Source organism: Camarhynchus parvulus, chromosome 5 (assembly GCF_901933205.1).
Source record: "Camarhynchus parvulus chromosome 5, STF_HiC, whole genome shotgun sequence".
Classification (NCBI taxonomy): Eukaryota; Metazoa; Chordata; class Aves; order Passeriformes; family Thraupidae; genus Camarhynchus; species Camarhynchus parvulus.
This window is the reverse complement of record NC_044575.1, coordinates 5881453-5985665: the sequence shown is the minus strand read 5'-3', so window position 1 is coordinate 5985665 and position 104213 is coordinate 5881453. Positions and strand designations below refer to the sequence as shown.

Below are 104213 nucleotides of genomic sequence, written 5' to 3'. Positions count from 1 at the left end.
AGGTACCTCAAACACAACTAAACCTACAAGAGCAGTTTGCTTTTCTCTGAAATGCTAAAGAAAATCATAACAAAATATAGTACTGGATGTATGTACAACTAAGGAGGGTGGGAGAAAAGAACCAACCAAAAAAAAAAAAAACCCACAAATGCTCAGAATAACAGTTGTTCTTAACCGCAGCCATAAATCCCCACAAGGCACATGAATCACTTTGCAGGAAATGTTCAAACATTCCCATCCCACACAGGGGCCTGAATCAGAGGGATAAACATTGCTGTGATCAGCTTGGGTTCAGCTCTTGGAATGGACAGTTTTTGTTACATGGGGATTTGGGCAATGGGTGTGTTATGGCAAAAGGTGCATCCTGTGATGTGGCCACCTCCCACCTTGGGCCCCATCCTGCAGCTCCACACCCTGGGCCTCTCCTGGGTTTTGAGAGCCTGCCCATCCCTAAGAAATCTGAAATTTGATGAACCTTGGGGAGCTGTCAGAGGAAGCCAAATTTCTACATACTCATGAGAATATATTTGCTCTTGGGCAGGGTTCTGTGGCAGTTCATTCCATCTGAAGATTAGATTGGTATCCCCTGAGTAAAGCACTTTTCCTTACTGAGAACTAAACAGTAAGAGGGAAGTGAAAAACAAAAAAGAAAAAAGGCAAACCCAAGAGACCAACTGTTGCAAACACTGCTGCTCTGCTGGGAAGCTCATTCAGATTCCTGACACCCTCTAAACACTCACTTGTGGTGCTGTGTGCAGCTTTTGGAGGGCAACCTGGCTCTGAGAAATGCAACCTTCTGCTATTCCCTGAGGTGGCTGTAAATGGGGTTTGTGCCCTGTGAGTGCTGGGTGCTCTTACAGGGAAGGATGAACCCATCCATGAGGAAATGGAGAACACAGGGAAGGGTTTCCTGCCTGTTTGGCAGCTCCTCTGCAGAGCATGTGCTGCATCCACCGCTAACACCCTGCAGCTCCTGGTGTCCGGGCAGTGATGAGAGCCAGCTAATCCCCCTGATCTGAGGGATCAGCTCCTTCTCCTGGGGCTGGACAGCAGCTCCCTGGCTCCCTGCCAGCAGGACCTGGCACAGGGGTGACAGCACAGCCGGTGCCAGTGGCACAGGGGGTGAACGTCCCACTGCCCCCTCTGCCTTGGACTGCTCCAGCAGGACAGTCCCTGCCTGAAAGGGGCGAAAAAAGAAACAGCAAGTGACAAATGGCACTGCTGAGCTGGCTGCAGGGAACTCGGTGGGACTGGGAAAATGACCAGTGACACAGCTTTGCAGTTCAGGCTTTAGGTACTGTGAATAATGACCCCCTTTCCAGCAGAGACAAGAGGAGAAACCTCATACTAGAGCACTTACCTCCTTGCTGGCCAAGGAAAATACATGTTTTGCTCTTTAAAACAGAAAGATATCAATCAGTGTTCATGGCAGGGCTTTTTCTTTCCCTCCAGTGTGGCGTTCTGCCCAATCTCAGTGTGGTGTCTCTCCATGCACACAGGGTCAAAGCCTTCATATATTTATACTTCTACATATATATGTCTGTATCTGTCTGTATGGTTGACATTGCCTGAAGGTCAGCTTGAAAAGCGTGTTTTAGCATGACATTCAAGGCCACTGTGCTTCAGCCTGCTGAGAGAAGTGCACCTGGAGAGGTGCTCACTTCCCTGCTGTCCTGCCTGCCCTGGCCTTCCAGCACTGCTGGCTGGGTCTGGGTGAAGCTGGGTGGGTGCTACCCAAATGTGTGCCTTTATACAGGCCTGCAGCCTCTCCTTTTCCTCTTCTTCCCGCTGGGTTGTGCCCTGGGCTGTGACAACAAAACCCTGCTTTCTTCTGTATAAACACAGAGCAGCGTTCTCCTGCCATGGCAGCAGGACTGCTCACGGTGTGAGCTCCTCTTCTTTTGAGGCACAGCTGTTAATCATCACAGGAATAGATTCAGGTAGGAATAAATTCGGTTGCCAGTATTGTTAGCATGCCAAAGAGGCTGAGTGGGATCCTGCTGCAGTGCACTTGTGTGTGGCTGCAGTGGCAACGTGGTCACATCAGAAGGGCTGACGGTGTCTGTTCCCTACAGCCTGGACTTGAGAGATGACAGAAACGGCCTGATTATGAGAAAAAGGGGTAACAATCGCCTCAAAAGGTTGTTGTGCCCTGAGGCAAGGTCGGGATGTGCACGTCATCCACATGTGTGTTTGCGTAGTGTATTTTTAATTACATTTTCACAAGGGGATGCCATAATCTGCCTCTGTGATCAGCTCGGGTGCCTCCCTGTGCTGCTCACTGTTACATGGGCTGGCCCAGCGGCTCCCAGGAATGAGCAGAGTTTGTTTCCTTCTTTCCTACAGACACCTTTTGCACATTTGAAGGCTGCTTAAGTAGCTCCACTCAATCCTCTCTCTCTAGACTTATGTTTACAATTTTCTCCAGCTTCTTGACTCAGCCTTGCTTGCTGGGCCTGTGGTTGTCCTCACGCCTCTCCTCCAGGCTCCTTTCTCCTCTTATTTTCACAAATCTGCAGGAAAAGCATGAACAGTGTAGAGTTTTGACCCTTGTGCATTTTTTTCCAGGCCAATCCCAGCATTGCAAATGCTGTTTCCCTGAGTTCCTGCTGCTGCACAGCCTTGCAGGCAGAAGTGCCTGGCCTTGCTGTGTGAGCACTGAGGGGCTTCACCCCGAGCCCCTCCCAGCAGCACTTTGATTCCAGGTGCTGAACCTTGTGGCTGTGGGTGCAAATCCGGACTCTGATGGGAATGGGGATAGCTCAGCTGGGCAGAACCCACAGCAATTCACAGTCCTGTCATAATGGTGATGAAAGAAGGAAAATGAGGCCATCAGCTTTGGCTGACAGGCACCTCTTCCTCTGAAACAGCCACACTGCTGTCTGGGCTCATGCTGGTGCTTGTGGCACCCCCTGAAATGTCCCACTTCCATCTTGCCCTTGTGAAAAACGCCAATCACTTGTTTTTAAAATTGTAAATGTTTAATAGTAATAAAATGGTTATAAAAATAGCAATATAATTAGAGTAATAAAAATTTGGACAATTTGGATTAGGACAATAGGAGACAATAAAAGTGAAGTGTTACAGACAGTCCGGGTACCTCTTTCTGGGCAAAATAAGCCCAAAAAAGGACCCACATTAACAGAGGATTAACCCTTAGAAGCAACAGCCTGTTGCATATTTATACACCTCATACATGGTGCATAAATTCCATTCAAACACAGGATTCTGTCTGGTCAGTATCAACTTCTTCCTCTGAATCCTGATGGCATCTTTAGGGCTGAGTGAGGCAGGAAGAAGTTTGTTTCTTCTGATAATGGAGCAATAAATTCTCTTTCTCTGAAAGATTCAGGTGTCCTGTGGCTGCTATCTTGCTGCAAGTCCTCCCTTTAAAAAAAAGTATCTTACATAGCATAGTTTCTATTTTAGCCTTATGTTATAACCTAAAACTATATTTAACACATTACTTAAGAGAATTAATAGAGCATCACTTTCTAACACAACCCATATAATATTCGTTTCAACATTTGCCAAAAGCCAAGCACAAAACACGCATTTTTTCACGCCCTTTTCCCCATAGCTCCGAGCTGGAGTCTGATGTGCCTGGGCACTCCTCGAGCTCAGAGGTGGGTGAAGCCCAGCCCTCGCTGCCAGCCTCGCCCCCCGCCTGCTCCAGCCCCATCCAGAGGTGGGCATCGCTCATCAGGAGCCCCGTGGTGCCCGAGGAAAGCTCCAAAACATCCAAAGTTGCTGATGGTAAGCAGTAGCCTGACATGGGGGTGCTCCAGCAGCCTCTCTGAGGGTGCAGGTAGGACTGGGGGAGGCTTTTCGAAGCAGAGGGCATTCCCTGCAGCGTGGCCAGGTTGTCTTTTTGGGGAGTTTTCTGCCTTTTCGGTGCTACAGCACCAAAAGCACCATTCCCATAGTGCAGGGTGGCCTGGAGGAGTTGTGCCTCGTGCTTGGCTTGCAGGGGTGGGATGGATGTTTTCCCACCAGTAAAATGTTAGCATGGTGTTAGGCAATGCAGTATCTGCAGCAAGGGTGAGGCTGGGAATCACTAGAGAGCTCTGCTTGCAGCAATTTGGGTTTCTACAGGTAGCTGCTGCATGGTTTTGTATCCAGTGAAAGCACGGGGAGAAAAGGATATAGCTAGCAGGGAAGTGGGGAGAGGTTTGGGAGCAATCTGCCTTCAAATGGCAAGAAACTCTTTCTCTGGAGCTGGTCAGAACTAAAAGATGTGCTAAAAACAGCTAAAGACATGGTTCTGCAGAAAATAAAAGGCTGCCAGCATTCATTTCTTCCCATCTCCCACCACTCCCACATCCACGTACGCAATTTAATCCCAGCAGAAAACAGGGGGTTTTATACAGCAATTTAAATCCCCTCTTGAATAACGAAGCCCTTGCTTAAGGCAAAAGGACAGCAGCAGACCCTAAAACGTGCCCAGCAGCGTGTGGCTCCATGCAGCCACCAAAGGATTTCATATCCCTTTTCTTCCCCAATTTCCCACTGCCCCATCTCTGTTTCCTGAGGTGTTTTTCCTGCCCCATCCCTGTTTGCTGAGATGTTTTTCCTGCCCCATCCCTGTTTTCCTGCCCCATCCCTGTTTGCTGAGGTGTGTTTCCTGCCCCATCCCTGTTTCCTGAGATGTTTTTCCTGCCCCATCTCTGTTTCCTGAGGTGTTTTTCCTGCCCCATCCCTGTTTGCTGAGATGTTTTTCCTGCCCCATCCCTGTTTCCTGAGGTGTTTTTCCTGCCCCATCCCTGTTTGCTGAATTGTTTTTCCTGCCCCATCCCTGTTTTCCTGCCCCATCCCTGTTTGCTGAGATGTTTTTCCTGCCCCATCCCTGTTTTCCTGCCCCATCCCTGTTTGCTGAGATGTGTTTCCTGCCCCATCCCTGTTTGCTGAGGTGTTTTTCCTGCCCCATCCCTGTTTGCTGGGGTGTTTTTCCTGCCCCATCCCTGTTTGCTGGGATGTTTTTCCTGCCCCATCCCTGTTTGCTGGGGTGTTTCCCACTGCCCCCATCCCTGTTTGCTGGGGTGTTTTTCCTTCCCCATCCCTGTTTGCTGGGGTGTTTTTCCTGCCCCATCCCTGTTTGCTGGGGTGTTTTTCCTGCCCCATCCCTGAGTGGGTTCGGGCTCAGGGAGGGTTCGGGAGATGCTCCCGCATCCCGGCGGTGAGCGCTGCCCTCTCCCGGCTGCAGGCTGCTGGGAAAACGGAGCCCCAGCGCCGGGAAATTGGGGTTTTGCTCCTCCACTCGTCTGTTTTCCCCCAGCTCCACGTTTGCTCTCCGGCTTTTGCTGCATTAGCTGACCCTGTGTCCCCTCTGTTTCTGCCCAGCACTCCAGAGAGCCAACAGCTTTCAGTCCACGGCATTAAATAAGTATCAGAATTGGAGGAGAAAAATCCAAACGAGTGAGTAGAGCCTGAGAAGTGATTGTATCTTCTATTCATGCTGTTCTCCTGTCTTTTAGCTGTCTCTATTCCCTCCTTTCCTTTAGAATTTCTGTGGTTTTGAGTCATGAGTCACTACTAGTTTTGTATTTCGAGTCACCAGTTGAGAAAACAGAGATCTAAAACACACCAAATATTTCTTTCTGTTTTCTTACCCTCAAAAGATCAAACTCCCTTTCTGTGTGACTGTTTTCTGTGTATCTACACCCATCACCAGGTGGTGTCCGCTTCAGTTCTCCAGATGGGAGCACACACACTCCTGTGCCAGAGCTGCAGATTCTGTCTCTAGCCTGCCTGCACTGATTGCTTCTGATCAGCCGTGGCTCTGGCTCTGACCCGGTGTCACTCATTAGAAGTGCTCCTGGAGGTGCCTGTGGACACACTCCCACCTCTTTTCTGTTGGGAAAAAAAAAAAACCCAGGTGATATTTCTGGGTTGGTGAAAGGGACAAAGCCAATCCCAAGAGGTGAGATGGCGAAAATAAGTGATAGTGGCTCTTGTCCTCTAGCAGTTTTCCTTGGCTTGGGCTGACCTGCCTTTGCCTGTGAAAGTCACACAGGAATGCAGTGATTTTGATAGAGATTGTGCTCTATTCACTTCTGATACACAGTGTGGTCTCCCCTCCCACCTGAGGCTGCACAGGTAACCTTCCTCCTGGGCTGGGGTCCCCAGACAAGACACCTCTTGTATTTGGGTTCCCCCCAGGTGGAGGCAGGAATGATGGATCTCACTCCATGTTCTCAGAAGGCTAATCTACTATTTTATGATCTATATTATATTAAAGAATGCTGTACTAAACTATACTAAAGAAGACAGAAAGGATACTGACAGAAGGCTAAAAAGATAATAATGCAAATTTGTGACTCTTTCCAGAGTCCTGACACAGCTTGGCACTGATTGGCCAAAGAGTCAGAACAACTCACAGCAGAATCCAATGAAACAATCCCCCGTTGGGTAAACAATCCCCAACCACATTCCAAAGGAGCAAACCACAGGAGAAGCAAATGAGATAATTATTGTTTTCCTTTTTTCTCTGAGGCTTCTCATCTTCCCAGCAGAGGAAAGATCCTGGGAGAAGGGGTTTTTGAGAGAATGTGAATGCCACAGACACCCACCCTTGGTTTCACCCCTGCTGCTTGGGGCTGGATCTCCCTGCTGCCTGCACAGCCCTCAGCAGGGACACACACCTTCCTAAGATTGGTGTCCTAAAGACTGGCAGGTTCCTGCTGGGGCTGGGGGAGCTCAGCAGCCCCCCAGAGCCCCCCAGAGCTCTGCCAGAGGTGCAGTTGTGTCTGGGAGTGGGGGTGTTGGCAGGCTGTGAAACGTGGGTGTCCAGCAGCAGCAGCAGCAGCAGCAGCAACAGGGTGGGATCTGTGCAGGGGGCTGAGTGCCACAGTTTCTGGGCACAGAGACAGCAGGATTTGGGAATGGTGGGGACAGCTGCTCTTTAACCCTGCCCTAAGCTGCCCTCTGCAGCAAGGGGCGTTTCTCAGCATCCCAGGGAATTATAGCTCTGCTTCTGAAGCAAGTAGGACCCCTGTGCCCATGCTGGGACCAGTGCTCAAGCAGAGGCATTTCATCTTGCTTGCTTTGAATGCACAAGAAAGCTTTGAGACTATTTGCAAGTCTGTGCGCTGTGGGATGAATTTTTATATCTCAAACGATGAGATAAGATGCATTTCCTCTTCTTGGCATCAGCCTTGCCTTCAAGTCAGGTGCACATGAGCACTGTCACTAACCACCCACACTCCCCTGGAGCCTTGGGTGCCTCTGGATAACTCAGCAAATCTCAGTAGGGCACGCACAGGGCTATTTCATGCTCCTGAGAGGAGGCCCCCACCAAGCTCTGTGAAGGTCTGTCCCTGCTGTGGCAGCTATGGCAGACAGACAGACAGACAGACAGGGCTGCATGCCTTGGGATTCCCTGCACCAGCAGGCTTTGCCATGCTCTGAGAGGCTCCTGGGGTGTCCCACCCGGGGCAGGGCTGCCCCATGCCTGGCATGAGATGGTGGGACAGGGTGTCCTCAAAGTCTCCTGGCATCCCTGCCAGCCTTGGCTCTGCCTCTGGAGCACTGTAAAGCACGTGGGAGTTGGCACAGACAGCAGAGTTTGGCCCCACCAAAGGTTTGGATTTAAAGTCTTGCCTGAATTGATCTCAGTTTTTAGAAGATCAGTCAATAATGATTATTGATCCAGGTTTGTGTGGGGGGTAAGAAAGATTGATAGAGAGGAAAGCAGAGAAGAATGGAGGGGGTGCCACTCTTAATTCTGACTGATTTTCAGCATGTTCTCAGCAAGGGCATTACTTACAGGTTTGCCAATTAATTTTCCCATCATTTTGTTAAAATCTTCCGTGTGCCTCAAGGGCTCTAGAGGGAGCTAAAAGCCTTTGAGAGGGAAGCAATGTGCTGCATGAGTCTGCCTGAAGCTCAAGTACGCTGTTAAAATGAGGTGTAAAGCACAGTCAGCATACACTGGGAGCAGGATAAAGGCTTTTTTTACTCTCTGGAGGAAGACTGTAAGTCATAGTTTCTATATTTAATCCAATTTGATTAAAGGAATTCATGTGATCATCAGTCACATGAAAAAAAAAACCTCTGTCTCCTTTTCAGAGGTATTTCCCCAAACACATATGTTTCATAAACAGCACAGGGTAGGCAGCCAAGGAGAGGAAATCAGTGTCATGGCTATATTGGCTGAAAGGCTCAGAGCAGGATATTACCTTTCAAAACCTTTAATCCCCATCGCACGGCCACAGGGAACACCGTGCTCCTAATTTATCTTGGGATTTGGGGCCAAGAAGATCATGATAGTGCCCTGGGGAACTTTTTTGTTTTTTTTTTTTTAATTTTAAATCCTGTTTTGAAAGCAAAGCTGAAAATACAGGTTCAGCATCTTGGTGGGAATGAAACTGTTTTCCCTGTGACAGGTGGGGGGCTGTGGCTTTGTGTGGAGCAATGTTCTCACATGTGCAGGCCTGTCCTTGTAAGCCTGCCCAGGAGAGCTGGGGTGGGCAGAAATTCTCCCCATGGGTGTCACAGGGGTCTCAGGATGAGGGAAGAGATGAGGATTTGACTCCATGTTACAGAAGGCTTGATTTATTATTTTATGATATATATTATATTAAAACTATACTAAAAGACTAGAAGAAAAGGTTCTCAGAAGGCTAGCTAAGCTAAGAATAGAAAGGAAAGAAGAATGATAACAAAGGCTTGTGGCTCAGACACTGTGTCCAAGCCAGCTGACTGTGATTGGCCATTAATGCCAAACATCCACATGAGACCAATCACAGATGCACCTGTTGCATTCCACAGCAGCAGATAATCATTGTAATTACATTTTGTCCCTGAGGCCTCTCAGCTTCTCAGGAGGAAAAACCCTAAGGAAAGATTTCTCATAAAAAGATGTCTGCGGCACCATGGACACGAGCAGACCCTGGCTGGGGTTTTTGTGCCCTCATCAGTGTCCTGGCTGTGGCTGCTGCAGCACTTGCATTTCCCCTCAGTGTCCTGAGCCATGGCATTTGTTCCTGCCAGGAGGTTCAAGGCTTTATTGGATCAGGCTTAAAGCCCCCTGGCTTACTCATGCAGGTGGTGGTGGTAGTGGCTTTTTTATCCTAATTGTGCATTCTCATGTTTTCCTGTAGCTCAATTACAGAATATAAAGGTCAGCCCCTGGCTGCCATCCCTGCAGGAGCTCCTTAACAGGCTCCAGCACAGCGTGTCCCTCCAGCCCTGATCAAACACAACAAGTTGGATACAAATAGGTGGGACACTGAGAGGAAACTCAGCCTCCCTCCCTGGCTTTGCTGAAGTACACATGCAGGAGCTGTCCTCTCTGTCTCTGGAGTGTTGCTTTTGTCCTTATGCACATTTTAATCCCCATGCAGAAGAACTAAAGTTTGCATGGATTTCAGAACTAATGGTTGGGTTTGGGAGTTAATAACTGAGCTGTAAATATACTTGTCATGTTATAGCTGGACATGATAATATCTTGGATCAGGGATACTTTTGTTTGTCCAAAGATTATTTGTTATGTAAAATTCCCATAGGCACAAGTAGTGGAAAGTTCTCCTGCCTCCCTTCAGGTGCAATGTGCCTCCTTTAGTAATTAATTACCTTGCCTGATCCCAGCAGATCGTGTTGCCTGTTGTCCTGGCTTGGGAGACTTTTTTCTGTCCTTACTGCCTGCGGGTGGATGCATTTCCCATTTTGTCCCCATTCTGCTGCACAGCCCTCTCAGAAGTCATCCATTTCCTTAATTTCCTGGAATTACTCAAAGTTCAAAAGTCACAGGTTGCTTTGACTGCCTCTGATTCTGAGGCCTGAGGGCCCTCTAAAGAGGACTGGCTTTCCAGAAAGTTTCCTGGAGCTCCAAAGCTGCTTCACTACATCCAGCCCAGAAGTGGAAGCAGTTCAGGTCCTGAACTGAAAATATCAACCTGTGTTTGGCACAGTAGGCACCCACATATGTGAGTGAGGCCATAAACATCAATGCTGCAGGTCAGTTCTCCAGATTTAACTCTACCCAGGAGGCTGTTTAATCTTCTGCTCTTCTTCTTCAATTGCAGACTTCAAAGTCAATACCAACGGGAAGGTAAAAGTTGTGTCTTTTGCAGGCTTTCCTCTGCTGGCAAGCAAGAAACCTGGGCCACAGGGGAAGGACAGCTCAGGCAGCTGCCAGAGTGGTGCTGCAGAGGAGCACTCCCAGACACAGGTACTGTGACAGTGTTCACAGGGGTTCCTGGATTGGGGCAGAGACGAGGATCTCACTCCACGTTTCAGAAAGCTTGATTTATTATTTTATTATATATATTACATTAAAAATGTACTAAAAGAATAGAAGGAAAGGTTTCCTCAGAAGGCTAGCTAAGAATAGAAAAGGAAGGAATGATAACAAAGGTTTGTGGCTCGGCTCTCTGTCCGAGCCAGCTGGGCTGTGATTGGCCATTAATTACAAACATCCAACATGGACCAATCACAGATGCACCTGTTGCATTCCACAGCAGCAGATAACCATTGTTTACATTTTGTTCCTGAGGCCTCTCAGCTTCTCAGGAGGAAAAATCTTAAGGAAAGGATTTTCCATAGAAGATGTCTGCGACAAGGTACAAAGGAGACTTGTGCAGAGCAGGATGGCTGGGACTGCTGTTGGGCCATGCCTGCTCTCAGCAGGCTGTCCCTGCTCCTTTAAATAGCTTTGGTCCTCACAGTAACCACTGAGGATGGAGTCAGACTTGTGCTGTACGGAGGGAAGAGACTTGGATTTGATGTAATCATTCCCAAATCAAGTGTCTGTGAGACTCAGGCCTCAGTCACACAAGGAGTTAGCCACTGATCTGTTGCATCAGTCATAAAATCACAGAATAGTTTAGGCTGGAAAAGGACTTCACATCTCCCACTGCTCAGGAGCATCTTCCGTGTCCTTCAGGACCTCAGATTTCTATGGCATTTTCTGAAGGCTTTTTATTTTTAGGTTTTTTAAGAATGAGGAAGGGTGGGCCTGCCATGAGTGCATCGGTGACTGCCCATCCTGGGCAAAGAGCAACACGTCCCTGGAGCCAGGTGGAGCAGGGACCAGCCCACATCCTCCATGCCCTGGACACTTGTCCTCACCCTTGGGTCAAACATGACTAAAATTACTTGACCTCTGGGCCTGTGCTAGGAAAAAAATGAACTCTTCCACATCCATGGTGGTGGCTGAGATCCGGTGCAGGACAATGGGGCAGGAAGGGAAGGTCCCAGGGGAGCAGAGCTGCGCAACACTGCCCGACTCCATTCAGCTCCTGCTCTACCAGCACTGCTTACAGGCCTTTGCCTTCCTCTGAAAAGCAAGGATTAACAGGGTGTTTATTTGTTTATTGTGTTTCTTACGTGTGTTTGTTTTTTTTTTTAATCCAAAATCCTGGCCAGTAACAACTTTAGTCATCAAACAGAAGCGTGAAACAAAGTGCAATCATTATTGCCTTACTTCTGGTGCTTCTGGGAAATGAAAAGTCAGACAGATTAATGGCTTCACCCATGTGAATTTGGGTATCTAGCACAGAAGTGGAAGCAGGAATTCAATCTTCACAGCATCCATTATCACATAGCACTGACGATAAAATGCCTCCCTTTTAAGAAGGAAGGAAGAACTCTAGTTTTGTTCTGCTGGCTACATAAAGTGGGTATTTATCCCTGTTACTATCTTTAGCAGAAGATTTTGGTGGCTGGAGTAATGAATTTAAGCCTTTACCAAAGGAAAAATAACCACGAGAGGGAAGTAATTTAATTGTATAAAACTACCATTTTACATTTTATAATCTTTCCTGGGTCACTTCTTCCATTCCTACCTGCACTACATAAACGTGCAATATTAGAAATTTGGAGAGGATGGATAATGGTCTCTTTTGCTTGCTCAAAACTCTAAGGTGATGCAACTGGAATGCACAGGAGAATAGAGCAGATCTGCTCTTGTCTGCTTTCCTGGAGATAGGGCTGTTTCTTTCTAAAGAAAATATTAAAGGTAATTCATAAAGATGTTAGCATGAATAACATTAGTTTTAGACTATTAAAATTTCCAGTATTATTAGATTGCTACTCCTAGAGAAATATTAGCCCTTTAGGGAGAAAAGCTTTTCTCACATTATCATCTACACATGTATTTGTGTATAAATTAAATATTATGTTCATTACTATTATGCTGAGATTAAAATGGAATAAAATATTTTATGAAATAGAAGCTACACAAAGCAGTGTTTTTATATCCCTAAAATATTTTTTTATGCACTTCACAGTTGGCTTCTTACAAGAAGCCACCAGAAATTCCAAGAGGACATTTCAAACCCTGCAGCCCAGTATTTCAAAGAAAAGAAAAAGCCAGGGAGATGCCTGAAGACACACATTGCTATGTTCCCCACTGTTCCTTTCAGAGCAGCACCACGGGCTCTCCACAGACCCCTGTTGGGAGTGAGACACTGGCTGCTGATTTTTATGAGCCTCAAGACACACACAGTGACAGCTCAGCCTGGGACTGGAAGGAAAAAACGTGGAAATACACCTTTGAACCAGAGCACTTTAACAGGAAGACAAACGCACTGTCATCTCTGGATTTGAAAGAGAAAGATGGCAAAAACACCAGGCACCCAGAAGAAGAGTTTGAGCAAGAATTAAAGGAGGCAAAACAGAGGCTGGGGCTTCGTACTCAGCAGCAGCCCTTGTGTGGCTCAAACAGGACAGAGCCAGGCGGGAGCGGTCCAGGCTGGGGAAAGAGCAGAGCCCCCTGGGCTCTGGAGAAAAAGGATGCTGGCTGGACAAAAGAAGTGTTCAAACGCTCTGGCTGTCCTGGGCAACTGCCCTTATTTGCAGATGGTTCTCCACCAACTTCATCAGTGGACACCAAGGGTGCTCTGAGGACTCCAGATGTGGTTTCCAGGGAGCATGCAGCCACCCAGCCAAAATCCCCACTGAGGCTCATAGCCAATGCTATCAAAAGGTCCATTTGGGAGCCTCTAACCTCAGCTCCAGAAGGATTAAAGCAGGACTTGGACAGCAAAGTCAAAGCCTCTTCAGAACAAGCCTTCTTCAGCTTCAGTGCTCCTGGGTATTCCCTAAGCCAAAGGAACAGGAACAACAACAACACTCAGTCACAGCATCCTAAAATAAGGGAGTGGGCAGGAAAATACGTAGGAGATGGGAGCCCTTACTCAAATCAGTCTCATTCTTCTGTGGGTTCAGAAGGGATATCTCTAAGGGATTCCAGGGAGGAGGTATCCTTCACCCCCTCCAAGACAGCCCATATACCCCAGAAACCAGCTTGCACTAGGATGGAGGAGGTCCCAGGACTCCTAGAAAAGTTCACCTTTGAAGACAGTCCTCTAGGGACTCCCATGGATGAAATATGTGTCTGTAAGAAAAAGTCCACCCTCCTTTCATCTGCAGAGCCCAAGGACAGTGTGGGTGACTGTGCACAAAAAGAAGGGTCACTCTTCAACAGACTGAGAAGCCAAGCTCATGAAAGGGAACGGAATTCCTTGGTGTCACCTCTGCCTGTCATTAAGGACCATTCTCCAGAGAGGTTGTGTTATCCTTTCACAGGTGAGGACCCCAGTGGAATGACTTTGTTATTATTATTACTGTTATCATCGTCATCATTATTATTAGTATGACTATTATTATTGTGTAATAGCACTTAACCTTTAAAAGACCTGTGCATGCCCATGCAGGCACACATCTATGGTGTGCTATGTTTAATTTCTAGTTATTTCCTACAATTTTGTGGCTAAAGTTTAGGAGTTGCTACAGATTTAAAGGAGTGGAGTGGATTTGCAAGCAGAACCAGCTTGCTGGACCAAAGTTTGGTTTGCTGCTCCCTGTTGCTGGGGCATGTTTGGGTCAGGGGTGGCAAGGCAGAGCGGCATGCTGGGCAGAGCAGCTTCTGCAGTGACACTGAGTTGTGGAAGGGGGACTAGAGCAGGCAAGCAGAAGGACAAGCACTAAAAACTCCAGTTTTTGCAGTGCAGAGTACATTTGTTTTCCCTCCATGAGGAACCAGAGACTGAAGCAATATGGTTGCAGCAGCAAGAAGCTTTGCTCTGTGTTTGTGCTTCCTCAGCGCATCTCCTCAGCTCTGCTGTCAGAGTGACCACTGTGGACATACTTTTGGGAGCTTTGCAGTGTCATTAATATCCCCTTGGTGTTCAATTTGAGAGGACAGAGCACCTTATTGACCTCCTCTGACCTATTTGTGAGTCTATCTGGGCAGTGATTAAAAGGCATCAATTTTCTTGTTTGCTTGCTAGAGCAAGGTTAGTATTAAAACTGCAGACAAGTCCAAGAAATATTGATGCCAGACCAAGAGCAGCCTGAGTGGTCTGAGCACAGGCTCAGAAAGAATTAAATGCAGCACAGATTGAGGTTTGAAATATGAGGCAGGAGAGCTGCACCCACCTGTCTTTCTCTGTGATCCATCTTCCCACTGCAGAAAGTCTCAGTTATTTAACTAAATAACCTATTGAATTTTGTCAACACACCTGTTTGTCTCTTGCTTTATGAAATTGCAACCCAAACTGTAACCCCAAAATCACTGCTGTGCCTCAGCAATAAAACCTGTCAGTAGAATGTGAAGTCACTGAAATATTCCCAGCGAGCTGCCAGATCCTTTTGCATCCTTTCTGCCTCAGAGCTGCCACACACTGTGAGAAAGATCCAGTACATAACCCACTTGATCTGGAGCTCGTTCAAACGGAGAGAATAACCCCTGCTCTTGTTCCTGAATGCTCGGGTTGGACCCTTGGAGCATCCTTTATCCAACATCTCACAAAACCAGGCATTCCCACTGAGCCAGAAGGTGTTGAGGACTGCAGTGAAGCCCCAGAGAGTTGCTAGTTCACACATCTCACTATGTTCTTAAATGGGAGGCCTTTTCAGAGTCTGGACCTCATCAGTACCCATCAACTAAGCCAACCTGACTTGCTCTTGACTAAATGCATTGCAGTAACTGATATGTTGTGCTCAGACTGAAATGGGAAAAGTTCTTGCAAGTTTGAATAATGCTATACTTGATTTATGCTGAAAATATTTTGAAATAACATGCTGGTGTAGTGTGTTGGATTCCTCTGCTGTCCAAGCCAGGAGAGAAATTATTAAATTATTACAATTATTGAATATAGGCAATGCAAACTCTGTTTAGAAAAAAAAATAAAATGAAGCTCTAATTTAGTCATTTGGCCAGTAATCTGTTATCTTCAACGTTTCAACATTGTAGCTCTCTGAAGTTTTTAAAACATTCACATTTGAGTAAATCTATATATAGTAAAACTAGTAAAGAGCTGAGTCCTGTTTGACTCTCAGAAATGGCAATTCTGTCTCATACAGGCACTTGTCAGAGGCCCAGGCTTGGCAAACTTTAGCCATGAAGTGACGACAAGCTTTAGCACACACTTCTTGTTATTATTTTCCTCTCTTGAAATTTACTACAAATTTCTGAAAATTTCTTTGAGGGAAAAAAGTCCTCCTAGCACCTTGCAGAAACTTATTTAATGAGACTCCCTCTAACACTGCTCTTTGCTCTTTGCAGTAGGGCTTTCCTGTCCTGTTGGGGGTCAAACTTGCTCTCCGCAGGTATGGCAGGTACTGCATTGCACTGGTGTTTCTCCCTCAGTGGCTTGTGGATCCAGAGAATGAGCTGGGTGGTCAAACTCCATGGGCTTGAGATGAGCCTGGGCTGGCTCATCATGGAGAAAACCCCTGGGGAGTAACTCAGAATCCACTTCTGATATTCAGTATGTTCTGTCCTGCCGTCCCTTCCCTCCCTGCCACGTGCTCAGCCCCCAGCTGAAGCTCAGCATGAAGAAGCAATCTTCACAAAAAATGAAGAATCTTAGCAGCACATTGCCTGTGGTTCAAACCTACACCTGCAGTGGCACCTTCCAGTGGCTCATTCCAGTTTCTGATGTCCAGCCCGATTTCAAGGCTTTTTCCCTAACACTTCCCCTCTGCGCTTTGCAGTAGGGATTTCCTGTCCTGTTGGGGGTCAAACTTGCTCTCTGCAGGTATGGCAGGTACTGCATTGCACTGGTGTTTCTCCCTCAGTGGTTTGTGGATCCAGGGGATGAGCTGGGTGGTCAAACTCCATGGGCTTGAGATGAGCCTGGGCCAGCTCGTCATGGAGAAAACCCCTGGGGAGTAACTCAGAAACCACTTCTGATATTCACTATGTTCTGTCCTGCCATCCCTTCCCTCCCTGCCACGTGCTCTTCATGCTCAGCATGAAGAAGCAATCTTCACAAAAAATGAAGAATCTTAGCAGCACATTGCCTGTGGTTCAAACCTACAGCTGCAGTGGCACCTTCCAGTGGCTCATTCCAGTTTCTGATGTCCAGCCCGATTTCAAGGCTTTCTGCCTAACACTTCCCCTCTGTTCCAAAAGAGCTGGTCCTCAGAGGCGTTTGGAAGTCTGGGGCTGTGCAGAAATCCAGCTGCACAGACTTACTTGTGTGAGACCTAGACAAAGCTCACTGAATTAATGGGGGTACATGCAAACTTTTCAGTCAGAGACTGGTTTAAAAAAAATAAACCCAAAGTTTGCCTGTAGAATGTACAACTGTCCACAAATAACCGTGCTGGACTCTCTAAGTGCTATTCCAGATTTTTGATTTACTGTACAAATATCTTTAAGGCTTTTGTCCTCTGATGCTTCCTTTGTGTTCCAACCTGCAGTAAAACTGCCCCCACAAAGCTGATCAATAAAATTGTTCAATCAGATGGCTAACTGTTCTCTCCTAAGCCTACTTGACCTTTTGAAATTCAAAAAAATGCCAAAGTGCCATGTTAATTACTGGTACTTTAGGCAGGACAGCCAATTCAGCTGATGAGGAAATTTAATGTGCTGTGAGCTTCCTTTGCTGATTTTGTGCACCCTCAGACTGGGAAGGGATTGCTTGCAAATGTTTCAGGTTCCCATTACTGCGTTGTTGAGCCCCAGAAGCTCTGTGTGTTTGCAGTGTTCTGCTCAGTGAGGACACTGCTTTTGCACTGATTTTGTATTTTAGAAGGGGAGCTGAGGCACCAGAAAATTCATTACATGCATAAAACCACATGAGAAATCTGTGGAGAAGCAGAGATGTGAAACCAAACGGCCAAGTCCTCTCTTTCTGCTGCTCATTCTTCAGGATTCCTACTGGCCATTCTTTCCATTTCCCACCAGCTTCCCTCTCATTTTGGACACCAGTGCCCCAGGAGATGTGTGTAACTTTATCTCTCTCTTTTAAAACACTGAAGTTCTTACAGTGGTCAGGATTAATGCCACGACTTTACAAAAATATGCAACCTTGGACAGTTGTGGAGGAAGCCACCAGATTAATGCAGCATTGTGTTATCAGAACAGTTCCTGCTCCAAGACATTCTGTGTATTTAGGCTGCAGTAACTACGTGGCACAAAAACCCCCCAGGGAAAGGGCAGTGAGCTGTGACAGGCAGACTGACACCAGGGGTGGGTTTCCCTAGGAATCTCCAGGACAATCAGAACTGCTCCCAGATGTAACACAGGGGATCACCTCAGGAGCCTCTTCACATCACACCTCCCTCGTTTTCCAGAGGAGCTCAGGCTTCCTGGGAAAATGAGTGCCTTACATGTTCATGTTAAGGGAGAGGTTCTCAAAAGCATTGCACTTTCATCCAAGGGCTTGTTCCATGGGGAGGGAAAGCTCTAGTATGACATGTGCTAATTTGGAAATGAGGGAGATGCTAGAGTACTCAGGAAATAAGAAATACATAATAACTAACTCCAAGTCTGAAGGAATGAGATGCCTGGAAAGTGAAAGCCCAAATCTAGAAGACTTGAGTTAATATTTGGAAAAGCACCTACATTTTTGAGATCAGCTCTGCAGCAGCTCAAGCTTTAGGCTTGTCATATTTGGAGGCAAATTATTATCATCTAACTTTAGTACTGTAGTTCTAAATTTCAGATTTTATTGGCTCAGTAAAGTCCCTAAGTTTGAACATCGTTGTGTTTGTTTTGTCCAAATTCTCACAGCTGTTGGCTAAGTTCTGCCTATCCCACCCTGTTTGGATGGAGGGGTTTTTTGGGTTTTGGTTTGGGGCTTTTTATTGTTTGTTTGTCTTATTGTATGGAGCAGGCTGCTTCTCCTCCAGGCCTTGTAATGCTTCCTGAATTATTGATATTACCCAAAGGGGAGCACAGAGGGAGCACTTGCTCATTCCCAGCAGAGCTGAGAGAAGAAAGGGAGTGTGTAATTGCTCATGTTTCCAGCCCTGCCAGGCTGCAAGGTTTGCCCTCTGCACATTGTGGAATTGGATTTCTCTGGTGGCCTGACCAGGGGTAGTTACTGGGTACCACAGGGTAGCTACTCAAACTTCCGGCTGCCCAGGGGAAAGCAAGAAAAAAAAATCAGAATTTCTGCCTCAAATGACTTGGATTTGCTTTCATTGCTTTACTGTCGGGGATGAGCACGTTTCATGGATCCTGAGTTTAAATTAGGGCTGGAGGCAAAAGTCCTACTTCAGCCCTGGGACCCAGAGCAAGGCAAAGAAGAAACATCTACACTGGGAGAAGGGGAGGAGATTTTAATCTGAATACACCTAGAAAGCCAACTGTTGCCTCGTAGATACAAAGAAAAACCAACAGTGTTAGCTTTAAATTATGTACATTTCCAAGATGGCCAGCTGTTAATCATTAACCCTGTAGCAGGTTGAAGCATAGAGACAGATGTTCCAAAAGAGGTTTTATTTTCTGAATTAAAGAGAATGAAGCTACACATTAGACAAATTAAGAAGAAATTCAAATATTTACACCCAGTTGAAACAAGATGCTGGAAAAACAGGCAAGATAAAATTGCTGCAATTAAATGTAATTTAATTTATAATTCTGAAAGCATGTTTCTTCCAAAGGCAGACTTTGAGTTTTCCTTACGGAGTGTATTGTTGTGATGTACAGATTTTCCCGACTTCTTATGGCATTTTAATCAACAGCCCAATGATGTGATAATATTCCTAAAGCAGAAAAATAAGTGACATTTGTTTAGACATAATTAATGAAATATTTATGTTGCATGAGGCTGTGTGATAAAGCCCTGTTCTCTTAGTCCATTTGCTTCTGATTACATTTGTGATTTTTTTATATGACCAGACATTCTGACGCCAACTATTTTACACTGAGCAGATGTCATGTAGTAAAAATGGGTGCCAGATGCTACAAGCCACATAAGGGTAATTTGTTTAAGAGCTGGCTCAGACTTTGTGCATTCAATTACACTGTATAGTGAGCCTTATACAATCATTTGGGTAATATGGCTAACTTCAGATATACATTTTAATGAATGTTGAGTGCATTCAGAACAGCGTGCTACATGCAGGGTGCTCAAGGAATTCATTTATTTGTTTGTAGTACCTAGAAAAAAATAAAATATAGGGCCAGACAGTTTTTGACAGGGATAAAAAATTTAATTAGTGTTGTCAGCTGAATGTCCAAATTGCTCTAGGTGCTGCTGATTAGAACTCAGGGCAGGTGCAAAGTGTCTGTTTAAGTTAAAGAACAGTATTTTTTGCTTCACTGACCATTTTGTAATTGTGTTTTAGGATATAAACACATACCTGTCGGAAAACAAGCTCCTGACTATTCTACTTCATCCTCTGATGAGGACTTTGAATCCAAGCCTTCATTAACACACAAGGTAATTTGAGTTGGAAACAGAAAGATATTTCCTTAGTTGGGCTGTATTTAAAATTCATCATATGATTTTAATCTAAAACACACAGCAATTCTCAAAGTGGGGATTGCAACACTGGAGGTTACATGTCATTACATTAGGACAGATGAACATCAACATTTCTTTTACCTCTTTGGACCTTTAATTTCCCCTGGTTATACCAGCACTGACAGAGGAGGTCTTCATCTGACAAACAGAAATGTTTCACTGAAACTGCTTTGAAGCTGATTCTTAAGTGGCCTTAAATAAGCAGCCCAACAAGCAAGCTATTGAAAGAAATAAACCAAACAGATGCAGATTTCCTTTGGGGGAATACAGATTCATTTGAGAAGTGCTGCAGGCAGGTTGCCTGGAAAACACTCTGTCTGTGGCTGACACACTTGCGCTGATTAGGATAAAGTCACCCCCAGGCTCTGTACCCCAAAAGGGCTGACAGCAGGAGCTGGGGGGCTACAGCACCCTGAACCCTCCACACCCAGCTCTGAGGGGAGGAAACACAGCTTTTGTTGTCTAAATGGCTCATCAGAAGGTTGTTGTATCTCTTTCCTGTGCAGGATATCAGTAAATGTGATTTATAGTATGAGGGGACCTTTTGATTTGCTGTCTTTGGGGATGGGGGGAAGAGGAAGGAAAGCAAAGGACTGAACAAGACTGAAAAATATCAGTGCCAAGTGGGACTTTGAATGGAAAAAGTGGAGCCAAAGCAGAGCAATGTGTGGCAGCACTTGTCCCCAGTGGCTCTGTGTCAGGATGTGCTGAGATGGCAGGAATTCTTCATTCATCTTTCCTGTTACAGGAAAGGCAATCTGCAGTACAATAATGTTATGGTGAATTGAAACAGGTTTAAATAAAATAGAGAAAAGAAGGGAGACACGGCATCAAACTGGGTAGAAGTGACCCCCAGCAGTTCAGGCAGTCATAGGGAGGGCAGGACCAGGGCAGGGAGAATTCAGAGCTTCAGGAAAGCTGCCAGAAATGGGAAGAAGGATCAGCTGTTGCAATGGGCATTACCAGTGGTTCAGTTTTGGTGCACATTCCCCACACGGTGTGCTTCTTTCAGCTGCCTCCTACCATCCCTTCTCATGCCAGTTCTGGCTGCTATTTTGCCAGTGCCACCATTTGTATCTGGCAAAACTTGCTGGGAAAAATTTTAGTGACTTCCTAGCTGGTTAATTTCTTAATTTTGTCCCGTCTATGGTGCTCATGTATCCTGCCTCCTCAAAAATGGGAACACCACAGCCTTGAAGCAATTCAGGACAGCTTGGCTCAAAGGCAAGATGGAGAAATGGCAGGTGATGATTCCCTGGCAGGTGATGATTCCCTGGCAGGTGATTCCCTGCCCAGCCCTGCAGCATGTGCTGTCCTGATCTCCCAACAGCAGCAACAAGTGCCATGGGGAAAAGCAAAAATCTCTGTGATGCAGCACAGAAATGGCATTAGGGAAGGTTTCACAGGGCTTCAAGTAGTGTCCCACGATGTGAATTTACCACTTTATAGCTACAGCAATGGAAATGGGTTGCATTTCCTTAAACTGGTGCTTTGCCCAGCCTCTGTATGGCCATGTATAGTGGGATGTTGTATACAGCCAGCTTTGTGATTTGGAAATGTTTTATTGACACCCACTTAGGGCTGCCTTAGGAGCTTGTAAAGCTTGAAAGCCAGCATAGCAAATGCCTGTAAATGCTCCTACAGGGCTGTTTCCCTTTTGCCTGCAGTAGCTGACCCTGCTCTGGGCAGGGGACGGGCTCAGACTGTCCCCAGGGTCATTCCCAACCTCAAAGGCTCCGTGATTATGGGGGAGCTTTGAGGAAAGCTGCAATGGCATACTCGTGCTTTGATTGCCTTTTTCTTTCCCTCTGTGTCTTTTATAGGCAAAAAGGGCTCTCAGGAAGAGAAGGAAGCTGGAGAAGGAGACAAAGCAGTTGATTAAACAAGAGGAGCTGAAGAGGCTTCACAAAGCACAGGTGAAAATGCAGCTCACAGCTGTCCCCTTTGTCTCCCAGGAGTGACTCGTGAGGATGGGGGGACCCAAAAGGGGCTCTGCAGCTCCCCTCACTCCTCAGCATGGCTCACTGCCCTCTGTGCTGAAATCCCCCAGCCAGCAGCAGCAGGAAGGTGCCTGTGCCAGGGCCCTGCATCTCTCTGGGGGACAAACCCATGTCAGTCCCTGGAGATCATCATAACTGGCGTCATAATTTTGTAAATGTGCATGCAGAACAAGAGGGAATAGTGACTGGGGGAACTGCAGAGGGAAAGAGATAGAAAGGGGAAATAACATCAACCCTGTAGAATGTAAGAAACTCAGCCATCACCTCTGTGCATTACAGGAGGATACAAAAATACAGTGATGGCTTTTGTTCTCTCCCTGCTCCAACAACGAAAGTGAATCATTTTTTCCCCTTAATGACAGAAAGCCACTTCATTTTATACAGGCCCTGCTATTCAGAAAATGCTAGGAAAGCTCTGGACTCTACTGATGTGTGATTATTTCCAATTACAGTTTAAGATTTGTAAATGCACTTCTGCACAATTTGATCTCAGATGTATCCTGCTCAATACACGGGAAGAGAAGCTATGTTTTAGTTTTTTATCTGAGAATTGCAAATTATCTCCAGGTAACATTAGATTAAAACTCTTGTTTTAATGCTTTGTGGAGACAATGAAGTCCAAACTTTTTGAATGATCTTTTGTATTCTTTGGTCTGTTGCTGAGGGCTTGGCTTGGAATGCCCTAACACAGCCTGAAATGGGAACTGCTGAGCATCTGTCTTTGACATTTCAACCTTTTAAGGTGTTTCATGCTTTTTATCCCCACCACACCTCTAAAAGTCTTATTTCAAAGGGAATGGACAATGGATGTAGAAATCCTTCCTGAAGTGCCACTGAATTGTCACAGCTATTAGATCCTTTTCTTTCTGGGTCAAAAGCTGGTGAAATATGAAAGCAAACCAAACAAAATCCCATGGACAATAAAATAGCAAGCAGAGCTTTCCAGCTGTAAACCTTCCCTATTTATATGAGCTTTACTAATGTAATATCTCAGAATATATGTCTCTGAATATGAAAGTATTGACTTTTTACACCTTGTGAGACACAGAAATGTTGTGATCTCTTTTTTTTTTACAATGGGAGAGCTAAAACTCAGAAAAAAACTGAGGTTCTTTTGGTGCCTGTGATGCTTACATAAAATTGTGATAGACACCTAGTGGCATATTTAAATTGCTTAGGTGCCTGGTACACTCAATGAGTTGGCAAGAGCCATTGAGTGGGATTCCTCTGAGACCTTTCCAAGCTGTTTCTCTTAGAACTGAGGCCATCTTTTGTCTCTGAATTTTGAAGCTGTGTCTGTAGCTTTTCTATCTTTACATTTTTGCAGGCAATCCAGCGCCAGCTAGAAGAACTGGAGGAAAGACAAAGAACTTTGGAGATTTTTGGTGTCGAACTGGAGAGAGAACTAAGAGGAGAAGCAGGTACACAAAAAGCAGTTTGCTTGTTTAGTGGTGGGATTTTTAACCTGGTCCAAAACACAGGGTTTTAATGGTTGCCATGGAAATAGTTTGGTGCAAAATCTGAAAAGGAACAATAACTGGCAGGACAAAAAAGATTGATAAACCTTTTTCTCAAACTCTCTGTTAGCTCAAGCACCTTTACATTGAACGCTTTAAATTTTCTGTTGGTTGTGACAGATTTGGAATTAATGACATTGCTATTGAATGTGAATTTTCATTTCCCCCAACACTACCCCCCCCCCCCTTCTTTCTTTTTTTTTTTAATTTAAGTCCCATCCTGAGCTTAATTTCATCTTGTGGAGGGAACCAGTGAGGTTTCCAGGAGCTGTATCTCAGTTACCAAGCCAGCAGCAGCCTGTGCCTAGTAACAGAGTCTTTAATGACTTTCCTGGAGTGTGAAATGCCATTAATATGATTAGAGCCAGTGGCCATGCTATAGCAACAGCAGCCTGCAGGCACACACACAGACCCCAACAGCACAGCTCTTCCCCCAGATGATGACAGGGGTGTCCCCCTGGCCCCAGCCAGAGGCAGGGTGTCCCTCACCTGAGCCAACGCTGCCCAGCACCCTGGGCTGTGGGATCCTGCCCCTGGGCCAGCCTTGGCACTGCTGCCCAGCTCACAGGGGGTGAAGCAGAGGGACAGGACCCCAGGGGCTCCTCCAGGCTCACAATGGGGTGGGAGTGTGAACCCTGCCCGTGAGGGGCTTCAGAGGAGCTGTGGGTCTGTGCTGAAGGGACTGACTGCCTGAATGCAAACGTGTCTTTATTTACCTCTGCTTTAGAAAACTGAGCCTTGTGTTTTCCTGACAGGCAGTTGCACAGCATGGAAAACCCAGATATGTTTTGGCACCTGATCTTGTTGTTGTCTTAAGCAGGCAATCCAGTCCAACCCCTCCATGCTGGTCTTTTTAATGGCATATTTCATAGCAGCTCTCACCCCTATTCTGACACTGCACTAATCAGTTCAGCAAGAGAGCATTCACCCAACCTTTCATATTTATTAACTAATTTCCTAGAATTGACTGTGTCAGCCTATTCCAAATTTTATTTCAAAATTTATCATCTATTTTTCTTAAATGAAATAATAACCCTTTATCAAACAGCACCCCACTTAGTGCCTGTGACAAAGTCTGCTAAAAAGGCTGTGAGAATTACAGAGTTAGCTTTTTTCTTCTGATTTTTATAAAGGTGGTTGTTTTTTGTAAACCTCAAAAATATAGAGGGACGAGAAGCTTCTAGCTCTTGGGATAGACACAGAATACCAGGATAAATGGCCTAGAGCCACTTCTTGTTGTTGCTGTTTTGACAATCGCATTTCCTAAAGAAGGCTGCCTGCCAAGAGATCGATGCTTCTCATTCTCTTACCATCCCTGGTAATTGGATTGCCCTCATTAAGGTGAAAGTACTGTTTTTTTCCTCCCTGTTGATTGTTTGTGTGTAGGTGGCCAGTTACAAATAGGGCAGATACTGAAAGGTAGGATGTTACTGTCTCTCAATAACTCCTCTGGTGCAAAAGCACGAAGCCATGAGCTCCCCAGACAAAATGTGAGTGCTTTGTTGCTGGCAATAACACATGTGTAATGATGCCAGGAACTGCTGAGTTTGATATTCTGTTCAAGCTTCCTAAAAATAATGAGCATTACTTTTTAATGAATGACCAGTGTTTATTAGGTTAAGTTGTATTTAAGCAGGTCTGCGCTTATGCAATTCAAGTGATTTAATAGGTATTATTAAGGTAATTAGAAAACGATCACAGTTCAGCAATAATATTGAGCTGCAAAGGTTGTGAATGACCAAATTTAGAGGCAGGCCTGCAAACAGCAGTTTTCAGTGACATTTACGCAACTCTCCTCTAATAATTCTGCAAGCCTGGGATGAATGGCCTCTTTGTTAGGGGGAGTTATTCATTAGCTCCTCAACTGAATTAGAAGAGAACATGCGTGGGTGCGAAACAACTGCCATGAAGACTGATGAGCAAAATGAGGTTTTGATGATCTTGTAATTGTAGTGACAATAATTCATGCATTAGGGAAAAAACCACAAACCCCCAAAAAAACACCCCAAAAAAATAAGCAGAAATAATATCAGTCCTATGAATAATTTTTCATGCTCATCATTTCCTTTATTCTGCTTCAAAATACCAAATAATAAATCACTGATGTACCATTGCTTTGTTTTCCACTGACATTTGTGAAGGCTTATGGAGAGCTTCTGCCTACAAGAAAATACAGAAATAAAAATCTGAAAACACGTTTTCCACTGAAATTAGCATAAGGGCTCAGTTGACTAAACAAGTCATGAACAATGATGGTAAAGGAGAAAACCTACGTTGAGAGAACGTTAGGAAATGTCTGCATGCTTTGGAAGGTGAATAAATATCTGCACATGTTGGAGCTAGTTTGTGATTTCACAAAAAACATATCCGAGGTGTCTCGGAATTTTCAGCAGAGTCCAAAGAAATCAGTTGCAAGCCTGTAGAAATAAGGAATATGAGGTTTAACTGTACCTCAAAAGGTGCAAACTGGCCAAGATCCCTTTACTGTGTGATGACCCTAAGAAGGGACAGTGAAGCATCAGTCAGAGAAGGTTGAGGTTTTGAGAGGAGTGTTCAGTAAATACTCCTCCACAGCCTATTCAATTCCCTCAAAAGTGATGAAAATAGAAATACCTGTGATGTAATTGGAAGAATGTCTGACTTTCAAATGGATCTCAGTCAGGAGACTTGGGTAAACCAGGAGGAAAGGTTTGCTTTAGCAATGCTGTAGGGAAAAGCCAACATGGCTCACAAAACAAACTCACAAACTGTTTTCCTTCAAACCTATTAAAAAAATCTGTCAAAGTGCATCATCCAAAATGCTTCTTTGGTTTGTTCTGCCCTTGGAAAGCATCAAGCTCTCTGTCAGACTTAAATAAGTATTAACATTGCTAGTAACAAACATTTGAAAAGCTCAGGGAAAAAAATGCCACTGGGAACACTTAGGGGCATTCTGTGGGATGGAGGAGGAGGCAAAACAAGGGCTACTTCTATTGCATCTTTTTGTGGATTTTATGAAAATGAATGTTTTTTTGCAAACTGCATTTTCTTTCCTTACCTCAATCAAGCTACAATACACAGTCTTTTATTAGAGAGACAGAGTTTCTAAAGTGTAAAGGGGAAAGGTTAAAAGAAGGAATATTTTTGCCTAAACAAGGAAACAACAGAAACAGAACAGTAACCTTTTGTGTCTATGCTGCACTTATGCATAACAGCAACTGCAGTGTTTTTACTGGCAGTAAAATAGATCAAATTTTGATGATGCCACCATTTCTTATGGTGGTGTTCAGAGATCTAAGGCTCTGAATACTAATGCTGCATCCCTGAATTGGACTGGTGAGAAACTGGCATGTTCCAGCAAGGGGCACTCCTGCAGTCACTCTGGGAAGACACTTTCTATCACCACTTGCTGACCTGGAAGATCCCCCAGGAACACATCCATTACTGCCAAGTTTTAATGGAATCAGGCAGGAATTGAAGAGAGATTGCTCTGCCTTCTCCTGCTGTTTATCCTCCTGTTTCATGGTAATTTCCAGCTGGGGCCAAGTCCCGATGACAACCGTAGACCTGCATCCCTGCCAGTGTGACTGCTGTCCTTGGTGTGGGGGCCCAGGTCACTCCTCCAGTGCTGGCAGGAGGTGACCTGGGCTCCCTGGATGATGCTGTCTGGTGAAGGCATGCAAAGGTGATCCCAAACACCCAGCAATTTCCCTTGGCTAAAGGGCTAAAGGGCTTCATTGGGTGGTGTCATTGCTGCCCCAAGGAGGTGGGCTTTAAACTGCTGCTTTGGAGTGGAGTCAAACCCTGGCTCTGACCTTAGAGTGAGGGGAGCTGAAGCTGTAGGGACAAGAGGGTAACTTGTTGAAGCACATTTCAAAATGACAACAGAAAGGAACACTGCTGAACTGCTCAGGACTCTGGCTGTCTCTCTAATCCTTGTAATTGGTGTCTCTGGAGCTTTAACTAGGGACCTTTCAGGTTAAGTTTCAGTGCTCTCAGTCATATAAAATAAAGGTGCAATCCCTCTTAAAGTAGAAGAAATCATATAAGCTTCCATCCACAGAAAACAGCCAGGCTGGTTTTATGGTGGGGATTTTATTCTTGGTTATCTAGCATTGTGGCATAAGGACTGAGGAGGAGAGAGCTTGTTTCCCCACCTGCTGGCTCTCGTCATCCTAAATCTGGCTATTTCTGCTTCCGTATGTGGTGGGGAGTGCAAATACCATGGGCTGGGGCAGGAGCACGGGCTGGCTGTTGGTTTATGCTTCTGAAGGTGCCAGTGTGTCACTTGGATTGTAGCCTCAGCCTGGAGAACTGTAAGATATTTGCCTCCTACGAGTGATCACCATTTTATGGCAGCAGACAGGAACGGGCAGAACAGATGTGGGAGGCGTGCTGGCAGTGCCATCAGTGTTGCTGTAATTCTGTATCAAAGGGAGATGGGGTGGCTTTGTTTTGTGAAAAGATGAATGGAAAATGTGAAGTCATGAGGATGTTAAAAAGGACAGCGAGGAAAAGAAATACGTACGTGCTCTGACTTGCCATGTGAAAACACCCAGGGGTTCTTCATTACCAAAGAGTTTTGTTCAGATGGTATTTTAGGAGAGTAAAGGTCCTTACCCAATGAAAGACATCCACTCTTTCCTACAGCAAGGCAGAGTCAAGCTGTGAGCTCTTTGGGAGAAAGGCTGTCTATCAGTGATGCCCTGGCCCAAAGTGTTATCACAGATTTGTCATTCAGAGCAGATGCAGATTTAGAGGCCTGTTGACAAGTGAAGGGAAATTTGCAGAGGATTTGGTGGTTTGTCTGATGTCCACTGGAAGCAGGGATTAAGCTGCCAGCGTGTACATCCTGAAGGCTGATGGTGTTAATGGAATATCCACCAAGACACAGTTCAGCTCTGAAGCCCAGTTTCAAAGGAGACATCGTCTTATCAAAGGCAGAGCTAAGAGACAGAAATAGTGCCCAATATGTGATTATTTGAAAGGAAAAACTTAAGGACAAAAGTTTTTTAAAATCCAATGCATCTTTAGCTGCAATAAGCCACAACTGTCAACCAAAAATAGACAAAAATGTCATGCCTGTTGTACTCAGCCATTACTGGGGTAAGTCACATACACCAAAACCATCTCCATTTGAAGTCATGTAGGCTTACACAGGAGGACTATTGAAGGAGAACTTAGTTGGCAAAAGCATTGGAAAGAAAGCTGGTGAAGCACACTGAAGTCTCCTATTTCCCACAGATTCAGGCACAAAGGATGAAAATCAGATGCTACATGAATGGTTTGAGCTGGTCATGGAGAAGAATAAATTAATGCGTTATGAGTCTGAGCTCCTGATTATGTAAGTAAGAACAAGCATTAGTATCAAAGATGGGAGGGGAGAGGGAAAAATGTACTCACAGCTCCCAATACACCTGAACCAACCTTCCTGTGTGCTGCATTTGAGACAGCTGAGGAATAAAATCCAGAGTAGCTACAGCCTGTTTTGAACATGGATTTGCAGCTGAGGCCTCTTCATCCTTCCCTCTCACAGTGGCTCAAACATTTCAATTCTGTGTGGTGCTCTGAACCAATGTGGCACAGAGATGCTCTGACTTCACACATTGTAGGTCTAATGAACACCTTCTCCTGGGAAGAAAAACGATCTGACAAATTCATCTGTTTTTACTGCACATAGGAAAAAAAGACCCAGAAATTAATTAATTAGAAATTAATGAGTTATGAGTCTGAGCTCCTGATTATGTAAGGACAAGCATTAAAGATGGGAGGGGAGAGGGAAAAATGTACTCATAACTCACAATACACCTGAACACCTTCCTGTGTGCTGTGTTTGAGACAGCTAAGGAATAAAATCCAGAGTAGCTACAGCCTGTTTTGAACATAGTTTTGCAGCTGAGGCCTCTTCATCCTTCCCTCTCACAGTGGCTCAAACATTTCAATTCTGTGTGGTGCTCTGAACCAATATTGGTTCATACTCTGTATGAATTGGTTCACACTCTGTATGAACCAATGTGGCATAGAGATGCTCTTCCTTCACACAATGTGGGCCTAATGAACACCTTCTCCTGAGAAGAAAAACAATCTGAGAATTCATCTGTTTTTATTGGACATACAAGAAAAGGAACTAGAAATTCACTACAACCATGGAATAAGCAGATACACCAACACAAGAAGCAAATAAAACCCAGCTCAGCTGCCCCTGCTGTGGCTGATGGAAGCAATGTTTGCTGTAGCTCCCTTTCCCTGCCTCCCTGCAGACACACTCAGCACAGGCAGAGGTGACTCTCAGCTATGTTCTCCACACTCATGGGCAATGTGGGAAGGCAATGGGAGCCTCAGCAGCCCTCACTCCCCGCTGGCTTTCCCACCTGTGCAGGCTGCTCATTGCCATTTATCATTTCCATATTGCCCAGCTGCTCCCCAGTTTCTCCCCAGCTGTGCTGGTGCTGCTGGGGCTGCCCCTTTCTTGCCCCTCTCCTTGCCACTGGGTGCTGTGGCAGCAATGCTTCCTTCTCACACAGTCTGAGAGTTAAAAAGGCAACAGTGGGCTGCTGCTAGCACTGCAGGACACAAAATGTTGTTGTCTGGATGTGTTCATTGTTAATTCCTTTGCCTCAGGAGCTGCTCCTGTGCAGAGGGCCTGGTGAGGCCCTTCATGTGTGGGTTCAGCCCTATGCAGAATTACAACGTGGGTGCCACCAGCAAAGCACAGATGGTTCAAAGCCTTGAGCATTGCTGTGTATGGGGGAGTTTAACCCCATACATAATGTAAAAGGTGGCACTGGTTCTCCTGGAGCTGCTCTGGAGATGTTGGCACAGGCAAACCTTTTAGCTTTGGCAGCCCATGAGGAGAAAATACCAGATACACAGAACACAGAATCTCATAACTGAAATCATGTTAACATGTATGTCTTCATTGAAAAAAGCTGCTTCTTGAACATACTTTTTGCTGCACCCAGAGCCCAAGAGCTAGAATTGGAGGACCACCAAAGCAGGCTGGAACAAAAGCTGAGAGAGAAAATGGCCATTGATGGTAAGTCAGAGGGGACAGTGTGCTGCAGCCCACAGGGACAGACTCTGCCAACCCTGTTTGCTCCAAAAAGAACCAGGGTGGCTGAGGCTCCTGTGCTCCCTCTGAGCACAGCTCAGCCAGAAAAATGTGAGATCTTCTCATCTGGTTCCTGGTGAAGACAGCTGAGCTGACCTGCCCAGTCCTACACTGCACTGCAGGGGTAATTACACTAATTGTGCTCTCCAGGCAGCAGTGGCCAGCTGATGGTGGACAGCAATGGAAAGTAACTTCTTCTGTCACCTAAGCAGAAGAGGTTGTCTGCTCTTATGCAGCATTGCTGGGCACCACAGTGTTTTGGGACTGCTTTGAAGTACTTGGGATTACAGCTTGGGCTTGTCCTTTCATTTGGGATTTGAAAAGGAGCATGGGGAGGACCAATGCAGGGAGAAGAGTGGTTCCATAGCACTGAGTACCCCAAAATATCCTGTTGTGTTCTAGGCATGTGGATTGCAAGTGATGGCAGGTTTCAGTATATTTTCTGAAAAATGCTTTCCATTTCCTTACAGGTACTACATTTCATGTGGGGATTTTTACCTTATGAGCTAAATTTAAACTACAGCTTAATTGCTTCTATAATTAAGTAATGCTTTTCCTATCCCTTCCAGTCTAAGTTTTGTACCAGATCTACTATAGACTCTAGGAACCCTAATGATCAACTTCAAATGGCCCAAATCCAGGAGAAAATTTTCCTGAGCTGTAACTTTAACAATACTAACTGCTGTTGACTACATTTGTCATTGACAATAATGTTAATTCAAGCTGTGCTTAACTAACAGTTAAAATGCAAACAGTGATCTGGTTCTTAACCTCTTTTTTGTGACCTTTTAGACAGCCTTAAAGACGAGATGGATCTGAACGAGGAGGATGAAATTTTTACCGAGATGATGAAAGTGGTTGAAGAAAGGGACAGACTCGTATGTGCCTTAGAAGAGCAGAGAGTGAAAGAAAGAGCAGAAGACCAGCACTTTGAAAGCCTTATTTTATCTACAGGTTATCAGCTGAGCAGGATTTAAACAGCCACATGCAAACAAACATCCTTTCAGCAGTATTCCCTGTCACGGACATCCACTCTTCTGGAAAATGAAGGAATTCAAATTTTAAATCAACTTATTTGGGAAGCACGTCATTTTGTTATCAAAAGCTTTAAAGCAGGTTTTTTGCTTAGACCAGAGACAGTCATTTCACTGTCAGCTCAAAGGATCACTGGGATCCAGATTTGGACTGAATGTGCCTGTCTGACAGGCACCAGGGTCTGTGAAAGGGAAATCAGAGCTCCATTATTCTCTTGGAATTTTATTTTAATGCCGAGAGTAGAGTTTCTGAGGAACATGATGACATCATTTAGTATTTCTGAGACAGCCTTACTTTCCATCTGTTTGTCTGAATCTCTGTGTGGCTTTGTTAATATTTTGGCACAGCCAAGCCATGGTCAACTACAGAAAAGTCAGAGAACAAGCATCTCATAAAAATAGGGTTAGTCTTTATTTCTGGTGGAGGAAGAGTCATTTGACTAATAACTACATATGAGCACTTACCAAAACTACTGTAAATGCAATGCCAGAAATTAACTTTTCAGGTATTTATAAGTTTTATTGCACTGTGTATTTTTGAACAAGAAGTTAAAGCATTATTAAATGCCTGTGTTTTGTAAAATGGTAAGGGATTATTAAAGGGGTGACTATCCTTACAGCTGTTACATGCACAAAAAAGTTTCTGTATATCAGAGACTAAGGTCTTTAAAATCAGAAAAAAAGATAATTTAAAAGTAGTAATTCAGACCCAGTTGGACTATAGGGCAGGCTTTACTAGGGCATACTTTAAAATTTCTTCACAAAATACGTCACAAATTGTATTGTTGGGTGTAATAAATGGTATAGCAGTTAAAGATTTCCTCGACAACCATCCCATAAAAGGACTGCAAAAAATGTTGAGTTTTTAGTATAAACATTTGATAGAAAATATTGTGAGTCTATTTCAATTACATTTATCCTGCTGCTTGAGAATATATGCATATTTTTTGCTTAAAGGGACCATCTCCTATCTTTTTTCTACATGCATTTGTAGATATTGGCAAAAAAGCATGCAGATATTCTCCTAATTTAAGGAACTTCTTAAATCTGAGATAATTCTGCCAATTTAAGACTGGTAATATTCCCAACTGTATGTATGATACACTGGATTTTCAAACTGGAAAAAACAAGGGAAAACTGAAACACTGTTTTTTGAATATCATTTTACCTCATGCTCTGAGAAGATCTGATGTTCTCATTATTTTGTGAATGGTGCTAATTTGCAGCATCTGCCTGTGGTACAGCCAAAGATAGAAGCATTCTTATTAAAAAAGCTTTAAACTGAAAAACCTCTTGATGAGTACTGGTAAAGTAACAGACACACTGGATCCTGTCACAATACTTTCTGAGTTATCTTTAGGGTTGGTTTTGTTTTGTTTTTGTTTTTCCTTCTGTATTGCAAGAAATTTGAAATACCCTTTCTAAAGGTAAAAGCAAGTTTTTGCTATTGGTCACACATAAATAATATACCTCTGTTGGTGCAAGCTTTATACTATTGCTCTGCAATATTTATTTATATCTATTTATTAGACTGTTTAGAGAGGGTAAGAGTGTCTGGTTGCATTTTACAGTTTGGATGTTGTCTCTGATTTTGATTGAAAAATGTGTCTTTCTAACAGCTGTGTACAGCAAAACTGTGCATTGTAGAGTAGACAGCTTTATAGGTTTGGTACATAATTAGCAATAAAATATTAATTAATATTTTAAACAGTGTTCTCAGTGACTGTAACTTGAAGGGATACCCTTAAAACACAGCATTCAGGGTTTTAACATACAATTTGTCTTCCATCACAGTGAAAAGACATGGAAGAAATCCTTAAGTGTGTTCCAAAATAACCACCAGACTTCCCCCCCCCCTCATTCATAGGCTAAGCATACCTGATCTTCAGATGACATTTTTACTGAGATGGATTGCAGTGATTGATTCTTTAAGCTAACTCTATTACTTAAGACTGACACAAAGTAGGAGAGGCAGAGTAGGAATAAATATTTTCATTTTCTCTGTTGAGATCTGCTGGTATTTCCAGTTTGGTGGAGAAAATTTCTGGGTTTTATCACTGTCCCCAGTCCTCCCTCATGCAGTCCTGTAGAAAAAGACAGTCTAGGAAATGTCATAGTTTTCTGTGAAAATCATCATGATTTCAAGGTATTTTTAAAAAGTTTGAAAGCAAAATTCTTAGAGCTTTGCAAAGGAGGAGAATTCTGCAGAAATCTTTGCTAAAGAAGCACTTTTCTGGATGCCCTGTCGTGGTTACACATGTTCCACCCAAAACTGTCTGTTCTTGGGTGGAAAAACCTATCAGGCTACTGCTGCCCTGCCTGATATAAAGTACCTCACAAGATTAGATCCAAAAATAAACTGCGCAAGTAATTTAGAAAATCATGAACTCCTAAGTGGTTTAAAGCAGGTCTTTGTGTATTGTGAGAGTAGAGAAGGGGGTTAAAAAAAGGAGAAGCCACATGCACTGTTCCCAGGTCAACTTCATATGGCTGACTTCTACTAGAAATGTATTTAAACACTGGTTTGGTTATCAGTTTTCTTGCTGCTCAATCTTTTCTGTAACTTGGCTCACTAATTTATAATAGATTTGTTCATTTTTAAGTTGATGGCACTGTCATTTTGGGGTATAATGTGATGTGCTGGAATGTACTGAATGTGTCTAAATGGGCTGGTTGTGAGAAATTATCTATTTGAAAGAATAAAATTCTGGCTCATTCGTGAAGTCCCCAGATAATTTCCATAGAAATTTCTTTCTACTGACACCTAGAGCGCAATAATGTGTGATGAGGACAGATTTTTAGCTAAAGAAATTAAATCATCTTCTGAACTCATGTACTTGTAAGTAAATCACAGCATCTTGCAGTGCACAAATTCCTTTTGTAGTTCAGAAATAATGACACTCTGAGGTTAGGGGGCATCCCTAACAGAAGAGATTACAAACCCCAGGAGACCAACAACTTCCACACATGCTTACACAGGAATTCACCAGCTGGTTCCCTTGGGCTTGACACACAAATTATAACAGCTCCTTCAAAACTCAAAAGAAAAGTGTTGATAAAATGGTGATCAAAATCATAATTGCCAATTAATCGTCAATTTTCAAATGGCACTAACTTTCCCTCTATCAGGTCATCTTGTTTTGTTGTTTTCTAGCAGTGGGAGAGTCACTGACCGAGACCATGTGCTGCCCAGAGGAGAGAAGAGGATAAGCAAGCCTGGGGCCAGCATGATTGTCCCCTGCTCAATGACTCTGGACGGATGGATGGGTCTCTCCTCCTCACAGGACAGATGGACAGCTCTCAGAATCTCTGCTGGTCACAGTGACCCCGAGATGGGTTAGAACGTCTCTTTTCCCAGCCTGGTGGTCGAAGAAGGAATCAGAGCTCTTCTGGTCTCATTCTCAAGGTTGTTTATTGTTTCTTATCTATGAAATTCTTTCTCTGGCCTGCTGAGGTCCACTCAGCAGGACGGACAAAGGCACACTGACTGCCCTCGGGGCAATGTTGTCTTTTTATACTAAAAACTACATGTCCAATATTTACCATAACTTCCCAATACCTATCACCTATGTTAGACAGTGAGCTTCTACCTTAAACCAATCCAAAAGTGCCAACATCACCCAGAACATGGAGGCCAAGAAGAAGAAAGAAGAAGGACAGGGCACACCCAAATTCCTCCATCTTGGGACCCCAAGCCCCCATTCTAAAAACCAAAAAAAATTATTTTTCACCACGCAACAAACTAACTATTATTCTACTTAAACTCTCTTGACTTGCAATTCTTCATATAAAGGTGGTAATTTGCTCCAAGGGCTAAATCAAAGGCACAGGGGTCTTGGGCTCTGTGCCAAGGTCTGTGAGCCCCTGGGCAGGGTCTCAAGTCCTCCAGGGCAGCCAGAGGAATTTCCTGGGTTCTGACAGACAGCCGCTTCTCTTCAGAGGTCAATGTAATTTCTGGCATCTTTGAACTGAGATTTTCCTTTCGCTGTCATGTCCTTTCCCTTCCATCTTGTGGACTTTTCTGTCCCAGGAGCAGAATAGAAATGCCACCACAGGAATTTACTGAGGCTCTTCTGGTCACAGTGCATGCACACACCCTCCTTATCCCCTCTTCAAAAGATCACAGGTCTAAAGAAACTCAGTTGGTGTTTAGGGATGTGGTTTAGTGTGGATTTGGCAGTACTGGGTTAATGGCTGGACTTGATCTTAAAAGTCTGTTCAAACTTGAACAATTCTGTGATTCTATAAAAAGCTTGGGAAAACAATTTTGTAAATCACTGTTTGAACCAAGACCAATCTATTTGCCTCCAAGGTAAAGGGACACCTCACTGATTTTCAGTTTGACCATAGAAAACAAATTTAGAGGTCTTGTGCCTTGAAACTTCTGCTTTGTAGCCCAATGCATTCAGATTTCAACTAAGATTTTTGCATTCGTTTAGTCGTTCTTTTCCAGAGAGATACACTGTTTTTTCCTTGCTTCAGCAAGTAACAGGATGTGGCATAGCAGATTGGAGACTCTGTGTATCTTTTGTGACTTTGCTGCTGTTAAGATTTATTTTTTTTAAGCTGTTCCTGCTGGGCTTTCATGGACCACACATTTTGGCATTGTTTAGCACAATGGGTTTGCCGTGGCAGCATGCAAATACTGTTCCTTCAGCCTTCATGGCAGCCACATCTCAGGAGCCTGGGCCCTGGCAAACACTTCAAAATGGGCAAGGTATTTGCTGGACTTCACACAGATCTCTTTGCCTGATATTTATGAGAAAAATTGTGGTTTCTTCTGTTGCTTCTCGTGAACTATGAAGAGACCTGATGGGCCCTGCATTGTTGTGGTGTTGTGAGGGTCCCCAGGACGAAGTAAGAGATGAGAATTTGACTCCAAGTTCTCAGAAGGCTGATTTATTATTTTATGATATAATATTATATTAGATTAAAAGAAATTATATATTAAAACTATACTAAAGAAAGACAAAGAAGACATCAGAAGGCTTAACAAGAATGAATAATAAAAACCTGTGACTGATCAGAGAGTCCGACAGAGCTGGACTGGGATTGGTCATTAATTAAAAACAATTCACATGGAACCTATCAAAGATGCACCTGTTGGTAAGCAACCTCCAGACCACATTCCAAGCAATCAGATAATTATTGTTTACATTTCTTTTCTGAGGCTTCTCAGCTTCTCAGGAGAAAAATCCTGGCGAAGGGATTTTTCAGAAAACATCATGGTGACACTGCATGCCAGTATGGTGCTTGCTGGAACATTCCTGTAACACACCTGTACATAACTACAGGCCCAAAAAGGCTACAACTGAAACTTCTTAAGGAAAAAATAATCATAATACTGATTTTTTTCCTGAAACTATCTCAAGAAGGACAGTTGTAAAGGCAAGTAAACTTGGCCCAGTTTTTATAAATAACTAATTGATGTAACAACATGTTACCAAAAGTAGTGAATACCAGGATGACATTCCCATTTTACCAAAAAGTTTTAAACCCACTTTCTTTCCTCTGAAGCTTTCAAATTATTAATTTCTGTGGCTGTATACAACATGTTATCTTGTATCTTTCATGTACATTTCTCCTCATCACATCTTAGTCTATCTGTTTTGCTCCTTGATGTACAACAAAAATTCCTTTTATGTCTTTAGAATCTGTTTGGAAATACTCTCTTACTTTTATAAAACTATGTTATTTTGTTATATTATTTAAACAGAATATTCATTTACCAAAGAGGTTAGAGTAGAAATCATAGCTGTGCTTTAAATTCCAGCATATGAATATGCCCAATCTTAATCTCACTTTGTGAGCTGGAAAGAAATTTATCCTCAAGCGCGAGTTTCAGGTGATGCTGGCAATGAAAATCTGGAGGCCCTTTTATCCTTGATACGATGCTTTCTGCTGTTCACATTGAGATGGTGTGGAAACATCTCTGCTCAGCAGACCCCTTTTCTGTGCTGTTAACTCAGGGAGGGGTGGGCATGTTCAGCAATTCACCACGCAGGGCTGGCAGGCCAGCACAAGGATGACTGCATGTGCTTAGCAAAATAAAATGTGTAGACTTTGGTCTAGTTCTCCTCCTCCTGAAGTCAGCAAAGGGTGTTCCTGTAGGCAAGCACAGCAGTAGCAGCAAGTTGATAAATCACTTTTAAAAATTCCACTTCCGTTCTTTAAATGACCGAATGGTCAGAAGGCTGGAGGAGAGCTACACCTAGGAGAAAAATGTGAGGGGAATACTCAAAGGCAAGGGGATGATATATTGCACAGTCTTAACCATCTTGGCTGCTCTTTCTTGCTAGCCCAGCCTGTGGTTGGGATATTATATACCTTGCTTCTTCTGTTTCATTGGGAAAGTAAAACTCTGCTCCTGAGCATTCTGAGTCTCATATTAAAAGAAATAAAAACCAGCTGTGCATGGACAGATATGCAGGTGAATAAGAATTATTTGAAGGGTGGAGGGAAGGGGACTCAGCCACCTTTTATTGCCTGGCAAAAGTACATATGTGAGCAGGATACAATTAATTTGATGTAATGTTTGGCTCATCTGGCCCAACAAGGTGCTGACAGGGAGCGTGGCGAGAGCTCTCATGGTCTGCTCTGCACTTCTCTGTGCCAGGTACAGCAGGGCCAGCCTCAACAGCAGCCTGCTGACTGCTGTGTCCTGTGCTGGGCTCTGGAGCATGATCCTGGAAGTGTTGGATTGTCAAATATAGAGCAGAGCAAACTCCATCCCCAGAGCTGCCATAACTCAGACCTTGTGAATACCTATACAGCCTTTTGTGATGAATGCGATATTAATTTAAGGCCATAACCTCAACCTTGTGTGTATCTATAAAGCTTTTTGTGATGAAGACAGTATTAATTTAAGGCTATATGTTCATATATTCTCCTACATAAAAACAAATAAAAGTTAGCATATGTAATTCTAAATTTAAGGTACAGGGGGGAAATGTTGTAACTATCCTCAAAGAGAAACATCACAAGTGGAAAAACACTGCAGTAATGTTAGACACAAAGAACTGCACATAAATCCTGAAAGAAATCCCAAAATCAAAACTTTAAACTTAGGGCCTGGCAGTTGCTTTAGCATCATTACTTAAAGCACACAGTAACTGAGTTTCCAGATCTGATAAAGTTCATCTTAAACACTTTCATTTAATTTTTTTCCCCTTGTGATGTCAAACTCCCATAGTTCATGAGGCTATCAAATAAGTAACACTGTATTTATCATTAATTTACATATACTGAGTGTTGAGAAATAGGAAAGATTCTGTCTTTGCAAAAGTTTGGAGAGGGAATTGGCAAATGCATGTTGAATTCTGACTACTCTGTACTGCCCAGCCCAGTACCCACTGCTCTTTGTGAGGCATCTGGCTTGTTCCTTCTGTATTTACCACAAACACAGGGGTACAAAGGCAAGTGCACTTGTGCTTACCAAAATGTTCTCTCTTCTGCTGTGCCCACAAAATGCTATATTGACATCCATGCATAGTCATTTGGCTCCAAATGGAGACTCAGCTGGGTCACTGCTCTGTTTGTAAATAGCACAGATTTACAGGCATATTTTAAAAAGTGCATGATGTGTATATTTCTCCTTTTGAAGCTGTCTTTCATTATGTTATTTAAAATTATACAGACACCGTACAAGCAGCATGTCTGCAAAAAAATGGATAATGTGTGAAATTCAGGCTGAAATCCGAAGACAAGAAGCCTGAGACAGTAACTGGTGCTAGAACCAGAGAGCAAATGTAAGGAAAGGATTGTGCTCAGCCTTGGGCTCATTCCTGCTTATAACTGATGGCAGGATGGATGAATAGAGTTTTTTTCCAGGGCACACACGAACCGCATGGAACAAATAGACGTTGATGTCTACCCCTCATCAGCTAACCAACGTTACCAGCTTGTAAAAACACAACAATTATTAGCTGATTTAGAAATATCCTCATGGTAATTTCATTTCACTTATTATGCCTAATGGATAGCTAGATATTTGCATGAAGTGTGTGTGGCTTTTTGCCTGAATTGTTAATCAAGTGATTAAGTGGTAAGTGAAAGTAGTGCATCCAGATGACATTAATGCTGTTCCACTCCTGGATGCCTCCTGAACCAGTCACAGCAAATTATCTGTTTTAAACCTTCCTTAAGCTGCTCATCTGCAAATCAAAGCAGGGTTGGTACAGGCAATCTATCATGTTAAGTCACCTTTCCTTCCACAGCCTTTTTATAGTGGTCAGCCTACAACAGTTGTTTTGTTTTGTAGAAGTGGATGTGACGATGCCTGCTGCTTCTCACCACAGACACAGAGGAAGAGCAGGCAGAAGAGCTCTGCAAAATGTTATCAAGACTGAAATGTCTGTAGTAAGCTTGAAGTTTAACTTGCAGGAAACTATTTAGTTGTGGTGGTGTTCACAGGGGTCTCAGGACGAGGGAAGAGACGAGAATCTTGACTCTGTGTTTCAGAAGGCTGATTTATTATTTTATGATATATACATTATATTAAAACTATAATAAAAGAAGAAATTATTTCATCAGAAGGCTTGAAAGGAAAGGAATGGAATGATAATAAAATCCTGTGACTGACCAGAGAGTCCAAGACAGCTGACTGTGATTGGCCATTAATTAAAAACAACCATATGAGACTAATCTAAGATGCACCTGTTGCATTCCACAGCAGCAGATAATTATTGTTTACATTTCATTTCTGAGGTCTCTCAGCTTCTCAGGAGAAAAATGCTAGCAAAAAGATTTTCCATAAAACATGTCCGTGGCATTTACGAAGTAATAAAGTGCCACTAAGTTCTTTTGTGCGCTCAGATCTGGGGCCTCCAACACAAGAGAGAAGAACTTGATGGAGCATGTCCAGAGGAGGCCACCAAGGTTCTCAGAGGGCTGGAGCACCTCTCCCATGAATACAGGTTTAGAAAGCTGGGCATGTTCAGCCTGGAGAATGCTTCAGGGAGACCTAGCAGCCTTCCAGTGCCTAAAGGGGGGTTACAGGGCACCTAGAGATGGACTTCTTGCAAGGGCAGGTAGTGACAGAAGAAGGGGAAACAGCCTTAAGCTGAAGAAGTGTAGGTTTAGACAAGATATTAGGAAGAAACTCTTTATTGGGAGGGTGGTGAGACTCTGGAACAAGCTCTCCAGAGAAGCTCTGGACACTCCATCCATGGAAGTGTTCAAGGCCGGGTGTTAAATGGGGCTTTGAACAATCAAGCCTAATTGAAGGCATTTCTACCCATGGCAGCGTGTTGGAAACCAGATTATCTTCAACACCCCTTCCAACCCTGACCGTGATTCTGTTTTCCTATGGGTGCTGCGCACAGGATGTACAAACATCTGCTGGAAGCTGAGACCCTGCTATCCTTCAGGCCCTTCACCTTAGGGCAGCTGAGGCTGAACTGAACGCTGTGGGCACTGTGCCCACACCTACCTTCACCCTTCGGCACCCACGTTACCTGGCACCCTGGCTCACTCGCCCACCTTGTCTCACTCGCCCACCCTGGGTCACTCGCCCTGCCCTGGGTCCCTCGCCTACCCAGCCCCGGTGTGCCCGGCCCCTCTGCGCGGCCGGAGGACGGAGCGGGGGGCGAGGCGCTGCCCCCGGCTCCATTGGGGCTCCCGGAACGCAGAGTGCCCTCAGCCGGGAGCGGAGCGGCTCCCGCACCGCCCGGGGCCGCCGGGAGCCGTGCGAGGCGAGCGGGCCCTCCCCGGCGGGAGGGAGGGCGGGAGGAGGGAGGGAAGGAGCGGGAGAGCCGGGAGAGCTGAGCAGGAGCTGCCTCAAATGCTTGAAATAATTCCGCTTCCGTTCAGAGCCGGGAACAGCCTCCCACGGCACCGGGGCCTCGGAGCCGTGCCGCTGCTCCGTCCCGCAGCGCCGGCTGGCCCAGCATGGCAACCTCCCCGCAGAAATCCCCTTCTTCCCCCAAGTCCCCCACCCCGAAATCTCCCCCCTCCAGAAAGAAGGATGATTCCTTCCTGGGCAAGCTCGGCGGCACGCTGGCCAGGAGGAAAAAAGCCAAAGAAGGTAAAAATTAACAGGTTCGCATATTTCCTGGGAGTTACCTTACTGTGTGGGGGGGAGGAGACAGGGGGAGAGGAAAAGGCTCTGGGGAGCGGGAGGAAGGGGCTGGCGGGGAAGGACGTGCGGGGTGGGGTGGGCAGGCGAGCGGCGAGGGAGGAGCCGCCCCGGCCCCGCCGGCACCATTCCCGGGGCCGCTCCGGGGCCCTGTGTGTGGGGCCGCACCCGGAGCGTGCGTGCAGTGTTTGTGTGCGGATCTGTGTGCGGGGCCGCTCCCGGGGTCTGTGTGCGGGATCTGTGTGCGGGGCCGCTCCCGGGGTCTGTGTGCGGGATCTGTGTGCGAGGCCGCTCCCGGAGTGTGTGTGCAGTGTTTGTGTGCGGGATCTGTGTGCGGGGCCGCTCCCGGGGTCTGTGTGCGGGATCTGTGTGCGGGACCGCTCCCGGAGTGTGCGTGCAGTGTTTGTGTGCAGTGTTTGTGTGCGGGATCTGTGTGCGGGGCCGCTCCCGCGGTCCGTCTGCGGGCCCGGCCGGGGAAGGACGGATGGAAGGAGCGCTGCCCGCAGCGGGCCGGGCGGCCGGCGGGCTCCGCAGGCCTGGGAGCGCACGGGGTTGTTTTCCCTCAGCGGGATTTGCCTCCGCTGCTGGGGTGCGGCCACCCCAGAGCCCGGTGCCGCGGGCCCCCCAGAGCCCGGTGCCGCGGGCCCCCCAGAGCCCGGTGCCGCGGGCCCCCCAGAGCCCGGTGCCGCGGGCCCCCCAGAGCCCGGTGCCGCGGGCCCCCCAGAGCCCGGTGCCGCGGGCCCCCCAGAGCCCGGTGCCGCGGGCCCCCCAGAGCCCGGTGTGAGTCACCAGGCGGTGCGTGCGTTGGTGCGCGGTGCGGTCAGCACACAGCGCTCTGTGCGAGGCACGCCACTGATGCGAGTTCCAGAGCAGCGATCGTTCCTCAGCGGCTCGGAACGCAGTTACCCTCGTGCTGAGCAAAATACTTCCACAGACCCTTTAAAGAAGGCCGAGCGTGTACAACAGTCTGGTTCTTTGTCCGTACATGCGAATTAATACCCACCCCGCCGCTGAATTTTCCTGTGTGAAATTCCATGACGGCGAGAGAATCGGAATTTACCCTCGCTCACCCATCGTTTTCACAGCTGAACTTAATTTAAATATGATGCAAATAGAGCTAACTTAAGAGTCGCTTCAAATGAGTTTGTCAAGCAAAATTCATTGCTTGTGAGTGTGAGGAAGGGTATGAGGCTCAGCAGCCGCTTGCTCCTCATGTGCACGTGGGCGCTGGAGCCAGGCACGCAGTGTTTCAGAGCAGCACCAGTGCTGGGGACAAGGATGACACCACTTGGGAGAGTACAGCTCCTCATTCTGTAACTATCACGTCATCTTTCTGTGATGTACGGCCTTGCTTTTCAATTAAAACCATGCTGCACAATTGTGCTCACATTATTTGGCTTTTTCTGGTCGTTGCAGATGGACCAGATGTTGATGAAATAGTAAAGAATGACAGCCCCATTAATTACCTACTTTTTAAAATTACTCTGTTAGAGTATTTGTGACTATTAGCAACATTGAACTAGTAACTATCTTCCTTGCTGAGTCCATGCTGTAGGTGTGTTTAGAGATCTTTAAGTAAGCCTATTTGTGGCAGTTTGGGTATGTCCATTACATTGTCATTAGTACTGGTTTTGCTATTAAATGCTTTTTTCCTTAGTGACAGATGTCTGAAGTCACAAATCTCCAGCAAACTGTTAGAGGCAGCAGTTACTATTATCCACTATCTTGTAATCTTCCAAGAATATGTATTCTGTGAAATCATACTTCTTCTCATTAATGTATTACATTTATTGATTAAAACCTGCACCTACCATTTCATTATCATCTGTCCTTTTGAAATTTTGAAACTGCATTGTCCTTGTCTTTTGTGTTTCCCAATTTTCTAAGGTCTGTCTAAAAATAACTGGTTTAGAGAGCTGGGGATTTTTAAATTAACTGTTACTTGCTGATGGACAAAATGTATTGTGTTAAATTCACTGTGGTATCCTTTTTACTTGGGTGTGTGTTTGTGACATTTATCTGGTGGAAGCATATATAGAGGTGAAATTGATAGTATGCTATCTTATCTTTCTTTTTATTGATTTATGGCTTTTAACACATTCAGGTTGCTTCAGCCTTACTGTGAAGCCTGTCCCCTTTCTTACTTCTTAATTTTTTCTCTACTAAAAATAAATACAAGTTTGCAAACAATTAATGAGCATTGTGCCTTGCTGGCTGTGGCCCACATAGGTTCCATCTTAAGTTGTGCTGATTTTTTTTCTAGGGCTCCAGGTATTTTTGAAGCCTAGCTAGGAATTTCAGAGGTCAGTTTGCTTGTTCATCTAGGATCTGAGCTTTGGTGGTTTTTTCCTGCTTTAACCAACCTGTGGCAGGTTTCCCATGGAGGTGGGTCTTGGTCATAGAAGTGCACGTGGTTACTCAACTGCTAACACACAGGATGTATAGGAAAATGGTCAGTATAAGTCAGGATAAATGAGGGACATGTGAAAATTTCCATGTCTTTCAGTTGGTGTAAATTCTGCTGTTACATAGGCGACAGAAGCATACTGATTTACTCCAGTGTTTTACCACAAGGGCTATGAACTGGTGGTTTTTAACAGTGCAAAAAATGTTTTATCTCTTGTAGGGACTATGCTCGTTACACTGTAGTACCATCTCTGCTATATGTGTAGTTAACTGTTGTAGGTAATACATGATTACATGTCTGTGAGTTTTGTATTTTTGTCATCAACAGGTGTTTTGATTGTTGTCAAAACTGCATTTTTGTATATTGCAACAACAGAGCCAGTGCCAAAATGCTTCACCAAATGAAAATCCTTTAGGATCTGAAGTGACTTTATGATGAAGAGTAATGCAGATTATTTATGAAGAGAGTAAATTTACGTAGTTTTAGGTGTAGCAGAAATAGTTTATCATACAAGATAAAATGCAATTTCAGTGTTGATGTTAATTTATATGCACAAATATATATATAAAATATATAGCAAATCTTTGCTTATGTATTTCAAAGTTCCTGGCAATGGTAAGAGATCCGCCAGTGGAAGAGGCGAGGGTAGTTTAGACAAGTGAAATGAATTCTCTAATATCAGAGCACAGGTTACTGACCAAAACAAAGAGAGTAACCTGAGATACTTGAGATATCACACAGGATGTAAGCAGGGATAAGGCATACCAGGAGACATATGTTATATGGAAAATACATTGCCATTAAATATTAGAGAGTATTGACAAAATCTGGAATTTGGAGCTCAGATTTGTTTATGTTGTCTGTCACGTAGAGCCATAGTCTAGTTTTCATTTACAGCATCTCATCACCAGTGGTGTAATTCCAGGATGAGAGCATTGTGCTTTGGTCTTCCTTGTGAGAGCATCTGCAGCTGCATCTCTAAATGGAGCATACATTCTGTTAAGGTAGCAAAATTACAAATTATTAAGTAGGTTTGGGAATTAATTAAATGAGCTTTATAGGCAGTGAGAGAATTGTGAACAAAGACTAAAATACTTGACAGCCTGTCTGCAAACTGAACTGTGGTGTGCAAAAGTTGTTTGTGGTTTTTAATAAGGTTCCATCCCCTTTATTGCTGAAAGGCATTTAAAGACTGGCCACCCCATATATGCTAGTGAAGGATCCCAGTCCTTATGTAGCAGGGGTTCACATACATGGTGGAGCTCATCATATGAGCAAAAAAAGCCCACAGATTAGATTTTTTGTAAGCTTGTTACAGTATTCTGTACTGTGTACTGAACATGTCTTTAAACCCATGTAAGAAGAGAACAAAATGGCCTTTTTAAAAAAGATTTGGGGGCGAGGCGGGGGGATAGTGGAGATTGTGTTATCTAATGAATTTTTCATGGTGGATTTAATAAGGTCATGTGTGATTGTCCTCCTTGAATTTTCCTGGCCTGGCAATTATAAACACAGAAAATTTCCTCCCCCTAATAGCTCACCTTAGTGGACAATGTAAAGAATGGGCCCCTGACATGCTGATAAATCTGTGACACATTTGGGTACAGAGAGTGAAGTTCAGAATTGCTTAAATTGCAGAGGAGCAGATGGGAAACAGACAGCTTGAACCCGCGAATTTGGTGGAGAGCAATTGTACGGGCTCAGTCAGTTTGCCAATTGATGTGACATCAATTTCAGTAATTTGACTGCTCTTCTGCCTAGTTTATTTGGGGCTGATGGGCAGGAGAAAAAATTAATCTTCTGCTGTCCTCCATTTATGATATTTCTTCTTTTTGTGTTTGTCTTGTTTTGATTTAATTTTGGTATGTGGGGTAGGTAGTGTGCCTCTCTGTGTGCCTCAGGGAAGAGTATGTTAACAATGTAAAATATTGTAAATTCTGGTGGGTTTTGACAATAGCCTTAACTTTCTTAATCTTCATGTATAATATGAAATGAGAAAAATCTAAGAATACAGAGAGTAAATGTAGGCTGATGAAAGCTTTTCAGGTGTTTTACATAAAATGTTTGTCTTTCTGCAATCCATGAGTAAAATGCTTTGCTGTGGGGCTCACTGACAGAAAGATCATGCCTTGGTCTTGCTCTGGGCCTTTTCCAATGAAATAAACTTATTTCTTGATGTTGAAGAAGTGTTTTGCTAGATTTTAATTGATTTGTTTTCTTTGGACCTGTTTCTGCAACTTACTGCGCAGCAATTGCAAATGACTAGTTTTTGTGTCAGTAGATGTTTGTGCTTGTCTCTTTCTTGTGTGAGAGGTTCTCAGCTGGCTGAAACACTCAGCAGGCTTTTCTTTTCCTCTGCTCTTCCCTGATGCTGTATTTAAAATCAGGAGCTGGAAGAACTGATATGTGTCCTACCATCATATTTGCTGATGTGTGGCATGAATGATGCAAATGAACCCCTGGGTGCGAATTTCATACTGGTGTTTAGAGGATGGCATGTGGTATCTTCTGGGAAAAGGGAGATGTGGGAAAGGCTTTATTGTCACTCTTACCCGTGCTTCTCCCATTCTGCCTTTCACTGCACATACCAGTACATCACCCCTACGCCTTACAGTGCCATCAGGGTGGCTGAGCTGCTGGTTTTGCTGTCTGACATGAACGTGGTTCTCCACCAACCTCACTGCACAGCAACTGCAATGTGCTCAAAATCTTTTCCCTGTATTCTGTGCTGCACATTTCTGTGTCCCTGGCGATGCTGGGCAAAACCTGTTAGCATCACCATTGAAGGAATTACTGCCTTGGAGCAAGTTCTCTTAAGTACATAAAATACTTCTGTGCTGTGAAAGGAATGTGAGCAAACAGAAAAATAGAGGGGAGGTCCACTTGCTTTGTTTGTTGTCGCTTCACTGCTTCAGGCCTTCTGAGCACACGTGCAGTAGGAGAGAAACTCCTCAGGAGGACAGCACCAGGCTGCTGTTCCTGGGCTTTGAAAGCAGATTGTCAGGGCATTATCTGGGGAGGCCTGTGCTGTGGTGGTGGAAGGGATTGCTCAGTGGAAAGGAAGAGGATTGCCTCTGAAAGCTGAACAGCCTCCTGTTGCTTGGGCTGGGATGGCAATGGCCCTGCAGATGCAGCTCTATTGTATTTGCAGGGTGCCCCATGGCAGGGAGGAATGATGGATCTGACTCCATGTTCTCAGAAGGCTAATTTAATATTTTATGTTACTATATTAAATTAAAGAATACTATACTAAACTATACTAAAGAATACAGAAAAGGTACTTACTGAATGCTAAAAAGATAATAATGAAAAGTCCTGGCTTTCCAGAGCCCCAACACAGCTTGGCCCCAATTGGCCAATGAGTCAAAACAGCTCACAGCAGAATCCAATGAAACAATCTCCAAACACATTCCATATGTGAGCACAACAGAGGAGAAGCAAATCAGATAAGGTTTTCCTTTGTCTCTGAGGCTTCTCAGCTTCCCAGGAGAAAACTCCTGGGTGAAGGGATTTTTCAGAGAACATGAATGCCAGAGCTCCCAGGGATAAATGTGGATGGCATCTCTGCCCTGCTTGGGGCTGTTCAGCATCTGTCCAGCTGGGCTCTGCCCATGTGCAGCTTTCTTTGTCCCCCTCTTTTTAATAGCCTCTGGCTCCAGTTGATTCAGAGAAAGACATGAAATATTGTGAATGTGTTTTTGAACCTCAAAAATAAAATATGATCCTGAAATTATTCTTAAAAGTTCATTGTTTCAACCAAATATTCATGCAGGGCCCAGTCCAGCTATGCTCGGTCTGTGTGTTTCATGTCCAGCTCAAATCTGCAGGAATAGGTGAGTCCCAGGTGCCAGCTTTTTGGCCCGACAGGTTATTGCGTGTATATCCAGAGCTGGGCTATCATGGTAGAGCTGAGTGTGTGAGTGCCTGCTTGATGTGAGTGCCTCCCAGCAGGTGCAGAGGGGTTAGATCACACAGGTACAGGACTGTGCTGGCAGTGTTGAGATTAACAAAGCACAGCAGTGCTAGCCTCGTGTGTGCCAGGGAGGGGGCAAAGGAGCCCGTGGTGGTGCTCACTGGAGGCAGGAGGAGCCATGCATGCAGTGAGGGGATGTGTGTGAAGGGAGCACAGGGCCAGGCTGTGCATGATTATTTTGTGAAACTTACTGCTGTGAGGTGTTTTGGATGCCAGAAATGTTTTCTAAAAGGAATTGGGGGGTGGGGGCTAAAAGCGAGTCTTTGTGGATCTTGCACGTCTCCAGTGGTCCATGTGTGAATCACGTAGGCCATCAGAGACATCTTGTGTTCAGAAATCATAAAATACCTGTTGTGGCATGTTGTTAGCATTATGAAGCTGTTGTGAAGCTTCTGTTGATTTGCCATTTCCTGTTAGTATTGGAAAGAAGGCATTTCTGCCAGGTACCAGGGCCCTGGGCTTTGATCTCCTGTTCTGACCCAAACCAGAATTCTACTGTTCTCTGACTACCTGCATGAGGGCAGGAGCCACTGAACTCTTGTCTTTGCATTTGACTTGCAAAAGCCTAAATTATGTGGGCAAGTCAGCTGCTGCAGAAATATGTTTTATTTCCTGACTTTTTCCCATTTAAATAATTCCTTCATCATCTGAGCTGAGGTTTCAGCTAAAAATAAACATGCATTGAACAATTGGTTGAAGAGCAGCCTCCAGTGCTTTCAGATTACAGGATGGAGCCATGAAAAAGACAACCAAAAAACCAAAACAAAAACAAACAAACAAACAAACAAAAACCAAAACCAACCAACTAACAACAATAACAACAAAAGAACCAAAACAAAACAAAACAAAAAAAACCAAACACCAAAACCAGCTAGGGACCAGCTCAGATTGATGCACTTTTGTTTCAGTGCTAATTTTTCCTTTACATCTCCAGATTTAAAACATGCATTCCCTTAGATCATCCTCATAAAAACATATATCCAGTTTGGATATAATTGAATAATGCTGTAGAAGAAATATGAGGTACTCAACTGAGGATAAAGTTTTCACCCTCAGTGAAGTGAGTGAGCTGTCAAGAGAATTTGGAGTTTTAGAGCTCTGATATTTCCCGTAGCATTTAAAGGAATATGCCCTGAAGGTAAGGGAAGACCTAGAGGCCAAGATTGGCAAAGAGAAAATTTCTCATTGGATTTACATCTTCTGAAACCCCCCACCTTAAAGGCAGCTACCTGTAAGTACAGGTCTGTGCTTCTAGAAGTCTCCCTTGGACAGAATCTCTGGGATATATCCTAATTTTTATTTTCTTTCTTTAGTGCCTTTCACAACCATAAATGATGCCCTCTTTGCAGAACAGTTTAGTACTGGCCTCTCTGCCTTTCTCACAGCGATTAAGATAAGGACAGTCCAGTTTGTTTGTTATGTCACTGTATCTGAGATCAAGTGCTTCCTAAGAACTTAATCCAGAGTTGTGCAGTCTTTTTCAGCAAAATGCTGGTGTTGCTGTGGGTGAAATCAGCAGTTGCTGAACTGGGACACGGTTCTTAGTGAAGTGAAACTTGAGAAAATCAGTGGTTGAGGTGTACCTAAAATCGTGTTGCCCACACCAGTTCCTGTTCAAATACAGTTGTTGTATCCCTAACAATAAGCTGTTTTATCAGCTGAACTGCAGCCAGCCCCACAAGAAGACATCCTGAAAGGCCAGCTGACGCTGCAGGTGCTGCAGTCAGCGCTGTGCTGGAAGCAGTGTTATGCCCTTTTGCCTGAGAGGATGAGCTGCAAGGCAGGATATTTCGCAGTGTTCACATTTTCACTTGCAGCTCTTCCAGATGTGGGGCTGTGCTGGGGCTGAAGGTGTAGCTTGCTCTCTGTGTGTTCTGTGTGCCTTCTCCAGCTCGTAGGAGTTCCTGTGCTGCTCCTGTGTGTGTGGCTGTAGTTGGAGCACTGAGTAGCAAAGCCTTGCTCTCTACATGCAACATCATGCATCTTCTGCTTGGTGTGCTAATACTTACTAATCGATAATGTTATTTGGCTTGAATACCTTTGTCCCTGTTGGAATTGGGTGTGTATGTCTGTGTTGAGTGCACCAGTGAGTTAATTCACTTTAGTGACCAAACTGAAATATAAACAAAAGATGTCTTGGACCAAAAGCAAAATCAGATCAATAGTCTTTTGTGAATCCTTGGTCTGCTCTGCAACTACTCCTCGAAAAGCTGTGCTCAGGCCAGGGAAAACCAAGGCCCAGAAAAAAACTAGGGATGTGACTGGTCAAAAGTGAGTTGTGCTGGCAGAGCTGTATTAGGAAGATTAGCCACCATCTGTTCACCCAAATCCTGCACCTGCCTCTAGACTGTACCACTGTTCAGCAAGCAGTGATCTTTCTCAAAATATTAAAGAATTGCAGGGTGAAGTAACAAAGCTCTACAGTCTCCCAAATGCTCTTGTTTCCTTTCAGTTTTGTAGTAGTCCATGGGAAATAATTGCATGTGGTGCTATGAAATGTTCTGATCATATATGTGGATTTAACACAAAAGGTCCTGACTTAGCAATACTGCTTTCCTTTTAATCTTTGCACTTCCCTTCCTGACTTCGTATTGATCTTTGTGTCAAGCAGCACACAGTGTACCATGGTTGACAATATGTTACTTTTTCTTAGATAATTATTTTTGTGAAAGAAAACACTTGGAATATGAATTCTGTGAGTCATTCTTGGTAGTTGCAGTTATGGTTAAGTCCCTCTGGCTTCTCTGATTCCTGCTTAGTACAGAGCTGCTCCTGTTCTTTGCACTTCCAGTGGAGTGGTAGAGCAGTCTGTGGCACTGATCCAGTGATGGGTGATATTAGCTTTTATTCATAGGGAAACCTATGAAATCCCACTTGGGAAAAGGGACTTTAGGAGGAGAGGGGGTGCAACAATTGTCAGTGAGCACTGTTCCCCATCAGAAGCTCTGGGCAGAGACTCTAGTGGAGAGAAAAGCAGCTCCAGCCCAGTAGTGATTTCCCAGACATAAAAATACAATCCCACACTGCAAAAGCTTTGAAAGAATAAAAAATTCCAAATGTAGCCTGAGCATTCCAAATGTAGCCTGAGCATTGCCATTTCCTGAATATTCCTTTAACATAAGGTTGGTAATTTTTATAATGAAATACGTGTTCACAAGAAGAAAAAGTTTGCCACCACATCAATGTAAATTTCCTTGGGAGTTACCAGCTCTTTTGCACTAGCCATGTTTCTTTGGTCATCTTCATATGCTGCTTTCCCATGTTCACATCTACTACAAACAAACACCTACAACTCCACATTACCAGCCGTGGTCCCTTTTCAGACAGCATGCAGGTAATGATTGCTGGGTTCTTTTCTGGTAGAATTAAGCACTCCAGCTTCTCATTTACTGCAGAAGGAAAATGGAAGTTGCTTCTGATGATGGGGCCATTTCTGGGTTTTCTGGGTTCTGAGAGATGCAGTGCTGTCCTGCTATTGCACCTGCGGCTCTTTTTCCCATGCTTGGTGGTTTCCCTGGAACTGCACTAGTGTGGGTGTTAGCTGATCCCAGGGCTATGGCTGAGCCCCTCCCTGGCCCAGGGACAGCAGGTGTCACCCTCAGCAAACACATGGATAAGGTGCAGGCAGCCTGCAGAGCACATGTGCTGCAGGGCCGGGAGTTAAGGTCAGAATTTCCCAGACAAGAATGCCTAAATTGCTGTGCCCTACTTACCCAACTGTGAGCTGGATTAATGAAAGGGAGAGTTTAGACAGAGTACATTTAGAGTTTAGACTTTGGGTACATTTTGTGGGAGAAGAGATGTTTTCTTTTGTATCTGTCCAGGTGGTCCTTTTGAAGCAAGCCAAAATAAGCTTCCTCACCTGGGTAACGGCCTGAATAGGTTGGCAGGGTGTGAATCCATTTTCAACACATGTAAAGAAAAGTGTAACAGTTTGCCAGTGCACAGCCTTTCATTTATTTTTTTCTTAGCAGGTTTTTTCTTTGGCCACTGAGTTAGGCTGAGGCCTAATTTTTTTTTTAACCGTAGGCAGCTCTAAAGTAGCAAACTATTAATAGTGAAATATTGGTTTAGAAGAACACTAATGCACAGGGGATTCTAGAGCAAACGAGGCAATGCTGTCAATGGTTCAGATTGTTCTTAATTACAATAATGGCATTATAGGAGCTGCAGTTGCTGTTGGGCACAAAAGAAGATAATGATAATGTCAGAGTGCTCAGAGTAAATGCAGTATAATGTATTGCAGAGCTGAATTCAAAAGATGATATGCCTAACTTGTCGTCAGAGTGCATGAAGAAGAAGAATGGTAAAAGGTCAGAACACTTTTCGTTGTAACTGTGTAGTTCAGGGGTTTGGGTTTTGTGGTTTGTGGGTTTTTGTGGCCTATGCTTTCAGGTTTAAGAAGAAATGTCAGGTTTCATGTGTTTAAATGGTAAGTATTAATTTTATTAGAAGGTGCGATTACATCTGTCTTACCCACTTGGAATAAAGAACATCACTCTTGCTTTGAGAAAGAAAGGAGATACCTATTGGCTCAGTACCCTCATATCCTCAACACATTTGATATTGATCCTGTCAGAATAACAGGAATATGGTAGATTTGGGCCTAAGTCATAATTTGCCCCAGTAGCCTCTGGAAGTTTGTCCACACCTATTTGATTCATGTGATCCCTATTTTATAATGAGACCAAAAAAAAATGAACTCTGACTTTAGACATGTTTGAAAGCTGCATTAGAATTTTATGGCTAGAGGCCAAATCTGAATTGCAGCACTTTCAAACATTCTTATGCTGTGCACTCAAATTCATTACTGCAGAGAAAGAGACTTTGCTGTTTGACTGCAAAGTAAAACTGGCAGCAGAGCAGCTCGTGGTCTCGCATTCTTGTCACTGCTTTGTTATAATTCTCAATCATATGTAAGGGCACGGGATAAACTGGAAAATAGTGGTGGTATTCCTCATTATACCATGAGCGTTCCAAGTGACTTAGTGTCCTGCATAACTCTTAAGTCCTTACTGCAGTGGTGGGTTGAATTGGAAACAAAATAATCAACATCCAGTTGATCTGCAGCTTTATTATCCTGTTCATTTTTAACCGACTTGAAATAGTTACCCGCAAATAAATCATCTTTAACCGATTTGATGCGGTTACTCCCAAATGAAACGGTTTGTGTAGAATCCGAATAAATGGTTTTTAGGAGTTGCTGTCTGATGCAGAAGGAGCCAGCCTGTACACCCAGTTTTTCCTCAGCAGCCCGCAGGGTGCAGGTGCTCCGAAGGGCACAAGGTGGCTCCAGCTGACGAGGAAAGCTGTTGTGAGCAGCCCAAGTGCCAGGAATGAGTCCGGAGGAATCGGCTGCTGCTGTGTCAGAATGGAGCTCAGCAGATCCTGGGTGCACGCCTGGTATTCTGAAAATGAGCTGAATCTTAATGGCCTGTAGCAGAAAGCCCTGTCTAGCCTTAGAGTCAAACCAGTACATTCAGATTGCATTTGGGGTCTTGTATTTTGTTTTTGAGGGGGTTCCCCCTGTGGATTTTATCAGACATTCTCCTTTTGCCTGAGTAAAAGATAATTCTGTGCAGAACAGCATTCCCAGGGTAAGCTATCAAAATAAACAGAGCTGGTGTACACAGAGAGAACACAAATGTAAAGTAAGCAAGGCAGAAGATAGAACGGAGAATAAAAGCTTATGAGAAGGGGATTCAGATTTTTGGTCTGGGTTGTTTGGGTTTTTTTGGAAACAGGTCGTTATAATTTAATGGATAGATGAGAGAAGAGAATAAGTTGATAAGAAAACCCCATATTATAAACATATAGTCAGAAATGCTTTGTGTCTGTTGTTGGTCTTGCACCCTCTAAAATAGCAGTTTTGTTTTCAGAGACTCTTAGAAGTAAATTGCTTGTCTGTTGCTATTCCCAACATAATATTAGCTGGTAACAGTCTGGCCTTACACAGAACATCTCATCTGACTGAAACACCTGAGAATTTTAAGGTGAGATCAGAAAAGGAGAAATGTTTGTTCTCCCCGCACCATCTGCTTAGGCAACTGAGGCAGAAAAGGTGAATTGATTTACTCATGTGATCTTCTGCAGGCAAAGGAGCGGAAGGAAGCCGTGGTCTCCTCATTTCTGTGGTTAGTCTTGCTCCATTCACAGCTTTTGTTGGTTTTTTAACTCTCCGATGTGTGTCCTGGTACAGTTTAGATTTTTATATGAAACTGAACTTTTAACTGGTTGGGGTTCTTTGGTTTGTCAGTTGGTTTTTATATGTGAACTAGGTAGAAGTTTCCTGCGGTATGAATTTTTAAATATGCTTTACATACAGTAGCAGCAGGAATTATATTAAATAGATATATGAAGAAATAACATTTCTTAATGTGATCTTTGACTCTATCCCAAAGAAGGAAGGCTTGGTTAAGAGGTTTAAGATGTTTGACGTAATAACAGACTTTCTCAAAGTAATGTCAGGTGTTAAAAAAATTTATAAATCTAACTTTGCTGTATTATTTATTTTAAAAGTCTTGAAGTGTATAGTTTTCTTCTCTAACATCTAATGTTAAATACAGTGAAATAGATTAGACACCACACCTACATAGAGCTAATGTTAAAACAGCACAAAGCACGATTTTGACTTTGTAAATTCTTTGTATTTTCATTTTTACAACTTAATTTTATCAAAAGTCAGCTGTGGGCATGATTCTAATTACTAGCTTCCCATATTAGATGTAATCCCTTTGTTCTTCATTCAGACAGGACGCCCATTAAGGTCGAAGAAAGTTTTGACTGAATAAGGAATACAACAACTGGCTGTAGTTTTAGTACATGTAGGGCCAGATTGTGGGTCAGGGCCAGCTTTAAGTGTACAGCTCCAGTGATTCCACATCTTGTGCATAATAGGCAGATCCTTCACACTGTTATGATGGTACTTTATTAACATGTCAAATACAGAAGAAAAAAACCTGACAGTGCTATGGCTGCTCAGAATCTTATTAGCACGTCTTGGTGTTTTGTGTTTCTGAACTGAAATTATGCAAATATGTCTTCAAAAACATTTCCCTGTTTTCATGAGAGAGCAAAGAAAATAGAAGTAATCAAAAATTGGTATTAAATACTCATATAGTTCAGGCAATTAATAAATCTGCCGTTGCAGAATAGAAGGTCTGTGGGCTGGAGCTGGCTCTTAACTTAATGTTAACTTACATTTAATTAGCTAGACCAGATGGAAGCTGGCTAAGCTTCGCATGAAGGCTTGTGGGAGAAAGACATAATCTTCCATTTTGTCAAAGGAACTAATACCACAGATTAAAGGTCGGTGTTCCTTTCAGAATTTAAAGAGTGGATGCACTGTGGCTGACAGCAAGAAACAGCAAGGGCACTAACAAATTAGCTTAACCCCTGGATGACTGGCGTGCCAGCTCTGCTTCATTCAGTTCCCCAGTTCAAACCATCAGTCTCCAGTTCCAGTAATAAATCCCAGGGAGATAAGGATGTCTGTAATTTTTATTCTTTTGTCAGGGAAGTAGAATTGTATGTAGGCACTTATCATGGCTAGAGGGATGAAGTTGTGGGAAATGTTTTCTTACTCAGCGGAGTAAAACTTCACGCTGTTCAGATGCTAAGCACTTGGGATCAGTCTGACAAACCACTTAATTCCCCTCCTGACAATGAGCGTGCAAGGAGACAAGTCAAAGACGCAAGTCAAGAAAGCATTCATGGCTCAAAGAGGTGCATACATGGATCATGTCAGAGTAGGCAGAGCTCAAGGACTAAATCAGGCACATTCTCTGCTAAGGCTTGGAAATGGAGTGCAAAGAGGGAATGGAGCTATCAGACAGCCTTAAGGAAAGCTGCAAGAAATTGCACATTTTTAAAAGTGGGGAAATGGGAGTCTGTTAAAAAAACAGACTGGAAGAGAGAAGTAAGGAATGAAGAGAGAAAGGAAGGAAGGAAGTGAGAAAGGAAGGAAGGAAGTGAGAAAGGAAGGAAGGAAGGAAGGAAGAAGGAAAGGGAAAGGGAAGCTTATGCTAATTGTCTGAGCTTTTAACCAGTCTTTGGGGATACTTCCCAGGGGCTTCAACAAGGTAGGAGAGAGTTCTTTCTGAGGTGGAGGATAACAACACACATACCAAGAAATAATACAAACTTAGAGTTGCTATGAAACATCACATAATTGTGCAGAAAAGAAGGTACTCTCAGCGTTAAGTAATAATTGCTACAACTTTGGTCTGCCATCTTTGTGTATTCTTATTTACAGTGGAAATACCTGTACATGGTCTAGCTTGGGAAAGGAAGCTGGGAAATAAGCACCTGCTGTTAGAGTCAGCTTTATGCCTGTGTTCATGTACAGCAGTAGGGAATGAAATACCTGTTGGACTTTTCTCAGCTGGAATGCGGGCACCTGTAGAGCTTTATTATCTTGCTCATTTTTAACTGGTAGGTGTCTTTTGAACACCCAAGTAACATAGCAGATCTAGGTGCTTAAGTTCCACAGCCATAACCACTTAAGTTCCCACAATATGTAAAATCCCCTGGTAGTCACAATGTATTTTTAAACACTTAAAAACAAGCCTTTCAAAACATTCTAGAGCTTGCTTCTACATTTTGGTGAACTTTTTTGCTACTAGACCACCTTGCCTAGGTGGTTGCATAGGGACTTTGCCACGATGGCCACTGCCCATTTGATGGTTGTATCATTGAAATGAAACCCCTTGGATCAGATGGGCTCAGTTCTTATAAAGAGTGGAGCAGTTTGCACATCTCAGTTATTAAATTGTGCTTGCTGACAGTCCCAGGAGAGAGGGCTAAGGCCTTGAATGAACATGGAAACTGTGCAACCTATTTATGATTGCCTTGTGTAGATGGAGATTTGGTACACTGAGGTGAGAAAATCTGTGCTGCTGTTTGCTGTAGCTTTTTTAGAATGTGGATAAACTCAAGATTCCAGCACCACACTCTGCAAGGTGCACAGAGTGAAAAAAAATTAATTTTAATGTGGAAAGCTCTTCTACTGTGTCAGCTAAACTGGAGATTTGGAATCCCACTGAGTACTTTGAAAGCTGTATGCACATATATTTATGTTGATTCTTTCATCTCTTTTCTCATTTTTAAATAATTGCATCCTGGGGTTGGAAGAATTATTTTACTAGTCCCTGCTTACTAGACCACATTTATATACAGTTACCAACTGGTGGCAATGGAGATACCACAGTTATTTTCCATTCTGAGTTACTGACATATTTCAGATATCACTTGGGGACAAAATATTTGAAGGGAATGCTAAATTTTAAAACCATTATAGCTACAAATGATGGAATTAGCATTTACTTATCAAGTAGCTCATTTCAGCTGTTATAAAAGCAGAGAAATGTAAGAGTAGGTAGTGCACTTTTGGGAGAGGTGTAGGTAGTATGAAAATATTTCTTTTGCTTTCCTTGTCAGGTAAAACTTAACAGTGCACATCTAAGCTCTGAGAAATGCCCATACAGTACAGCCCAGTAGAATTTGTCCCAACAAGTACATTTGAAGAGAACCTTTCTAAGCAAAGTCATTCATCTGCCTTTGATAAGTGTGTCAGACACCTTCAGGTGGGGATCACACTCAGTATTGCAAGGGCACAAGTACAAATTCTACTTTCATTAAACTGAAAAAATGCTGCTGAAATCAGAAGAGTTTGGGAGCTGCCCTTTTCAGGGAAGTACTGTGCAGTATGAAACTTGCCAAAAACTAATGGATTGTTTGCAGGAAATTGGAAGTTAAAGTGCATGAGTCAGTCTACTTCAAGGCTGAAGAGTTTCCACTGAACTTAAATAATGAATGCCAAAACCTAGAGACAGTACAAGCAGCTGCAGCGGTTTTCTTCAGTTGTTTTATCCAGGCACTGTAAGGGATTTTGTGTTTAGCAGAGTCCTCCTTGTCTTCTAGTTCATCAGGCTTTAAAAGTGTTACACATGTTGTTGTTACTGACATGGAAACCTTTGCACAAGAAGCTGCAACCCAAGAATTTTTATTTTTGCTTCAAAGCAGTTACTGTAGAGTACAGACTAGAATGTGCAGTTCCAGGGATTTCATCTGCAGGAAACAACTACGTACTTTTGTAATGACAACCAAAAAAAGGAGAGGATAATATTTTTCCTCAGAGGTGATACATGTTAGCTTTACACTTCTCAAAATATTCAGACCATTTACTTCCTGGTGTGTACAAGGATTTCAGTATACCTAATGAGATATATCAAACATTAGGTGAAAGACAGAATCATTCTCAATAATTTTGGTTTGTGGCAGATCTTATGCCCAGAGCATATTTGTTCAATAGACTACTTTTTACCAGGCTACTAAATGAATCTAGGAGGAGTGCAGGAAAGGAATGAGGTGTTTTTGTATATGCATCTGGCTTAGATTTCTTTAATTTGAATTAGTCATTTGATGTCTGTGCATGTAAAGAGTAGTCGAGGGTACGCATGGCTGCGCAGATTCTTTGTCCTGTTCTGTGCTTCTGTTCTCCAGTTCTCTCAATATTCTCAACATTTCTGAGTTGGAGAACCTCTGCATGCACCAGAGCTTTGGGACTCTGGGTCTCATCCTCATGAGAGATGCTCCAGGTTACTAAGCACCTTTGTGGCCCAGAACTGGGCACAGCACTCCAGGTGTGCAAATGCAGGTGCAGAGCTCTCCCCAGTGTCACAGCTCTGCACCATGCACAGCATCCACGCAGCTCTTCAGCTGTGGTGTGGACAAGAGTATGGGCATGAGGCTTTCAGAAAATCTGAGGATTTTGCTATATGAAATGCACATGTTGGCTAAATGCTTCTTGATGAGATTTAATCTGAGTAACCTTAACATTATTTAGAAAAGCAATTAGCTACTTTTTCAAATAGAGAACAGTCCCGAATCAGGAGGAGAAAAATATTTTGGTTTTGTTTTCTTCTTTTATCTCTTTTCAATTAGATGAGAACATGACTGAGGTTTTCAAAGACAGCTGTTGACTTTGATTGTGCTGAGTCTATATAGAAAGGTCTAGAAGAAGTCTAGAAATGTGCCCACTTAGAGGTGCCTCATAAATAATGGCTACAGACTTAGCTGTGTTCATTTACAAGCATGTAACTCCTTTTACCCCTCAGTTTAATCTGAAGCTCTTTCCTGGCATAATTTACCATACGGCCATGTGAATACTTGCTCAAAAGATGATGATCAGGTGGGAGTGAGATTGATCAACAAGTGTGGAACAAGGTGCAACTGCCCCTTTCAAAAGCAGTGGTCGTGGCACAGGTTCCTGCATTAGTTTGGGATGTTTAATTATTGTGTGCCTCAGTTTCCAGATGTGTGAAGTGGAGCGGTGACGGGGATTAAATCTGGAAGAACCTTTGAGCTTTCTCAATGAAAAATGTTAAGGGTTATTAAGTGTGAATGTGGTGAAAGGCTTAGCAGACAGGTGTGAATTAAAGAAATGGTTAGAAATCCAGTAATTTAGTTCTAGGTTTAATTGAAAGTTGTAATCCCAGCAATTGGTGCCAGTGTCTTCTAGGATTTAAATGCAGCGCAGTGGAGCGTGTAATTTAAGGCTTTACAGAACAGTATTAGTGCTTATATGTTTATCACTCAGCACGTGTTAGCATTATTCCTGTGGAATGCTCTTAATTAAAATCCAGGAGCTGCTTACAGTGCATTTGATGCTCGCTATCATGAACACTCAGTCGAGTTAGCAGCAAAATTAATTTAAATGTTACTATAAGACAGAAACAACACGGCACGGACATGCTGCTGTTGTCAAGGTAGAAAAAACAGGTTATTTTTTGACTCCAGCATTTACAGATTTTCAAAAGTGACAGTGGATTGGAGGGTGACAGTGCCACCTCTCCAATGACACTGGACAAAGCAACAGTCCATCAAATTTCTCTTCTTCCACAAAAGAATGCAAACCAATAAGTTATTTACAGAAAGTGTGTGAGAAGGTTTGTTACAAGAATGTAAACATCAGAAGGCTTCGAAAATCTTTAAAAAGCAGGGCGACATAAAGGAATGATTTTTCTGTCAGCTACGATACAATTGGCAGCGCTTTTGTAACCGGGGCTGTCACGATCGCACGGGAGGTTTTGGCAGCAGGTTCCTTGCTGATCAAATGGCTTCTGTTTTCATTTTTCAAATCCTAATATTAGCTCAAGTAGGAGGAAAGAGACTTTCAGTTGGGGCAGCAGAAAACAGGATGCTTTTGCAGCAAAATAGCCATTAGGGCAAGCCTAGTTTACACATTGTACTATAGTGTCTCAGGCCTCAAAGCCAGATTTGCTTTGGAAGAGTTACACCCGGAGAATCTCTTGATAAATAAGTGAAATCTGTTGCTCTGTTTATGAAGGGAAGGAGCACACACCAAAATAAGTGTTTTGTAACATAGTATTGCTTCTTTCTGAAATTTTGCATTGTTTTTTGGGGCCTGATGCCCGATAGATAGGGTTAATTGTTTCAGTGTGAGTAACCAAAGTTTTAAACATGAATTCTAACTTTTTGACCCCATTAATCATAAAACTGCCTGATCTTGCTTACTGTAACATTGCTTTTTCTTTTCAATTGATGAGTCATGAGCATATATTAAATACAATTTCTTTAAAAATAATTTTTAAAAGTCCTTCTTGCATCTTAAAATGATTTTGTAAGCCAAGAATTCAGTATATGTATGTCAGTACATATTGCAGTGGGCTTATGATATATTAGCTTCAATGGAAATTAGATCTAAATTAGAGTAGACTTTGAAAAAGGGCTGTGGGCACATGTTTTTGGGAGTGGCTGGAAGAACTTACTGTGGGGGAAGGTTCAGCCCTGTGTGTGCTCTACCTAAAAACCAGATAGGCTGATGTTTCTAGTTAAAGCAAGATGCAGAATTTAAAGCAAGGAACCGCTGAATATGAAAATTAATTTCTGTGTTTACACAAAAAGAAAAAAATCCAACTATGGTCTAATTCATTTTCTTTGCTTTCCTTTCCAAAAATATGTTTAGAAATTAAATAAAAAGCATTGAAGTATTTCAACAACCAGTTGGTTGTGGGGTTTTGGTTTTGTTTTGGATGTTTTTATTGTTTTGTTTTGGTTTGGTTTTTATAATGCCATTAAAACTTCTTTGGAGGATAACAACCCCCTTGAGGACCAAAGCCCTGCCCTGTTACAGCCAACGCTTACAGGGCTTTTTAACCCACTCTGTGCACAGAGAAATCAGGGAGCTGAGCAAAAACTGAACAGAGACCCACGACAAAATCTAATTATTTCTGTTGCTCGGTTGAAAACCAAGCGTGTTTTGAAGTCTGTGGCCTTTTGGAAGTGTAAGAATATTTAACTCCTGTGTGTCTGTTGTGCTGTAAGCCACGACTGGCTGCCCTTCTGTATCCCAGAGCTTCCCGGAGCTGAGGTGAGCCCCGGCACTGCTCCCCTGGGAGTGGCTGGCTGGGGAAACTGAGGCACAGAGCCATGGGCTGGCCTCTGGAGGACGGGGCACAAACACCTCCGGTGCTTCCTCTGCTCTTTGGACTTTGGGGATCACGGTGTTCTCCCTGCTGGCTCGCCCTCTTCCAGGTTGTTTTGTTCCTGCGCTGCTTTCACATTCTTCTCCCAGAGAGCCGCCACTTGTTAATTTATCTACAGATAAGACATTGTGTGTACAATTAGCAAAAGCCTTCTTTGGTCGTGTTCACCCTTATCCCTCCCCCCTGTTTTCCTCTAATTCCTGGTGACCCTTCTTTGACTTTTATTACCTTTTAAGAAGTGGCAGAATCAGGCCATTAAGTTGAAGTGAATTATGAAATACTTAACCCTCTTGTCTCCCCTCTGGAACACCAACCCCACACATACCAGTTACTCGTGGAGGGCTTTTTTTAATAGGAAAATTTGACGTCTGAGTGTTTGTATGTAGCCTGGATTGCAACATCCATAAGATACAAAAAGGATAAAACCAGAAACTGAATTTTCTCCCTGTCTGAATCCCTCGTGTCTCCACGACCTCTACTTTTACCATTTTAAAAATGAATTTTGGATAAAAAAATTAAAAAAAAAACCAAACCGCTGCGGGGTTCCACACTTTATTCAAGGAGTTAAAAGTCTGGAGCTGTGCTTGATGAGCCAGATGGTCTTCAACAGTAACATTGTTCATATTGTTTAGATTATCCTGTTGCAAGTACAGTGCCTCGTTTACCTTTTATGGAAGAAAGTGTGGAAAATTGACCACAGATGTAAGTAACCAAGAATGATGGCTGAGGCAATTCTTACCAGGCCTCCCTCTCTAACACGCCTGATCCTGCAGATAAAAATAAATAGAGAAATGTGAGGCAGCATGAGAAATATCTGGTGTTACCTATTTAAGTGTTTAATTTGAGCTCTGCGAGCTACTAAAATCTTTATTTTCTTAGACTGAGATTTCTTCATATTGAACTGGTTTCAGTCTTTTGGTGTAGGCAGCCTGAGTGTAGATTTTTATCCAGGTACTAAATAGCACATCATTATATATTTTTTTCCATTCTGGTCGAAAAAAAGGGTGTGGGAAGAAGCCAGCTACGCTGACCTCAAACACAGTTTATGGTCCAAAAATCTCCATGAGAAGATTGGTACCCTTTTTGTGCTGTAATGAGAGAGCACAAACTCCCCATTAATATTGATTTGATTGGTATCAGAAGCAAAGGCTGCACCAAATTAATTAGAGGTAGCTCATTGTTACTCCTGATAATGGGCTGTTGAATTAGTGAAGCATTTTACAAGTCAGTTTCAGATTGAAATAAACTTTTTTAGACAGGTATCTCTTTTGTGCAGTATCTGGAATTGGAAGGCTCAACAGAACAAAGGGAAAATGCTGCAAATGAAAGCAATAAAGCCCTGGTTTATAAAGTCCTTTTGTCTCCTATCACTTTTCTTTCTCTCCCTCATTTCCTTCCTCTTATTAGGAGCTGCTGTCAAAGTGCATTTACTTATGGCAAGTGGTTCCCTTGGGAGCCCCTGGGCTGGTGCTGCTGCATTTGCATGCAGGTGCTCTGTGGTGGGGCACAGCTCTGGCCTGGCCTCCTGGCCTCTCCCCTGCCCTGCAGTTGTGTAAACCTGGCCAGCCACTGAGACTTTCCTCTTTGCTCTTGCCTGCCTCGTGCTCTTCCACAGCTGGTAGATTCCTCTGACTGCGAAAGGCAACATCTTCCCTTGCTTGAACTAAGCTTTGATTGATCCAGGAAATTTTTTTTTTTTTTTGCCTGTACAGTGGTTTTGAATTTGGTTCTGCCTAGAAGCATAGACTATCAGATTCTCTTCCTAATATTGTTTAAAGACTTTTCAGAAATTGACAGGAAAAAATGTTTTACGGGGAGCAGAGAGGGCCTGGAGATTATGGTGAGAAATACACAGTCTAGGATGTAATGTAAAATCAGCAGTTAATTCTGGAAACAGATTTCTAAGGCAAAGTTCAAATGATCAGTCTAAGGTGCCACTAAATGGGATGAGAGAGAGTCAATAATAATTTTCATATTTTTAATACCTGCATTCAAAATATGATAAATTAGATTGGCAACATGGGGCACTGTTTTTCATCATTTACCTATCTGGTTCTGCTCCCTGTGGGATCTGGAAAACAAGATCCCTTGGGCATAGCAGCTCTGGCTCTATGCCTGCAGCTGTAGGGTGCAGAAGGGGGAAGCCGTGGGGAGCAAGTGGCTGGGGCAGCAGCAGAGTGGGAGATAGGAAAGGTGATAACAAACACAGGCCTTGGAAGGGGACAGCAGCGTTGAGGAGGTGACCAGCTTGAATCAGGACAGAGGGTGAGGGGAGGGGGATGTGCGTGAGAGGGATGATGTGGGGACTGAGCCTGTGCTGGGAGCCAGCAGCCTCTGAGCACTAATCCTGTTCTGCTCTGAGGCTGTGTGCAAATTCTCTTTCTATTTTTTTTTTCTCTATGTGTCTGTTCTCATACTCATGAAATAGTGATAATGGCCATTGTCTGCATCAAAGTGGTATCAGGAGGCTTAAAGTGCCATTGTAGTTCTGAAACAGCAGAGATGTGTTGACCTTCCTTTGGTCCCACAGTCGATAAACGCTTACCTCAGTGACAAATTAAGGGTTTGCTTTCTTCTTCCTGAGCTACCACAGCTATGAAAAGGGTTTGGACACCATCCTGTACTGCAGCAGACTTGTTAGCTTAATTGCAATTGGGCTGCACAAGTAACAAAGGGTAGGATTCGCCTGACATGCCCTGTAGTACTAATGAAAATGGAAACATTTGAAGAAAAACAGAAGCTTTCAGGTCCTGCCTTGGGATTAACTTGCTCACTGATGTAACGTTTTGCGGCCGACTTCTAAAACTGATCCAGATCTGTCAGGTCAGGTTTTGTGCTTGAGCTGATCATCCAGCAGGGAAACTTCACCTGTGTTTTAACTCATTCAGCCTAGAAATTATTTGAAAGATCAGCTGAAGTCTGAATGTTACAGAAAATCGTTTTATAAAGCAAGGCTTCCCAGGGATGAACATAGATTTCCATCTAAATAAAGCTGCCAGCACATGATTCACAAGACCCCAGAGATTTTCCATTTGATAAAGCAGAATTATTGATCTCTGTTAGTACTCTGGAGAGATGAGATGAAAAGGTTTTCATTGTCTGGGCGGGACCAGTCCAAGAGAGCAAAGAGGATAAACACCACTGTCACACAAACTCCCCAGACTCTGATGAGTGAGACACTTTGCTTTTGCTGTCTTGAAATATCCTACAGAGGGAAATGCTGAAGATACAGAGCTGCCAAGAATTTATCTGTGGAGATAGATTTTTACACTGTTATTCAGTGAAGGGACTCTGCTGAATTTTACAGGAAGTCAGGCAAAGAGTGCTTAATCAGTGGCAGCTCACCGCTACAATTCAGAGTTGGTCCCTCATGGTAAAGTCACATATCCATGGCTAGAGCAGCCCTGTGCTTCGCATGGGGCTGAATCACAAGGGAAGCAAATTATCTCTTTCAAGGCAGTGAGACCCTCCTCATAACCTTGCAAGTGTTGTGGTAAAGGTCAAATGGGCCATAGAAAATGCAGGTTTGTAAATCCAAAAGCCCCACTATTAATGCTTAGAGAAACTGGAAAGTCAGCTCTTTTGCTAGATCTCTTCAAAGCTTGAAGAGAACTTGTTGCTCTTGTATGAAGGCAAGTCTCATGGAGTGAAGCTGTGCTGCAGAGGGACTGTGAATACAGAGAGTGGTTTCTCAGCAGGACACAAGCCCAAAGCTGCAAAAAACATAATCTGATTTGTAGAGCAGACTAAAGCCTTCTAATGAACAGCCCTGTGCAAATATTCCATTTTTAAGTGGTGTACCCTATTACTCCTCGTTTCTCACAGATATGCCAGGAATTTCCTTTTTAACAAACAATGCCTGTCTTGGTGCAAGCCTGTTTCCATGACTAAAACTATGATGAGAGCATCAGCTTAGTATGGTTCCAGGAATAACCTACACATTCAGCTCTACTCTGCCAAGAACCCAGACACTGGTTATTGAGATGAATGGTTTTGGTTAATGTGCGCCACAAAGTAGGAAAAAAAGATGCCTCTATATTTTAGATAGATAATTATCAAGAAATTGTTTATAAAGAATAGTAATGTATGGTAGGGGAGCAGAAATATAAGCCTTGAACTTCCTATCCTGAAAATATAAATCACTGCAAGTTTTAAAGCACTTGCATGACTCATATGCAGAGGTCATAGACCAAATTTGCTGATGGAGGCAGGATGAAACAAATTCGGCTGCATTTTTATGATATTTTTCCTGCTGCTCTTAGCTTTTTATTTACCCAAAGTAATATAATTTTCCAGAGAAGTGTAACAGATCCAACATATGGAACTGCTATCCAGTTGAGTGCTTCGGTGCAGAACTGAATGGGAACAGTGGTGTGTCAATAAATAGCTTACTGCATGTCAGGCAAAGTAGTCTCTCAGGAACCATACTGCCAGCTTGGCAGGATTCTGGGAACAGACTCTCCACTGGAACTGGGCTAGTAATGCAGGCACTGAATAGGGCTCAGCCTAGAGGAAATCCAACTCCAGTAACATGAACTCTAAATGGAAGGCAGGGAGAGAGTAACAAGAAAGAGGCACTTGTTAATGTGCAGGTCTATAAATCAAGGGTTTTTTCCTCTTGCTCTAGCACAAACTTTGAGCCAATTCAGTGCATCCCTGAAAGTCAGTACTTTTTCCACTTGAGAAATAATGACATAAAAATGAGTAAGTTATTTGGTAAACAATTGTGTTGCCTATTGCTGAGTAATATTTTTGTGCCACAAGAGAAATCTGCAGGAGTTATGATTTAGGTCTGATCTGCTTACTGGGTTTATGCTGCTGAGATTCTGTTGACTTTGAGGTTGATTTGTCTTTTCAGGAGCATTGCTGATGTTCAGAATTTGATGCAGCATAGCTTAGAAAATGAGAGGAGAACTATTCCTGCATTCAGTTTAAAATGTCAGCACATAGCAAGTCAAGAAGTCTGGCTCCAGGTGAAGGTTTTAGACCTGAATGTGTCTTGATTTAATGGCAGGGAATGAGGCTGGCCTGTTAGGAGAGAGAGGCTGTACTATTGAGTGTTCCAAATGATCCAATTTTGTGTGCATGTATGGTATGGTTGTAGTAAAGATTTTGTTTATGGTACGAGGCATAAAAAAGTGTGTGTATTTATAGGTATAACATCATTCTCTTTCTCCTGTGTGTTTAGGGAAAAAGGCCATGGGCCTGCCTGTGTTGAGTAACACTTGGACCTTGCAAGGTGCATTGCAAGTAGCAGTAAGATTCTGGGAGAGCTGGAGTTTCTCAGGTTCTTGTCAATGCATTTTTTTGCCATATGTCAGTTATATTATAGGTGAACTGTGTCATATCAGTAGTATTTTATTTTTCAAGAGTCTAATTTTTTAGCATTTACCACCTAGATCTAGTTGGGATTGACCCTTATAAATTACTTTTGTCAGCATTCATGTTTTATTTGGGAAGGACACCGTTTTAATTTGCATGTATAAAAACATAACTCTGATATCTACCTTCTCCCTTTGCATCACACAGCCTGTGCTGGAATTCTTCTCTTTTGGATTTTAGCCCTGGTGGGTGGAGAGGAGAGGTTAAATGTCACCCATACCCTCAGTGCCACCCCTGAACCCCACGTGCCAGGCTCATGGCATCCTCTGGAGGGCAGGGGAAGGCACAAGGCAGTTTGGAGACACCCCTGTCCTCACTGCAATTACACCAATAGATGTTGGCACTGCCAGGGATCTCACCTGTAATTTCTTGGTAAATGAGCACTTTGTGTGACTCCCAGTTTATATGACTCTTGTTTCTGCTTATGTATAACATGCAAGGTCTGTCATCTTTTCTTCCATTTACATGATTCCTGGCATTTTAAATTCAGGTAGATTAGATTTAGACTTTTTGTAATGAATCTGCATCATTTTGTGTTCTGCTTGCTCCTGAAATAGCCTGGGGGAACCTGATAGACACAATTTATGTGTATCATTTAGAGGCATAAGAAAGCATCTGATTGATTTAGTCTTTCTTTTGTTAGCTCTTTCCTATCATTCTAATCATCATTTTACTGTAGCATTACACGATTGAGGAAGGTATGGGTTTTCAAGGGCAGGATGCTTCCATATTTAGAAGTGGTGATGCTTAAAAGAAAATGGCTTGGAGGTCTTTAGAGCAGATTCTCTGGTAGCTCATATTGTATATGGTATACAGTGGTATAGCTCATATTGTAGTTTGCAAGGTAGAAAGATGCCTGGCATTTATTTCACCAACAGTATTTTAATTAATTCATGTTTTGTATTATTTCCTGAGTTCAGCAGAAGATGCAGTGGGGAGGATGCTTCTGTGCAGCCCTGAGCTCTGCTGTGCACAGCTGTTGGTGTGAAGGCAGAGCTGGGTGCTGCTGCTGCAGCGCATTTCCCATGGCAAAGGGGAAAAGGGACTGATAGGATCTGACAGTGTTTGTTTCTGTGCTGCTGGGATGCTTGGAGTCTTCCACGTGGCTTTTAGTCACTTTTACACAGAGCAGGGCAAAGGAGACAGAAGCATTAAGGACCTGACCCTGTAATTTTCCAATTGGAATCAATCAGTGTAAACAGTAAGGCAAATTCTCTTCTGCTATCAGTCAGTGCTCTTCTGTTGGCTTTGGTAAGGCTGTGCCCATTTGCAGTAGCTGAGAATTAAGCAGTTGCTCTCCTCCCACCCTTTCTGATGACTTAACATCATTTTTGAAACATAAAAGTCCTGTTTCAGGTCTGGGTTGTTGGCTTATGTGTTTAAATGGAAGGCTTGTCAGTTCTCATGTGACCAGCACTCTGAAGAAGATCCACGAGTGAGGTTAGGTAAAACTGTGGTTTTTTTCCCTTACTACTATCTGGATTTTCTCAGAACCTAGATAATTTTATCCCATTTGCAGCAAACATGCAGGTAACTTTAGAATCCTGCATCTGTATTGTTTCTAGGGAAGCAAAATAAAATTACAAATGACAGTAATTGACATTACATGCTTTAATTGAATTTCCTCCTCTGTGAACCAAAACCTTTTAACCAAGTATTGCAGTGCTATTTCTGTATTTATTTGTTACATGGGTTAATGTGCTATGTGGCAGATCCAGTATTTATCCATTTTCACAAATTAAGCTATCAGTGTCATGTTGCCTTTGAATTGTTTCCTGTATTGATGGCCAAAACGGCTTGAATAAGACTTTAGTTCTGCCTGGCTATATTTCTGTTTTTACAAAGCTGAAAATTGCAGGGTTGAAAATGAGCCCTTAGGAACAGTTTGGGAAACTCTAGGCCCAAAGCATCTTCCCAATGTGCTGGGTTTTCTCCCTGCAGTGACCTCTGCTAAGGGGAGGGACAAGTGCACAGGCTTTTTGAAAGGTGTTGTTATATTACAGGAATTAGAAATCAAGCCCTGCTTGAGTTTATGTTTGTGGCAAGTGAAAATGAACTATGGAAAGGAGGAGTAGAAATTCCTCTACTGGGTCTCCAAGCTGTGTACTTCAGACCTGCTGAAGTTTTCCACTTCTTGCCATGTTATAATACCCTCTGAGGAAAGAGCTCTGCTTTAGCTAATTTGCAGCCTTCTTATCCTGCTGTAACCTCACCTACTACCTGGGCATGGCATGATCTTTTGTCTGCTTCTGTAGGTATAAAAACTCAGCATAAGAGAAACAAATTTCATTTACTATTTTTTTTGTAAAATAACTGCTTTTGTGCATGCAAAAAAATACTATTTTATGAACATATGTAAATAATCACTTATAAAACAAGTGATTGAATTGATGATGCAGGTAGCTGTGACTTCGGACTTCATGAATTTTGTTACTACATAATAATTTTCAGCATCCTTCTTGACATTTCAAGTGAAGCATGTTTTCCTTTAGCTGTACTTGTGTCCCAAACAGGATTGCCATAATAAAGTATGTGGGACACTTATGATTCTATGCAGAAATTAAGAAAAGGAAAGCTTGGTAAAGAGCTGCCAGCTCAGTGTTGTCTGTAGTTGAATGCTGTTATTCAGCAGCCCAGCAATGCAGGTTTTCAGTGCCAGAAGGCAGTGGGACTCCAGGAGTCAGAATGGGGAGCCCCATTACTACTTGTGAGTGCAGCATGAAATAGAAATGTTGGCAGGGAATGCTGCTTTTAGGAGTGACCCAAAAGCTGCAGACCTCTGTGTATCAGAGACTCCTTAGAACTGGCAGAGAATGTGGTGTCAGAACACTGACGAGAGCTCTGAGACTTTTTCTGCAAGGAATCGCATCTGATATCAAACCTGGGGGAGGAATGTTGTGTAGCACAGCTGAATCATCCTAAACAGTAAATACCACTCCATTCTCCAAACTTGTCTTTTGGCACAGGTATTTTAAATGGAGTTCCATTGGAAATTAGAAAGGTAACTACTTTCCATGACTTAGAAATGAGCCAGGGATGTGTCACTTCCCTCCTCCTGCTCAAAGTTGAAACAAGCACTTAGACATTTTATAGCTTCTGAAAAGTTTTAGTCTGTAGAAAACTTCATAGGAATTCAATTTTTAGCCCAAGTAAGTAATTGCTTTAGATTATATTTTCATTACTGTTCCCCTTTGGAAGAGCCCATAGACCACAAAACTAGTTTATTTCTTACCAGTAGTTTATTATTTTTTTGATGGCTCATACCTCTCCTTTCTCCTGCTCTTTAGCTTTTTATATGCTTTTGCCTGTTTCAGGGCTTAGTCCTTGTTCCATGTAAGTGTTGCTAATTATTTCAGTAGGGAAGTATTTGTGGAGAAAAGAATACTGTGATCAGGATCTGAATTTGGTAATATTTGGTAATATCATACATGCATCTTAATTCAGACAACAGGATTCAAGTTACTTCTGTTGATCAGACTTTGTTTCACAACAACAAAAACGGAAAAAAAAAAAAAAAAAAAAAACCAAACAAAAGGAAAAAAAAAAAGAGAAAAAGAAAGAAATTTCCCATCAAATGTTGCAGTGTGTATGCATAGACTTTTCCTATGCTTTGAGGGAGACCTGTGACTTTATTCAGTTACAAGGGGAAAAGGTACAAGTTACCCAGAACAGAAACAGACCGAGATTGCTAAAAATGTGCGTTTTGCACTTGCCCTTTGAGCACTTTGTTTAGTTGTATGACTGATAACAAAAGCACACAATCAAAACTGCATCCCAGCCTTCAGAACACAACTCACCAAGCTGCAAAAAGCAGATTTAGTTTCTTTTGCAGATGGTCTATGAGTCTCATGTGGCATCATATTAAATTATATAGGCAGTCAGTCGCTTGTTCTGAAGCGATGCTCTGAGCCAGGAGTTGTGATGTGCTTGGACCATTCTGGTGCAAAACAGCTCGAAAGCTAAACCAGCTCCTCTGAGGAGCAGCAGCACAGGGCCCTGCCAAGGGCTTCCAGCACCTCAAGGACTGCAGTTCCCCCTGGGATGCACTATGAAGGTGGCCCAGCGACCCTACGATGGGCTGTGGAGCATTTTGCCCTAAAGGTAGGAGCCCAGACCGACTCATCTGGTTGTTTTGCTTTTCTGGTTATTTGCTTTCTGACCCTGTATTTTTATAATGGTAGTTATTTTTGGTGTGCAATATTTTGAAGATAAGAATGAGAGTTTATTTCCTTCTTATTCCTGTCAGACTTTGTTTTTCCTGGGTAAAAGAAGAAGAAAATACAGCAGTCTGTTAATGTTTAATGTTATTCTGTGGAAGTATTTCTGCAATATGAAATAGAATTAGCTGTTTCATCCCGTGATGTTTCATAAGATTATGTGTTTCAGTTAGCTTCAGTTTGGTACAAATGCAGTCTTTGGGTAACACTGGTTCCAGTGTGAACATAGTGATTTTTATCAGCTGAATTTCCACTCAGGGCAAGTGTTCATTCGTAGTCAAAAGCATGCTTGGGATAGCAATTTTCAAATGGACTGTGTGTTATGCAGTCAGTAAGTTTTAATATTCATGCTTATTAAAATGAAAACCTCATGGTACTATGCACTTTCTAAGAGGAACAGTAACACAAACTCACATCAAAGCAGAAGGCTGCAGATTATTTTGGGGAAACTCCAAATGTGTTAGTGCCATGGAGTAAAACCCATTTGAGGTTATTTGCATCAATGATTGAGCTGCAGGTTTAGGTATGCCCACCTGCAAAGTGGGACAGGAAATACAGCCACAGGCACTGTTGCTGTGATTGTTCCTCACGATGAAATTGATATATTGGCAATGACAGCAAGCCAGAAAATGCATTTAATAGGTAGGAGTTCACCCAGGGATGTTTCCCTTGTCTGACAGCTCTTTACAGGTACTAGCAAGTGCTGCTCTGAAATTCCAGCATATTTCAGAGATCTCTTGGAAGAGACAGTGGCAGTGCAGCTGCAGGTCAGAGCTGGGGCTCTACCCTTACCATGCTGTCTTCACAGAAACACCTCAATCAGATGAACAGCTCAGTCAAGTGCTTGTTTTAGGCAGAGCATTTGGAAGTTGGAGCAGCTGTTTGATTTTATAAGGAAATAAGCAAAATTAGGAATGCACAGAGGGTACCAGGCAGGGCCCATGAAGGGTAAGCCACAGGGCTGGATGAAAATCATTGCTGCTGGTTTATATGGAAAAAGGGGTGTTTTCTTTGCCATGACAGGGGATTGGAAAGCAAAAGGTACAGGTATTCCTGTCTGCTCTGTCAGGCTAATGAAACATTACAGATGACCTTTTAAGGCTGTATTTTAAGTGCTAGGCTTCCATTTTACAAGTTCAATTTGTCTCCAGAAAGGAAACATGTAGATTAATTCCTTAAACTAGAATTGTGGGTTTTTTTCTATGCTGCGGAATGAGGATACTGCTGTTTTCTTCTGTTAAATGAATTAATTCTGATTAAGGGATTTGAAAACCTAGGCTGGAAAGTGTTGATTTATTTCCTGTGCAAATTGAGAACAAATTCTGCTTTCCTAAGCCAAACACAATTTCCAGTTTGTGCTACCAAAGTCCTGTCTTGCGTCATCATCTTACACTTTTGTGTAAGTGTGTTTTAGGAGGATAGCACAGCCACACTATTGATCACACCACACTGTGATTTGTGCCAGCTGACCAAAGTCCTCCCTCTAGCCAGGGATTTCCACAGACAGCCCTGATGTATCCCTTGTCATCCCTGAGCTAGCCCTTAGTGCTGTATGGCTGGGAAAAGCAGAGGGGCTCCACACAAATGAGTGTGCAGTTGGCAGTGCACACTCATGTGAGATGGAACTTCCCCTTTTCTCGGGTCAAAGCCTGAAGCTTTTCTGCTGTCAAATTCACATTAACCTCTACGTTGGCCATGAGAGCTCTGAAGGGCAGTTCAGTCTTCAGGATGCTAGAAGATACATTTCTTCCATTTTAAGGTTTCACTTGCAGCCTTTTACCAAATCTGCCCCTTTTTCTTTCAGAATGTAGCTGGGTTTCTGTTGATCCAGCCAAAGCCACAGCCTGTTTTTGCCATGTTGAAGGCCTGTCTGTAGATCCCAATTCCCAAATTAGATCCTGATTCTGTCCTTGACTATAAATTCCAATTCCCTGGGACATCTTGCAGAGACTTTAAGAAACCATCTGTGTGTTAGGCACAAATATTAAACATAGCAAGAAATTGAAAATCTTTAAAATCAAGGGGAAAAACAGAATTACATGTTGCAAGTCAGTTCTGCTGCTGAATCTGAGAACCAGGGTTAGATAATCAGGATTGACACAGAAGGTAGCAAAAAGTGGACTGCAAACTACCAGTTATGCAAATAAGTAATATATCTACATATTTGTATTCATTATTATTTTTATTTCTTCGGGTGACTCTTATCCCATCTTTCTTGTCTTTGCTACTTCTCCAGCCTTGGTGTCAACCCCAAACTTCATCCTGGTTGATTTTGATAGTAAAGAAAGATCTGGAAGTGTGAGAAGCTCTCGTAAGATACTAACACGTTTTGGGGTTTTTCGGATTTTTTCCTTCTGGGATGTAGAAATGCTTGGCCACTTATGAAAAATCTTTTAATCCTTTGTCACAGAGTCTTTCCTTGAAGATGATGAGTTGCTTATCTCAAAACACAAGTAGTTCTAGTAACTGCAGTTTGAAAATGGGGACAATGTGTGACACATAAACCAGTTTGTAGTCTCTGAGAAGGAGCTTTAACTTTCCAGTAAAAGTAGTCATTTTCTTATTTCTTTCAAGAAAAAGCACTCATCTAGATTACTGAGATGCATTGGGTCTCTCTTAACTTTTTCTCCTTCAGGAACAAGGCTTATGTACACAGGAAGAAAAGAGCAAGAAATTCAGGAAATCCTCAGCTTGCTACTAGTGTGCCCTCACATTCCTGAGAACTATTTTTGGGTTTTCTCTTAGGAATAGCTAGAGCTTGTTGAGCTGGGAAAGACTTCTTGGAACAGATCCTTGGTTTTGTCTTCTCTGTATGAGCGCTTCTTGTTGATGTTGGAATAGCTGCTCTTGGTTGGTTGGTGATTCACAAAATGAGGCAAGTCAGCCCTGTAAAGTCTGCTTCTCCACTCCTCAATGTTTGAAAAAAAATTGTTGCAGCAAGCTGGTGAGCATGTAAGAAGAACAATTGCCTCCACTTGCACCAGGAGGTCTGTCTGCCTCTCCTCTGGGTATTACTACCTGCAGATTTGTTGTAACTTGAGAAATATAAAAATGCCAGTGAGGAGGATACAAATGCTTTCCCTTCCTCTCTGTATGGCCCCAAGTACTCTGTGTTGTTCTGAGATCCTTCAGTAAATCAGTTCAGAGATCTCTCAGTAAGTTGGAAATCTTAGCTGTCAGAGGATTTGTTTCCATGAGGTACTTTGCTGTCAAAGGATTTGTTCCAATAAAGTATTTTGCATGTAGGGATATCACATGCAGAGCAGTTAACAACCTGCATGTTTCTGTTGCACAAACACCCTACCAAAGTATCTCAGGCTCTCTGGAGTTTGTTTTGGGATCAGATTCCACACAGCACATTTTGATGAGAACTTGGAATGGTCTCAGCATTTCTCATATGCATGGTTTGTTCTTCAGTGGGAAAAAGAACGAGCATCGATTGAACTCTTGTCTGTAGTTGTTCCCAAAATTGCCTTTTGGGATTTTTCAGCAGGGTTTTAAACAGTCCTGTAGGGTGAGAGGATTTTCAAAATGTCTGCAGATGCTGCTTAGGTATTTTAAAAGATGTGTTGAGAGGATGTGTAGAAGGAATGAATGGAATGGTTGGCATCTGTGTTAGCTTGGCACTTCACTGCTTATTACCTCTTAGAAACTAGAGGGAAATTCTGAGGAAGAACCTTCATCGCAAATGGAATGAGAAGGCATGGAAGGCTTAGTGAAGCTGGCAAAAGAGAATCGCATGTACTCTTTTGAAAAAGGACGGAGTTTGATTCCTGATTTGTTGTTTTTTACCTATCCAAACCAGACATCTGTCTGTCTGTGGAGGCTTTTTTTCCCTGCCAATTCCAAAGAGAAAGGAACAGCAAACAAGTCGCTGAGGTACTTGAGCGTGGCTTTGGACTTCAGAGAAAGTTCAAGGCAAAAGGCATTTAATTTGTTTTGCATACATGAAAATCAAATCATAGCATTTCTCCCATCTTTTATTGTGAACAGCATTACTCCTGTTCCTTTTGTGTGCATGCCATGTTTGGTTTAATGGAGAAATGAGAAAAGAAAATAGATTCTTTTTTGGAGACTGAGTACTAATGCAGAAACATTAAAGGCAGGCACATTGTTGTCAGCCAGTTTGCATATTTATTTACTTTTACAAATGGTTGGCTTGGAGTCAGCAGTTAATGGAATGAGAATGATGTTCCTGTACAGATCATTTCCTGAGAAACATTTTCAATTACAAACATATCTCTGCTTTTCTTCCCTCATTTGTTATGTCTTGGAGAATAAATGGGGAGTAGCATTTACAACTTAAGGTTTATGTTCTGAAGACAATTTTAACAATGATCCCCACATAAAAAGGCCCTTTTGTAGTTGCAGACATATGTTTATGATGTTTTGTGCTGTGAATATCAAATTTCTGGTGGACGCTGTGTCACACTCTGCAAACTTGTAAACATCTATAAATCCATTGGATCATTTTAGTACCATGTGTAATGCAGATTTATTGTCTTTTGTGTGGATTTCTTTTGTTTCAGAGCTAAAGTTGAGCTCCCAGAATCCATGTTTAATGAATAATGTATTGCAGAAAATTAGGCAGTACTATTTTAGATTAATATTTTCTTTTCCCTTTGTGGACGTATTGGATGCACATGCACAGGTATTAGAAATTAACATTTTGGATAGATGGCCCAGAAAGCAATTATGTTATTTTTCTTGACTAAATAGTATAATTCTATAGAAGCCTGACCTTTTGAAAATGTTTTTGTTTTCTTTTTTCTTTCATTCTCTAGCTGTCTTAAGTAATTTTGGTCAGTTCTCTCATTTACCAGTACAAATCCAGAATTACCCCACCGGAATTATATCAGAGGGAACAGGATTCATGCTGAGCCAGTGAGCTGGTATAAATCAGCACAAATCCACTGAGATCTGTGTGGATACAGTCATTTACACTCAAGTCTGCGTTACAGGCTATCAAGGCAGTGGAAGAACTAAAGCTGCTGTTGTGCACGAGTGGTTCCAAAAGCAAACCATCGAGGTCATGGGCATTTACCAGAAATTTGCACCCAATAAAGGGAATGTGAAACCAAAACCCAATTTATCTAAATTTGGCTCAGCTATAACTGAGCGTTTGTCTTATACAAGAGCAGTAAAGACATTTCGTGCTGAAAATCAGCATTTTTCTAAACTGGCTGTAATTTCTGGCTGCATATCTAAATGTATGTAGCATAGGCATGTATGTTTGAATGTGTGCACACATACAAATATCCAGGGTTATTCTGGCAATATGATGTCTGCAGCTAGCCTTCCAAATGATGCTCGTTCCAGGAAAAAATAGCTTAAGATAGAGACATGACATGTAAAGCTGCTGCCTACTGTAGCAGTTTAAAATATAAGGGAGATTTTGCCTTTCCTATAGAAAGCTTAAACTCTTGGAGTCATGTGAATGTCAGCAAATCTCAGCTTCCACAAAAGAAAAAAAAACCCCAAAAACCAAACCAAACCAAAAGAAAAACAAACAAAAAAAAAACCCAACCCAATGTATGTGAAACCTTAAAAATGCTGAGAAGCTTGAATGGAAAACCCTTATGCTAGAGAAAGAAAGGCAATTGAAGACCTGCAGAAATGTTATGTACTTATATCTGTCTGTAGCTGCATATGCATCTATCTAAACCTCCTGGATTTGAAAGATTGAGGTTAGAAGCAGTGTGGCATTGTGCTCCTCCAAAATTATGGTTTGGTTCTAGTTAATTGCACAATTTCAGGATCCATCCATTCCCATCATAGCACTTCAGTAATTTTAACTTTGTAAGTACAGAACCAGTTACATGGGGAAGACATGGCTGCAGCACTCAGAGGAGAGGCCGTTTTACTCTGCATCGTGCTGTATTTGTTTCATGATTCTTCTGATGGATATAAAATACATCTAAACCACAGAGAGTGCACTGGATGATGTGGCATTGCTGAGCTCAGTTAAATAATGAGATGTGTTTCATTCAAATCAGAATAAGCCCTGAATACTAAATAGGGCAGCAAAAAGCCTTCAAGCACACAAAATAAATGAGTAAAAAACCCAAATGAAACTGCCTAATAAATACAATGTGGAGCAACAGGCTGCATGTACTGGAGGAATTAAGGCAATTTGAAGCGTATGGGCAGTGCTGCGTCTCAGATGTGCAGCTCCAAGGGCAGCTGGATGCACACATCACAGGGCAGGCTCTGGCTCAGAGCACACGCCTGCATTTGATAGCACAGGTTTATGACCTCGTAATCCTAGAGCATCTAAAACAGTAAGAATTCCATCCAGCTTAAAATAGCTGCTGTAGTTGCTGTTGATACAGGCTCGAGGGCTCCCTGGCTCTGGGGCCAAATTTGGTGCTGGCATGATGGGAGGAAGTCTGTTGACAGCTGATAGCAGTGGAGTTGCACTTGATTACATCATAAGAAATTTGGCACGTGGAGCTGAATCAGAAGTCTGAGCAGAAATGTCCCTTCCTCATCCAGAGTTAAAACTGGGACTTCCACATTGCCAATCCACAGAGATTTGTCTGGCCCAGATGTAGCTGTTGCTTTTCAGGGTCTTGCTTTGAAAGTGCATTCCCCCAGTTCCACTCAGCATGGTGACTGAAAAAAAAGGAGGACTGGATTTTGCTGTCATGGCCAAAGGGATGAAGTCCCTAATCTTTCCAATGCCAGCTGATGACCTGGGCTGGATCTGGGTCACAGCAGAGGGTGAGCACACAAAAGGGTCTGAGCTCTAATTGCTGGCCTTGTGCAGTGGCCAAGCACTCCCTGTGTCCAGCACACAGCCCCGGGTGCTGTCCTTCACAGGAGCTGCCACAGCTCCCAGTGCACTGCTCTGGCTCCTGGCAGCCTGTGTGGTACATGAGCTGCTGCAGGTACATCCCATCCCCTCCTCCCTTCCTGCTGCCTTACACTGTGAGGCTTGGAGTGCAGCTCTTCCTGATGCTCCAAAGCCACTCCTCAAAGTATTTCAAGAAATTAGATTATGTTATGTTAATTTCTGCTGCTGCAAAAATTGCCCCAATACTGTGCTCCTTCTTTTTATTAAAATACTAAGTTGCTGAAGTGATTTCCATGAAAATTAATTAGAACAAATTAATGAGGAGCAGCTGAAGAATGGACTCCTCTACTGAAACTGTGGTATGCAAACTCTTAACCTCAATCACATATTTGTGGTTGCTCTATAAACACCTAAGTGTATAGCAGTGATTTGTCATGGTATTTTTTTGATGGAAGGTCTTAGGAAGTGAGGGTATACTGCATAATACATTTTCTCTCAGTTTAATACAGCTTGATATAATGCATGTGCTTACCTGCTCCATTTAGTAGTCTTACTAATCTGCAGTTAAATCTGTGAAAGAAATGAAAAAAGATGCTGTCAGGCTCAGGGTTTCTCCATCATGTTTTCTGCTTGTGGGGGACAGGAGGGCAGGAGTCCCTTTATTAGGGGACTAATACCAGCCTGGGACATGGGTTGTGCACTGCAGAAAGCAGAGGTGAGGAGGAGCTGTCCTCTCTAAAAACTGGATCCATCTGGGATCTTTGGATCGTCTGGAGGTGTGGTGTGTAGGTTCTGCAAATAGCTCTGGCAGGTGTGCAAAATGTCTGTGCTTACAGCTGTGTACAGAAAGCAGAGCTTGGCCCCTGCTGGGCAGTAAATAGAACACTTGCATTCTAGAACACATCGGTGTTTTAGTTCCCCATGTATATTTCTTATTGTCTTATTTGTATTTTATGTTCACTTTTCACTCAAAGATGTGGCAGGGGTTTGTTTGCTTTCTCTTCTTTTCTCTGAGAATATGATGGAGGTTGTGTTATTAAAGATAGAATGTTGTGCACGTTAGAGGACAGGTATGGCAAGGTTCAGTGTCCTTGTAAAGAATTCCTTACATAACTTTCCACCTTGAAAGGTCCACTCAGTCTCCTTGGAAAATTGTCAGCAAGCTCTGCCAGTGGGCTGCTCCCTGGAGAGAGGAACCAAAAGCTTTCAGTACTGTCCTTCAGTTGGAAAATGAGCTGACTGCTTTCTCCAGTGTGTCTCACCCAAGCAGAGCCTCCAGCCCTTTGGGACAGGAGAGCTCAGTGGAGGCAGTTGGCTTGAATAGATTTTATTTACTATGCTCCCCTTTGGGACCGATGTGAAAAAATCCCACGTTTTCTGCCTAGGAAGCTTTGTGTGTAGTCCTCCATGAGCTAAACATTTCAGAGCAGAAAGACCTCCACGGGGAAGTTTTCTACCCGCTGACATTTGCCCATAACCATTTTGAACCAAAAAAAAAAAGAGGTTAATGAAACCAAGAAACCAACAGTGATACAGTGATTTTCTCCAAGGAGTGCTAGCAGTTTCAACAATTGCCATTACTTAATGTGCAAGCAGTTCCCGAGATTGTACATGCTAGACCAACTTCATCCTTGCTATAACTCCTCAGAACTCAGTGGAGTTACATCAGGGATTAATTTGGTCCATTGCTTTCAGCCATCAGTTTTAGAGAATATACAACAATCGAGGGAACTGTTATTGTCAGCATCGTTTTATGACTCTTTAGAGCTGCTCAGTATTTGTCTGTTACAGATACATAAGCAGGGTGAGTGTATGGAGTGAAGTTTTGGGTTCAGTGTTGAAGGTAGTGGATTTTTCAGAGTTATTTTTGTGCCATTAAAAGTAGTAAACATTCTGGCAGCCATTATTGCTGTGAGTCTTACATAGATGCTTGAATGCAGCTACACAGATCCTTGAAGGATGCACAGAAACACTTCATCTGGCAGACCACAAAACATTTCGTGGAGCGTAGGAAATATTTGTAAATTTATAAGTCCTGTTATCACACCAACTGACTGATGATCACAGTGTTCATGTGAATTTAGCTACACTTAATGCACCAAGGAAGTAAAGCTGACTTATGAGGTTGCCATGAGGGCAGAGACAAAACAGAAGATCTTTAGAGTAGTTCTCTGTTTTCTTAGAAACCAAATTGTCTCTGTGATTTTCAGAATAAACTGAGGAAAGCATCAGCTGGTAAATCTGAATTGTTGGATGGTGAATCTTGCATCTGCACAGAAGTCAGATGTTTCAGTACATGTCAGAAGCTGTAGACAACTGCCTGAATCTTTAGGCCATATGTTGGATTGTTGGATTAAGTTGTTTAAGTGTAAACTCTGACTGGAACAGATGAGCTAACAACCAGTTTTGGTTGGAAATTGAGTGGTCAAAGCAACATTACTGCCTGGTCATGGCTAAGACAGTGAACCCCTTTCCTGGATTGGTAAATCAGCTTTGCACTGATTTCTTGTTCACAAAGCAAGGTACAAACTTGTGTGATCCCTGCTCTGGTTCCCTCCCCGCTCAGTGCTGGGAGCTCTTCCACAGCACATGATGCTGTGTTGGCTTGTTGGGATTCCTTGCCCTCTGTTGGAGAGGCATGTTTGGGCACTGAAGGGAGGGTTTTGTCTTTGCAACCTGTTAAAGTCTGGGTCACCCAGAGGAACGAACGAAGTTGCTCTGGCCTGTGCTGGGTACACAACAAGTGACAGACTTCCCTTTACACCACTTCTCTGGGTTTTTCTGGTGTTTTCTTCTCAAGAACATTGATTTTTGCAGAATTTGGGGACTTTGGCTGAGTAAGACCTTGTCCATATTTAGTGACAACATCTCCAAACTGTGGGATCTTGGATTACTTCTGCATTTCTATGTCCAAGTTTTTTTCAACCTGCATCGACTGCACTCTAAGGCAACCCTTTTCTGAGGGTTCATCATCCTACACTGTGTCTTGCTGCTGTGATTTCTGCTGAAGAAAGGCCAAGAACACAGGCCAGAAGCATCCTGCAGCCTGCTCCAGCTGGACAGTGCAGACCCATCAGCATCCTGGGCAGCAGAATGAGCTGTGTGCTGCACCTTCAGTCTGGAATGGTTCCTCAGCCTGGTGACTCCTGGCTGGGTGCATGCACAGCCACACCAGCTCTTCCCAAGGAGCTAAACTTGAAGCATCTCCAGAGCCACGGTGACATACTGAGAGCAATAACCATCTCCCTCAGCTGAAATGATTCATTAGTGTTAAAATGTCAGAACCATTAACATGCAAGCGAGCCTTTTAAAAATTTGAGGACAATGGGCCATGTCCTGGAAAAGATTTGAGGTAATTGTGTTGGTTCCAGCACCATTATCCATGAAAAATGTACTCATACAAGTAAAGGTTTGTTGGCTGGGCCTCCTATTTTTGTTAGCTTTACTTTATTGCTATAATTACACTCAGTGGCTTATCTAATAGAGTCATGTTCTTATAAAGAAATTAAGACAATTAATGCTACTTTTAGTGAGAGTGAAATAGTAAGTAAAATGAAATTGAAATTTGACCAAGCTTTTCTTTTTTTATTTCCTAGTGTCTGAATTACAGGAAGAAGGAATAAATGCCATTAACTTACCTCTCAGCCCCATTCCATTTGAACTAGACCCCGAGGACACTATGCTAGGTAATTCACAAAAATTTTACATCTCAACTTGAAAACTTGCTGTAAAATGAAGTGTTGTGCCTGGGATAGTTTCTAATGTTTTTCTTTTAAACCTTCCAGAGGAAAATGAAGTCCGAACAATGGTGGATCCAAATTCAAGAAATGATCCAAAATTGCAAGAACTAATGAAGGTAATGAAAGCATTTAAACCCTGTCAGGAAAGTGGAACTATTTTTTAATGCCACCTCTGCCTCTTTCACTTGAGCACTTGAAAGCACTAGTTAGATATTAATTAGTTGGAACCACATGGTGCATACATCCCAGTGAAATGGGGAGGTCATTTGTGGCAGTATCTTTCTCTAGATGGGGCACAGGGAGACTTTAAAATTTCTATTAAAATCCTGAGGCCAGAGTCTCAGTCCCATCCCATCCCCAATTGAAGATCATGCTGATCTTCCCTTGTCTTTGTGATTCTTGGGGTTAGAACTTTAGCAGGATGCTTCATTAAAATCAACTTCAGCACCTTTAGCACAATAAGATGTTAAGATGCTACTGAAAGCAAGAGGAATATTTCAGTCCAGAAGATACTGCATTAATTAGTGTTTGTCTAGACCTTGTGGTGCATTGGCACAGCCACCTCAGGTGAGTCCTTCCTGAGTCTTTCCTATTTGCTCCTGAAAGTATGTCATACTGTATTTTGAGCCACTGCACCTTTGGTATTCTTTCTGCTAAGAAAAATGACATGTGGTTTAAATTGCAAATGAATAGTGTATAATACTGCCAAATTTGTGTTTCCCACATAGGTATTAATTGACTGGATTAATGATGTGTTGGTAGGAGAGAGGATTATTGTGAAAGACTTGGCTGAAGACCTGTATGATGGACAAGTATTGCAGAAATTATTTGGTAAGAAAAAATCCACGTGCACGGTGTTAAAGCACTTTGTAAAGAAGTGGATCTCTTGTTCCTGCCCAGGAGCCTTGGTATCATCTTACATTTATGCCACTAAGTGATATAAAAATAGCATTGTGTTATGAGACCCCTGAGCAGCGGGCTGTATGCACAGCCCTCGTGGCTGCAGTGCAGTGTGTGGTGCTCTGCAGCTGATGAGAACAGCACAAAGCCTACCTGGGGTGCTGCAGAGGGAGGGCTCTTGTCTTGGCAGCAGTATTCACTCCAATTAAATTTATTACCTGCATATGGGCTGCACAAACTTTGCCATGTTACAAGTGGAAAGTAAGTTTGAAAGCAAGGGCAGTCTCAGTGCCGTGGTGGATGTTTTTAATCTCTGCTCCTTCTATGCTATAGTTTCTTCATCGCAAGGTTCCTCTGGAAAGTTGGAATTTCTTTCTGGTTTGATGTCTGGCTTTTAACATGACTGAGGTAATGGTGCCCAGTGGACTGCAATCTGAGCTTCAGCTAAGAAACAGATAGAGAAAAGAAACTGCTAATGCAGAGTTGGCATGTGCTTTTTACACTGTTGGCTTGAAAGCCATTTTCTTAGTTATTACAGCTCATAAAGTCTCCAGTAAATTTCTTTCCAGTATCCTAAATGAATCTTGAAACATCATGTGAGCACTTCTAATAAAGACTTCACAGACTATTCCCTTCTATGAATGGTAAGCTGTTGACTATGTTGTGATGGACTAGATATGCCCAGACTGAGCAATTGGATTGTCATGGGCAGATCTCCAGTGACTTCACCCAAAATTCAAAAAATGTGTATCAGGTGCAGCCTGACTCTAAATATGCACACACTGATCTAGCATTTATTGATTTCAGAGGAATCTTTTCCATTACTGATTTCCAATCTGATTCCTTGTGGATCAGGTCTCTGCTTACTAAATCTTCAGTCTTGTGGTGAGACTATGCACAAACTGATTTCTGGGGAGGTGCAAGAAAGCTATGGAGTTAGCAGTCTCTTAGGCAGGATTAGGAGTTAGCAGTCTCTTAGGCAGGATTAGGAGATTGCACTCTTTTAGGCTGGTGGTTTAGGCTCACTCACTTTGGAAAGATACTCAGTTGGTTTTGATGGGAACAAGATCAGCTCCTACCAAATAAGATAAATCTTAACAAAATACTCTTTTGTAGAAGTAGATTGATAAGTGACCAAGCATTTTGTTTCTGGTGTCGTCACCAGGGAGCTGCTATATTTTCTTTGCTTATTCTTTAAGGGTTAACAATAAACCACATATGTATATACATTGCAACTGTACTAATTGTAACAAACCAATTCATAAAGTATTTTAAAATCTACTGCAAATTTTGAGTGCAGAAAATGGCTGTGGTTTCATGGAGAGAAATTTGCCTGAGGTTTTAGTTGTTTTCATGAAAACTTGTTTGCCTTTCTTTGATGCATCCTCTGCCTCTATGAATACGGAATCACTTCAGTTTTATCACTACTAGGCCAAGTAAAATTTTTATCTCCTGCATCTGAGGTAGAACCTGGGAGGCTGAGACTGATGAAATAAAGTTGCTGTCTGTTTCCTACGTTGGATGGTCTGCTGTACAAGCCACTTGCAGGCAGAATGACCTTCAAGCAGAAGCAATAGAAGTAAAGGGCCTTATCTCCAAGTCTGGTGCTCCCTAAAGGGAGTTGCAGCAAATGTTTGTTAGCCAGTGATGTGGCATAGAGCAATACTTGGCCTTCTCCTTGACAGTGTGCAACTAAAGGCAAAATGTGAACTTATCTTCAGGAGCTCAGAAGTGTAGAGGAAAAGTGCCTCTGGAGAAAAACTTAGATAGAAAGTTAGGAAGTCTGATGTCTCCTGAATGTACCTCTGGGTGTACAGAATGTCTTTGTGTTCTTCATGGAGCTGACAATTTTTTTTTCTTCCATTCTTTCTTCTGTCACTTCAGAGAAGCTTGAAAGTGAGAAGCTGAATGTTGCAGAAGTTACTCAGTCTGAAATTGCTCAGAAACAGAAGCTACAGACAGTGCTTGAAAAGATCAATGAAACCCTTAAACTCCCTCCAAGAAGCATTAAGTGGAATGTTGACTGTAAGTTTTGTGTTTGCTGTACTGTTCTCATTTGTTGACAGCTGGGAGGTTGTAGGTGCCATCTGGAGTTCTGGAATATCCAATGGCAAGGGAGGGCTGAAACCTGGGATTTATGGCAGGAACTGCTCTGAAGGGTACTTCCAGATGTGCCACTCTTGACTGGTGCTCAGCCTTCTGTTCCAGTTAGGTGTCTTCTCAGAGTCTGTCCAAGTGTGGTGGCTTTGCTCTGAAGTCCATGTGCATACCAGCTTAAGTTTTGTGTGGCTAAATTGGTTTGTTGAAACAGGCAAGTACCTGCAGAAATGCAGTAGATGGACATAAGGACAGTTAGGTCCTAGAACTCTGTGTGAACTTTGTGACATAGATATGAATAAGATTTCTGATCGTTTCAGGCAAAGTCTGAGCCACTAGTTTTGGTTACAAAACTCTAATCATGACTATTTCTGTGCCCTCCTGGTCTATTGGATTAAAAATGAACATAGCAGTATCTAATAGAAATGTCTTCAGTGGCCCAACACGAGACACTTCAGTGGATATGTATTGCAGAAAGCAGGTTATGAGTTTTAGAAAATTAGGCCTCTTAATCTGTTTTAAGTTTGGTTTTCAGAATCATTTCATGACTGGTGAATACCTTGACCAGTACATCACATTTTCCCTGTCTCCTGTACCTGTCTTGTGCTGAGCAGTTTTGTATCCTGTTACATTCACAACAAATTAGTTAGAAGGAGAGAAATCTCTCAAGGGAGGAAGAGTGGCCATTTGACTTTCCCCTGTCTGTGGTCCTGCTGAATTTTTTGTCCCCTTCTTTTTTCAACTTGCCCCGAGTTTTCTTTCCATTCTGTATTATGCAGCTGGAGGCAGGGTGTTTGGAGTGGCCTGACAATTTAACTCCTAGTTTTAATTTAATGTTTTACATGTGTTTTAGAGCTGGAATAGAGATAGAGAGCAGCAGCTGTGTCCAGCTGTAGCACACACTGGTGGTAGACAGACAGACATCTTTGTAGTGTTCTGCTAAAGCACCTTATCCCTGACCATGGGCACTCCAGCAGCATTTGCCAGCAATGCCACATTTTATATCCATGTGTATCTGCATGGCATAGCTGAGACTTGCACTGTGAGATTATGAAGAAGGGTACTTTTAGTGAATCTGATCATGTTTTAGCAGTGCAGTAAGGTAGTACTTAATGTTTAGTTCAAGTACAAAAAACCTAAGTGCGCAGCAGTGTCAAAGATCTTTTAGGAGTACTACTTTGGCAAATGCAAAAACAAAACAGAAACAGAAGAAGACAGGCAATAATAAGGATTGGAAATTATCCACATGCATGCCCATGGTTTGATACTTGATCAAGAATTTCCTACAGTTTGGCTTTTGATGTCTTGTAAGTTGTGTTAGTGTTAACTACCCATATATGAAACCCACTGAAAAAACCTTCAATAACAGAACTAGAACAACTTCACGAGGAATGTTTGAGTCATTGAGTTTAATAAGTTATTGCTTAAGGCTTGTGCCAAAACAGGCTCATTTATCATCCTGCAGACATTGTGACACTTAAAAATGAATAAGTGCATGTTATGAGTACAAAAATATCTTTCTGATAGTCCATAAATCCTTATTGAAATAAAGGGAATAAAAGAGAGGCAAGGAGAATGCAGAGACAGCACCTAAAGTGTTGTACATAAAATCTGGCTTTTGGATTAGCCTTAGATTTCCATCTCCACGAGCCTGTGGCACTCAGACATGTTGCAAAGAGTCATTGGTGCTGATGGGGTGCCTTAAAGGTGCCCCCTGGCTCCAGGTGGCAAGAGGAAAAGAGTGTCATAATCCCTGTATCCTAAGCAGAAGTAAAAATCTGTGCCCTAGTTACTTTGCAGTTTGTAACTTGTGCTTTTAATGTCTATTTCAGCTGTTCATGCTAAAAGTCTTGTAGCCATTCTTCATCTTCTGGTTGCATTATCTCAGTATTTTCGAGCACCAATCCGACTCCCTGACCATGTGTCCATCCAGGTGGTTGTTGTGCAGGTAAGAGGGGTCTTAAGCAGCTCTTGGTAGTGTTGTGAAGTTGACTGAGGGGTTTATTGAAAAATGCACTTGGGGTTTCTGGCTGGGCAGGCGCATGTGTGTCTCCTTGGCTGACAAGGAGCACACATGCATCTTCCCTGCTGCCCGTGCTTCAACCAGGAAAAGGCATGAGAAGAGAAAAATCTGCTTTCCCAGATTGAGCTGTGGCTCACAATGTCTTACTGTGACTGTGAAGTGGCCAGACTGTGACAGTAAAAAGATATGGAACGTTATTATTGTTGGAATGTGTTTATCACCCGGAATGATCGCTAGAATTATTATTTTCCCCATTTTTTGATGCTCTTCTCACTTGTGTAGAGATTCAAATTATTCTTGGCACTGAATGATGAATTGTCACTGTTTATTACATTCACATTTATGTTAGGTGACTAACTTCTTTTTCAGCTCTGTGCATGCTAATTTAGTCTGATTACAGTGTTGGTTTTCTCAAAAGCATGCAAAAAAATCCCCATCAACTAAATCTTTTGTCAGTCTCCTTATTGGAGCCTCATCCATTCAAATTCATGTTTTTCTGTTCATCATTTTTTCTTTCAGCTGAACTTGTGCTTTCTTTATCTTATTTGTCCTCTTCCCATTTAATCTGCTTTTCTTTCTCTCAATTAACTTTGCCTTTATTTTTCACACTGCAACTGTCTTTATTTATGTCTTTTAACTGATGTTACCCTGAAGTAACTGGGTGAAAGAGCTATTGCTCAAGTTTTGTGTGGTTGAAAATCTGCAAGACAGATCTGAGAAAGTAAACATTCTCTCAGATCTGAGAAAGTAAACATTCTGTCTTGCAGAATTCAAATAGGACAAGTTTTGTAACTTAGGGAGAAATCTGAAGGAGAGTCTCTGGTAAATGGGTCACTGGTGTCTAGTGACTCATTGACTCAGATTCTGTTTCATGGGTTTCTCTACAGATGATGAAGGAGAATCCCTGGGAATCTGCACTTACGTGTCTAAGGCTTTGAAGAAACCTAATTCCTTTGGCTATTATAAATGTATTATTTATACTGGTTTATCTCAAAGTTCCACCAAAACCAAGTGGAGTACAGTGAGTAGGGCATCTTTATGATGAAAAACTAAATGAGAAAAATAACATAATCCTTAAAGAAAGAATCAGAACCTCTGCTGTCATTCCATATCTCCAGACAAAATTCCAGTTGAAATCAGTGGGCATAATTATCCTCTTGTTAAAGAGGCTAATGTAGTTCAAGAGCAAATCCACTGAAATCAGTACAGATAAACCAATTTAAAACAATAAGTAGTGGGAGAATCTGGCTCACTCTTAGTTACACAGCTGCAGCTCAGGCGCCAGTGGTTTGCAGTGGAAGCAGTTGCAGAATAATAATATCCAAGTCATGTTGAAGGAGATTTTGTCCTGCAGACCCTGACCTTGGTGAAAGCCAGTGAACTCCAGAGCTCTGCTGATTCCTATTAACAGAGGGTGGGGGGCAGTATATTTACTGTAATTGTAATTACTGCAATTGTTTGAGACAATTGTCATTTTTTTAATGGTGGGTGAGGGTTTTATTTTTATTTTTTAAATCTGTCTTTCACATCCTGTGGGACTGATTGTATATCATGCATCGTGTACTCTTTGAACTCACAAAAGTTTTAATGAACCATCAGCAGATCCTAATGCCTGATTTAGTGGTCAGGCTTGCACACCTCATGTTCTGAACACTCATACATTCTGTAAAGAAAGATCAAGCCTAGGGAAGCTTAACAGACTATGCAGTAGCTGTTTTGAAATTCTGCTGTGCATGGTTTAATAAAGAGAACAGGAGAGACAGAAATAAAGGAACAAAGTAGTTTTATGAAGTCTTTTAAGAAAGACTCCCTTAATTCATTTCATGATTTTGTTAGGCATAGAAACACATAAAACGTGAGGGTTGCTGTGTTGGCTGGATGTAGTTTACTGAAATAGAAAAAGCATATTTGTGAAACAAAAAATATACTCATGTCTAACAGGTAATCAGCCTAGTTCTTATGAAAGCTTATTTCCTTTGGCTCTTTTGTACAAAAGCTGTTAGCAATGAGAGTGATATGAAATCTGGGTTTAAGCTGATTTAGGAAAAAATGTGATAGTTGGACCTTTTGTAGCTACTCTATTATTTTCTTTTCCTGCCATAACAGTAGAATAAATAACTTTGAACAAAGCTCAGGCTTTGTTTGATCATATCTACTGAAATGACTGAGAGCTTTTTTGGAGAGCTGGGTCTTGTCATCATTTTGCGTCTTCTCAAAAATTATGTATTTCTACCATCCACGGATGGTTAGATGACAGATTGTTTGTGTGCAAGAGATGGAAATCTGAGAGTGTAAGAATGCATTGGCAGAGCAGCCAGAATGGCTTCAGCATGTTCTGGGACAGGAGTTCTGGGGTGCATAAACTACTCTTAGGCAGAGCTAGGGAATTATTGAGATGAGATGAGTGTGTAAATCGCAGTCTTAATCAGAGATCCTTGGTACCACTGCCTGGGAAGGTCTGAAATGGGTTGGAGCAGCACTGCCTCCAGGTTCCAGTGAAGTCTTCTCTGGACCCCTGACAAATGTATTTGTTCTTCCAAGCTCCAGAATAATTCTGCATTTCACTTGGGTGGGGCAATTATAAAACATGGTTCTCCAGGTGAAATGAGTTGTAACAAGACATAGGCAAAAAGCCATCCAAATAATGGCAAGATTTTCAGACTGGGACTTTGTGGGGGAAATTAAGCAGCTGGCCCTCAGTTACATAAAAATGCTGACACAAAAGGAGATAAGAAGAGATCTTTTCTATTTCCAGATATACTACCCCAGCTTCAGATTTTTTTTTTTGTTCTAGGGAGTTGCCAATTTTAAATGGTAAGTGATTAGGAATATCTTCAGGGCCTTCTGAAGTCTTTCAGCTGTGAGGGAAGAAAATACCAAGCCTTTTCATTAGGTCTTCTGTTATTGCTGGAATGCATCTCCAGCTTTTCTTTTTAATGGGGAATTTTAATTCATGCCTCTTTTCTCAGGGACTTTCAAATAATTGATTTTTATAGTTTGTTGTTTCAATTTTAGCCACTGTTGCCTTTAAGGAACGTGCTGGATAGTTTTTCAGTCCTCAGCAGCACCTTCTCTGTATTTTCAGGAATATTGTGTTATTCTCTGTCTAGTATAAGACAAACCTCACAAAAGGTGACGTTAGTGTTGGGGTCAATTTTGAGTGAAGATTTTTTTAAAGAGCAAGAGATTATGAGAAGCAGCCTTCAGAGAAGGTGCTTAGACCAGTGTTTTAGGGTCCATTCCATTGGGAATTCACCAGTCTTTTTACAAATCAAAAGTATAGGAAAATCTGTCTTGACATGTGCTGGTCAAATGAGTGTCCAGGGGATGCACGTTGCATTTGGGCAGTATGGAAATCCCATCAGTGTTAGTGGTCAGGTGCCAGACACAAAACAAGAGCTTGGGATCATTTTGGTTTGGGGTTATTTGTTTGCTTTTGTTATTATTGTCAACAACAAGATAAGGGTGCAGATTTTTTTATTTTAATATATTAATATATTTATATTACTATATTAGCTGCATTTTATCGGAAAAGGTAATATTTTTAATATCAGTGCTGGAGTATATTTCAGGCAGTTTTTGTGTGCTTGCAGAGAGAAGGTGTAGAGCATTAGAAACCTTTTTCTGTTCTCATATTCCCAGTCTGATCACTGAAAACTACAGATGGCATTGCTGTGGTGCTCAGCCCCTGTGGGAGATGAGAGCAGCAGGGTTCTTGCTGCATAAGGCATCAATGGCATGTCAGAGTCATCATGAGGAGGAAATAAAAGTTTCCTTTCACCCTGCTGCAAAGGGAAAAATAAACAAAAATACCAAACAGAATGGAATTCCAAGTTGTGCTAGCATGAACTAGATTGTGACTTGGAGTTTCAGTTAGTACTGGAGACAGCACTCACTGCTGGGAGTGGAGGGAGCCCTAAATTATGTCATTCTTCTTCAGACTTTGATAGGCAATGCCTCTGCAGCTGGTCTGTGCCCCCTCTTCCACAGTGTAACACCCAGGACTCCTCTCTGTCTTTTAAGTGCTCCAAGGTCCTCCCTGAATGCATTTTTCACCATGTGCAAGATATTTAGAAACTGGACTTCCAAAGATATCATGGAAACCCCCTGAAACTGTCATCTAGCTGCAAGGACAGTTCACATTGCTCCAAGTGCCAGTCTGGAGTGACCCAGAGGGCTGTGTTCAGCTTTTCTTGAGAAATAAATGTATTTCCTGATATATTTTAGTAATACAGTGTAGAAGGAAAAATATATCAAGAAATGTATTTTAGTAATGGAAGGAATAGACAAGCCTGGCTCAGTCCTCAGCACATCACACACTGAGGACTGCCTCAGGTAGGGATGTGCTGTCTTCTCCGAGGAAGGGAAAAGCAGCAGCCCCAGTTCAGGTGCCATGAAGGACTTTTCTAAAACGTTATTCTCCTTTTCGCTTTTCCACATAGAAGATGAGTATAGGACCAGCATAAATCTATGTTTCTCATTTCCTTGTATGACAGGGAGTGAAGAATCATGAGTAATTGCCTGATGTCTAGACTTGAAATGGAGTTATCAGCATTTGCTTGACTTTTCTCTGTGTACTGCAAATTTTTGGAAATAACAGCGAACAGGATTGATAGAGAGAGCACAAAGAGAGGCAAAACATATGTGTGGTATTTACAGCAGCCCCAGATGAGTGTGATCAGCAAACTGAAACAGTGTCAGACTCTTCAAGTGCTGCATTTTGCAGCTGATTCAAGCAGCAGTGATTGGAGTTGGCTTCTGCCACGTTGGGCACAGCCTCTGGGCAAGGGCTCCTCAGCACCAGCTCCCATCTGAGGAACATCAGAGTCACTGCTGGACCAGGATGGCAGTGTGGATGGAAGCTCCATTTTGGTTTCTGTCAGAAGCCAATAGAGCTGTTTGTCAGCAGAGAAGGGAAACACTGAGGCAAAAAAAAAAAAAAAAAAGAGTACGAAGAGGGCAAAAAGAACAAATAGCCTGGGAGCAAGATTTTTGCAAAAGACAAGCATGGGCACCATCTGCCAAGCTGTTCGTTGAAATACAGGGCTTAATTCAGCTCACCTAGACCCATCTCCACTAAAATACTTACATATGTGTTTGGGTGTTTCAAATGTCTCCCTGAATTGGGGCCTTTAAAAGAAAAGTGAATTAAGAACAATGGAGAAAGGAAAATAAATACTTCCTTCTACAGGTGGAGTTTCAGGTTTCTTGTTAATGTATAAAAGAGTTCTCTGAAATACTTGCGAGGTAAAATAATATATTACTGAAAATTTGTGTAAGAAAAGTTCTTATTCTGCAGGTTTCTTATCTAATTATGTTTGTGGATCACAAATTTTTACTGTACCCTAAGCATTAAACTTTAGTGAGAAAAATGTCGCTTTTTTCCTTTTTGCAGAAACGAGAAGGAATCCTCCAGTCTCGACAAATCCAAGAGGAAATAACTGGTAACACTGAGTATGTCAACACCACATTTGCCAGCAGTTCAGTAATTGAACACAGATGTGTCTCAGAAATTCAAACATTTGCTGATATTTAGCTTTCAGTATTGGGGTTCCAGGGAAGATGATGCATTAGCCAGTGACTGTATTTTAGCCTTTTCAAGACCTGCAAACAAGCATCAAAAAATACAAAAGGGGGAAGAAATAGAGAGGTGGGGAACTAAAAGCAGGACTTTAGATGTGTAAAATGATGGTAGTAAGCCTCATATTTGCCATCTCACTGAACATTTCATAACAGAAAAGCTGTTCCAAACCAAAAGGGAAAAGTAGTAGAATATCCAGGTTTCTAATTGAATGGAGAGAAGCTGCACTACTGACTTACTATTATTCTGTATGGATTTATGTGTGATAGTTATATGAAGGATCAACTGGAGCAAAATCCTGCAGTTCTTAAGAACCCAGCCCAAGCCTTGTTTGGGCTGGATTTCTCTTGTGGTTGGTGTGGTAGATGCATCTTTGAAGCAGAGGGAAAAGTTTTCTCAAAATCAACATGGAAAAGCGTTTTTTATTCAGGCAGGTTGTGCTGATTTGGTTCAAAGTAGGGAATATGGGATCTGGCCTCCTGTGAGGCTTTGGTGGAGACAAGAGATATTATACTGATAGACTCCAGACTAACCCTGGAGTAACTTGGTGAAGTTATTCCCAAAATTCTCCTAAATCCATGGATCTACTCCATTAGTCACCAGGCTGAAGATCTTACCATGTATGCTAGGTTTTGTTGCAGCACAATATCTGCAGGTGAGTTATGTGTAACTGTTTTGTTCTTTTCCATTTTTTCCCCCACAGGGCATTATCAGGAAGGCATGGTAAGTTCATTTGATTATTGTCTCTTTTCTTGAGGCAGCCAGAGGGTACACGAGTTCTGCAGTGGGTGGTCACTTTGATCAAGTGGCAAGAAAGGAGAGGATTTCAAGTTGCCCTGGCAAATACGCACCACAGGCTGTTGTGGCAGTTAAACACAAAGGGAAAAAACCCATTAAAATCACTCTGACCATCTTTAAAATACATTTCATTGCTTTTCAGCACATGTTGATTTGCATAGGTTTTGTGGTTTAACCTCCAGAACATTACTGCAGTGGTACTGATGGTCCTGAGTTCCCAGCATAATGTGAAATGGTGTCTTATCGTGAACCAGCTGGTGAATGTTGATATTCCACATCCATTACCTACTTATACTTTAAAGATGTGGAGTCATTATTCAGCAGGTCCTGTGCCTCGTGTGTCTCACTGCCAGGATTGAGGCTGGCCAATAGAAAACATCCCCCTGAGTCTTGCCTGGTGTAAAGTCTGCCTTCCACAAATGCCTTTGGATCTACTCTGGCTTTGGGGTTTTTTCTTGAATTGAGGAATATGAATGTTTGTTGAGTCATTTGCTGTTATTCAGGTGGTTGTTGAAACACAAATTGCTCAGAAAAAGCTCTGGTGCCTTTTTATATTTTTTCTCTTTTCTTCAGAAGGTGATTGCAGTAGCACTCCAGTCATGCTACCTTAGGTTGGCTGTCCTAGATTGCCTCTGAGAGTGGCCAAATACATCTGTACAAAGGATTGTATTGCAGATGTTTAATCATAAACCTGCTTGAGATGCTTAATAATGCAGTCAGTGGCCCTTGGGGGAAATCTTCCTCTGTAGATACAGTGACTAATGTAAACTCATGCTCTTCTGCAGAAAATGATTTGGTTACTTGGCTGTCTCTATCTGGCTGTTCAAGATCTCATGCAAAGATGCTATTCTTAGCTCATTTTTGAGAAACAGGGTCTTTAGGTGACCCAAATCCTACCTGAAAATGATGCTTTTTTGTGAATAATAAAGTTACTAGCAACTCGCAGCAAGAGAGAAGTATGCAAACTACTTGGTACTTGAAATTCAGAGACTGTATTGAACCATTTTGCTGACTGTGTTGTCTCAAATGAATGTGTGTCTCAGGAAGTGTTTATTCTGCACTGGAACAACTGCTGCTCAGTGTATTAATGGCCCTGAATGTTTTTCAGAAAGAGATGCATTCGACACTTTATTTGACCATGCCCCAGACAAGCTCAATGTAGTGAAAAAGGTTGGAAGGCTTTTTATTTTTGGAATACCTAATGTGTTCATGTGCATGCTTGTGTGTATCAGATGGTGTGGATGTGGTGTGTGTGGATATAATGTATGACTGGCATGCTTTGCATACATTAAATACAATTAAGCTTTATGCTTAAATGCACAAAGTAATGATTATAATCTTAGTTTTTATTTAATGTTTAGCAGCACGAACTTAACTTTGGAACATGGAACAACATATAGTTATCAAAGTTTCCATCAGGAAAGCTCTCACAAAGTGTGTGCTGAGTAGAACCCAACTGGTACATTGACTGTACTGATGCCAATGAGATATCCAGTTTACAGCTGCCAGAGGTCTGACCCTGGAGTATTTTGGCTGCTGTCAGATTTGAGTGGAGTCCAATTACCCACTTCTCCCTAGTCTGCTAAAAATTTGGGGGTTTTCTATATTTTAACAGTGTATTTTTATATATATATCACATCCATTTTAGTTCTGTTCTTCATTCTTGTAAAAAATAATTTTAAAACCATTTTTAATGTCACATTTCAATTTCAAAATTGGGAGATTCTGTTGCAGTCTCTTCACTCCGCAGATTCTCTTCTGAGTGGAGTTCATACTGCTGGTGTTGAGCTGCTGCCCTGCTGAACAGGCCTTCATTGCAGTGTTTTCTTATTTCAGACTCTCATCACCTTTGTGAACAAGCATCTGAATAAGTTGAATTTAGAGGTGACTGAACTGGATACACAGGTAGGATTTTATAGCCTTTCTTAAAGGGGAGAGGTAGTTGCACTGTGTTATGCATTGTGCCCTCAGCTTTTTCCAGAAATTTCACTGAATTAGTATTGAATGAGCTCCAAGACGTTATTTCAGCAGGAAACCCTTCATTTCTAAATATGTACAAAGAAGACCCTCACCAATCAAGCATCTAAAACAGTTTTGTATCTCCATTAGCATAAAAATTAATTGGTTGCTGCCAAGGACCTGCTTGTTTTGGTCAGGAAGGGATTGTGTGCACTTGGTTTGCTCCAGTGCCAGGCTGAGCAGTTGTTTCCTGCCTACCTTTGCACAAGCACATGGGATGACAAAGCCTCCATTCAGGGGGAATTCGGGAATTCTCCAGAGCAAAGCTGCTCAAGTGTATGGGCAGCTGTACAGCTGGGCTGCAGGCTTGATTGCACCACAGAAATAATGTGCTGCATGCTCTTCTGTCTTGTTCTCAGCTGCTAAATTGGCTGAAAAGAAGCTAAAAGAAAAGCTTAATCCTGCTGTATTAATACCTCCCCATGTGAACAATTGCAGCAGTTATCATAAGAAAATTATGGGGTCAGGCAGGAAGGGATGGGATCTGCACTATCAAAAAAACCCAGGTGTCTTCAGGTCAGGCTTTATTTTATGTCTTGGTTCATGTTATTAAGAATCTCTGCTTTATTTACACACCTACCAAGCTGATAGAGATTTTTCAAAGGTAAAATTAAGATTTAGATGGAAATCGTGTGTAAAGGCTTTCAAAAGGGCATTCCCTATTTCTGCTCATTGCATCATTTACCTTGAGGGAAAACATTCAAATGTACCTAGAAACTCCTTAAGCATTTATCTGAAACAGCATTCTCTGAAATGAGAGGTTGTATTTCCATCAGCTGAAAGAAAATCACCTGCCTCAGGAAGGTGATGGATTGATAGACCCATAGACCTGATGCCACTAGGGTAGGAGTGAGAGGCCTGTGACAAAACCACAGAAACATGGAATGGTTTGGGTTAGAGGGGGCCTTGAAGATCATCCAGTTCCACTCCTCCTGCAGAGACACCTCCACCAGATCAGCTTGCTCAGAGCCCCATCCAGCCTTGGTCAGTTCCAGGGGTGGGGCATCCACTGCCCTGGGCAAATCTGTTCCAGGACTCCATTGTCAAAGAAAAGCAGTGAACTATTTTTCAAATAGTTTTCAATAGAAAATGTACTGAGAAATGTTTTTTTTTTTCAGTTTGCAGATGGAGTGTACTTAGTCCTGCTAATGGGTCTCCTGGAAGGCTATTTTGTTCCCCTGCACAGCTTTTTCTTGACTCCTGACAGTTTTGAACAAAAGGTAACTAGACTTAATTTTTCTGTTAAAAACAAACGCATAGATATGTCTAGTTGTAGAAGGATAACACAAACTTTTGTGCATAAGTTTGATGCTAATAGCTGAAGTCAAGAAAGGACCGTACTGGTAACCATTTCCAAGTATTTAAAAAAATCAGTATTAATACCTAGCTGGAATGAAACAGAAAATTATATTAATGATGGGGTGGTTAGCAAGTATTAACAGATTTTGGCAGCCATTGTGTGGTGCTGTCATTATACAAGACCTACTGTTCATTAACATATATAGGATTACACACAGGCACTGATGACAGAATTGATTTTTTTTGTGCGTCCAAAATCCAAGAATTTAATGTTGGAAAGGTTTAAAGGATTTTGGAAGCATAAAGGCATATATGTACAATGTGTCAATTTAAGACCAACATTACATCAGTGTCTGTAGCTATCCAGGCAATTCATCTGTCTGTTCAAGACAAGAGCACTTCAGGGTCCATCATGTTCCAATTTTTGAACTCGTAGGAAGTGGGCTGTGCTTACTTGTGAGTAATTTTATTATGGGTTGTGTTAGTTCATGTTAGCTTTCAATTACCTTTATCTTTCTGCAACCACCGTCACCCAGAAACAGCAAAACAATGGATTGTCTGGATTCCAAAGACCAGATCTACAGAGCCCTGACTATTTTTTCCTTTTGAATATCTGGATCTGCAGCTTTAAATATATCTTGTCTTGACCATTTGCTCTGTACAGAGTTCACAAGAGTGACTGCCTCTGTTGTATTGCCAGGTTGTCAATGTATCCTTTGCATTTGAGCTAATGCAGGATGGTGGATTGGAAAAACCAAAGCCAAGACCAGAAGGTACCCATTCTACCTTTTTCGTATCTCCTTAAAAATTTGTGTGAGCTCCCGATCTTACAAGGTTACAGTGTGGCTAAGTAAAGGTAAAGTTAATCCAGCAGGAAAAGGCAAGGTACATTTTGTAGTGCTCAAGGAACTCTGTATTTTAAATGCACTTTTTCAAAGGTTGTAATGCTTCCTTTTTTCATTGGCCAAATATATGCAGTAATACTCTAATATTCCCAAAAGAAAAACAGTTGTGATTGGTGTCACTGGCAGATGTCAGTTGCTCCAATTGCTCCATTTTCCCCCATCTCACATTTTCACGCTAAACCTTGAGTATTCCAGTAATTTATAAGATTTTCACAAATGAAGGAGATGTTGTGGAAGTAGAATTTCAAATGTTCACATACCTGCCTTTGGATGCAGGACCTAATAATGCATATTTAAATTAGTTGTAGAGCTGGGGACGGACAGTAGAATGTGCTTCAGTGAGGATAAAGGGTTTGCTGCTGACTTTGGGAGCACTGGGATTCCACTTCTCTTTGTTCCTACACATACAGTGTTTAAATCCAGCTTTTCAGGCTGGAGACACAGCCCTTGAGTCACCAGGGTAATGGGTATCTCTTGTAGTTCCTCCTGTGAGGAGCTACCACTTCTTACCGTGCAGGAGCTGGATGTGCAGCTTCTCCTCCCCTCTTCCCACCAGGAATGATGTCTGGGCTCCTGCTGGTTACCTGCCACAAAAATCAACATAGCTGTGTCTTTTCAAGACCAATTTCAGACTTACATTCCGTGGTGCTCACAGTCTTTTCCTGCCACAATATTGGATTGTCATTCCCTGAGGAGCTGACATAAGCTCATGTCAGAGTGTCGCTTCTAACAGTCAGAACTCTTGGGAGATTCAGGCACTGCTTGCTGGATCAGGTTCTGCTCCATTCAGGGTTTTTTCCTTCCCTCCCAACTTCCAGGCTATAACAGACACACACACACACACACACACAGAGAATAATGCATCTCAGGATCGAGCCTGTGCATTAAATCTGCACCTACTTAGCCTGATATTTTACTTCTTTTGACTGGTTGAACTCTTATCCACAGTCATGCTTAGCTGTACCACTGGTGAGTGTATCACAAGCCTTTATGTCTGAAATAGTCAAAGTGAGAATGAGGAAACAGAGAAATTGAGGGATCCAAGTAAAACACAGAGTATCTGTGATCCCTTACTCCCCATGGATGGTTTAAAATTCTTATGGCATTTAATTTTTCAGGTATTTATTGCTCTAGGGGACAGCTAATTTTTCCAGTATAAATCAAGCCATAAGGATATTTCAGCATATATAAGACATTTCTTGTGCAATTATTGAAATGCTTAATATGAAACTTCCTGCCCAAAGTGAATGGAAAAACACATCTGTTTTATGTGTTGTTACATTGGGCACAATGCCCGTACTTAAAATTTCCAGTGAGCAAAAGAGTATTGAAAAGGATCTTACCCTAAATGTGTACACTAAATACTCTTTGAATTCCTGCACTGTTTCTTTGAGGTCCTTGAGGAAAAAATATGCTGAAAAGTTCTTTAGAATATGAAAAACATATTTAGTGGGAAAAAAAGAATGCAGTTAAATAAATGAGTATGAAAACCAATGATTTTTATGGGGTCAACAGTTTATTTGGGTTATTTGCAATATAATCGAAAAGGTCTTAAAAAGCTTTCTGTGACCTTTTACTTTAAGAATGGCTGGAACATTAATTTGCTGAAACTATAATGAATTCATTTGCAGTTTGAGCTTTTTCAGAGCTCCCTGCAATGTGTACATCAAAGCCAAACTCGGGTTTCTCTTTTAGAAACTTGCAACCAGTAAAATGTTACATGTGTTGGTCAAACCCATGTAGCAACGGGAATAACCCATCTTTCTCTGGGAATGTGCTTCTTTTACTTTGAGCCCTTCTCTGGGATTTCATTGTGGTGGTGGTGGTATCTTTTTTGTGGTGGTGTCTTTGCAAAGACCTAACAAAGTTACTTCTTTAATAATAGAAGTTCTGTGTTTGGAAAAAAAGTAATTCTGCACCTTGCTGCTGGCCTGAAAGAGGAAACTTCCAGTGTTGCATGCAAACAGTATTACAGATTGCAGTGGGATCTTGTGGGGGCAATGCACCCTTCCTGCAGCTTTTGGCATTTCCTCTTCATTTTATACCAAGCATTTTTCATCTGATTTATAAAGAGCCACAAACCAATGCTGGCTCTGGTTATATGACCAAGGCCCAGAATAAAATCTAGCCTTGAGTGTTTCCACCTTTTGTCCATGGATGTAAATTCAATGTCTTTAGTTGGCACACTTACCAGGCATAGGTTTGATTGGATTAATTATTTAAAGTGTGACCCCTTCAGAATCTGTGAGAAACATCAGTGTAGATAAATATAATGAATACAGAATTTACTGGGCTTACTTGGAGGTTTTGGCCAATTCCAAGAACCACAGTTAGGAATTTGAGTTCCTGTGCATTCAGCAGAAAGAGATAGGACAATTCTGATTCCACTCTGCTCTTTCTGGGGCAATTCTGAATCCCTGTTTGAGACTGACTAAAGCACTGGTGTAGACTGCTGCAGTAGTACTTGTCAGTTTGTTTTATAGATTTCTTGTGAAATAATATTGACTTTCTCAAGAACTGCTCTTTGAAACAGAAGGTATTCATTAGCTTTTTGTTTCATATAAATCCTTTACTTTAGATGTTGAGTTTCTGAGGACTGATTCAGCCATGAATGTCAGCTAACTCAAAGAATTTTCAGATGTTTGTTCAAGGAACTCTTGTATACCTAGCTTCCTTAGATCCTCTGGAAAATTTAAACTTGCCTCTAGCTATCTTGCTGCAATTGGGCCTAGTGAAGGATGTTGCAGTCCAGAGTGTGCCAAGTCCTACAATTCTTACATAAGAGGAAGCTTCCATTGGTTACTGCCTGATGACTTTTTTTCAAAATCATTACTTTCCAGCCACAACTGTCTGAAGATGAAGTCATATAAGTATGTGTAATCCTGGGCACACTTTGACTCAGGAGCATCTGAGCTTGGCTGCATTTCATCAGCAGCATCCAGAGCTATTTGTATCCCTAACTAGAAGTGGTTAGAACACCAAGTTTTGAGTTGCCAGTTTGAAAATTGTGTTTTATTGATATTTCTACTCTTTTTTTCTATCCTTATGATCAAATGTTCATGGTTATTAATGTGAGCAAGGGAAAGGAGCAGAGAATGGGCACATTTTTCTGGAAAACATTTGGAGCTAATGAAGTTACTAATTTGTCTTCCCTTGTCTTTTTTCTAGATATTGTAAATTGTGACTTGAAGTCTACACTGAGAGTACTGTACAATCTGTTTTCCAAATACAGGAATGTGGAGTGAAGAATTGATTTGAGTCACAAAGGAGTGTTGACAAAGAAAACATCATAACTAGCCTATCTTCTGTCAGTATTTCCTCTGCATCTCTATCCTAAAAGGAACAAAACCATTTAGCTGAAGAATTTTTGGTTATCAGTTGATTATTCTGGCACTACTATTTTCACAGTAGATTTAAAACTAATATAACTTATAAAGAAAAAAGGATTTGGAGGAAGGTATCTGGGTATTTTCTGGGGGAATTCCTGTCTTCATTCTGGGATAATTCAGTCTTGTCTGGGAGACATTCGTGTCTTCATACTGTTTTTAATAGGTGAAGCAATTTAAAAAAATTAGTAGGTTTGATTCAAATCAGCCTTTGGGGCCAATCATAGGAATATTCTGTACTGAGTACTTAATTATTTTTTTACATACATCTTTTTTTAATCTGGGAAGGGGAAGAATATTTTCTATCCATGATAAGACAGTTCCATTCTAATTGTGAAGAATGTGCATGGGGAGAAACAGTTAAATACATTTGTTCACATGACAGCTAAGAAGAAGAAACTTAACCTGCTGAATATATAGTTCCAGTGCTATTATTAGGCTTTAATTTTATGGGTACAAACTGAAGTGGCTACTCATTCCTTCAGACTTACTACGATGTGATACTCTGCTTCAATATGTGCTATTGAGCATTCCACAGCATCACACTTTGCAGCTTGTCACTTGTTTTTGTTCAAGGAAGAGATCTTTTTTGCAAAGAACACTTTTCAGGAAGACACACCTGCATAATACAGCTTTTCTATAATATTTGTATTATTACATCATTTAAAAAGTAGAAGAACGGCTTGTTTTTATTTTGGCAGTTTAATCACAGGATTATCAGACTGCAAGTTTAGATTAATTGCTGAATAGAATTTAGAGTTGTCCCTTTGGTTGATTTTATGATGAATGTATGTTCGTCATAATGAACTGCATAATGTTCAACACGAAAAAATAAGATTCATTTTCTAGAAGTGGTCAAAACTACTTCCATCTGCAAAGATTCTGTTACAGTGTAAAGTTCTTTGGTGATTTTACATGGCTACAAAGATTTTTTTATTTAATTACCACAAATTGAGCTGTTATCTGTTTGCTTTTAGCTTTAACAAAGACACAAAAGGGAAATGTGAGTTGATTCTTCCCTTAGACTGGTACCAAGCTCCAGTTATGCTTCCAGAGGAAGCTGCTGGAGGCTGCCTGCATCACTTCTGAAACAAAGCGCTCTGTTGCAACCACAAATTCCTGGGGTCCTGCTTTACACAGTCAGGAAAAAAATTCCTCAGGCTGAAATTCCTTGATAACTCTTCAGAAATCTTGGGAGTGCTTAATGCAGGAAGGAGAGTTGTTAACAGCCCTCTAGTTAGAGCAGAGCTGGCTCAGGTCAAGGAGAAGCGATGGGTCAGGGCTGGAATCGTCACCAGCAGAAAGGCAGAGCTGGCAGGGACACTCAGTAACAGCTGGGTGTTACTCATGATGTAAAGCATTACATTTTTCCATTTTCCAGGGCTTTTTTTGTTTTTCTTTTATGCAGAGCTTTCCAGTACAACATTAGCACAGAGGGAACTCCAGCAATGATTTTCTGTCTTTGCTAAACGCCAGTTGATATTTGGTAATACGGTGATACTGACTTCTGCTGGGGGAAGAATACAAAATTATTTTCCTGAGAAATAATATGAACTTTTCCAAGGGAAAGTCAATATTCAATTCAAAGGACAATGCCTGGGTGTTCTCTGATCTCAGAAATTACCTGATTAAGAATATCTGAGTAAGAAGCACTCTAAATATCTTCGTTAAAATATTTTCTTACCTGTTAAAATATTTTCTTACCTCAGTTTTTAACTGAGTTTCTGAAATCAGAGGTACAGAAAACAACAGTTCTTTCCCCTTTACAGGGAGAAATAGCTGGACATTTTGACATTTTGACCTCAATGAAAATGAACATTTTCATTATAGCTTTAGTATCTGAGAAGCTAAACGATAGGAATGAACCAAACTTTTTTTGAGCAAACTGAGACAGAACTTCTCGTGTATATATCAGCAGCAATTTCAGCTTATTTTAATGTTTAACATGCAAGTTTTTCATTTGCACACCTAGTAGTAATTGTAATAGCTAATTAAAAAACAAATGATGTTTTTTCTGCAGACCATGCTCAGCTGCAACGCTTTTACATTTCAACAGTGCTGAAGGATTTTGACAGCCTTTTTTTTCAGGAGTGCACTTTCTTTAAAGAGGAGATTTATGTGGGTAAAGTGAACACTGAAGCAGTTTTCTTTGCCTGGACTTGCAAATAAGTATTTCTTGTGCTATATGAGTATAACATTATTGGAGAATTATATGTCAGGCTCCATTTCCATCCTTATAAAACATAAAACTGAGACAGAATTATTAAATCCTCATGTTGAAATGCAATTATGCAGAACTGTAGAAGCATTTAAACAATATCCAACCTTTCCACAATTATCTATCCCATGGTAAGAATTCATGTAAATGAAAATCTGCTATATAAACAACAGTGTCCTATGTAAATATAGATCCATGTGATAGTTTTAACAGTTACACACAAATAGTATATGCTGCCATGTAGGACTGGGTCACTGCTTATATTTTTGACAGTGTAGATTTAAATAGCTATCAGATAAATAGAAAATCCAATATAGAGATTAATCCCATATAGAGATTATATCTAATATTTATTGCTTTGATTCAGAATATAAGAGAAATATAGAATACTACTGTAGACAGCTTGCTTTTCAGCAGTTGGTGTAGGCCAGCCCTTTCCTTCGGGGAATAGAAAAGTTATCTGGGCCAAATTCTGCCACACCTACATTTCTTTTATTCTTGATACACAGCAATGCACCCTGACATACTGCTGAAAGCAGAATTCTCCTCACTGTTTATATCAAGATAGAAGTTGTTTAAAGTTTAGCCAATCCCATGTTTATTTATAATTACTTAAAATGATTAAGTGGACCCAAACCAATTGATTTAGCTCATGTGAGACATGGGCAGCCACCTGGAGAGGCCAGTTCCTCTCCTGGTCCCAGAGGGAGCCTGTGGTCTCAAGGCTGCTATCTCAGCACTTTGGATCCTAAAGCCAGCTGGGATAAATCCAAGGCCCTGCCTGAGGATCTCATGATGGTTTTGGGATCCCACCCACCAGAGCAATGTGCCTGTCTCTTATGCTGTGTCACACAAACCCCACAGGCAGCTGAGCCCACCAAAAAGTGGCCAATTCTTGGCCTGCCTTGAGTAGCAAAGAAGCAGTAACCATTGCTGCTGCTGGGGCATTGTGAAACCCCCCAAAAGAACAGTTTTCTGTGACTTCTGATTCATCCATTGCATCCAGCAATAGGATATCTGGGTTTCTTCTGTGGCTGGAGATGGGCATCCTTTCCCTCTGGATGGATCCTGGTGTGCTCTTTCAACCACACAGAACTTACTGTTTGGGGTTTTTCTAAAGAGGAGCTACAGATTTTTCATAGTGTGTCAATGGCTGCTATCTCAGCACTTTGGATCCTAAAGCCAGCTGGGATAAATCCAAGGCCCTGCCTGAGGATCTCATGATGGTTTTGGGATCCCACCCACCAGAGCAATGTGCCTGTCTCTTATGCTGTGTCACACAAACCCCACAGGCAGCTGAGCCCACCAAAAAGTGGCCAATTCTTGGCCTGCCTTGAGTAGCAAAGAAGCAGTAACCATTGCTGCTGCTGGGGCATTGTGAAACCCCCCAAAAGAACAGTTTTCTGTGACTTCTGATTCATCCATTGCATCCAGCAATAGGATATCTGGGTTTCTTCTGTGGCTGGAGATGGGCATCCTTTCCCTCTGGATGGATCCTGGTGTGCTCTTTCAACCACACAGAACTTACTGTTTGGGGTT

At 42.3% G+C, this 104213-nt stretch overlaps 1 protein-coding gene across 3 annotated transcripts; it reads left to right on the top strand.

Annotated features, from left to right (window-relative positions):
* The first annotated feature begins 41093 nt into the window (after positions 1-41093).
* Positions 41094-103816, top strand: PARVA (parvin alpha). 3 transcript variants are annotated; one of them, XM_030948743.1, is made up of 13 exons: positions 41094-41374; positions 81305-81394; positions 81494-81564; positions 82177-82279; positions 84233-84373; positions 86278-86393; positions 91864-91922; positions 92753-92772; positions 93956-94017; positions 94684-94752; positions 95985-96086; positions 96866-96938; positions 100239-103816. In XM_030948743.1, the coding sequence occupies exons 1-13, from the start codon at positions 41239-41241 to the stop codon at positions 100313-100315; spliced, it is 1119 nt and encodes a 372-aa protein (XP_030804603.1). In that variant the 5' UTR covers positions 41094-41238; the 3' UTR covers positions 100316-103816. The 3 variants fall into 3 exon arrangements, with proteins under 3 accessions (XP_030804603.1, XP_030804605.1, XP_030804604.1); XM_030948745.1 differs by lacking the exon at positions 41094-41374 and adding an exon at positions 65978-66017; XM_030948744.1 differs by lacking the exon at positions 41094-41374 and adding an exon at positions 70017-70796.
* Positions 103817-104213: the final 397 nt, after the last annotated feature.

Coding starts and splice junctions, on each gene's coding strand:
- PARVA (XM_030948743.1), top strand. CDS start 41,239: ATGGCAACCTCCCCGCAGAAATCCCCTTCTTCCCCCAAGTCCCCCACC. Junction 96,087..96,865: donor CTGACAGTTTTGAACAAAAG/GTAACTAGACTT, acceptor TTGTATTGCCAG/GTTGTCAATGTATCCTTTGC. Junction 96,939..100,238: donor ACCAAAGCCAAGACCAGAAG/GTACCCATTCTA, acceptor TCTTTTTTCTAG/ATATTGTAAATTGTGACTTG.